This window comes from Echiichthys vipera (assembly GCF_963691815.1).
Source record: "Echiichthys vipera genome assembly, chromosome: 15".
Lineage (NCBI taxonomy): Eukaryota > Metazoa > Chordata > Actinopteri > Perciformes > Trachinidae > Echiichthys > Echiichthys vipera.
In genome coordinates this window covers 1,966,825-2,103,284 of record NC_139840.1, presented here as the reverse complement: position 1 = coordinate 2,103,284, position 136,460 = coordinate 1,966,825, and the positions used below count along the sequence as shown (strand labels likewise).

At 48.7% G+C, this 136,460-nt stretch overlaps 1 protein-coding gene across 1 annotated transcript; it reads right to left on the bottom strand.

Moving 5' to 3' along the window:
* Window positions 1–36,527: 36,527 nt before the first annotated feature.
* Window positions 36,528–122,357, bottom strand: adcy8 (adenylate cyclase 8 (brain); the record flags this gene model as incomplete). Its single annotated transcript, XM_083928064.1, has 18 exons — window positions 36,528–37,562; window positions 39,108–39,222; window positions 40,464–40,556; window positions 41,392–41,538; window positions 48,285–48,443; window positions 54,411–54,489; window positions 55,617–55,789; window positions 57,698–57,787; window positions 59,527–59,728; window positions 60,209–60,309; window positions 64,510–64,707; window positions 76,187–76,457; window positions 78,625–78,783; window positions 82,505–82,632; window positions 90,315–90,426; window positions 91,188–91,318; window positions 96,011–96,160; window positions 121,386–122,357. The coding sequence occupies 18 exons, from the start codon at window positions 122,355–122,357 to the stop codon at window positions 37,063–37,065; spliced, it is 3,780 nt and encodes a 1,259-aa protein (XP_083784190.1). The 3' UTR covers window positions 36,528–37,062.
* Window positions 122,358–136,460: the final 14,103 nt, after the last annotated feature.

Here is a 136,460-nt window from a genome sequence, read left to right as displayed (position 1 = left end):
TCGCCCGTAGGTGTGAATGGTTGTCTGTCTCTGTTCGTCTCTATGTGTCCTGTGATAGACTGGCGTCCTGTCCAGGGTGGACCCCGCCTCACGCCCGATGTCAGCTAGGATCGGCTCCGGCCCCCCCACGACCCACGAATGAATGAATGATCTCGTGATTAATGGGAAATCTTAATTTGCAGAGTAGAAAATCAGATAAATACATTGAAGTCAACAAAATCGTTGATCCCAGAATCCTTAAATTCATCTCAGTGCTTGAGTAAATGTACCTTAACATCTTGCACCCTTGCATAGAAGTAGGTATACATGCATATATATATATATATATATTTATTCATCTCAGCCATCCATTTGCCAACTTTTCAGTTTCATCCAACTGATACGCAGCGTCTCCCTCCCGGCACTTGTCAAACCGTAGCAGAAACAAACACCGGAGGAGCGCGGCGCGTCGCTTGGTTTCAGTTTCTCTTCCTTCTCTTGACTCAGTAAATTGCATGTCCGTGGTCGGGTGAACCTGTAGTCCTGTCTTTATGGTCAAGTGGAAAAAAAATAAATTGATTTCTCAGTCTGCATCCATGGCAACTACAGTTGATATTTTCATCCCATGTCTCACCACCACCGCTATCTCCACACCACACGTTCATTCAAAGACAAAACAAAAAGATGATGTGACAAAATTTGATGCATTCAAAATTCTATGTACTTGTATAAATGGTGCAACAGTAATAAAATGTAAGAAATTGACTGAAACTCCAGGATTTTGTTTCTTTTTCTTCTTTCATGCACTCACAAGTTACAAAGACAAGTCTCATTTAGGGTTAGGGGTCATTCAATGTGCTTTTAAACCCTCCTGTTGCCCTCAAATTTCACTAACACCATTTATTCTTGGGGTCAATTTGACCGTTAAACATCCTGAAAATGATCATAATCAATGTGTGACTCAAGTGAAGTCGGGTACTTTATGTTTTTATTTAACAGATTGAAAAATATCACTGATGTTAAACTGCATGGAGGGATTTCTGTGTGTGTTTTAAAGTAAGTCTGTTATTTTAAGTGCTATTTTGTGTTATTTGTAACATCTGGAATGAAAGTAACGTCCGTTATCAAGGACAGCAGCATGAATTTGACCTCATATAATATTTGAATTGTAAAATAAACAATAATAATAATGATTAAATCATCCAGATGATCAAACTGACCCAAAGGAACACCGATGCCACAAGTACATGTACGATAAGAACAATAAAAAATATATATAATCATGAGAATTTTAGGTTTTTTATGAGTCGTCCCCATAAAATGAGGAAAAGTCATAAATATAAAGCAAAAAAACAAAAAAGTCATTATTTAGAGATTTTAAAGATTAAACGGGGTCAAATTGACCCTTAGAAGAACAGGAGGGTTAATGTCAAGAAATCTAAGAAAAGACCTAAACAAGGACCAGGACCAGGATCAGGCTGGGACTGGACCAGGACCAGGACCAGAACCAGGCTGGGACTGGACCAGGACCAGGACCAGGCTGGGACTGGTCCAACTAACTGGTGTGAGATCCAGGTATTTAACCTCTCACAAGGCCGATGATGTCACTGGAACCCTTTGTGCTCTGAGTGCCAACGAGCGTCGTTAGAGTGACAGTCGTTGGTGGGAAGTTGGTTTCGGCTTCGTTAGTGCTCTATTGACGAAGCCGAAACCAACTTCCCACACATCATCGGCACAAGAGGATGAAGATGAATGAATGAATGAACTCTTCTAAACTCTAAATAGATCAGATTCTGACAATGAGAGGAGGTTTTGACTAATATCCGTCCTGATCTCTGAGCTTTCGCCAAGCGACCGGACCAATGAGCGTTGGTTTTGAGGCGGATTTAAGTGGCGCAACGAGAAGTGACTGTCCAGCGTAAACAACATGGAGGCTTCCACTGCCTCGACGCTGTTAGTACGTCACCTAATTGGCCGATTTGGCCCGAATGTTGGTGTTAGACAGATGGTTTATCCAATCAGCAACCAGGATTTTCGCCCCTTCCCAAACGATCTCCGACGTTTTACGTCCACAACAGTAGTGGCCATAGACTCTATCGTAGCAAAAGGAAAAGGAGTCTATGACGTAAGCATGTTTAACTGACTTGGTTGTGATGTAAACACACACCTTGACAATGGTGTTCGTCTCACCATGTTCAGTATCAGCCAATTGCTGACCATTTAAAAAGAAGAATATATAAAATAAAGACTAAATAAATATGACACTGTTTCTAAATCACCCATAGCAGGGATGTCAAAGTCAAATACATCAGAGGGCCAAAAAACCAAGTTGACATTGTGAAAGTTGACATCTGCCCTGAATGCTGATGAATAATGAAGCCGAGGCGTGTATGTGTGTGTGTGTGTCAGAACCACAGGGTTGTTAGAGTTGACCGGGTTCATACAGATAACACGCAGAGCACCCCACAAACAACCTGCCTCTGAGGTCGTGGCGCTTATTTCACTCCTCGTTATCACATAAAAATAAAAACACCGTCGGGGACACTGGAGAGAGGACGAGTACGAGGGAACAAAGCCTTGCCACGGGTGATGATTGATGTCTTTATCTCTTCCTCTTTCTCGTCGCCCTCCCTCTCTCGCGGGGAGGGAGGGGCGGTAAATCAAGGACTTAATCTCTCTGCTGTGATTTACGCCCGTTCAGACGCCGTTTCTTACCCGGTAATACCTTCCCCGCGCCTTTACTCAGGCCACAACAGGACGAGATAAGATGTGGCGCTCTACAGAGAAAAAAGGAACTGGATGGGATGTATCCCTGGAACCCGACACACGGCCTGATAATGTACAACTCCAGATAAAGAGGCCAGACTAAACATGCTGTGTCACATGAAGAAAGCAGCGGCAGGCTCCGCAGACGTGCATAGAGCCACTCAGGAGCATCCTTATCTCTAGAAGTATCCTGGGTAGTTGGACTGAAGACTGAAGTGTGATCATTCATGGCTGATTTACTCAACTAAATTACAACGTCTCGCACCATTTAAGCTTTGGCTCGAGTATTAAGATCATTAATAAAATGTCAGGTTAGGAGGGAAATCTACCGGACTGAGTCAGGGACGAAGTTGTACGAGGCCCCCCCACCTGAGTCTACAGAAGAGCAAGACACCCAAACTCAAAGAATCATTCATTCATTCATCTTCAGCCTCTTGTCCCTGTCGGGGTCGTGGGGGGCTGGAGCTGATCCCAGCTGACATCGGGCGTGAGGCGGGGTCCACCCTGGACAGGACGCCAGTCTATCACAGGACACATAGAGACGAACAGAGACAGACAACCATTCACACCTACGGGTGATTTAGAGTCATCAATGAACCGAACACCTGCACGTCTTTGGACTGTGGGAGGAAACCGGAGAACCCGGAGAAAACCCACACAGACACGGGGACAACATGCTAACCAACACATCTCTCCAATGGTCTTTGTCTTTTGCAGCACTTGCATACATCAAATTAGCCATCAAGACAATTTCTGTTCATTTAAAAACCAGTAACGGAGAAATCTGAGGGATTTCCCTAACAGCCGGACGTGGCTAACAGTGATTAGCTCGGGGCAGCACGGTGAAGGCATTTAAAGGTCTTTTTTAACCACTAATGCTGCTGAAAATAACAGCAAACCTCTGCAGCAGCATGAGAAGAGTCCCTACACACACAAAAAAGCACCAATGGGCTCCTTCCTTTGGGATTGACTTTGGTAATCCACTAGAATGGACTTTACTACGAGAGGAGCTGGTACAGGGGCCAGTAGGTAAGTCTTTAAAACACTCTTTTGATAAACCAGAGGTCAAGGTGCGGCGAGAAGCTGCCATTTGCTCTTTATTTTTCTCTCTCTGTCGATCACTTGGCTCTCCTTTTTCCGTTCTCTCCGATGTGACTGTCCTTTGAAGCCTGTGTGAGGGATCGTGCGAGCACAGCTTTCAAAGGCTGCGTGCCATTTAGCTTCTGACTGTGAGCAGGTCCTTACCCAGACTCCATCTCTCTCTCTCTCTCTCTGTTTTCAAAGCCAGGCGTTGTGGGGGAAGATCAGAGAAGGAGAGAGAGAGAGATCAGTCAGATCTTCCTGACGTGTGGATCCTCTCGATCGAGGCGCCTTTAGGCCGAATGTGCAGAATCGCCGGCATTGGTGCTCTGCGGCTGTCAGGGAGGATCTGTTGGGATGTTTGTCACCAGATATCAGACATGTTTCAGGCTCAGGGGACAAAGGAAAAGGATCTAATGTAACACTGTAGAAATGAGAAGTGAGTTGTTGTAGCCTGCGCTGTGTTACAGGTACGACATGTAAAAGGACCAAATCCAAGGCTTTTCTCTATTTTAAAGAGCGATTACCGTATTTTCCGCACTATAAGTTGCACTTAAAAACCTTCAAATGTCTCCAAAGCCGACAGTGCTCCTTATAATCCGGTGCTCCTTATATATGGACCAATATTGAGCCACAACAGGTCTCCAACTACGGTGAGCAGCCGCCGACTCTATTTTTCCCCGTAGAAGAAGTAACGCGCGGTGCATGTTGAGATATACGACTGCGTGAAGCGTGCCGTTTCATTTCCATGTGTGTGTTTGTGTAAAGAGCCCAAAATGGCTCCTGTTAAGAGACACGCTTACGACGCAGAGTTTACACTCAAGGCCATTAGTCACGCAGGAGAACACGGGAATAGAGCAGCAGCCAGAGAGTTGAACATGAACCAATCAATGGGGCCGAAGTGGAGGAAGCAACAAGACGACCTCCCCTGACTGTTGTGTTTACATTCCCTTTAGCGCATCGACCAAATCTGCAGTAAACACTCCACCTCCGCATCACACCAACGTGAACCTTTCGCCGCCATTGTTTGAAATGTCCGCGCATGGTCCCTCCTTCTTTTTTCTACGTCCCAACAGGCGCACAGGAAATGACCTCAGAACAGCCGTAGGCCTCGTGCTCGTACACGTGCGCACGCTCGTGCTCGTACATGTGCAAACGTGCTTTACTAAAGCCCACCTCTCCCAAACGGGCCTCGGACGGCAAGCGTGCCGCTCCTAGACGTGGTACGGTTGCACTCACACTGGTCGAACGCACTAGGCTTTACCCGTAAAACCTGTTTGGGCACGGTACGGAGGCACAGTGGGACTGCTGACTTCACATATATCCTGTTTTGTATCTTGTTTTACACCAATAGAATATAATGAACACATGCATCACTTAAGACTCCGATAACAGAAAGCATCTTTATGCCAAATATGATAAATTTACAGGGATGTGTCTTCGTGGACGTGCGGAGAAAGATGGCGCTCGCTGCTGTGCATTACACTTTATTACACAGTAGAAGTGAAAACAGTGTGTTGCACTATTCTTTCGCCGCTCCTTGGAGCGAGGGGAGCATGTGGGCCTTCCTGAAATATTCAGCGTTTCCCATGATCTCCCTCATGTTTCCCCGGCCGCTCTCGTTCTTGCGTAATCTTACATAATGTTGTTGAATATTTAAAGCGAGTTTAGCTCCAGTGCTTGTTGAAGGAACGGGACGACGGTCGGATTCACTCGAGAGGAAAACAACACAACAAGGAGACGACGGTCGGGGATGATTAAAGGATGTATCCCTCCCGTCTTTGAGGATGCACACACACACCAGAACAAATACTCACGCAAAGCCGCCCGGTGTAATTGAAATGTTTATTCTGTAAAAGTCGATGCTGTGACAGGTGTCAACTCCACCCTCACACAGCTTCACATGCACGCTGTCGACCCAGGATGATCATCTATCCCAGCACCTGACGTGGAAAGAAGGATTCATTTCTTATCGTGCAGCGTTTTTGCACCAATTCCTGTCGTTTCCTACATTTCCCAGAATCCCCTTTGACAGCCTCCAGTCAACTGTGGACAAAAATCTGAATATTTCAGGGTTTTTTTTGACATTTGGATGAAAATAAGCTTCTTAAATGTGTTAAAATATGACGGCTTGGGTTTTTGGACATCACGATTATAAAATAATTCTGATATTTTATGTATTAATGAATCAATTAATAATCAATATGATCATTTACAGCCCTTAAACTACAGTCTGTCTTACAGCAGTGCTGCATTTCTAATTTAAGGTAAGGTAAGGTAACGTTTATTGTACCCAAGGGCAGATTTGGTTGCAGGTAAAAGCCCTTTGTGCTCCAAGTGCCAATCCAATTTACAATGCTGCCCTTTCATCCCTTCAATCTAACCTCAAAGAACAACTGCTCACAAACGGCCTCCTGTGACTCCAACAACTGTCGTTCAGACTCAATAGAGCACTAACCAAGTCCAGACCTACTTCCACCAACCACTGGACCAGAACCAGGACCAGGACCAGGACCAGGCTGGGACTGGACCAGCACTGACGAAGTCCAAACCAACTTCCCACCAACGACTGTCACTCTAACAACGGTCGTTGGCACTTGGAGCACAAAGGGTTCCAGTGACATCATCGGCCTTGTGAGAGGTTGAATACCTGGATCTCCACACCAGTTAGTTGGACCAGTCCCAGCCTGGTCCTGGTCCTGGTCCTGGTCCAGCCCCAGCCTGGTCCTTGTCCTGGTCCAGTCCCAGCCTGGTCCTTGTCCTGGTCCAGTCCCAGCCTGGTCCAGTCCTGGCCTGGTCCTGGTCCTGGTCCAGTCCCAGCCTGGTCCTGGTCCTGGTCCTGGTCCTGGTCCAGTCCCAGCCTGGTCAGATGCGTACATGAACTGATGAAACCTCTTGGATGAGAGGTGAAACGTAACCAAGTCCAGTTGCTTTGGACTGAAACTGCTTTGAGGACATGTCCTCTTAATATTTAAGGGATAAAACGAACACTAAATATAATAAAAACCTCTTTTATTTCTTAACTAAAGGCTGTAATAAAAGACTAATGACCCGTGCCTTATGAGGACCTGGAGTTTAACGACTCTGACTTATGTCGCAGGAATAACTTGCTGCATTATTTGTCAAATTGATGTTTTTATATTATTAAGGTTTTAAATGCTGCCCGTTTAAAGAGCTCTAACATTTTAGAGCCTCCGTTAAAGAACGTGTTATTCATTCTTTCAGTAATCCGTGAAACTAAACCGTCACTTTTCGGATATGACATTTAGGGCGCACTCACACTGTCCCTCCGCACCGCGCCAAAACAGGTTTTTCAGGTAAAGCCTAGTGCGTTTGACCAGTGTGAGTGCAACAGCTCCACGCATAACTGCAGCCAGCTGGTCGTCCACGGCCCGTCTGAGAGAGGTGGGCTTTAGTAAAGCACGTTTGCACATGTACGAGCACGAGCGTGAGCACGTGTACGAGCACGAGGCCTACGGCGGTTCTGAGGTCATTTCCTGTGCGCCTGTTGGGACGTAGAAAAAAGAAGGAGGGACCATGCGCGGACATTTCAAACAATGGCGGTGAAAGGTTCACGTTGGTGTGATGCGGAGGTGGAGTGTTTACTGCAGATTTGGTCGATGAAAAGATTCAAAATCAGTCGACAAGACGCACAAAAACTCAGAGGTCTACGGAAAGATCTGGAAACAAAGCCACGCATCGCCATGACGTCATCAATGCGTGTGACGTGTTACGGCGTGATGACGTATAGGCAGCAAGAAGCATTCTCCGAGGCCCAGGTAGTGTGAGTACAAACGGGCCTGGAGGGGGGGACAAGGACCCTAAAGCACAGGGCACGGGACAGAGGCACAGTGGGAGTGCGCCCTTAAACACAACCTGTAATCTCGTCTTAACGTGAAAACGTGGGAAAGAATGAGGTGTTTTGGTCGGCAGCCTGCAACATAACGCACTTAAACACACAACAACGGGAGGATGGTAACAGTCGTGGTAATTACAGAATTAATGATCGCTCCCGAGAGCTTCACTGTGAGGAGGCGTCACCGTTAACAACCCACGACAGAAGCGGCCGACGCCACCTCCGCTGAAACAAAAGGGGGGCTGGAAATAACTCCAGATACCTGCTCCTTTCATGTCCCACACATGAAACAACCCCATTGAGAAATCAGTCGAAAACTCTGTGAGGAGCCAGAGCGTCGGCCCACCGCCTCGCCGAGCCGCCTCATTGGCTCCGGAGCTTCCTGCATCGTCACCATTGGCTGCGGGGGCGGCCACGGTGCCGTCTCTCGCCTAGCAACAGGCACGAGTGCAGCCACTGCAGAGCACACACACACACACACACACTCCTGCCTCATGCCGGGGAGCAGCTTATGGATGGAGCATGTGGAGACACAAAGAGAGAGAGAGAGGCAGGAACATAGGACGGCATATGTACATGAGCACGCAAACACATCATCACAGCATGAAGATGCACGTGCACACACACACACACACACACACACATACAGTAAGTACATCTTGTACCGTCTTGCTGAACCTTACATAAGCAGGCTAATATTGGCAGCTCCAGCACGGAAGAGCAGCTGGGCTGGAAATCAAACACACAACACTTTACCCACTGTTCTTCTATCATGTATCTGCTCGTGTAAGCGTAAGAATAATTCATTTGTATGTGTTTATAACACGGCAGACTCAGAGCACTTGGTTCAGGTAAAGGGAAGGGTCCTGGTTATTGACTGGATTCACTTTGAAGCACCTGGAGCTGGAGGCGTGCCGTGCTGTCGGTGTGATGGACCAAAAGTCCCCAAAATATATATATATTATGATCTTTTCCCTCATCCTACCCAAGTGTTTTTGTGCCAAACCAAACCTTAAACACAGCGAGTCAATCAGAAATTAAATGGTTATCAGACACTGATTATGTTTCTATATTACACAGTTCTTCTGCCAAATTCGGCACCATGTTTGACATGAGTTTAACACAGTTATAAAGATGTGTAAACTGCTTTATTCTGTTCACATGCAGCTTAAACCAATACTGTATAATATCATATCATGTTTGCCAAATGAGTACGCGTCTCTTAACAAGTCATACCAAATCTTAAATTATCTTTTAGAAGGAGAAGTATGTTTACTGTTAAATTCAACAATATATTAAAGGTTGAATATGGAGAATGAGCAGAACACCGCCATCTAGTGTCTCAAGATCGTCGTCGCAACAACAAAAAATAAGTCCAGCAGTGGGGTTGCCAGGTTGGTCAGACCCGGCCCAGTAGCTCCAGGAGACCGGAGTCTGTTTGAGCCTGTTTGAACCCGTCCCCTCCAGAAAATCACAGCATCAAAACAAGGATTAGAGGAGTTTGACTGACAGTTAGCGTTAGCCGTTATTGTTAGCCGTTCCAGCTAAGTGCAGATGAAAGTGATGTTAGCATCAAGGAGCAGCGTAGCCATGTGGGCGTGCGTTTGAATGGCGTTCCTCTCCTTTCTCTCAGTCCATGGAGTGAATGCTCGGCCTATAGTGACTCTGGTTGTTGCCCGTCTCCGCTCACTCAGCTGCTGGGACAAAGAACGCCCCCTTCACTGAGGCTCCCAAGCAGCTGCAGGATTGGCTAACTCCATCTCACCCAGTGCCAGACTACAGTAGCTGCACCCAACAACAGACAACCCTGGCAACCAGCAACGCCCAACGCTATTGGCTGCTACCATGGAAACACAACGGGACAGGAAGAAATTGTCAAATTTTGACAATTGACATGTTTGTCACGTCAAAGAGTCTCAATGTAAATCTGGACTTTACAACAGATCTCACGTTCCCATGAAGGGCAGAACAAAAGGCCGTCCATCACTAAGGATCTGAGGAACTCGGATCCCTGCAGGTGAAGCACCACTTTCACGTCCACGTGTACATTTTCTGAAACGCCTCAAGATGAAGAGGGAAGCGATCTTATAGCCGTTCACCAAATGGCACCAAAGAACACGCTGTAACAGTCTGACAGTCCCTTTGAGCTGTCGTCTCTTTCAGAGCCAATGAACCCGTTGTCCTCTCACTGTTTTCCAAATTTAGATTTCACAAGTTTGGCAGACGATTACGAAGAATGACAGGTCTGAAAGAGCCCGAGCTGTGATGTGCAGGCTCGGAGGAGAAGAGGGAGAGGGGTGCAATTCAACGGTCTCATTCCAAGGTAAGAAAAATGCTCTAAGGGCGCACTCACACTGTCCTTCTGCCCCGCGCCAAAACGTTTTTTTAGCTAAAGCCTAGTGTGTTTGACCAGTGTGAGTGCAACCGCTCCACGCATAACTGCGGCCAGCTGGCCATCCACGGCCCGTCTGAGAGAGGTGGGCTTTTGTAGAGGGTGTTTGCACATGTACGAGCACGAGCGTGCGCACGTGTACGAGCACGAGGCCTACGGCGGCTCTGAGGTCATTTCCTGTGCGCCTGTTGGGACGTAGAAAAAAGAAGGAGGGACCATGCGCGGACATTTAAAACAATGGCGGCGAAAGGTTCACGTTGGTGTGATGCGGAGCTGGAGTGTTTACTGCAGATTTGGTCGATGAAAAGATTCAAAAACAGTCGACAAGACGCACAAAAACGCCGAGGTCTACGGAAAGATCTGGAAACAAAGCCACGCATCGCCATGACGTCATCAATGCGTGTGACGTGTTACGGCGTGATGACGTATAGGCAGCAAGAAGCATTCTCCGAGGCCCAGGTAGTGTGAGTATGAACGGGCCTGGAGGGGGGGACAAGGACCCTAAAGCACGGGGCACGGTGTGGAAGGATGTGTGAGTGCGCCCTAAAACAGTCATTGTCCTCGACGCCACCGTGTAACTTCTGCACATCTTATGAGGCTTTTTAATGTTTGAGTGCAGCAGAAATGGTCACAGCTCCGTATTCAGACTTTCTCCACTGAATAATTAACATCACGTCTTTTGCCAAGTACAATAAATGTGCAGGGATGTGTCTGCCTGGTGGCCCTGCTGCAGACGGGTCAATAAAACAAAAGGCTAATGCAGCGCTGATACGTGCAGTACGACAAGAAGGAATCCAATACAAATCACTGTATTTGGCTGCATATATAAATATAAATATATATGCTGCTGCTGCTCTGCACTGTACCTGCGAACAAAACAACCGCAGTCCAAATGATGTTCCCTGCACTCCTCAGGCTGATGCTAAGTGACGGAAATAATGCTATTTCTGCAGCCGGTATTGAATCTCATTCATCAACGCCATTTGCACTCGGATGCTCTTCCTCGAGGGAGGTGCGAGAACTGCAGCGTGTTCAGAAAGTCTTCACCTCTTTAACAGTTCAGCCGACTCATTCTCTCCGTGCTAAATGCCCCCACGTACACCAGCAGGATCCAGCTCAGCAGACTGCATCACATCCAACTTCTGCTCCACGTTCTTTAGCAGATTTAAAGAGGAGCTCCGCGTCGTTATGTACACTACGTAACACTGTGCTTTAGTTGTACCAGAGTCTTAGATTGGTATAAGATGTAAAACAATGATTTTAAACAGCTCAAATTCTCTCATCCGTCACTAACTGTGAAGCAATAGGCTAAACTCCAAAGTCTGTGTTGCATGTGAGCTGTTGCACTGGCTGGCCGTATGTTTGCGTACCTGCTGGTAGCATTAGCGAGCCTGAGGAAATTTAGTGGAAAAACAACGTTGTACATTTACGACAAGATGGCTGATGGACAGCATTGTTTGCCCTTACAAACAGCAGGGTAAGGCTGTGTACTGACACACTGCAGCTAAACACTTATCCATCGGGCCCCCAAGAATCAAAACTTATGTGTATTTAACGTACAACGGCTAATCATCCTACAAACTAACTTCCCACCAACGACTGTCACTCTAACGAAGGCCGTTGGCACTTGGAGCACAAAGGGTTCCAGTGACATCATCGGCCTTGTTAGAGGTTAAATACCTGGATCTCCACACCAGTTAGTTGGACCAGTCCCAGCCTGGTCCTGGTCCAGTCACAGTCTTGTCCTGGTCCTGGTCCTGGTCCTGGTCCTGGTCAGATGTGTACATGAACTGATGAAGCCTCTTGGATGAGAGGTGAAACGTCTTCCTAGACAAATAACCAAGTCCAGTTGCTTTGGACTGAAACTGCTTTGAGGAGAACGACGACCTGGACCCATGAGAACATTCACAGACCCATTCTTGACCTTTAAACTACATTTTCAACAATTATTTAACCAGGAAAAAGCAGAGTTTTGGAAATATTCTGAACATATTTCCATAATTTAACTGTTATATATGAAAAAAGTTTCAAAATAAGACATTCATTGAAGGTGCGCCTTATAATCTGGTGCTCCTTATATATGGACCAATATTGAGCCACAACAGGTCTCCAACTACGGTGAGCAGCCGCCGACTCTATTTCCCCCCGTAGAAGAAGTAACGCGCGGTGCATGTTGAGATATACGACTGCGTGAAGCGTGCCGTTTCATTTCCATGTGTGTGTTTGTGTAAAGAGCCCAAAATGGCTCCTGAGAGACACGCTTACGACGCAGAGTTTACACTCAAGGCCATTAGTCACGCAGCAGAACACGGGAATAGAGCAGCAGCCAGAGAGTTGAACATGAACCAATCAATGGTGCCGAAGTGGAGGAAGCAACAAGACGCACAGCTGCAGCTGTACTAGCAATACTGTCCAGCTGCAGATCCGGACACAAGCCCCTCACTTGACACAAGCCCCTCACTTGACACAAGCCCCTTGCTTGACGGAAGTGGCGCAAACGTTTTTTTTTCAAGGGAGGGGCTTGTGCTCCAGGTTTGCAGCTGGATGCTACTCGTGCTAGCATAAACGTCTTCCTAGACCAGGGGTCTGCAACCCGCGGTTCTTGGGCATCTATGGCCCAGCGCCTTTCACTGCAGGTGGCTAATCTTGAGTTTCAGACACGTGCTTTACGCCAACCATGGAAAAATCCCCCCTAAAAAACCCATCGGAGGAAATACTGTCGTGGACCTTAATTTGCTTTCACATGATGGTGGCTTACCTGTAGGCTTCAAACAACCAGAATTTTAGGACAGGTAACAATAGGAATAAAATGTCAACAGTTGTCTTTATTGTCGTTCCATAATTTCATAATTATCATATAACTATATATAATAATATTGTCAAATCTGTTTTGCGGCTCCAGGCAAATTTAATCTGGTGTCAGAGGGGGCAAAATGGCTCTTTTGATAGTAAAGGTTGCAGACCCCTGTCCTAGACAAATAACCAAGTCCAGTTGCTTTGGACTGAAGCTGCTTTGAGGATGGTCACATATTAAACTCTAACTTCATCTGTTCGTGGAGAGTTTGCACTCGGCACAGTCAGAAAACCTCAAATATCCAGTCAGAGATAAAAAAAAAAACAACATTTCACATATTTTCACTCAGCAAGTTCAACAAGTGCTTCTGCAGCTTGAGCATTTTATCACATTGCGGGACGACTTCAACACAACAGCAGAGCGGCTGTGACACGTTCACTCCATCAGAAGAAGCTCGTCAGCTGAGCCTCCTCCGTCTTTTTACATCCACTCCTCCATCCTGCCCAGCGGGGGGGTCTGTGCATCCGTCAGGCGCTGTGTGAGAAACAGTGGGACTGGAGCTGTGTGATTGTTGTAATTTTCATCTCACCCCCCCCTCCCCCTGCCTCGTGTCCACGACCACCTGCCTTCTCCCCCCCCCCCCCTCTCCTCCAGCTGCTGATGCTGCTCGCTTCTCACAGGATGCGGCGGGTGTCATTGGCTCGCCATATCGTCATGGCAACCGCATACTTGGATTGGAAATTTGCTGCTCTCGGATACAAGACTCAGCCGTGCCTCTGGGTCACATTTGTTAGGTGCATAAATATGTTTACGTGCTGAATGTATGGTGACATTAGAGCGGAGACAACCCTGGTGATCACACAGATGCTGCTTTGAGTCACGTCGAACACTAGGGCGTACTCACACTTGGCTTGGATGATCGGTGCTTTAGCGTGGTTGTAGCCCCTCCCTCTTCCCCTGTGGCCCCGCCCCCCCCCGGCACACACATTAAGGCCCATATCTGCTCCCATTTTGTGCGTAAGAGACGTGCGTTATCAGCGTTCTCCTCCGTCTCTGCCTTTGTGCTTTCATGCTCCTCTACGTTGAACGGACGTTGATCAAAACATCCTCTAGAGGGCGTCGCTCACATTCAAAAGTTCCTCCAGTAAAGTTTGACACCAACAAAGATGGAGGCGATGGAGCAGAGAAGCGTCCTGAGTCAAAATGGCGGCAGGGTTGTAGACGGCGGTGGTCTGTGAGACACTAAAGACGTCCCAGAGTGTGGACGGAGAACTCCACACGTTGGTTTGACAGATGAGACAAAGTGACGACCGACGTCTCTGTCAGTGTTTCAGGACGTCCGTCGGGGCTTCGATGACTCACGCCACTTTTTTGTGTCCAGTGCCCGACACTGCCCCCACGATTTTAAGATTGAAGATGGATTGTGATGGTGATGATGGTTTGTATGTAAGTATGGTCAACAGAGAAGCCACTTACTGGGGAAAAATGATATGCATGTCACTTGTTGAGAGTCTTTTAACCTTCTCATGCATCCGTGTGCGAAGGACAGAAACAGCATGAACAGTATTGTGAAGGTCTGCTCTAAAATGATCGGAGGGAGAATGTTATTGACCAACAGGACCACGTCACTTTATAGCACCACTCGGGAAACAAACTGCTATTCAAAGTCCTTTACTCCGTCTGCTATCGGGCTTTTAAACCTTGACAACAGTCTCTGGGAATGAACACTTTATTTGACTCTTCTGGGGGTTGTTGTATCATTGTCCTTAAACTTGAACTTGACCTTGAACTCTTTGCTTATTGCCCAATCAGGTGTGTCTGCTGCTTTTGTGTAAATGTTGTACCGTCTGTAGACTGCACACTGAAGCGCTGCCTATCTACGTTTCAGTGGTTCGCAGAAACAATGCTAACGTTTGTTTTCTGGCAACCAGGCAAAGTATACAGTATACATGATAACAAAAGTAATATCTCCTTAACAGAGTTCAGTGGACCTTAACTGCTTAAGATGTTGTCCATCGTTGGTCCGACCTCCAGCGTTCTCTTAAAAGAAGTATGGAGTTTGTAGTATCGCAGCAAAGTGACAAAGCAGATGGTTTATCCAGCAGGGTTTGTTGTTATGATGACCTCAACTCGTGACTACAAGACAAATGGATGTCTGTGTAGTTCGAGGAACACTGACATGTTGACTCTTCTGGCCTCATCTTCAACGGGATAAACAGAAACTATACTGCGTCTGCTGGGTTTTGTGCAAATATCACGCATGTACATTCAAATTAAACTGTGCTGCATAAACATTAAACATGAAGTCACATCCCAGTGTTACTTAGAGTCGTCTCCATTAGATGCTCAAGTAAATGTGTTTGCTCACATGCATGGCGAGAGCTTACAGATGCACATGAGATTGCAGTTTAATGCTCCGTTTCCCTGCTCCGGTAGCGTTAGCTGGCGCTCTGCACAGCCTCCCCGCTGAGGACGCCCGTCATAACATTTTTAGAACAAGCGCGAGAGAGAGAGAGAGAGAGAGAGAGAGAAGCATTCAGTTTTGGCTCGTTCGCCTCAACAAGCTTCAATTTGTCTCCCACTTAGAGCCCAATCGACTCGCTCAACCCCTCGCCCCTGAGACCTGCGAGCAGTTTAGATTAGAAAATGAGGTTCTGCTTAAGAGCTCTCAGCAGTGTGTGAGGTCCTCAGCTGGATGTTTCAGTGCAACTACACAACACAGAGAGACAAGCGGCTCGATTGGCCTGAAACGCCAACTCACTGTACCTCTTGTGAACGCAAATGTGTTCATGTACAGAGGCTCGTGTTGATTTGTAGCTGCTCTCGATCGTGTAAGTGCTTAAACTCCACTACATGATATATACTGTAAAGTTGAATCAAACGTGCAACTCGGATGAAGGGAGGGAATAAATCTGCACGCCGCTTTTTGCGTCCAGCTCCATTTGGGTGAACTTTAAGAGATGAATTTACACCATTGGCAAAGAACAAGCCATCCTGACAGTCCTGACCTTTGAAAGGAAGCGAAGGAAGCTCTTATATATTTAATATAACACGTCTGCGCTACACTATAACTGCTCCTTTCAAGAGGGATGGTTTGTAGTCAGCTAGCAGCTACTATGGCATGAAATATCAGGGTTGCATGAAGGTTTGACTCCATGTCATGTGTTGCACGTAGTTTTCAAATCCCCAGTAGTGAGAGGGAAAGACAGACTAATGAGTGTGTAGCAGATGTGTTGAGTTAGCCTGGAGCGCTAACGATACGTACAAGATGAGACTGTTTTGTCATTTGTGTTAAATTGCTTGAGTTGTGTGTTGTTGTGTGTGTACATGATCATCTCCAACTACACCAACACTGATGAAGCTGTGTGTTTATTCACTGCTGTTTGCATCTGAGAGCTCAACAGAGGCCTGGAGTGAGTTAGCCGTGCTGCACCTTTAAATAAGGTCTGTGGTGAACGCTGTTCTTATTTTGAAGCGTGTGCAGGTCATTAACCCTCCTGTTGCCCTCAAATTTCACTAACACCATTTATTCTTGGGCTCAATTTGACCGTAGCAATTTAGGGCGCACTCACACTGTCCTCCCGCACCGGGCCAAAACCGTTTTTTCAGCTAAAGCCTAGTACGTTTAAGCAGTGTGAGTGCAACCACTCCGCGCATAACTGCGGCCAGCTGGCCGTCCACGGCCCGTTTGGGAGAGGTGGGCTTTAGTAAACGAGCAAGAGGCCTACGGCGGTAGCGGAGGGACCATGCGCGGACATTTCAAACAATGGCGGTGAAAGGTTCACGTTGGTGTGATGCGGAGGTGGAGTGTTTACTGCAGATTTGGTCGATGAAAAGATTCAAAAACAGTCGACAAGTCGCACAAAAACTCAGAGGTCTACGGAAAGATCTGGAAACAAAGCCACGCATCGCCATGACGTCATCAATGCGTGTGACGTGTTACGGCGTGATGACGTATAGGCAGCAAGAAGCATTCTCCGAGGCCCAGGTAGTGTGAGTACAAACGGGCCTGGAGGGGGGGACAAGGACCCTAAAGCCCGGGGCACGGTGCGGAAGGACAGTGGGAGTGCGCCCTTAAACATCTGTAAAATGATCATAATCAATGTGTGACTCAAGTGAAGTCGGGTTCTTTATGTTTTTATTTAACAGAATGAAAAATATCACTGATGTTAAACTGCATGGAGGGATTTCTGTGTGTGTGTTTTACAGTAAGTCTGTTATTTTAAGTGCTGTTTTGTGTTATTTGTAACATCTGGAATGAAAGTAACGTCCGTTATCAAGGACAGCAGCGTGAATTTGACCTCATATAATATTTGAATTGTAAAATAAACAATAATAATAACGATTAAATCATCCAGATGATCAAACCGACCCAAAGGAACACCGATGACACAAGTACAAATATATATAATCATGATAATTTTAGGTTTTTTATGAGTCGTCCCCATAAAATGAGGAAAAGACATAAATATAAAGCAAAAAAACACAAAAAAGTAATTATTTAAAGATGTTAAACATCATCAAAATGGGGTCAAATTGACCCTTAGGAGGACAGGAGGGTTAAAAAAGGTGGTTGTTACCAAGTGGCTGAATGAGACGCTATACGAGAGTAAGCTAGCAGGTGGTGTATTTGATTTATAGGCTAACGTTAGCTTTTTACTTCTCACAGCTTCATTTACGCAAAATCATAGAAGTGTTTTTCATAGGGCGGCCGGTGGCACAGTGGTTAGAGCAGTCACCCCATGTAAAGGAGCTGAAGGTCCTCGAGGCAGCAGCCACGGGTTCAACTCCGACCTTTCGGCTCTTTGCTGCATGTCTCCCCCTCTGGGCGGCAGTAGCTCAGTCCATAGGTGACTTGGCCGGGAACAGTAGGGTCGCTGGTTCAAGTCCCTGTATGGAGCGTGGACTGGTGGCTGGAGAGGTGCCAGTTCATCTCCTGGGCACTGCCGAGGTGGTGTTGAGCAAGGTACCGAACCCCCAACTGCACAGGGCGCTGGTCACTGGTCACTGGCAGCCCCCTCGCTCTGACATCTCTCCTTAACTGCATGTATATAGGTCCTGTCTGTGCATGTGTGTATTTTGGGCCTTTGTGTGTGTAACATGATTAATAATAAGAGTGAAAAAAATTAAATTTACCCGTTGCGGGATAATAAAGTAATTCTTCTTCTTCATTGGTGAAAATTTTCTTGCAGAATCAACTTTTGTTCGCAGCTGAGCTTCTTTTCTACAACAATCGTCACATAAATGAGTTAAAACTTCCTCTGTTTATGGAAGAAAAGCCAGTTTGACGGATGAGGAGCAGAGGAGCAGAGGAGCAGAGGCCAGCTGGTGCAGTTGTTGTCACCCCCAGAGCCACGCTGCCCGTGCGGCCTAAAACACACAAATACTGAAAAATCCTGTTTGGAGGGGGGCACTGTTCAGAGGCAGACTTGTCACATTCTGTTAGGTGTGTGTGTGACAGTGTGTGTGTGTGTGTGTGTGTGTGTGTGTGTAGGGGTGATGTTTGAGACTGTTCCTTGGATGTGGGCTGAGCCCTGACAAGCCGAACACAATCTTCCCCGCCGTGTCCCCGCCCTCCCGTCAGTCTAGCAGCTTGTCCTTCCCCAGGGCCTCGTGTCTGCCATGTCAATCCAAGCCTGTCAACACACACACACACACACACACACACACACACACACACATATACACACATATTTATAATAACTGTGCATACAAACGTTCAGTCAAACACTTACAGCAGCTACTTTGAATTTTACACAATAAGAACTAAAGCAGACGCTCTCATCTCGATCAGGAGCAGACTGGAGACTCGTTCTCATCTCAACCAGGTGCTTTAAATCTTCCGCGGACACTTCAGTGGATGACGTGTCAGAGCTTCCTGATTACTGTCTGTTTCATGCTGCACGGGCTCGTCCACCTGAAGTCAGTGCAGACGTTCTGCTGCAAAGACGATGATGGCGGATGGAAGAACGGAAACAAACGCACGGGGCTGGATAGATGCAAGTGAAGTCTGTAGTTTGGATGTATTGCTTTCGAAATGACAATGATCTGCTGCATCACTGCTGGTGACGTCCATTTAACGTAAAGACTGTAGAAAACATGATGGACGAAGCTTCTAGGTCTTATTTATTCCTCTTAACTCTTTACTGCTGATAGTAAAGCCATGGACGGATTCCTGAACAGGCCAAGGGGCCCATAAGGTCAGGGACATGTAGCCATAAAAGAACTAAACTAACCACAAATAGACGCTAAATGACCATGAAAACACACAAAACAGACTACAGAGATGCAAAATGATTGATCAAAATTGATCAAAATTGTCACGTGGGGTGACGGAGAACACACGGGGGATGGGACCCAAATGCAGACACAGAACTCAGGAGACTGTATTTACAAATTTAATAAACTTATTTTACAAAAAGGTGCTTTAAACACGAAGAGAACTGATACAAACTGGACCTGAGGAATGGACACAAGAGGACAGGTACACAGGGAGACATCAGGGTGTGTAGAGGGTATGGTCCGGCACCGAACGAGGCTCAGGACCGGGTTAATATACAGCGTGGCAGGTGATCAATGCCAACGAGACACACACCTGCCAGGTAAACGAGCTCAAACCAGGGAAAGAGAAAAGGGAGCACATACAGAGAGACACCGACAGAGGGAGACAAAAACAACGACACACATAATGACGACAAACAACCAGAAGCACGCCAAACAACTCAAATACAGTAGACGCAAAACTACCAAAAATAGACGCAAAACACCACAAAAAGATGACGAGACAACTTAAAAACAAATGCCAAACACCACAAAATGATTGAAAGTAGATTTGAGTTTGGGTGTTTAGTTCAGGGATAGGTGCCTCTTTGGTGTCTGTGCCCAGGGACTCACTGTCTCATGATCCGTCCATGAGTACAGCGTGTATCAGTAGGCCAGACGGCGGGAGGAAGTGTAGCACCGGAGACAAGGTTTGGAAGGGACGGACGACCACAGGCTCCACCTTACGCCAGACGGAGGGATGAAGTGTAGCAACGGGGACAAGGTTTGGAAGGGACGGACGACCACGGGCTCCACCTTAGGCCAGACGGAGGGAGGAAGTGTAGCACCGGGGACAAGGTTTGGAACGGACGAACGACCGTGGGCTCCACCTTTGACCTCTGTAACAGGAGGCTAGACAAAGGGAGGAAGTGTAGCACCGGGGACAAGGTTTGGAACGGACGAACGACCGTGGGCTCCACCTTAGGCCAGACGAAGGGATGAAGTGTAGCACCGGAGACAAGGTTTGGAACGGACGGACGACCACGGGCTCCACCTTAGGCCAGACGGAGGGAGGAAGTGTAGCACCGGGGACAAGGTTTGGAACGGACGAACGACCGTGGGCTCCACCTTTGACCTCTGTAACAGGAGGCTAGACAAAGGGAGGAAGTGTAGCACCGGGGACAAGGTTTGGAACGGACGAACGACCGTGGGCTCCACCTTAGGCCAGACGAAGGGATGAAGTGTAGCACCGGAGACAAGGTTTGGAACGGACGGACGACCATGGGCTCCACCTTAGGCCAGACGGAGGGATGAAGTGTTGCACCGGGGACAAGGTTTGGAACGGACGGACGACCGTGGGCTCCACCTTCACCTCTGTAACCTTAGGCCAGGCGGTGGGATGAAGTGTAGCATCGGAGACAAGGTTTGGATCGGACGGACAACCATGGGCTCCCCCTTTACCTCTGTAACCGTAGGCCAGACGAAGGGATGAAGTGTAGCACCGGGGACAAGGTCTGGAACGGACAGACGACCATGGGCTCCACCTTTACCTCTGTAACCGTAGGCCAGACGGAGGGATGAAGTGTAGCACCGGAGACAAGGTTTGGAACGGACGGACGACCACGGGCTCCACCTTAGGCCAGGCGAAGGGAGGAAGTGTAGCACCGGAGACAAGGTTTGGAACGGACGGACGACCGTAGGCTCCACCTTTACCTCTGTAACAGTGGGCTAGACAAAGGGAGGAAGTGTAGCACCGGGGACTAGGTTTGTCTCGGACAGACGGACGACCATGGGCTCCCCCTTTACCTCTGTAACCGTAGGCCTACAGGTATTTTTTATATTCTGTGCATCGTTGTATATTAAAGTAGAAACTTCAGTGATTATCCCAATTCAAAGTTTTTATTCTTAAACAGCCGTAAGTGAAGTCAGTGAAGAGTTATTTTCAGTCGGCCTCGTCGCAGGAGGCACAAAGAGCCGGAGCCTCTTCTCACTTTGGTTCATTATATTTTCATGGGTGTAATGGTTGCTAAGCAACAACCGCAGCACGCCGTCTGAGAAACGCTGAGAAACTCCAGACAGGCTGAGTGGGTTTGGATTCAGAATAAATCTTTGATCTTCTCTACATGTCGAAAACACAGGACTCTCACTTTGGATGTGAGGTTCGTTTCATTAGTGGACGTCAAATTTCTGCTGCATCAAAGTGAAAGTAAAAAATATCGTGTCACTGTGTTCGTTTACCTGTTATTTGACTTGTTTAAAGGACATAATTAAGTTTCCTCCTGTACGACTTCTTCATTCTCTGATGACGACCAAACTCTGTTCAGCTTTACCGTGACTGCACTTTGCTTCGTAACGCAGCAAAAACATTAGAGCGTCGTCTGCCAAGATTTCTATTTTGTGTTAAGGAGAGGTTTGTTTTTAGGATGTTATGAGTCTGACTTTCTTATTATGACTCCACTGTAAAATCTGCTATTCTTGTTCTGTACAAAGTGCTTTCTAAAGTCACGCAGAGCTCATATGAGGCGTTTAGGCCCATCCCTACTCTACGGTAAATACAAATACGGACCCTTTCATCGGAGGTCCGGAGGTCGTCTCGTCCGTCAGTCGGTCCGTCACCTCTGAGCTTACGAATCTGGACTTCTCCGGACGGAACGGAGCAATACCACCTGAAATTGAGGCGGCAGTATAGAGTCAGTTAAACCATTCGAGACAAAAAACTTGCCATTAAAGTTTTCATTAAGTGGTCTCACATGCCACCAGCGCGTACACCAGAGCGTACACCAGCGCGTACACCAGCGCGTACACCAGTGCGTACACGAGCACGATTTCGGATGCCGAACAGCAAAATCATCTCCTCTACAGATGCCATGTTTGTCGTTTTTGATGCTGGTAATTTGCAACACGGCGCTGCCCTCTAGAGGACGTGTTGATAACATCCATAACAACCCTGAAACCAGACGGAGGGATGAAGGGCAGCACCAGAGACAAGGTTTGGAAAGGACGGACAAATTTAAGTCCGTATCCAGAGGGATGAATCCACCTTTACATGTTTGTGTCATTGTCACACACATACACCATGGGCTCCTGACTTCCTTCTTCATTCCTACTGTTATTTCTACCGTCATAAATACGTGGATTACATACAATTTGCAGTGCATTAGTGCTCGTAGGTACATATGTAGGAACAGTGAAGCCTGCCTGAGGGGAAAACTCTCGACCAAAGATTATTAACCTGGTGTGAACGTGATATGGATATGGTGCACACAAGATTGACAACAACAACAACTCAGCAGAGTCAAATGCATTTAGCTGGGATCAGACCGCATCCAATAGCCGGGATGAATTCGCAAGAAGCGCAAGTGACCCGCTGTTTGATCATATTTGGACCATTGCGTCAATCGCGCGTTTGGAGCGTCGAGGCAGTTCGGTAGCAGCAAGCGCTAACTGACTGCAGCTTTACTCTGCTGTTGTGCTAAATGGGAAGTGATGCTAGTGCTAACCAGGGATCTGAATGCTTCAAAGAACAGACATTAGCTCTCAGATGAAGTGTGTTGTTGTGTTGTAGTGATTTAACCTCCGTAGCTGTAGAGGAACTGACCTGCCTCCGCGGCTCTCCTGTAGATCAGACCAGGATACACTTCACTCTGCACTGATGACTTTCTTCTTCTTCTTCTGGATTTCCAACAGACTAGACGCCTAAAGGCTCGTTGCTGCCATCCACAGGTCAGAGTTATATCCATTATATTAGATCCATAAGAATAGTCTGGTTTCCTTGATGTAGTCAAGAACTGCAACAATGGCTGATCCACGGAGGTTATGATGCTTACCGCATTCTCAACGACTCAGCTGAAAAGTTAAATATTTTCAACTCTCATGTCAAAGGCATTGGACGCAAATATCGAATGATTTTTTTATCCATCACATCGCAGGCAACGCAAGTGAAGCAAGGAACCTCGCCCACATTCAAGTGGCGTCTGCTGATTGACTTTATATGTAATCACGTTGCTTCTGTTGCGTTCAGAGATGTGATGAAGAGGTCGTTGTGAAGAGGATGTTTTCATTTTTTGTCCTCTGTGGTAAAAGTCCAACCAAGGCTTGTGTCATCCCTCCAACAATAGAGTTTTCCTGGTGTTTAACGACTTTATAGCCTAACAGTGGAGACTTTTTATTGGATTCTTATTTATACCTTTGCTTCACATCTGCTGCACTGACCCACTACCTCCTCAGGGATCAATACGGTTCATTTTATCGTCTTATCTCAGACGAGAGCCAGTATCAGCTGTGCTGTGAGTGCACTGAATCAATGTGGGGCTAAGTGGCGTCTGATTTGTATTGTAAAGTCGTGTCGGACAGATCAGACAAGCGCAAACTGTTTCATTCACCGCTCAGCTATTAGAGGAGGTTTAAGGGTTGGACCGCAGCCATGAAATGAAAGCTGACCAAAGTACTTTCTGACTCTCTGTTTGAGTGTGTGAAGAGGATTTCATCCGTCCGTTGTCACAGCTGCAGTGTGTCTCTGTGAGGCATCAGCTGAATGCTACAGTGTACATCTAAACAAAACTCAAGCAGTGAGCTCAGACACGAGAAGAATGTTTTAATGGTGGTTTGTTTGCTGAGGACAGTCTCAGTTAGTCATTAAAACGTCAAAATGTCAAATTACAAGCTGAGCCAAAGGTGACGCCTTCAAAGTGCTCGTGCAGAAGAGACTGTTGAGTGTAAACAACATGGAGGCTTCCACGGATGAGATGAGCAGCTATGGAGCGAGCCGCTCACTAACTCTTTGTTCTCTGGATCCTTCTGTTGAATATGGACCGGGCTCCTGCAATTGGGCCTTTGGCCCCTAGAGGACACTTTAGCACATGTTTTGGCTCCTAGAGGACACTTTAGCACACGTTTATGCTCCTAGAGGACACTTTAGCACACGTCTATGCTCCTAGAGGACACTTTAGCACACATTTAGGCTCCTAGAGGACACTTTAGCACACGTCTATGCTCCTAGAGGACACTTTAGCACACATTTAGGCTCCTAGAGGACACTTTAGCACACGTCTATGCTCCTAGAGGACACTTTAGCACACGTCTATGCTCCTAGAGGACACTTTAGCACACGTTTATGCTCCTAGAGGACACTTTAGCACACGTTCTGTGTCCTGGTTTCGAGGCAGATTGAAGTGAAACAGAAGAGACTGTTGAGTGTGAACAACATGGAGGCTTCCACGGATGAGATGAGCAGCTATGGAGCGAGCCGCTCACTAACTCTTTGTTCTCTGGATCCTTCTGTTGAATATGGACCGGGCTCCTGAAATTGGGCCTTTGATCCGTAAATTCACGTTAAACACAAAGGGAAAATCTCCTTTACCCACATGTTGTTTCCTTTCTGAGCTTTGCCTCCACGCTGTTAGCACGTCACACGCTTCACTCATCTGATTGGTTGGTTTGGCCCGTATGTTGGTGATAGACAGATGGTTTATCCAATCAGAAACAAGGATTTTCACCCCTTCATAAAAGATCTTTAAACCAGAGTTCAGATGGATCTGCTGAGACATCTGCGGAGTCAGGTTACTGGTGGACAGTCCCTCTGTAAAAACAGCGATTACCCTCAACTTTACTCCATGTTCCTCCCCAACTCCACAGTAACATCACCACTTCCTGTTTAATGAAGCAGGATGATGTGGGGGCATCATCGGCTGCAAAACAGCATTTTTTATTCTCTTCTTGTGCGTCTGAGACCATTCAAACTTACTCTGGATTCAAAAAGTGGCTGCCATAGGTCTCGTCCTACTGACTGGCATGAATGAGTACGACCAGCAGAGACCTCGGGAGTCAACAAGACGTGATGCGTCATCAAGGGTCGAGGCTCAGTGCTGTGGGGCGAATAAGTTAAAGTCTATCCAATCAGCAACCAAGATTGGAAAAGATCTCCAAACCAGACTTCAGATGGATCTGCTGAGACGATCAGAACCAATCCATCTGGAGGGGTCAGGTTAGAAACCACTTGGTTAGGGTTAGAAAGTAGTGGACGTTCGGGACATCAACACCAATGGAAAACGAACCCTGCTTGCCCGGGTGAAAGTCCTCTGTTTATACGACATCGTGTGAACCTGTTCATGAGAACATGGCGAATTAATTGACCCGACTCGGTCTGAAGGCTTGTGGCTTAATGCTTTCAGTGGCTGTTGAGTCAACGTGTCCTCCCCTGGTGAGACACCACTATCAAGTCTAATTGAATGTACCTTCTCTGTTGCCGTACACTGTTTTCAGATGCATTGAGGAGGGCCTGAAGCGATGAACTACTTCCTGCATTACAAAACGTCTGCCTGTTGTTTGAAGCATCAGCCGACGGTTAAGCTCAGTGATTATAGCAGATTTCCGCACAATTGCCGGCGTCCGTCAACCAAAGCGCTATCGACTGTCCTAGATCCACGAACTGTCCCTCGAGCGTCTCTCCTGGGATGGAGGGGTGCTGCTCGTCTCCGACTCGTCTCCGTTTAAGAGGTTTATGGGCTGAGCAGTGACAGGAATTCATAGAGAGCAAAACTATTTTCAGCACTTTTGAAGTGAGAGGTGTGATGACAGGCCGCGGTGGGACGGCTGTCACCAAGTCATTCAAGTTATTTTGGGTATGAAATTAACAAGGTCGCTTTGTTGTTTTCGTCAGAGACAGAGAGAAGTAACCGAGGCAACGTCGTCTCAGGTAAACCTCTTACAGTAAAGGTTTAAACTCTCTACACACATCTGAAACTTCAGTGTGTTGAAGTGTGTTTGCTGTGTTCACGGGAAGAAAAGGAAAAGCAGAACTACTGTTTCATGTTTCTCACAGAAGAGGATCCGTCGACACTTTCACTCCTGTCACGGCCCTGAAAAGTGATGCTGTACTTGTTTCCTCAGCAAGAACTTTACTTTAATGAACGTTTGCACCTTTTTTAGTTACCTGAGGCAGGTTCGAATCCCGGCCTGGGCCCTTCTGTGTGGAGTTTGCATGTTGTCCCCGTGTCTGCGTGGGTTTTCTCCGGGTTCTCCGGTTTCCTTCTTACTCAGCTGTTAAGGTTACTGTCATTCAGAGATGGTCACAAGTCACCTTTTGCAAGTCCAAGTCAAGTCTCAAGTCTCAAGTCTTTGGAGGGCGAATCCAAGTCAAGTCTTTGGAGGGCGAGTCCAAGTCAAGTCTTTGGAGGGCGAGTCCAAGTCAAGTCTCAAGTCTCAAGTCTTTGGAGGGCGAATCCAAGTCAAGTCTTTGGAGGGCGAGTCCAAGTCAAGTCTCAAGTCTCAAGTCTTTGGAGGGCGAGTCCAAGTCAAGTCTCAAGTCTCAAGTCTTTGGAGGGCGAGTCCAAGTCAAGACTCAAGTCGTATTTGAGTGTGACTCGAGTCTGAGTCTCAAACTCGAGTCCCCCTCTCTGCTGTCACCACAGAAAAGCTTCAACTCAATAAAACTCTCGCACAAGTCACTAAAGTGCATGAAAACATACAGATAAAAGCGCAGATTCATGAGTAATTAAAGCTGCGTCAACTGTGTTTAACACCCACTTCAATGTGTTATAATCAGGTCAATGCTGAACCCAATCAACAGAGCGCTGCACGGGCGTGTGTGTGTGCGTGTGTGCGCGCGTGTGTGTGTGTGTGTGTGTGTGTGTGTAATCACAGTCTGGGTCTCTGTATACGTGTCCCGGGGAGTGTATCATGAGTGCGAGCTGTGCATGGATAGTGAATCGTAAAGTGTGAATGAAACATTGATGAGGGAGCGGTTAATAATTCAGAGATCTGTTGGTGAGCGCGAGTTCAAAGAGCAACGAGAGGGTTCGTTCGTCCGGAAGCAGCGATGAAGCGCCGGAGAAGTTCTCCATCTGGGCTTTATGAAATATGCACCTTCATCGAATCTAACCTGAGTCTTTGTGCTGGAAGGATCATTTAGAAACACAATAAAGCTTCTGTGACTGTGGGTAAAGACATTGTGAGATGGTTTTTAATCATGTGCATTGACAACCATGGGTCAGACCTGGGCAGGAATGAGGACTCAGATGCGGAGGTACGCAGGTCAAACTGGTATTTATTCTTTAAATCCAGAATGTGAGGCACTGAGCTGATAAAACACAGAACAAAAGGTCGCTCCGAACAGGAGGAATAACAATTCAAGAAGTTAGCAAAAGGCACAAAAACAAGAGCATTCAAGAACAACAAAGTTAATCTTACTAGGAAAAAACAGGGAATACAAACACCTGAGCGAGGATACTTGGATCTCTTTGACATGAACAAGGCTGTGAAACGGGCTGGAAGACACAGACTATATACACATGGGGGGGGACATGGACTATATACACATGAAGGGAAACACAGGTGGAAACAACCATGAATCAGGGGAGGACGTCAGACCGGTGACACAAGAGGAAGGGCAAGTGACCTGAAACAAGAGGAGAGTTACCTTTCAAAATAAAACAGGAAACTCACAAAACATAAACCCAAAGACAGGTCAGACCTCACCGCGGCGTGACAACCATGAGCCTGTCACATCCGAGGACTTCTCCTTAGATGGGGAACGTCACACTGATACAAGGAGTCTTATCCATGTTGTGTTATCATAAACAGGTGGAACAGCTTCTTCTTTACTACTGTACTGAACTAATTTGATTTCCCCCAATAACACCAAAATAACACCAAACCTCTGCAGTAGCGTGAGAAGAGTCCTTACACTTTAATGTTGTGAGATCAGGAAGCTGCGTAGCACGCGCACGTGGAGACAGGGAGGTGACGGCAGCGTGTAGATGGAGTAAGCATCATCCCTTTACAGGAGTCAATGCAGGATTTTTGGAACGTGAACTCCAGATGCCGCCGAGTCTCTGAGACAGACCGTGAACTCTGGACGCTCAGACCTCATCATCGCTCTGTGCTGATGACCTCATCGTCCACTGTTAATCCTCCACTTGGGTTTAAAGATCAAAGTAATAAGCAAGGAACAGGTGAGAATAAGACGCAAGGACGCTTAACCTGACTCCTCCAGATGGATTGGTTCTCATGGTCTCAGCAGATCCATCTGAACTCTGGTTTAAAGATCTTTTGTGAAGGGGTGAAAATCCTGGTTTCTGATTGGATAAACCATCTGTCTGTCACCAACATACGGGCCAAACCAACCAATCAGATGAGTGAAGCGTGTGACGTGCTAACAGCGTGGAGGCGAAGCTCAGAAAGGAAACAACATGTGGGTAAAGGAGATTTTCCCTTTGTGTTTAACGTGAATTTACGGATCAAAGACCCAATTTCAGGAGCCCGGATGAATAAATAAAAATAAAACACGTAGAGAAAAGACAAGGAACAAGAGATGGATGATAGAAAATCCAGTTCAGGAGCAGCAGTGGCGCTCCCCCATATAATGACTGAACGTGGCCGATACGTCCACACAGAATGGCTCGAGTACCTGAACTGTGCCGCTCTCGTCTCTTCCCGTCCGTCCTCCCAGACTAACAAACCTCATTATAGACATTATGCTGAGTGCAGACCTGCTGCGTCCCAGGGCCACGGCTTTAATGGCTGCTTGTCCAGTCCGTCTCCTCTCTCTTTGTCCTCACTGACCCATTTAAGCACTTTCAGGTGCACGGCCGCGGCCCAGCGAGACTCGGCGATGAGGGCTCCGGGGCTTGTTGCCTAGCAACAGGCTGCAAGCCGGCTTGTGTGTGTGGCGGCGGTGGTGGTGGTTTTATGTAACAGTGGGTTTGATGGTTGAATGTAGGGCGCTCAGTCTCCGGGGGGGAGAGAGTGGGGACGTTTGTGTCAACCCCCCCCAGCCCTCACCCCACCACCCCCCCCCACCACCATCTCCATGCAACGAGGGGGCGGACGTAAACAGAAAGGGCACCCAGCGTGAATAACTGACCGCAGACTTCAGGGGTGGGGGGTGTGATCGAGTGTTTGATCTGGTTAAGTGGATGTCTTCTCTTCTTCATGACATTAACAATGGGCTGTAAAAGGATCCTAAAATGACCACGGGAGGATACACGTGTCTTCAAATATGAATATGCGCGTTGAATCGCATGATATCCTCGTCTCACTGCAACATATGACACGTGTTCACCCTTTTGCCCCCACGCCTGTTGCAGCTCGCCGCTGCTCCAAGCTGCAAACGGGTGAAGTTGCAGTTCCTCCAACGGCCACTTGGAGTCGACCCTCACATCCCATATAATGACAATCAGAAACACTTTAATCATACATTTAATCATTGGAGGTTAAAGTTTATGAATAATTAGGGGCGTGGCCTCTTGAGTGACAGCTAGCCTCTGGCCCTCACTTCTCCTCGGAGGTAAACGTCAGCCAGATGGATGTACGCCCCTCCCCCCAACGTCACATACATGCCCTTTTTTGGTCAGAGGAAATGAGGTGGAGTCAAAGACAAGATGGAGACTCCCGTAGGCGAGGACGATTGGATCAAGTTGAGAGAACGGACCTTGACGGAGACGAGTACAGTCCCCTACCGGCAGAAGCACTACAGGAGATAATAGTAGCATACGGGCACACGCAGCTTCCGCAAGAGCTACAATGCAGCAGCGGAGGCTATCTCAGCCGTGGTCGATGAGAGACAGGCGGGTTTGCATCATCATCACGTGGATGACGCAACCGGCACGTTCGGCGCAATGGCATCACGTCTATTGTACGCGGTCTGAACGCGGCATAGGTTTCATTCTGCCCGTTCTTATTCTCAGGGCGTCACCTCCGTTTGGTCGAGGCCCTCGGGCTCACGGGCGACGTCCGGCACGGCCCAGATGGCGCCAGCAGGTGCCGCCCACTCCGTGCTTCATTTTGACTCTTTATGGGGTGACGTCACAGAGACTACATCCATATTTTATACCGTCTCTGTGTCGTTCATGTAGCATTTCGTTCACCTGAGTCTAAATGATCCAGGGAGGAGAAGGTTATCCCCGTACGTCAGCGGGTTCAAGCTCGTTCTCAGTGCAAAAGACGCCAAAGCGTTCGATCCGTGTGCTTTCGCACGATCGAGGTCGCTCTTTTCCTGTGCACATCCATGAGCTGTGTGTTTGCTCCTCTGTGGCGTGTTAACACGCTTTACAGGCATGCATGCAGATATCCATGACAGCAAGTGTTTGTGCTTCGTTATGCCTTGTGTGCATTGTTCTCTGTCAGTGTGTGCGTAGCTTCGCCATCCGCCTGTTGGCCCAGATGGCGGTCCACTGTTTGTGGTCAACCGAGGATCATCACCAATGGGAAGGAGGCGGTTGCCATGGCGAAAGTGACGTCTAAGTCCTATTGGAACAGAAATTGTTGGGTAGTTTCCACCGACACGTGTCTCGTTGTACAACTGTCACGTTGTGTATACATTAAAACACGAGCTTTCGTCCGTTATTTCACACATTAACCAGCAACACACGAGCCTCCTGATCGTTAATGTTTCCGGTTGTTTTTAAAAAAGATGACGGCCGTTGGGGACGAGTGTTGACTCTTTAGTAGCTTGTGAGTAAACGCTCTTCTCTGGACTCTTCTATTTTAACTCAGCGGATTCATTTGATTCAGACAACAGGCTCTCGAGCTCTGAGGTAATACATCCACGCTCAGCTGCGACGCCACGGGCTCTCTGCGGTGTGTGTGTGTGTGTGTGTGTGTTTTACACTGTAACTGTACAACCATGTTGTGTATATAAAAGTCTCCATGGTCTTGCTCCACCACCACTGATAAAGAAAAGGACTCGTGAAGGTCTGAGCACCAGGGCTCGTGTCAGAGGAGACTGTGAGATCCCCCACAGGTGCACTGCATTTGGGAAGAACGTGTCGTCTGTTGTAGGGGGGGGGGGGAAACCTGGAACAGTCTTCCCTCCACAATAAGAGCACGCCCACATGTTCCTCTTTTAAAGGTCGACTCAAAAAGTGGCTTAAATCAAATCAAAAGTGCGACCACTGACTCGTCTGTGTCATATTGCACATGACGTCTTACTTCATGTCTGGTGTCATGTGTTGTGTGTCTTGTCTCTTCTATTTGTATTTTATTTATTTAATTAGTGGTATTTGTATTTATTTTAGCAGGGACTACGGATGCAAATGAGCATCTTTGCTATAATCCGGCACTTTTACAGTGATATGTTGTTATCGTTCATTAATGTGCACTGAACCATAGCAGCAGATTGTTGAGGCCAGAAAACCAAATGGCTGAATGCATGAAAACAAGGACTTTCTGATCATTCTGCGTGTGTACGGTGACGTAAAAGTGTGTGAATTGGATGCAGTGTGCACGTCAGGTGGCTAGGTGGAGCTGTGGAGCAAAAACAGCATCGCTGTCTAAAAAAAAAAGGCTCATCTGATAAAATATTTTGTCGTTTTCACCCACAAGCTTTGCCTTTCGTTTGGACGGCGACAGCTTTTTTGGGGCTTATTAACCAACAAAAATTAACCCCCCCGCCAGAGTGGAAGTGTGGTGGATCGTTTTGTCATGTTTTTGTGGTGTTTTGCGTCTGTTTTAGTCGTTCTGTCAACATAAAAACATAAAAATAAACCCCCCTTCTGGGTGTAAACTTTAAAAAAAAGGCTCCAGCGTTGTGTTTGCGTGTAAAGGTAGAAACACTAAAGTGAGCTCTGATCTGCTCCAGCGTTGTGTTTGCGTGTAAAGGTAAAAACACTAAAGTGAGCTCTGATCTGCTCCAGCGTTGTGTTTGCGTGTAAAGGTAGAAACACTAAAGTGAGCTCTGATCTGCTCCGGCGTTGTGTTTGCGTGTAAAGGTAAAAACACTAAAGTGAGCTCTGATCTGCTCCTGCGTTGTGTTTGCGTGTAAAGGTAAAAACACTAAAGTGAGCTCTGATCTGCTCCGGCGTCGTGTTTGCGTGTGAAGGTAAAAACACTAAAGTGAGCTCTGATCTGCTCCAGCGTTGTGTTTGCGTGTAAAGGTAAAAACACTAAAGTGAGCTCTGACCTGCTCCAGCGTTGTGTTTGCGTGTAAAGGTAAAAACACTAAAGTGAGCTCTTATCTGCTCCAGCGTTGTGTTTGCGTGTAAAGGTAAAAACACTAAAGTGAGCTCTGATCTGCTCCAGCGTTGTGTTTGCGTGTAAAGGTAAAAACAGTAAAGTGAGCTCTGATCTGCTCCAGCGTTGTGTTTGCGTGTAAAGGTAAAAACACTTAAGTGAGCACTAATCTGCTCCAGCGTTGTGTTTGCGTGTAAAGGTAGAAACACTAAAGTGAGCTCTGACCTGCTCCAGCGTTGTGTTTGCGTGTAAAGGTAAAAACACTAAAGTGAGCTCTGATCTGCTCCAGCGTTGTGTTTGCGTGTAAAGGTAAAAACACTAAAGTGAGCTCTGATCTGCTCCAGCGTTGTGTTTGCGTGTAAAGGTAAAAACACTAAAGTGAGCTCTGATCTGCTCCAGCGTTGTGTTTGCGTGTAAAGGTAAAAACACTAAAGTGAGCTCTGATCTGCTCCAGCGTTGTGTTTGCGTGTAAAGGTAAAAACACTAAAGTGAGCTCTGATCTGCTCCAGCGTTGTGTTTGCGTGTAAAGGTAAAAACACTAAAGTGAGCTCTGATCTGCTCCAGTGTTGTGTTTGCGTGTAAAGGTAGAAACACTAAAGTGAGCTCTGATCTGCTCCAGCGTTGTGTTTGCGTGTAAAGGTAGAAACACTAAAGTGAGCTCTGATCTGCTCCAGTGTTGTGTTTGCGTGTAAAGGTAAAAACACTAAAGTGAGCTCTGATCTGCTCCAGCGTTGTGTTTGCGTGTAAAGGTAGAAACACTAAAGTGAGCTCTGATCTGCTCCAGTGTTGTGTTTGCGTGTAAAGGTAGAAACACTAAAGTGAGCTCTGATCTGCTCCAGTGTTGTGTTTGCGTGTAAAGGTAAAAACACTAAAGTGAGCCCTGATCTGCTCCAGCGTTGTGTTTGCGTGTAAAGGTAAAAACACTAAAGTGAGCTCTGATCTGCTCCAGCGTTGTGTTTTCGTGTAAAGGTAAAAACACTTAAGTGAGCACTAATCTGCTCCAGCGTTGTGTTTGCGTGTAAAGGTAGAAACACTAAAGTGAGCTCTGACCTGCTCCAGCGTTGTGTTTGCGTGTAAAGGTAAAAACACTAAAGTGAGCTCTGATCTGCTCCAGCGTTGTGTTTGCGTGTAAAGGTAAAAACACTAAAGTGAGCTCTGATCTGCTCCAGCGTTGTGTTTGCGTGTAAAGGTAAAAACACTAAAGTGAGCTCTGATCTGCTCCAGCGTTGTGTTTGCGTGTAAAGGTAAAAACACTAAAGTGAGCTCTGATCTGCTCCAGCGTTGTGTTTGCGTGTAAAGGTAAAAACACTAAAGTGAGCTCTGATCTGCTCCAGCGTTGTGTTTGCGTGTAAAGGTAAAAACACTAAAGTGAGCTCTGATCTGCTCCTGCGTTGTGTTTGCGTGTAAAGGTAAAAACACTAAAGTGAGCTCTGATCTGCTCCAGCGTTGTGTTTGCGTGTAAAGGTAAAAACACTAAAGTGAGCTCTGATCTGCTCCGGCGTTGTGTTTGCGTGTAAAGGTAAAAACACTAAAGTGAGCTCTGATCTGCTCCAGCGTTGTGTTTGCGTGTAAAGGTAAAAACACTAAAGTGAGCTCTGATCTGCTCCGGCGTTGTGTTTGCGTGTAAAGGTAAAAACACTAAAGTGAGCTCTGATCTGCTCCAGCGTTGTGTTTGCGTGTAAAGGTAAAAACACTAAAGTGAGCTCTGATCTGCTCCTGCGTTGTGTTTGCGTGTAAAGGTAAAAACACTAAAGTGAGCTCTGATCTGCTCCGGCGTTGTGTTTGCGTGTAAAGGTAGAAACACTAAAGTGAGCTCTGATCTGCTCCGGCGTTGTGTTTGCGTGTAAAGGTAAAAACACTAAAGTGAGCTCTGATCTGCTCCGGCGTTGTGTTTGCGTGTAAAGGTAAAAACACTAAAGTGAGCTCTGATCTGCTCCGGCGTTGTGTTTGCGTGTAAAGGTAAAAACACTAAAGTGAGCTCTGATCTGCTCCAGCGTTGTGTTTGCGTGTAAAGGTAAAAACACTAAAGTGAGCTCTGAAAGTGTTCGTGCTTCAAACTCTGGTCACAGTAGAGATTTGATTCAAACTCTGGTCACACGTTTGCATGTGAACAGAGAGAAATGGGCAGTCTGATGTTGTTTTCAAAATGGCCGACCACGTGTGCACGGGGCCTTATATAGACTCCAACAGGTGAGGCCGATCCCCCAACGAGCAGGGCCGGCCCAGCCAATCAGGGAGGAGCTGAGAGAGGCTCAGCTCTCTCACAGACTGGAAACACAGCCTGTTGTGGTGGTCAGCACTGTCTGCTCACAGCAAGAGGGTTGCTGGTTTGAATCCGGGCTGGGGCCCTTCTGTGTGGAGTTTGCGTGTTGTCCCCGTGTCTGCGTGGGTTTTCTCCGGGTTCTCCGGTTTCCTCCCACAGTCCAAAGACGTGCAGGTGTTGGGTTCATTGATGACTCTAAATCACCCGTAGGTGTGAATGGTTGTCTGTCTCTGTTCGTCTCTATGTGTCCTGTGATAGACTGGCGTCCTGTCCAGGGTGGACCCCGCCTCACGCCCGATGTCAGCTGGGAACGGCTCCAGCCCCCCACGACCCCGACAGGGACAAGAGGCTGAAGACGAATGATAATAATAATATTTAACACTTTTATCTGAAAACATTTCAGCGTCTCAGGTCCAGTCCTTCAGTTCCTTCATGGCAGCAGCAGCAGAGGTCAGGGGTCAAAGGTCACAGCAGCAGGACCACAGACAGGACGATCTATCCCTGAAGTCACACACACACACACACATCAAACACACACACACACACACATCAAACACACGATTCTGCAGCCGCAGAACAAACAGAACAAACCCAGAGTCTGACTGAGCCTCTGCTGCCACCTGGTGGACGTTTGTCTGCGCTGCAGGAGCTTTGTGTTGTGTTGTGTTCTCCCCTCTGCACTCATGGATGTTGTGTGTCTCTGTGGTTGTTGTTGTGTCTCTTTGTGTCTCTCTCTGGTTGTTTTGTCTCTTTGTGGTTGTTGCGTGTCTCTTTGTGGTTGTTTTGTGTCTCTTTGTGGTCGTTGTGTGTCTCTGTGTGTCTCTCATAATGCAACGCACGAAACACCTCAAATCCCCTCAAGATCTCACAGAATAAGTTACGTTTTTGCTTGATTTATTACGTTTATTGTCTTATTTTACTGTGTTTCAGGTATTTTTGTCTGTCCAGAGTTCTTTGATTTGCAGGTTCTGCATCAACAAGTGTCTGAAATGATCTTTATTGTGATGAATTTGTCTGTTTCTGTCTCGTTATAATCATAAATATGTTTTAAAGCTTTAACCTTTAAGAGTAAATGTGTAAAATAAAGGCATCCGACACGACTCGTATAAAAAATTAGACCCCTTTTTATTGTGTTCTCATTATAAAAGAAATACAAAAAAGAAACATTGACACCGGGCGAGGGTCTGAGCGGGGCGGGCGTCTGGGTGTTGGCGGGCGGGGGTGGCGGGCGGGTGGCGACATAAAAAGGGGAAGTTGGAAACGACAGGAGGAAACGCCAGACAGTCCGAGGGGATCATTCGAACGCACATCGAACAGATGGTGGAGGGCGGACGGACACCGAGCGCAGCGGTCCCGTCCGGCCCCTCCCTCCTTACCCCTCCTCCTCCTCCTCCTCGTCTTTCCGGAACAAAGTGGAGTTTCAGTTCCGCAGACGTTCATCAAAGCAGAAGCAATCTCATTGGTTGAGTTAAACCCGAGTGGGAGGAGCCTTCATGCTAACGGGCAAAGTTGAAATAAGCGGCTTTATTCGCTCTGACGTGGCGTTCATGATGATGTTGTTGTTGTTGAACGCGTGCGCTCGGCCAGACTAACCCGCTCTGTTCGGCTCGGCTCATGAACGCCCGTCTGACACGAGCACGCAGCAGGTTTTTCTGATGCATTCAGTGTTTCTCGCCGTCTCCCCGTGTGCTGAACACACTTCAACGTCTGCTTCCATCGCTGCACGGATACGAACGGGGAGACGGAGGGAGCAGGAGGGTCGTTTCCAGGCGGGTCCCCCCCTGAGAGAAGCCCGGCTGCTGATTGGATGCAGCTCTCAGCGGGATGTGACGTGTGGTCGAACAGACGCCACAACGACACGGAGAAGTAGAGTCGACACTTTTAACCAGTGGAGAAGAAGAAGAAGAAGAACGCAGCGCAGGAAATTATCTGAGCACGAGCATCTGTGCACGTTATATGAGTGCTGCAGCGGCACACACACACACACGGACGCACACACACACACACACACACACACACACACACACACACACACACACACACACACACACACACACACACACACACACACACACACACACGCACACACACGCACACACACGCACACACACACACACACACACACACACACACCGTACTGCAGCGGGGTGACAGCCTGTCTATCAACACTCACTTTTACGGCGTACAGAACTTTTAAGGTGGAGTGTTTTCTTTCATGTTACTTGTTTACGTTGTGAATCAGACGTCCACCTTAAATCAAACTGAACTATTCTGTATCTCTCACTTTGAGGAACGCCGCTGTGTCGTTGCTCGAGCGTCTCACATGTAAATCAGGAGCGTTAGGGCGAGATAGACCCGCCTCGTTCCGGGTCTTCGTCCATAATGAAACAGATCACCGGAGATCCAAAACCTTCACCTCCGTACTCTCCTAAATCCCTCTGGGGCCTTTGTTTGAAACACGGAGAGTGAACGACCACGTGAAAGGGGCGTGGCCTGGAACTTTCCGAGCACATTTCACCCGGATGGAAACGCGCCTTTGATGACCCGAAGCAGCTGAAGCTCTCAGCGCTCAAGCTCCAACGAAACCACGACTCCTGAAGAACCTGGCGTTCCTCAGAAAGCTGCGCCCACCGGAGTTTAACTCAACCACGGGGATCCCGTCTGCCCGCGGAGACGCTCGGCCGCGGAGACACCTGCGTGGAACTCAAACTCCGGTCTGCCCTTCAGGACAGCTCAGTCTTATCTGCTGCCTCCGTGTGATGCCCCGCTCCCACCTCGGAGCTACCGGGCGCTAACAACGTCCTGCGGTTGTAGTGGTGGTGGCCCTTCATGATGCCCGAGTTGTTGTTCTCGTTGAGGATCTGCTTCTGCTTCTGCCTGTTGAGCGACTGCACCAGGCCAAGCACCACGGCCGCCAGCGAGTACTGGCCGGTGATCTTGCGCGGCTGCAGGATGAGCGGGTTGGGCTGCACGCGGCCCAGCAGGAAGTGCGTCCGGATCTTGCCCTCCTGCTCGCTGATGCCCTTCACGTAGATCTCGCCGCGGTACTCGAAGGCGAAGCCGCGCTCCTTCAGGATCAGGTAGGTGTCCTCGGGCACCTGGATCTTGCCGCTGACCCCCGTGCTGTCCATGCGGCTGGACAGGTTCACCGTCTTCCCCCAGATGTCGTACTGAGGCTTCTTGGCGCCGATCACACCGGCCACCACCGAGCCGTGGGCCATACCTGCCAAACACACACACAGGTGATCAGAGACCTGTTCAGACAGTTCACGTTCTGACATTTTTACCACATTTCTGTTTAAACCAAGTTGTTCTTTAAAAACAAGAACCCTCTGTTGTTTCCCTGATTCCCACAGGGAAGACTGAGACTGTGGGGGGGGGACCTCAGACCCTGTGGTGGGCTCCAGGGTCAGGGTCCCCCACAGGAAGTACCCTATTTAATGCTGCAGTCGGCAAGTCTGACAGATCGAGTTGAGTCAAGTTTGAAACTCTCACGCCCCTCCCCCTCTCCCATTAAGCTCCTCCCTCCCTCCCATCGAGTGCTCGTCAGCGCGCGTGCACCAGATTCCTGTGAACGCACCCGTGTCTTCTCTTATCAATAAACAGCATGGAGTACACGCTACATGGAGGTAGGCTGGCAACTGCTAACGTCATTTAGCGTATGCTAGCTTGAGGCGAGTGTCTGTGATATTGGAACATGATCGAGGGGGGGGGGGGGGGGGGATCCGTGGCGTGTGCACGAACTGTGAACTGTGCTTAGTGGACAGGATGATACGGTCGAAACAAACAACAGGCTCTAGGTGCACGTAGAGGCGCGTCTTTCTTTCTAAAACTGGATGATTTATGTTTTTATATCGGAGCGTCGGCTTCAGTGAATATGATCAAACAAGTGCCACCAGTAACTCATCTCATCTCATCTTCAGCCTCTTATCCGGGGTCGGGTCGCGGGGGCAGCTCTAACTGGGGGATCCTGAGGCGTTCCCAGGCCAGTGTGGAGATCTAATCTCTCCACCTGGTCCTGGGTCTTCCCCGAGGCCTCCTCCCAGCTGGACGTGCCTGGAACACCTCCCTAGGGAGGCGCCCAGGGTTCATCCTTACTAGATGATCCTGAACCACCTCAACTGGCTCCTTTCAACGCAAAGGAGCAGCGGCTCTACTCCGAGTATCTCACGGATGCTGAACTTCTCCCCCTCTCTCTAAGGGAGACTCCAGCCCCCCTCCTGAGAAAACCCATTTCACACGCTTGGACCTGGACCTGGTTCTTTGGGTCCTGACCCAGCTTTCATGACCACAGGTGTAGTAGAGCGACTGCAGCTCCGCCCCCGCTGCTCCGATTCTCCGGCCAAGCTCACGCTCCATCGTCCCCTCACTCGTGAACACGATCAGGAACTCCTGTTCTTTATTTCACCGCCTCTCAGAACCTGAACCTGATGACTTCATTGTCTGTTCCTGCAGGGGAGTTTTGTCCTGACGTGTACAGACGACACTGGGGGAAATCATTGGCACTGGTTGCCATGGTGACGCAGGGTGGTACCTGCTGACTTGAACAGTGAAATGTTGTGTTGATATGAGGCGGCAGTGTGGAAACTACCTGTCATGACCTTCTGTGGTTATATGTGTGAACACGAGCGTTCTGCACGCGTCACCATGGAAATAATACATAACAATGACGGACAAAGATGCGATGAAGCGGAAACAAACACTCGACAAACAAGAAAAGAGATGATAAAGGGAGGAAACAGGGGAGTGAAAGAGGTGCAGCTCTCACCGATCCGCAGCTCGAAGTTGTTGAACGAGTGCTTGTTGATCTCCTGGATGCTCTCGTTGAGGGCGATGGCGAAGTCGGCCAGCGCGCACAGGTGACCCCACTTATCTTCACACTGCTGCGGGGCAGAGGACAAGAGGAGAGTGTGAGTCGGCTCCACGTCACCGCCGGGGTGAAGCGCGCCCACGTGTCACAACTGCAGCTCCCGTCCTGCACCCGTCACCGCGGGGACGTGCAAGTCACTGACGCATGATTCTGACGGTACATTTACTCCTTTATTCAGTGACTTTAGTCGGGAGAGTCAGCGCGGCCAACTTAATTGTACTTTTTCCTCATTTGCGACTTGTTTATGAAACGTTTTTGTGCAGCTGTCTTTGTTTTACACCTTCATTTTTCTCCACATGCTCAGCACAAACTCTGCTATAAGGTGCACTCACACTGTTCCTCCGCATCGGGTCAAGCCTAGTACGTTTGACCAGTGTGAGTGCAACCGTACCGCGTCTAGGAGCGGCACGCTTGCTGTCCACGGCCCATTTGGGAGAGGTGGGCTTTAGTAAAGCACGTTTGCACGTGTACGAGCACGAGCGTGCTCACGTGTACGAGCACGAGGCCTACGGCGGTTCTGAGGTCATTTCCTGTGCGCCTGTTGGGACGTAGAAAAAAGAAGGAGGGACCATGCGCGGACATTTCAAACAATGGCGGTGAAAGGCTCACGTTGGTGTGATGCGGAGGTGGAGTGTTTACTGCAGATTTGGTCGATGAAAAGATTCAAAAACAGTCGACAAGACGCACAAAAACTCAGAGGTCTACGGAAAGATCTGGAAACAAAGCCACGCATCGCCATGACGTCATCAATGCGTGTGACGTGTTACGGCGTGATGACGTATAGGCAGCAAGAAGCATTCTCCGAGGCCCAGGTAGAGTGAGTACAAACGGGCCTGGAGGGGGGGACAAGGACCCTAAAGCACGGGGCACGGGACGGAGGCACAGTGGGAGGGCGCCCTAAGTCCCATTTTTTTAGTTCAACAGGATTTAAAGCTGCCAGGAACCAAAAAACAAGTCCATAAAATACATATAATCAGTAGTAATCTTCACTCAATCACTTAAGACATTAAAAACAGTTCTAGGTTGTTTATCTGTGCACATGTTTATGTATAGATGAGTTCTCTTCATCTACACTGAGTGTGTTCACTGATGAATCGACGCTCTGGAGACAGTTATGCAGGAAAAACATGTTACTATGAGTGAATGTAATAATGATGCTTGATGTGTTCAGAGAAACGTGTGTTTGAGGCGTTCCCCTCAGCCCCCTGGCGCTGCCGTGTGTCTGGGACGACATGAGACTCTGGAGGAGCTCACCTGTTTCTCAGGCGACAGGCCGGAGACGGCCATGTAGGTGCTGCCGATCGTCTTGATCTTCTCGATGTCCTGGAAACGCTCCTCACCGAGCAGCTGGGACAACGGAGACACACACAGACACACACACACACACACACACACACACACACACACACAGACGTGTTTAGTGTCCCTGATAAGGAAGGAGTCTCTGTCTGTCCGTAGATTCTCTTCACAAACGTTCAAACGATCGACCTCAGACCCCAGGACGTGTCAAACTGCATGCTGGGTAGAGCTCGCTCTCGTCCCTCACTATGGCGTTGAGGTCATTTTGTTGTGGATTTGCATCTTTTTAAAGTTGTTTTGCATCTATATTTAGTCATTTTGCATCTTTTTGTGGTGGTTTTGCATCTATTTTTAGTCATTTTGCATCTTTTTGTGGTGGTTTTGCATCTATTTTTAGTCATTTTGCATCTTTTTGTGGTGGTTTTGCATCTATTTTTAGTCATTTTGCATCTTTTTGTGCTGGTTTTGCATCTATTTTTAGTAATTTTGCATCTTTTTGTGCTGGTTTTGCATCTATTTTTAGTCATTTTGAATGTTTTTATTGTGGTTTTGTATCTATCTGAAGTCTTTGGGTCCCTCTGTAGTCCCTATTCTTGGATGTTTCACTTTTTCTGAGCTTGGTTTGTGTCTCTGTCATCACTTTGACTTGTTGCAATTGTTTGGTCGTTTTGTTGTTCATGCCATGACAGGATATGACATGATGTCGAGTTTTTATGGTGGTTTTGCAGCTAGTTGAAGTCATTTTGCGTGTCTTTGGGGTTGTTCTTTCTTTGTAGTTCTTATGCTGTTCTGTGTGTATGTTCAGTCCTTTAGTGTCTCTTTGTGGTCCTTTCTTTCAGGAACACTCTGTGGGTCAGGGGCTCCCGGGTCTGTGCCACCTCACCTCGTCGAAGTCTGCGATGATTTCGTTGAGGAGCCTGAGGCACTCGACTCCCTGGTTGTTCATCTCGGTCTGGGAGTAGAAGTCGGCGAAGCCCGGGATGGATGCGAACATCACGCCCACGGAGTCGTACGACTGCGAGTACAGCTCCTGTGGACACAGACGACACACAGTGATGAAAATGCAAAATAACTTCAGTCACTCACAGTTTTTTTTATTCATAACAACATAAAATAACGATCCAAGCCGACAAAAGGAGACGGCGTTCCCACAGTGGTTCACCGCGCCCGCGTTCACTCGTCCTCCGCCATCTTAAAACTGAAGGTAACTTGGTGAGATCGACCCTCGGAGGGCTGAGTGATCGAGTGATCAATGATGGTCCCTCCAGGGGTGGATATATCCCACAATGCATTGCTGTTGTTATGCATTTGGTGGAAGAGACTCCAACCATGGGATAACAACAACTAATGAAACGCAGCTTGATTAGGTTCCTGCGAGACAGGAAGTGACCATTTCTAGAACAAAACTGGCATCAGCACTCATGTCTGACACCGAATGCTTCAGATGTTTTATCAGTCTGTTGTCGCGAGCACCATCTTCTTCTTCTTCTGTGGTGTCCTGGGGTGCGAGCATCAAAGCACAAGACGCGAACACACTGAACAAACTCATAAAGAAGGCCGGGTCTGTGCTCGTCACCCTGGAGGAGGTGGTGGAGCACAGGATGCAAAACTGCTGGTGACGATGTCTCTCATCCCCTCCACGAAACCCTGGACGAGCTTCATAGCAGCTTCAGCAGCAGACTCATTCAACCTCGCTGCTTAAAGAACGCCACAGGAAACAGTTCCTACATGCTGCCGTCAGACTCTACGATGCTGCACAGCAACGCTCAGGAAACACACACACATCATTCAAGTGACTTATGACTGATATCCACCACTGCCATTAAAAATGCACCGTTCTCTCTTTATCTTGCACCTTAAAATTCACACAGCATACTGTAATATAGTGTTTTATCTATCCATCCATCTACCTTTGTCAGCAGCGTGCTATGAAGAGTAACGGTGAGGTTAAAGGACAGAGCGAGGGCGACTCCATGTGACTCAGCAGGGTGGTGGATGATGCTGCTGCAGGTGATTCTGCAGCTGCACCACGCCGTCTCCACCACCGGGGGGCAGTGTGGACACACGGCAGAACAGCAGCCGGCTGACAGGAAACACGTCCTCACATCCTCGTGTCATCACGTAATTCATCACGTCTTTATGGGAATAGTAAAATAGCAGGCTAATACACATGATGTCAGCCACAGGTCGACATTTCATATGAATAATTAAGGAGTCAGAAGTCAACGCTCTCTCCCTGAGTGTATTCAGCTTGACTCTGCGGTTTAATTACACTGGTGAAAATAAGCCTCAGACTTTGTTGAGACATTATTTAAACTTAACGAGCTTGGTCAAATGGCAAAGCTTTAAAGTGAAAGTTGGTAAAAGTGGAGTTAATTGATTTGCTTTGTCCGTCTCGCGCGTCTCTTCGGGGTCACGTCAGTCAGCAGCGTAGACCAGGGGTGCCCAACCCTGCTCCTGCAGAGCTGCTGCCCTGCATGTTTTAGGTTCCTCTCTGCTCTAACACACCTGAGTCTAATGCTCTGCTCGTTATCAAGCAGCTGAAGCTCGTCACAGGTTTGATGGTCATTAGAGTAACGTGTGTCGGAGCAGGGAGAAACCTAAAACATGCAGGAGCAGGATTGGGCAGCGCTGGTTTAGACGGATGGATCCAGAACGAACTGAGTCAAATACATTTAAGAAGTGGCGTGGTTCTGTTTAAGGCTGGGATAACCTGCTCTGGACTCAACACAGGTGAGGCTGGGGCCCTTCTGTGTGGAGTTTGCATGTTGTCCCCGTGTCTGCGTGGGTTTTCTCCGGGTTCTCCGGTTTCCTCCCACAGTCCAAAGACGTGCAGGTGTTCGGTTCATTGATGACTCTAAATCACCCGTAGGTGTGAATGGTTGTCTGTCTCTGTTCGTCTCTATGTGTCCTGTGATAGACTGGCGTCCTGTCCAGGGTGGACCCCGCCTCACGCCCGATGTCAGCTGGGATTGGCTCCAGCCCCCCGCGACCCCGACAGGGACAAGAGGATGAAGATGAATGAACTTTCTTTTATACAACTTCTCTTCACGTGCATTTCAAACCTGCCTCGCATCAGCTTGCATGATGCACTGGCCTGTTCAACGCCATGTGCGTTTTCCGAGGCGTTTACATCCACAGGAACATAATTCCAGCTTTAGTCCCGTGCGTTAAAAACACATATCCCCAAAGAAGTTTCAGTCCAAAGCAGCTGGACTTGGTTATTTGTCTAGGAAGACGTTTCACCTCTCATCCAAGAGGCTTCATCAGTCCATGTACACATCTGACCAGGACCAGGATCAGGCTGGGACTGGACCAGGACCAGGACCAGGACCAGGACCAGGACTAGGCTGGGACTGGACCAGGACCAGGACTAGGCTGGGACTGGACCAGGACCAGGACCAGACTGGAACTGGACCAACTAACTGGTGTGAGATCCAGGTATTTAACCTCTCACAAGGCCGATGATGTCACTGGAACCATTTGTGCTCCAAGTGCCAACGACCGTCTTCGTTAGTAAAAGTACTTTTCGTAAAAGAAGTAAACAGAGGAGGAGGTCTGAGACTCCACTTATCTCCAATTTACAATGCTGCCCTTTCATCCCTTCATCCAACAATCCAACCTCAAAGAACAACTGTTCACAAACGGCCTCCTGTGACTCCAACCACTGTCGTCAAGACACAATGGAGCACTAAGTCCAAACCTACTTCCACCAACGACTGTCACTCTAACGATGGTTGTTGGAGTGGCAGTCGTCCGATAGGTTATTTGTCGAGGAAGAAAGTTAGTTGGGACTGGACCAACTAACTGGTGTCCCAGCCTGGTCCTGGTCCTGGTCCAGTCCCAGCCTGGTCCTGGTCCTGGTCAGATGCGTACATGAACTGATGAAGCCTCTTGGATCAGAGGTGAAACGTCTTCCTGACAAATAACCAAGTCCAGTTGCTTTGGACTGAAATTGCTTTGAGGAGAACGACGACCTGGACACATGAGAATATTCACAGGCTTCCTGAACTGTGCACTTTTGTTTGAATTCTCAATGTTAACATGTTTCCTGTGTTTGAAGCATTGACGTGAGTGATGCCACAGGGTCCTGGCAAAACGGCCGTATGTGACGAGTGTCCTTGAGCAAGGCCCTGCTGCCAAAAGTAGAAGAAGAAGACGTTGCCATGACACGCAGCTTTCTGTCACCGGGTTAATTCCACCGATCATCAGCAGCTCCTCAAAGGTGTGAAGCCTGTTAACGACCCCGTGCTCCAGCGTCTAAATCACCGAACAATAAATCATCCCGATTAATAATGAAAGGAGTCGTCAGGACCCACCCGTCCTCTAATGGATGCATTTTTAATTGTGTCCTTTTTCATTTGGAGCAGGCGACGGGAGCAGAATGATATCAGTTCCCCTCTCCTGACATTCATAATTCATAATTGGCCGCCTGCCTTTTGTTCGGGAGGCGACGGAAAAGATCGGAGGAGGCGATAATGAAGGAGCCCGACTGGGACGGAAGAGGACAATACGGCGGTTTGACTCTGGCGTGCGATAGCTGTCCTTTCAGGTCATTACGGAGTCGGTGGAGGAGAAGAACGCAGCCGAACCGAGTGGGAAAGAGAGAAATGAAGCTTTTTTTTTGGTCACATTTTTTCCCATTAAAGAAAAAGCGAGATAATCTCAGTTCCTGTGTGAACTAATGTCGAACCCCGGTGATGGATATCTTAATAGATTCATCCCAAAGTCGTCTCATCTTTCATCTAAATTGCTGGCAGCTCATTACGGAGTAACACAGAAGTTATCAGCCGCGCTTTCATTATGAAGTTTTCATTTTTAAGGTGCAATTAATCTTTTTTCCACTGTGGTCCTGAAGCAGCTGAACGTCCTCTGGATGGATCGACTCTAAGGCCCCGTTTAGATGAAGACGATGTAGAAAGGAGACGCAAAAGTGGCGTTACTTTCTCACTTTTTGTTCCGGGTTTGGACGAGGATCTTTGGGGGAAACCTGCGTGCATACGGTGACGCCAAAGTGTGCACGTCAGGTGTGTAGGTGGAGCTGTGAAGCGCTGCCACACAACAGCACCCAGAGCTGGTGCATGCTGGGAAACGTCCTTCTCCTTCTCTCGCTAACAGCGGAGAAGCAGGACGCCGCACAGTGTGACAGGGATCTGCAGCACGGTCTGCAGCCTCCCACCGCCTCGGCTCCACCCAGGACACTTGAACGTCCCACTGATGGAAACAGTCCCACGTGTTTGTTGTTGTTTATCTGAAATCTGCACACGGATGTTACGGAGACACGCACGCCACGTGAGCCAGCGTGAGCAGATCAGAGCTCACTTTAGTGTTTTTACCTTTACACGCAAACACAACGCTGGAGCAGATCAGAGCTCACTTTAGTGTTTTTACCTTTACACGCAAACACAACGCCGGAGCAGATCAGAGCTCACTTTAGTGTTTTTACCTTTACACGCAAACACAACGCTGGAGCAGATCAGAGCTCACTTTAGTGTTTTTACCTTTACACGCAAACACAACGCTGGAGCAGATCAGAGCTCACTTTAGTGTTTTTACCTTTACACGCAAACACAACGCTGGAGCAGATCAGAGCTCACTTTAGTGTTTTTACCTTTACACGCAAACACAACGCTGGAGCAGATCAGAGCTCACTTTAGTGTTTCTACCTTTACACGCAAACACAACGCTGGAGCAGATCAGAGCTCACTTTAGTGTTTTTACCTTTACACGCAAACACAACGCTGGAGCAGATCAGAGCTCACTTTAGTGTTTTTACCTTTACACGCAAACACAACGCTGGAGCAGATCAGAGCTCACTTTAGTGTTTTTACCTTTACACGCAAACACAACGCTGGAGCAGATCAGAGCTCACTTTAGTGTTTCTACCTTTACACGCAAACACAACGCTGGAGCAGATCAGAGCTCACTTTAGTGTTTTTACCTTTACACGCAAACACAACGCTGGAGCAGATCAGAGCTCACTTTAGTGTTTCTACCTTTTACTGCAGATTACACATCGACCAAATCTGCAGTAAACACTCCACCTCCGCATCGCACCAACGTGAACCTTTCGCCGCCATTGTTTTAAATGTCCGCGCATGGTCCCTCCTTCTTTTTTCTACGTCCCAACAGGCGCACAGGAAATGACCTCAGAACCGCACGCTTGTGCTCGTACACGTGCAAACATGCTTTACTAAAGCCCACCTCTCCCAAACGGGCCGTGGACGGCCCGCTGGCCGCAGTTATACACGGAGTGGTTGCACTCACACTGGTGAAACGCACTAGGCTTTAGCCAAAAAAAAAGTTTTTTGCCCGGTGCGGAAGGACAGTGTGCGTGCGCCCTAAAGTAGTGGTTTCCCCAGTTTGATGTAGCAGAACTTCACTGGTCTGCACTGAACTCAGTCCAACACTGAATCCTTGCAGCCAGGCTTTGTAGCGTATGTCTTTTCAAACACAGACAAGACAAATGCCTGATGGTCTAAAGGTGTTATTGTCCTTTAGCACTAAATGGGTTTAAACATGCACCAACACGCACCAGTGTCTGACTTTAATGAGGACGGCTCCATTCAAGTGAGCCCAAATGGAAAAGAGCAGCAGAGAGAGCGTGAACAAAAAGAAGAACTTTGTAAAGTTTGCCTGCGCAGAATCGGTGCAGCTGAGTCACTCCTGCAGCAGGGAGACAAATCAGTGTGTTCTCCGCTGCCGACTGACAACGTGTTATTAAAATCCAATCAAAGGCGTGCGAGCGAAAGAAGCTCCGCAGCTGAGTGAATCCTCTCTCTTTCTCTCTCTGTAAAGTTGTTTCAGAAGCAATTAGGGAGAGTTTTCTGTCACCGTTAATGACATTTTACTCCCAACGTTAAAAGCTGTGATCAACATTACTAAAGAGGAGTCTGATCAGACAGGTCTGAAATAAACTGCCAGGTTACAAACTTACTTCAGAGGCACAGTCCTCCAATCCACTTCCTGCTTCTTTTTGGGCGCACTCACACTGTTCCTCCGTACCGTGCCCGAACAGGTTTCACGGGTAAAGTCTGGTTCCTTTGACCAGTGTGAGTGCAACCGTACCACGCCTAGGAGCGGCACGCTTGCCGTCCACGGCCCGTTTGGGAGAGGTGGGCTTTAGTAAAGCACGTTTGTACATGTACGAGCACAAGCGTGCGCACGTGTACGAGCACGAGGCCTACGGCGGTTCTGAGGTCATTTCCTGTGCGCCTGTTGGGACGTAGAAAAAAGAAGGAGGGACCATGCGCTGACATTTCAAACAATGGCGGTGAAAGGTTCACGTTGGTGTGATGCGGAGGTGGAGTGTTTACTGCAGATTTGGTCGATGAAAAGATTCAAAAACAGTCGACAAGACGCACAAAAACTCAGAGGTCTACGGAAAGATCTGGAAACAAAGCCACGCATCGCCATGACGTCATCAATGCGTGTGACGTGTTACGGCGTGATGACGTATAGGCAGCAAGAAGCATTCTCCGAGGCCCAGGTAGTGTGAGTACAAACGGGCCTGGAGGGGGGGACAAGGACCCTAAAGCACGGGGCACGGGACGGAGGCACAGTGGGAGTGCGCCCTTTGACCTCCTGTACTGTGTAGTTGTGTGCAGACAACCTGAACTTCAGCTCTAACTCAGTTTATCTACCTATGTGCGCGTTCTCATCTATAGTTTGTTGTTTGGAAACGTCCGAATCATTAACGTTCCAGGTCTCACGGTTCCCACACGCACTTAAAGACAACAACAACAACAACATGGAAGAGGTTGTAAGGACTCAGACCTCGTTGTCCCGGTCCTTCTCCAGGAAGTGTCGGGCCACGTGGCTGGGCAGGATGTTCCTCAGCATGTTCTCGTTGTGTTCTCGCAGTTCCTTCATCTCGTTGATCTCCTCTTTGGCCTGGACGCGCCACAGGAAGTCAAGCCGGGCCGTGTATTCCAGCTGACGAGGGAAGAGAAACAGAAACAGTTAGTAAAGTGTCCAAACAGCGTCCTACTGTGGACCGTCATCAGTCACTTCTCAACCCTGTACATGTACACTCTATGTTATTCGTTCTTTGTGGTACACAGAGACACAGGCTGGGCTGCTGCCAATCTAACCTGATGAAAACACACTCACAGAGTTCTGTAAAAGCATGTTTGCTGTTTAATGCTGCATTCACGTAGCCTCGTGAGCCCATCCTGATCTCTAAAGGTTGTGTTTCAGTCTGGTAACATGCAGCGGAGAACATCTGGAGAAGTTTGACCAGCAACTGAACCAATCAGCGTTGGTTTCTTTGGTGGATTTAAGTGAAACAGAAGAGACTGTTGAGTGTAAACCCAGGACCAGGTGGAGAGATTAGATCTCCACACTGGCCTGGGAACGCCTCAGGATCCCCCAGTTAGAGCTGGTTAATGTGGCCCGGGAAAGGGAAGTTTGGGGTCCCCTGCTGGAGCTGCTGCCCCCGCGACCCGACCCCGGATAAGAGGCTGAAGATGAGATGAGATGAAGATGAGATGAGACGTCTTCCTTGTAGCGTCTCTTTGTTTCTACAACTCAAATCCTCTGAAGACACTGAAAACAGACAAATGTGTTCCCATCTGAGGAAACGTGTCAAGAGTTGGTTCTGTCAGTCCCTCCTCTCTCCCTCTGTCCCTCCCTCTGTTTTTCCCTGCATGTGTCTCCCCTTTTATCTCAACATGCACAGCGCGTTACTTCTTCTACGGGGAAAATAGAGTCGGCGGCTGCTCACCGTAGTTGGAGACCTGTCGTGGCTCAATATTGGTCCATATATAAGGAGCACCGCATTATAAGGAGCACTGTCGGCTTTTGAGACATTTGAAGGTTTTTAGGTGCAACTTATAGTGCGGAGAATACGGTAACCGTAATTTCCCGCGCTCCTGGTCCCTGATCGTCCTTCGTTTCCCTGTTCCTGTTTCCCTCGACCGTCTAGTCTTAGTATATCTGTTTCCCCCTGTAGTATTTCACATTTGTTTGTCGTTTATATTAAATGTTTTGTTTGTACTTTTTACCCCGTGTCCGTGTCTGCATTTGGGTCCAGTTCCCCAGAGTTATTACCCCGCACCGTTCATGACAAAATGGGTTCATAGAGAAATACTTTAGATCTAACACCAAACTTTCTGCACTGGTACGATTACTACAGACACTGAGCCTGATGCACAGATCACTCTTCACAGAAACTACCAGTTCAGCTCTGTATTCTTTTCCATCTTCTATACTGAAGCTTCTCAGACCTGCATCCACACTCAGACAGGACTTACTCTTTTATTAAATGAACCCAGACACAGGAGACAATCTGCTGTTTATCTCTTTCAGATGATGACATTAAAAAAACAGTTTGATCCATTTCAAGAGAGCGCAATCAATCTGAAGTGCACCCAAAGATTCTAATACGCAACACAAATTGCTTTTCTCCATTCACATTAATTAATACAAAGTCATTTGAATACATTAGGGCCAAACAAGAGTCGGCACCGTTTAGTTTGTACGTGGAGGAGATATTGGGAAATTAATTTCAGGGGGGCGGGCAGATAAGCCTGTGAGACTGTAGGCGTCTCTCTCTCTCTCTCTCTCTCTCTCTCTCTCTCTCTCGCTCTCTGGCATCGGCGGAAACAGTTTTGTGATTAAACTTGGCATCAATTAGTCCCTTTAATCATATGAGTGAGTACAAAAAACTTCTGTTTCTCTAATTAAGAACGCAGAGCCTGCAGGGCCGGTGTGGCTGTGGGATAATGTGATGGTGACCAGCATGACCTCCGCGGTGCTCCTTCATTCAGAACAGCTTCTGACTCAGAGGAAGAGCGGCTGTGAAATCAGGTTTACTGCAGCATGATGTCACGCGGAGGCCACGCGGAGAGCGTTTGCTTCAGCCCACACTAGCATGGATCCACCACCAGGTGCAGGTTCAGGTGCAGGTGTAGGTGCAGGTTCAGGTGCAGGTGTAGGTGCAGGTGCAGGTTCAGGTGCAGGTGCAGGTTCAGGTTCAGGTGTAGGTGCAGGTGCAGGTGTAGGTGCAGGTTCAGGTTCAGGTTCAGGTGCAGGTGTAGGTGCAGGTGCAGGTTCAGGTGCAGGTGCAGGTGCAGGTTCAGGTGCAGGTGCAGGTGCAGGTTCAGGTGTAGGTGCAGGTTCAGGTGCAGGTGCAGGTTCAGGTGCAGGTGCAGGTGTAGGTGCAGGTGCAGGTGCAGGTGCAGGGGCAGGTGCAGGTGTAGGTGCAGGTTCAGGTGCAGGTTCAGGTGCAGGTGCAGGTGCAGGTGCAGGTGCAGGTGCAGGTGCAGGTTCAGGTTCAGGTGCAGGTGTAGGTGCAGGTGCAGGTGCAGGTGCAGGTGCAGGTGCAGGTGCAGCGCTTTACCGTGGATGATTGAGATACGTCTGACGCGTCTGCACTTAGTAAACAGCTGCATCATACTACTCCTTTACGTGGAAACAACAGCCTTCTGATCCAGAATATCACCTATAATGCGAGGGGGTGCATTTCACGGCAGGGGTGCTGAATACGGCACAACTGTCCAACAGTGCGCACACAGGCACAGCCGCACTCTGGTCACAGTGGAGCGCTGCTTCGGGTTGACTGCCTCCGTTATTCTTTTCCATACAGCGTTTTTATGATGGGCCCATTTTATTCCACTCTTAAGATAAAAAAAGCACATCTTTATTTTGCTCCATCTCGGATGTCAGGATGCAGATCTGTGTGTCGGAAAAGTGTCTTTTCTAACCTGCGTTCCTTCTCTCCGTGTTTGACCTCAGTGGGCGAGGACTCGAACCAGGAATATTTAAGGGCGTAACATGTTAAAGACGATCAAATTCAGCCGCCGCATTTATCAAGGCCCGCTCATTCGTACGCGGAGATTGGTCCGATACGAATGTTTCATAAATCACACGTGGGTCCTGTCCTACGACCAATTGTGCGCTCAGATCTGCGCCCGTTTACACGCAAGATTGATAAATGAGGCCCAGTGTGTTTAAATGTGCAAACGCTCACAGCACTTGGTATGAAACGAATATCTACAGCATGCATCGTACAGAGACACGGTTCCAAAGACGTGCAGTCCGATGTGAAGACCTCGATGTAACGTGTTGTGTCTAAAGGAGGGGATGTGAGTTCATGGGATAATGACTCAGCTTCATGCTTTTGTAGCTGAAGACTCGACAGCAGCGTCGTCTTTTGTTGAGGAAACTCACAGAAGGTGTAAAGAGATTTGATCGTATTGTGTCGTGAAGAGGAGACCATTAGAGCAGAGCGACGGAGGAGAGGCTTTTCTTTCCTTTTCAGCCTTTTTCCTGAACGAATCTCACTGAAGCATCGAACCATTCACCGCATGTGACATGTGAGTTGTTTATGATGGCTTAAGAAAAACCTATAAAACAACATTTGCACACGTTTCTCCTTTACATTATTATGGCTTTGATTTATAAAGTGCCTTTCTCAGTGCTCAAGGTTACAGAGTCCAGGTTCATTCATTCACACACACACACACATGGTGGTGGTAAACTACGTAGAAGGTAAACTACGTAGTAGTCACAGCCGCCCTGGGGCCGACTGACGGGAGCGTGGCAGCAAATCAGCGCCTACGGCCCCTCGACCACTTCCTCAAACATACAGCAGTCAGACATTCACACGAGGTCAGGTGGGTGAAGTGTCTCGTCCAAGGACACAACGACCATGCGGAAAGTAGGGCAGGGCGGGGATCGGCCAACTCGCTCTACCAACTGAGCCACAGTCGCCCCACATTACGGTTAAAGCTGCACAAACACAACTCATGATGTGAGCCTTAAAAATAGCGAAGGATGATTAGAGTACGAATCAAAATCTCACAGGTAGGAAGACTCATAACCCGTATTATTGTGCATTTAACGGCAAGTAATAGACAGTAAAGTTTTGAGTTAAGCTGTTTTTCTGCCGTACGCCGTCGAGTTCTGCTCCTTTAGATGCAGCAGAGGACACAGAGAAACCAAGCTTTTCTATAATAAACCAAAGGCAACGGCGCCGGAGCCAGATGAAGCTGTTCTTCACCGGCGCTGCTTCCTGTCACAGCAGTAATTACATTATCAAGCACAGCGGACATGAAGCTTTTCATTACAGGGCTGCAGACAAGGCCCCTTATCTTGAAATGATTAGGGTTTGTGTTTTCGACACCCCACTTTTCCCCCGAACCGTTTGAGGACCAGTTGATTAAGTGGAGGTTACCCTAATGCTACCAGTGAGGATGATGACGTAAGGCCTCCGCAACCCAGCACTTTGTGTTTGTCAGGAGAGGCGGAGGAGGGCGCCTCAAAGGCTCCGTTCGCGCTGCAGATCTTAACGCACTGATCGGATTTATTGCTCGAATCCCATTTCATTTGTCTGGTCACATTGTGTCATGCTCACGCTCCTGAAGCGACCTGCATGCGCGGTTGATCATTGATGACATCACGCCACAACGGTGTGTACGGAAGCGAACATGGCAACGGCAACCGGTACTGTAGGACTCTATGGTTTCCCATTAGGCCCACATACATTGAACTTTATTGTCATGTTATGATTTGGGGGCGGCAGTAGCTCAGTCCATAGGTGACTCGGCTTGGAATGGGAGGGTCGCCGGCTCGAGTCCCTGTGTGCACCATGAATGGAGTGTGGACTGGCGGCTGGAGAGGTGCCAGTTCATCTCCTGGGCACTGCTGATTAATTGCATGTATATAGGTCCTGTTTGTGCGTAGAGATGTCTGACAGCGTTGTCTCTTTCCAGAAATCCCGACCCGGTTACTCGCGATGACCCACACACATGTTGTGAGCAGTGTCATGGAGGAACTGCGCCTGCCAACCGTATCACAGCTCAGAAGGAGCATGAAACGTCCTCTCAGCCAGTACCCATTTTACCCAAAGATCACTCAGAATATTATGTTTGAACCTGCTACAACCATTAACACTGCACACTGGACCTCCCTGCACAGAGCGACATCTCTTTTATGTGTTCTGTTGGTTCGATTCTTCTCACACAAACAGCTTTTCATGCCTCGTTCTGAGCGCCGCCGTTGTTTCTGCATCGCCAAACAAGTGGTAGAATTGACCCCCCGGGAAAATCAATATGGCACTGGACGACTTCAAAACACGGCTGCAACAAAGGACCCTCAATAACAGCCGCCTCGCCTCCCTCTCTGACCGACGCCGAGCCGCTGAACTGCACCATCAAAGGGCGAGTTTCCATCAGGCTGCTGACTCTGACTGCCTCTTTATAAAAATGGCCAACAAAGATGTCTCCCATATAAAGTCCCGATACAAAGGAGGTGAGCATGATTTAGTCTCTTTAGGGCGCCCTCCCACTGTGCCTCCATCCCGTGCCCCGTGCTTTAGGGTCCTTGTCCCCCCCTCCAGGCCCGTTTGTACTCACACTACCTGGGCCTCGGAGAATGCTTCTTGCTGCCTATACGTCATCACGCCGTATCACGTCACACGCATTGATGACGTCATGGCGATGCGTGGCTTTGTTTCCAGATCTTTCCACAGACCTCAGAGTTTTTGTGCGTCTTGTCGACTGTTTTTGAATCTTTTCATCGACCAAATCTGCAGTAAACACTCCACCTCCGCATCACACCAACGTGAACCTTTCACCGCCATTGTTTGAAATGTCCGTGCATGGTCCCTCCTTCTTTTTTCTACGTCCCAACAGGCGCACAGGAAATGACCTCAGAACCGCCGTAGGCCTCGTGCTCGTACACGTGCGCACGCTCGTGCTCGTACACGTGCAAACGTGCTTTACAAAAGCCCACCTCTCCCAAACGGGCCGTGGACGGCAAGTGTGCGGCAGCTAGGCGTGGTACGGTTGCACTCACACTGGTCAAAGGAACTAGACTTTAGCCGTGGAACCTGTTTGGGCACGGTACGGAGGAACAGTGGGAGTGTGCCCTTAGTGTCTTTTTAGAGAAACATCGTACCTGCTGGCCGTGGTAGAAGACAGCGAGGAGGAACATGGCCATCAGCAGCAAAGACGTCTCTTTGGTCCCCAGGAAGTTTCTGTTGGAACAAAAAGAGACAAGAGTTTAGTTCTTTTGATGCAAAGTGAAGCCTGTTAAGCTTCTTTTAAAGTTAACATGCACTGTTGTGGCACATGGGACATCTGTTGTTGGGTGCAGCTACTGTAGGCTGGCAACTGCAGCTGCTTGGGAGCCTCAGTGAAGGGGGCGTTCTTTGTCCCAGCAGCTGAGTGAGCGGAGACGGGCAACAACCAGAGTCACTATAGGCCGAGCATTCACTCCATGGACTGAGAGAAAGGAGAGGAACGCCATTCAAACGCACGCCCACATGGCTACGCTGCTCCTTGATGCTAACATCACTTTCATCTGCACTTAGCTGGAACGTCTAACGCTAACGGCTAACGCTAACTGTCAGTCAAACTCCTCTAATCCTTGTTTTGATGCTGTGGTTTTCTGGAGGGGACGGGTTCAAACAGGCTCAAACAGACTCCGCTCTCCTGGAGCTACTGGGCCGGGTCTGACCAACCTGGCAACCCCACTGCTGGACTTCTTTTTTGTTGTCTTGAGACGCTAGTTGGAGCTGTCCTGCTCATAAATAGACAATGTGTTGTAGAGAAAGTGCTGTGAGAAGTGTTTATGTAACATTTTCTTACAAACAGAGGGTGCTGGTACTGTCTGTCACGCTACTTTACAATGGAACACATCCACAGCACTGTTTTCATGCTTTTGCAGAGGAAACCACACAAAGTTGTTGTTGTGTTGTGTCTTTTTGTCTTGACCTTCACTCCCGTATCCCAGACGGCCTTAAAGAAACGAACCTGACTCCCATCAGCGCCATATGGAGCTTGTATGGAAGCCTCTTTTTCACGCTCATATGCTCCGGACGCCTTCATACATTGTCACTTTAAAGGTCATTGTGCTATCACTGAGAACACACGCCGGATTAGTTTTCACGTTCGCAACACTTACATCCGGAAAAAAAGGTCAGCGTGGCTCCATGATGAGGTTTGAGGTGAGGGATCGTTAATGAACCTGTCTTTACTTTCACTTTGTACTTCGGCAAAAAGAGTTTCAGTGAAAATGGGAAGATTTATGTCATGGTTTGTTCTGGAGTTACTGCTCAGACAAGAAGAGGTCTGTCTGAACATGTCCTCCAAGGGCACTCACTCTGTGTTGTTGTGGACGGTGTCGTAGCGCACGAACAGCGAGGTGTAGAAAGCTTCGGTCAGCAGCGAATAGATGGCGATCATCACCAGCAGCACCGCCAACTTCAACACCGAGTTCAGCCGCAGGAACACGGCGCACGTCACCATCGCCAGCACCCCCGTGAACACGAAATACTGGGAAAACAAAGGAACAGTTATGCTCAGTACCATCAGCTCCAGCCGTTAGCCGTTCCAACAGTTAGCATAAGATTATGTCTCATTAGCTTATTTTAATACAAGACTTGTGAAACAAAAATAATAGCCTTAATCAGTAAAGTCTATGAGATTAAATCTTCACCCTATTCACCTATAGTGTCTAATCAGCAAACGTTAGCATGCTAACACGCTAATTCGCAGCGGCAGAGACACAGATATCCTGACTTTTAGTCTCCAGTAAGGTCAAGCTCTAAACACTAGAGCCTACATTTCCCATAATGCAACACAGAATAATTACCAAAGATTCTTGATACTGAAGGTGCGTTCCAGTCGTATTTGGAAGTCAGGATTTACGAGCTAGGAGTCAGAACGTTTAACTAGAATAACCCTCGAGGTCGGATTTCCGACTCGGAAAGTCGGACGACCCACACAACCCCCGAGTTGACATTAAAGATGGCTGCCCTGGTTGTAAACATTAAAGAAGCTCCTGTTATAATCTTTTTATTAACACTTTTTACTATTTGTTTTCACAATAAGGGCGCACTCACACTGTCCTTCCGCACCGGTCCATAACAGGTTTTACGGGTTAAGCCTAGTGCGTTTGACCAGTGTGAGTGCACCCGCTCCGCGCCTAGCTGCGGCCAGCTAGCCGTCCACGGCCCGTTTGGGAGAGGTGTGCTTTAGTAAAGCACGTTTGCACATGTACGAGCACGAGCGTGCGCACGTGTACGAGCACGAGGCCTACGGCGGTTTTGAGGTCATTTCCTGTGCGCCTGTTGGGACGTAGAAAAAAGAAGGAGGGACCATGCGCGGACATTAAAACAATGGCGGTGAAAGGTTCACGTTGGTGTGATGCGGAGGTGGAGTGTTTACTGCAGATCTGGTCGATGAAAAGATTCAAAAACAGTCGACAAGACGCACAAAAACTCCGAGGGCTACGGAAAGATCTGGAAACAAAGCCAACGGCCTGTTTAACATGGGGCTCAATGAGAAACTGCTCTGTTATGAAACCTGCCCCTAGTGGACACTCAGAGAACTGACGCTTTTAAACTTTATAAACAAAGTTTTAGGAGGCACTCGTGAAGGTTAGGTGGCGCTAGATCAGCTGAATTCACAGATCCCGTGAGACTTTGTTGCTGAAACAGAAAACACGTCTTCAAAAAATGACTTTTTAGCGTAAATTCTGGAAAGAGATTTAATTTTATTTATTTTTCAGTGACGATGGATCGAAGGGATCGCTCATAATCTGTTTGCGTTCACGTCTCCTGTGCAGACAGGAATGGGAAATGCCTGAGTCGAACCGTCTCTGGTCTGACCCTCGTTGATGGGCAAACATTTTGTAATCTCCATGCCTCCAGTTAGTAACATTATCTATTTGTAGTCTTCAAATGTGGTCACATGATGACGACTTGACTCGTAAACTGACCTTTACAGAGCGCCCTTTAAACTGATATACAACATTACAATGAATATCCGACATTCCACTGCACCAAACGACTGATTTTTTGAGTTTGTATCTTAGTGATAAATTGTTTACGCATCTAAAAACACTCGTATTGAGACACACACACGCTCTCCGGACCCTTATAGAGGAAATAAGGTTGTGAGGATCACGTGCAACATGACTCGACCCGAGCCTGCAGCCATGAGAAATGTTCCTCCCCATCGAGTCCATCAATCAGCCGCATATTGTGTTAGCAAACGAACATAATGGATGTTCCCTCCGCCATGTTCTGACGGCTCCATCAGTCGCCGGTGTTGTCTGAGGCGAGACCTCCGTCTGGTTTGCGAGCAGATGTCGAGGATGTTTAATTCATCATCATCAACAACAGAAAACACAACAGATGGACCTGACTACAAAATTCAGACACCTCATTGAGTCGGTACCTCTGGGTAGAAGCAGATGTCTGGGATGGAGGTCGTCTCGTTGTACGTCTGGTTCCTGAAGGTGCTGGACTTGTCGAAGTCGCACCAAAGCTGTGAGAGACCAACAGGAAGGGTTATTGTATGAAATGGATGCAGGATGAGTGTTACACAAATACCCAGAATCCCTCTTCAGACATTTTGCATCAAGCCTAAGACACAGTGGTTAGCAGGCGCCCCATGTAAAGAGGTTGAAGGTCCTTGAGGAAGCGGCGGTGGGTTCGACTCCTACCTGTGGCCCTTTGCTGCATGCCTCCCCCCCCCTTTCTCTCACCCCATTTCCTGTCCATCCTATCTGATAACAGGCTTGAAAACTGCCAAAGAAATAATCTTACAAGAAAATAAGAGTGCAACTCTGGCGTAAAATCATCCCATGTTCTTTTTGACACTTCCATAAATCAAATAATGTTGTGGTTCTGGACAGTCTCTGCCTCTCCTCTTTAATCGTTGTTGTTGTCTCCCTCTGTCGGTGTTTTTCTGTATGTGCTTTCTTTCTGTTTTAATGCTGCTGAAAATAACAGCAAACCTCTGCACTCACTGATGCTGGACATCAATAACTTAAATTGATTATTAACCATGTAACGGCGACAGTAGTGTTTGCTTCTCCGGTTTGAGTTCAGTCACACAAACAAACCGCTCCAAGGTTCTGCTCCTCTCTCTGAGATTAGTCAGCCCTTTGTTTCTTTGACTAACCGAGTCTTTTCTCATCAGCCGAGGCTTCAGGGCTGTGTAACGCGCTCTGCTTTGTGTAATCGGAGGCCTTTTGCCACAGCAGAAGCTAATTATCAGCTTGTTTCGTGTGCTTTAGTTAAGTAACGACTTGCGAGCCAGTGTGTGTTTCAGAGGAGAACGGCGCCGGCATATCAGGTAAAAGTGACACAATGAAAAGAAGTCTTTTGAATTAATGGATCTGTACGTTCTGACAGAGGCTGTTAAAACCTCATAATCATCATTTAGACAATGTCATTTAATGGGTAAATGCTGCACTTTTCAAGATCTGAAGTAGTAGGACGTGTCGCCTTTTGTGATTTGTTATCATATGGTTTTTATGTCGTGGGGCCCAAACACACCAAACTGTCGTCTAGGGGCGCACTCACACTGTCCTTCCGCACCGCGCCAAAACAGGTTTTTCAGTAGACCCTAGTGCGTTTGACCAGTGTGAGTGCAACCACTCCACACCTAGCTGCAGCCAGCTGGCCGTCAACGGCCCGTCTGAGAGAGGTGGGCTTTAGTAAAGCACGTTTGCACATGTACGAGCACGAGCGTGTGCACGTGTACGAGCACGAGGCCTACGGCGGTTCTGAGGTCATTTCCTGTGCGCCTGTTGGGACGTAGAAAAAAGAAGGAGGGACCATGCGCGGACATTTAAAACAATGGCGGCGAAAGGTTCACGTTGGTGTGATGCGGAGGTGGAGTGTTTACTGCAGATTTGGTCGATGAAAAGATTCAAAAACAGTCGACAAGACGCACAAAAACTCAGAGGTCTACGGAAAGATCTGGAAACAAAGCCACGCATCGCCATGACGTCATCAATGTGTGTGACGTGTTACGGCGTGATGACGTATAGGCAGCAAGAAGCATTCTCCGAGGCCCAGGTAGTGTGAGTACAAACGGGCCTGGGGCGCGGGGGGAGAGGGACAGTGTGAGTGCGCCCTAAATGTCTACAAAATGAGCAGAAAATATTATCTGGGGGGGCGATTTGGAAACCAGGAGAACTCCAGAGCTAAGGTTTGTGCATCGTTGCAGGTGTTAGCGCTGTAAATGTTCTGCAATCACGCAAAAACTAAACTCACTATGTTGATCATGGCCGCCAGGAAGTTGATGAGGATTGAGACGAAGATGATGACGTTCCGCGCCGTGTAGGTCTCGTTGATCCAGCAGCAGGCTTTGCGCAGGACCAGAGGAAGACACTTGTAGTCTTCCGCCGTCGTAACTAAGACCAGACAGGAATGGAGGACGATGAGGACTGAGAACTGGATCACCATGGTAACCATCCTGCAGAAACACAATGAATGGGGAAATGACAAAAATAGCATCAGCTCTGGGCTCACGACTCATTTAAGACGTGGACTATCCCGTCACATTACAGTTGTTCCTTGTTCTTGGTCTTTGAAATCATTTTTTCATTTGACTAAACTGTTAAAAATAAACTGAAAGTGACAGTAGTGGACAAGAAGCTAACCTGGGTACGTGCTAAAGTGAAGTGGCACTCAGCGCAGGTGTCCACACACAGAAGCTTATTCAAAATGAGGCCAAACACAGGAATAATCTACTTTATATGAAGACCTGAGCCCCCTTATAACCCTGTCCTTTAACCTAACCCCTACCTGAACCCTGCAAAGCTGCAGTGTGCCCGTCTCAATGACCCGGTCGGTCAATACATACTTGTAGCATCTACTGCTAAACCTGGAGGCGTGACGGGACTTTGGTTGTTTTTGCTAAATGTGAATATGTGGTTCAGTATCCATCGTTTACCTGGCGGAGGGAAGCAGGCTTTGGATGGTGGTGATGAAGATGAGCACGATGAAGGCGCACACCAGGTTGGACTTGAACACCTCGTCCCTCATCTGGGAGTACTGCACCGTGAAAAGGAGAGGAAGAAGGAGGAAGAAGGAGGGTGAGGGGAAGATGGAGAAGCAGGTCTTCAGAAAAACACACAAGAGCAAAAACACACTAAAAATGCACCTCACACACACCGACGCACTGCCACAGATGCATTCAATGGTTCAACCACAAGCAATAAGAAAGAGACAAGAGCTGGTCGGTTAGCTGTGGGGGTCCTGGGGAAGGTGCAAAGCTGACAAGCGCAATGCTAGCTGTTAGCAGTTAGCTTAGTCAGAGGCACAAACAGAGAGCACTGCACCAAACTAAGCTAGGTTTTTGAAAGCTTAGTCAACATGTGAATTACCTGATAAATATAAGATAGTGAACTGTATTTATTGTCACAAGATTTTATAGCGTAAGTAACTCGACCACAGTGGAATATTAGACATGAAATGTGAGCAAATTAGTGCATTAACGTCTCCGTGTCACCAGTCGGACACCGTTCGCTGGTATTGTCCCTATCCGGAGCACCTGTCGTGGTGCTTTTACTGACTGATCGGCACCAAAGTGCAAGTAGAATACATCTAAACACAAAAGAATCTACAAGTGAAATGTCATATTTGTATATGGACATTTATACGCGTCAGTAAACGTAAGTGACCTTGATGAGAGAAAGCAGTCAGAACGTTTGAGCGACGCTAAGCTTGAGCGGCTCAGGTGGTGGTTTACATTCAAAAATGGAAAATTAAGAAGGTTTTACAGAATATTTTGGATTTGTTAAAGCAGGTGGTTTTATTGTGTTAGACTAAAGTACGGTCCTGCATGTGTTGACAGCATTGATGTTCATTTTACAGCGAGGAGCTATAAAAAGGCTAGCACACAGCTAATTTTCCCCGGTGTTAGCATCTATTTGATGACGCCGTTAAAACAATATTCGGTCACAAAGGTTAGAAGTTAGACTTTAGCTTTACACCATTAAATTAACTCAAAGCATTACACCATCATTTATATTTGTAGGTTAAACAAGTTTAACAGTAGGTTAAGTTTGACAGAATTTAGCATTGAACTGCTACTGTTACGTTAGCAGCTAGCCTATTAACTAAGTCCAGTTTTAATACTGCATTTCCACAACTAGCCTACGTTGATTTAACCTCAAAAATTAGGGGTAAAATGCTGGTTTTGTAATGCATATTTTTACACTACACTATAACTGTTTGTTGTATTTTATTAGCTTGTCTATAACTATGCTAATAAATGAACAAAACACAGAGAAACTGTAGATGATGAAGACTAGTTTTCACCACTTGTCCGTGGCGCAGATGTTGGAGATATGATTTTGGGAAAAGTGCATTTAAAATGTAAAATAGGAGAATTGTTACGTCTATTCTTCTTGATAGTTTTCACTTGCATGGCAGACTTTACTTCGTTACAGTAATCGGTGATTTGGAGATAAAAGAAAAAGAATTTGGGCACAATAGCGTGTCCTGAAGAGAGTCCCGGTGCTGATGCAAGACTCTGGACTGTTGAGTGTCCGGTCTGGACCAACAGCCGGACTCATCTCAGTCCTAAGGCTTTCCAACCCCCGTGACCCCTGCTGCCCCCATCCTCGCTCTGTCTCTTTCTCAAAAGGGTGCTGGGGAAATTAGCAAGAGGATGCTTCACGTTTGGTCACAATCTTGGCAGCAAAAATAAAAATAGGAAAGAATAAAAAGGTGCGCCAAAAGCAAATCACTGCACACTCACTGGAGATCAGATTGAGAAGGTTATTGGGAAAGTTCTGAAGATGGCGGAGTGATTCAAAAGGGTAAATATGAGAACATGAAGGTAAAATCAAAAGATTAAAAGTGAGTTTTATTCATGGAACAAATAAAAATGGGGTTAAAAGGGGACGAAAAGCTGCAGAAGTGCACTGCATTCATAAAGAGAAGAACAGTCGGGCACATTTTCTTTCCTTGACTTAACGTCTCATAGCTATGCGATAAAAGTGACCAGTCAAAACGCTGCTAAACGATGTTTCATTGGGATCAGTTGCTACGGAAACAACTTGATAATTATGAGACGTAAAGTCATAAGTACAGGATATTTCAGTCCAAAGCAACTGGACTTGGTTATTTGCCAGGAAGACGTTTCACCTCTCATCCAAGAGGCTTCATCAGTTCATGTACGCATCTGACCAGGACCAGGACCAGGACCAGGCTAGGACTGGACCAGGACCAGGACCAGGCTGGGACTGGTCCAACTAACTGGTGTGGAGATCCAGGTATTAAACCTCTCACAAGGCCGATGATGTCACTGGAACCCTTTGTGCTCCAAGTGCCAACGACCGTCGTTCCTCCTCTGATGGTTTCTCCAGTTTACAATGCTGCCCTTTCATCCCTTCAGGAGTTTCAACAATCTAACAACTGTTCACAAATGTCCTCCTGTGACTCCAACGACTGTCGTTAAGACTCAATAGAGCACTAACCAAGTCCAGACCTACTTCCACCAACGACTGGACCAGGACCGGGACCAGGACCAGGCTGGGACTGGACGAGCACTTATGAAGTCCAAACCAACTTCCCACCAACGACTGCCACTCTAACGACGGTCGTTGGCACTTGGAGCACAAATGGTTCCAGTGACATCATCGGCCTGTGAGAGGTTAAATACCTGGATCTCACACCAGTTAGTTGGTCCAGTCCCAGCCTGGTCCTGGTCCTGGTCCTGGTCCTGGTCAGATGTGTACATGAACTGATGAAGCCTCTTGGATGAGAGGTGAAACATCTTCCTGACAAATAACCAAGTCCAGTTGCTTTGGACTGAAATTGCTTTGAGGAGAACGACGACCTGGACACATGAGAACATTCACAGGCCCCTCAGAAATGTTCTTTTCGTTAGTGAATGCAGCGTGCTCCTGTAAAAAGAAAAAGAAGAGTGTAATAAGGTCCTTTTGGTCATGAGTAAACTGAAGGGGGGTCTGTCATTTCTGCAAAAACAAATCAGCCAAAAATACCCTGTTTCACCCAGCTGACTTCTCTACGCTCGTCAAACTCTGTTTTCATGGTTTAACATGTGCATAATGTTCAGTTTGTGCAGTAACTCAACACAAACACGGTGAGTGAGTTAATATCTACTGTTAGAGATCAGGTTCCCTGTGTTCAGTCATGCACACTGGTACGGAGTCTGAAGGGCAATAAATCCATTTAGGGCCGTGACTAATGATTATTTATGTATTTTCATATGTGTGTTTTGTGATTGAGTAACTCTCGTAGGAAAACAAAGCAAAATAAAGATCTCTGCGATAACACGACAGTGTGTCGATAGCCTCAAAGCAATTTCAGTCCAAAGCAGCGGGACTTGTTTATTTGTCTAGGAAGACGTTTCACCTCTCATCCAAGAAGCTTCATCAGTTCATGTACGCATCTGACCAGGACCAGGACCAGGACCAGGACCAGGACCAGGCTGGGACTGGACCAGGACCAGGACCAGGACCAGGCTGGGACTGGACCAGGACCAGGACCAGGACCAAGACCAGGCTGGGACTGGTCCAACTACCTGGTGTGGAGATCCAGGTATTTAACCTCTCACAAGGCCGATGATGTCACTGGAACCCTTTATGCTCCAAGTGCCAACGACAGGAGGCCATTGGTGGACTCCAACAACTGTTGTTAAGACTCAATAGAGCACTAACGAAGTCCAAACCTACTTCCACCAACGACTGGACCAGGACCAGGCTGGGACTGGACCAGCACTAAAGAAGTCGAAACCAACTTCCCACCAAACACTGCCGCTCTAACGACGGTTGTTGGCACTTGGAGCACAAAGGGTTCCAGTGACCAGTAATCATCGGCCTTGTGTGAGGTTAAATACCAGGATCTCACACCAGTTAGTTGGACCAGTCCTAGCCTGGTTCTGGTCCTGGTCCAGTCCCAGTCCCAGCCTGGTCCAGTCCCAGCCTGGTCCTGGTCCTGGTCAGATGCGTACATGAACTGATGAAGCCTCTTGGATGAGAGGTGAAACGTCTTTCTAGACAAATAACCAAGTCCAGTTGCTTTGGACTGAAATTGCTTTGGGGATAACGACGACCTGGACACATGAGAACGTTCACAGGCCAGTCGCCTTTAGCTTACTCATGATAGGAAAACAAAATGTTGGTTCTTTGTTTTGCTTCTGAAAAATCTTCGTCTAAGAGTAGATATGAAGAGGGAGAGAGAAAGAAAACCACACAGTGATCCGTCTAAAGCCCCAGCTACCTTCTCTTCCAGGCTGGAGTCTTTAAACATCAGTGAGAAAGGCTTGATATGCTCTCTCCTCAACTTATCGCCACTCCGTAAGTCGATGGCGCTCTCTATTCGCTTGTTAATTTCCTCAGGACCAGAGTGGACATGCAAAGCTTGTGCGAGATGGTTTGGAAGCAGATTTATCGAATTTCTCGTTAGGGCAGCCAGAGTCTAGGGGGGGAAGCACATGCACATACAATGAACCTGCTTGTCCCCCTTCTTTTTGTTTGTTTCATTCAACAAAGCACAGTTACGTTCAGTTACATTACACACACACAAAAGAAAAGGAACGTTAAGGGAAAGGAATAAGAAGGGAAGACCAAGGTGCAACGTTCGCTAACAGACGGACAAGAGCAACTCATGCATCTCCCATTCACCCGCAGCACGCTCACTTTACACTCATGTTCCTGGTGACCGAGCTTTTATTTATGCAGACGATATGAAACAAAAATGGAAGTCATGTCCTTGGCTGTGATTGGAAAGGAGAAATGAAAACGCACAAAACTTGAAAATTAAAATGTACAAAGCATGAAATGGTTTAATCTTGTGAAAGCAATCACATGTTCACACACCGACGACTGTCACCTTCTGTTGTTTCATTGTCCTCAACCAGGAAAACTTTGCAAGAACTTAATATGCAATATTGTAAAAAAGGAAATTTAATGACAACAAGGGTCCCCTCAGGTTTTAATTTACCACTTCATCACTTCCCGACTCGCTTGGCCTATTTTCTCTCTGTGACAAAAACATAACGCCAGGTAGGTCACCTTCCAAGACTCATCTCATCTCATCTTCAGCCTCTTATCCGGGGTCGGGTCGAGGGCGCAGCAGCTCCAGCAGGGGACCCCAAACTTCCCTTTCCCAGGCCACATTGACCAGCTGTAACTGGGGGATCCTGAGGCGTTCCCAGGCCAGTGTGGAGATCTAATCTCTCCACCTGGTCCTGGGTCTTCCCCGAGGCCTCCTCCCAGCTGGACGTGCCTGGATCACCTCCCTAGGGAGGCGCCCAGGGTTCATCCTTACCAGATGATCCTGAACCACCTCAACTGGCTCCTTTCAACGCTAAGGAGCAGCGGCTCTACTCCGAGTTCCTCACGGATGCTGAACTTCTCCCCCTCTCTCTAAGGGAGACTCCAGACCCCCTCCTGCGGAAACACATTTCAGACGCTTGGACCTGCGACCTGGTTCTTTGGGTCCTGACCCAGCTTTCATGACCACAGGTGAGGGTAGGAACCAAGACTGAGCTGTAGATCCAGAGCTTTGCCTTCCTCACTGGCTATCAGTGATTAGCTCGCTAAAACAAAGCACCAATGGGCTCCTTCCACTGTAATGGACTTTACTATGAGAGGAGCTGGTACAGGGGCCAGTAAGTAAGTCTTTAAAACACTCTTTTAATAAACTCTGGCTTCACTAACTACGCTGATGCTGCTTTGTTTGGTGTGTAGGGACTCTTCTCATGCTGCTGCAGAGGTTTGCTGTTATTTTCAGCAGCATTAGTGGTTAAAAAAGACCTTTGAATGCCTTCACCGTGCTGCCCTGAGCTAATCACCACATCCGGCTGTTAGAGACTCTCCTGGACTTCCCCCTTAATAGTTGTTACACAAAGTTAATGAATAATTAGGGGCGTGGCCTCTTGAGTGACAGCTAGCCTCTGGCCCTCACTTCTCCTCGGAGGTAAACGTCAGCCAGATGGACGTACGCCCCTCCCCCCAACGTCAATACACGCCCTTTTTTGGTCAGAGGAAATGAGGCGGAGTCAAAGACAAGATGGAGACTCCTGTAGGCGAGGACGATTGGATCAAGTCTATAGCGTATAGATGTTTGTGAATACTGTAATTTAAAAGCCCAAATTACCTCCCCACAAAAATAGGGTTTCACTGCAACAACTTTACACATTATCCCTGTTTACTTCTCCGAAACTATGAAAATAAACAAGCCAGTGACTGGTTTCACCTGTTGTCACATTTGTTGGAGCGAGGCACTTGAGGTAAAAGCTATGAAGGTCATACCTGAGGATCAGAGTCATTTTTTCAGAGCCATTGACATCAGCTCTTCACCATTAGCTGTGACTTACAGCAGCTGCGTGCGTGGACAGATTACCCTTTTGCCGTGTCAGAGCCGCATAGAGCCGGCAGCCATTAAAGGGATAACGAGAGAAAGGTGTAATACAATAATGTGTGTGAGAACCTCAATTTGTCTCCGGCCATTCACGCGTCACCTCGTCTCGCTCAATCCGACAGTTGAACACGTGAAATCCATCACGCCGAGATCATTAAAAGTTCATTTCCAGACAGAAATGACGTTCTGGGACAAATCTCGATTCTCTTTTTAACCTGTCGGCTCAGTTCTGACGATCACTGGTCATCATTAGGGGGCAGATTGAAGTCTAATCACAGCTGCTACCTGGAGGTTACAAATGACCGCAATTTGTGGGTTTCTCAGTCGATGCCTCACAAAGCACAGGAAACGGCGGCATTTATCCACGTCAGCAGAAAGATTATCACACAGAGAGAGAGACGTGTACGCCACAGACACACGGAACCACTGCCATGATAACCAACCATACAATGAACTAGTTGAGGCACCTAAAGTCGCTCTAAAATGACCTTTTTTCCTATCTGAAGAAATAGGAACGACCATAGTTTGTGAGCAAAACTTCCACGTATATAATAAGCAGTGATCGGCACGTCACGTTTTTCACAGGAAGGGACAGGACGGTACAGGACGGTACAGGACGGGACAGGACGGCACAGGACAGGACGGGACAGGACGGTACAGGACGGGACAGGATGGCACAGGACGGGACAGGAAGGCACAGGACAGGACGGGACAGGACGGTACAGGACGGGACAGGACAGGACGGGACAGGATGGCACAGGACGGGACAGGATGTTATAGGAAGGGGCAGGACGGTACAGGACGGGACAGGACGGTACAGGACGGGACAGGATGGCACAGGACGGGACAGGACGGGACAGGAAGGTACAGGACGGGACAGGAAGGCACAGGACGGGGCAGAACAGCACAGGATGGGACAGGACGGGACAGGAGGGGATAGGACGGGACAGGACGGTACAGGAAGGGACAGGACGGTACAGGATGGGACAGGGCGTTACAGGACGGTACAGGACAGGACAGGACGGTACAGCACGGTACAGGTCCCAACTCTACCTCTGATTGGCTCACCCTGAAAGGTAACTCCACTCTACTTTACCTCTGATTGGCTCACCCTGAAAGGTGAAAGGCATTTTGACGTTATTCCCTTCACTGATAATAAGAAAATAAACACACTTTGACAAAGACTTCCTTTAGCAGAAATGGGATGTAAACAAATAAAGTATAGCATGAGGAGAAGTCTGCCTGGCCACTAAATCCTCTCCTAAAAGTCTTTTGTCTGCCTGAACTGAGTCTTAACTGAATACAAATGGGCCGTTCTTGCTCTCAGCACACAGTGAAGATAAGGGAGCTGCACTGGAGTTGAACTCGAGACTCGACGGAAACCTCTGCTGCATATGAATGTGAAATGTGTGGCCTGGGTGTCAAATCATTAACATATCAGCCACAGAGAACACACGCGCCTCATTATAATGAAGACAATTGGACGGCATTTAGTGGAATCAGACGAGCACTTCTGTGGAGAACGCAGGGTCGTCCGTCGTGTTGCAGGCTACACGCAGCTGTTTAATTATACCCTTTCCCACCAACATTAGTATATGCAGGTTTTCTAAACCTGAAAACAAGATAAAGTAGACGAGTAGGCCTTTGTTGTTTTCCTGGTGCTTCACAATGACGTCATGAATGCACCAGAAGCAGCACGGAGGCCAGTGAGACATGTCACGCGGTTCAAACATGTACTTTTTCAGTCACCGGCCAAAGGGGCGGGTACAGTAGATAGGTAGGCAAGCAATGGAGACTAGTTCATCTCATCTCAACTCGTCGAGTTGCGGGGGCAGCAGCTTTAGCAGGGGACCCCAAACTTCCCTTTCCCGGGCCACATTAACCAGCTCTAACTGGGGGATCCCGAGGCGTTCCAAGGCCAGTGTGGAGATCTAATCTCTCCACCTGGTCCTGGGTCTTCCCCGAGGCCTCCTCCCAGCTGGACGTGCCTGGAACACCTCCCTAGGGAGGCGCCCAGGGCTCCTGAAATTGGGCCTTTGGCTCCTAAAGGGCACTTTAGCGCACGTTTTGGCTCCTAAAGGGCACTTTAACAAACGTTTTGGCTCCTAGAGGACACTTTAGCACACGTTTTGGCTCCTTTAGCACACAATAAGGCTCCTAGAGGGCACTTTAGCACACAACTGGGCTCCTAGAGGTCACTTTAGCACACGTTTAGGCTCCTAGAGGACACTTTAGCACACATTTTGTCTCCTAGAGGACACTTTAACACACGTTTATGCTCCTAGAGGACACTTTAACACAGGTTTTGTCTCCTGGTTTCTTTGGTGGATTGAAGTGAAACAGAAGAGACTGTTGAGTGTAACCAACATGGAGGCTTCCACGGATGAGATGAGCAGCTATGGAGCAAGCCGCTCACTAACTCTTTGTCCTCTGGATCCTTCTGTTGAATATGGACCGGGCTCCTGAATTGGGCCTTTGATCCGTAAATTCACGTTAAACACAAAGGGAAAATCTCCTTTACCCACATGTTGTTTCCTTTCTGAGCTTTGCCTCGACGCTGTTAGCACGTCACACGCTTCACTGATCTGATTGGTTGATTTGGCCCGTGTGTTGGTGACGGACAGATGGTTTATCCAATCAGAAACTAGGATTTTCACCCCTTCCCAAAAGATCTTTAAACCAGAGTTTAGATGGATCTGCTGAGACCAGGAGACTCATCCATGTGGAGGAGTCAGGTTATTTTTCATTAGCTCCCTTCAGTAGTTAGGAAACCACTGACTTCCTAACATCACACACTGATCATTTACACACAGAGTGATTTATTTACATCCTTACTGAGGATCCATATGTTTTTCTTAGATTTCTTTGAATAAAACTTCAAATGTCCAACAGATTTCCACCGTGACGTAGCTTAAAAGCTACAAAAACACTGTAGCTGCTGTCACGTGTGTTACATATCTTCTTTCTTAGATCCGATAAAGTGCGACTCACGATCCGTACATGTACCGTTTCCCCTGAACTCATCCTGACACGTCTTGCTATCTGGGCTCTGAGCCCCACCACACCACAGACCCTGTTCTGGGGCCACGGAGGTACGATGTGGATCCCAGAGAAGAGCGCTGTACTGGAGAGGTGGATCTAACGCTTCAAAGGTCACTTTATAATCATAACAAGATCCCAGCCCTCGGCCATCCAGTCAAGACACGAGGGCTCAAAGGGAGCGGTTGCCAGCGCTATGAGCCGCACTGCCATGATTGTTTTTGGCGTGCACGTCCCAGAGGAAGCACTGCTCCTAAAGGGCACATGCTTCCCTCTCTGACATTTCTCTGTGAGTTGGGCGTGATGTTGCCCGGAGCGGCGGTTGGCTGTACGGGGCAGCAGTACGAGGTTACTGTACATGTATGATACGTAACAGAACATGTCTGCCTCTTGGAAATGCCAACGTATGAAAGAGGGGGGAGGGCGAAGGGCGAGTGGAGATGCGAGATGAGACAGTGTGAGCACGGACAGGAGCAGAGGATTCCCATGTGCTGGATGCGTCTCACATGTTGTGGAAATGTGACGGATTAACAGAAGACTCCCTCACGGCAGCAGGACTGCTTTGGTTTGAAGCTGTCATGGCTCGGCTGCCCTGATTTATTCGGGGACATATGTTTGTTTGGGCTCCTAGAGGGCACTTTAGCACCCAATTTGGCTCCTAGAGGACACTTTAGCCCACGTTTTGGCTCCTAGAGTGCACTTTAGCACATGTTTTGGCTCCTAGAGGACACTTTAACACACGTTTATGCTCCTAGAGGACACTTTAGCCCACGTTTAGGCTCCTAGAGGACACTTTAACACACGTTTATGCTCCTAGAGGACACTTTAGCCCACGTTTAGGCTCCTAGAGGACACTTTAGCACATGTTTATGCTCCTAGAGGACACTTTAGCCCACGTTTAGGCTCCTAGAGGACACTTTAGCACACGTTTTAGCTCCTAGAGGACACTTTAGCACACGTTTTAGCTCCTAGAGGACACTTTAGCACACGTTTTGGCTCCTAGAGGACACTTTAGCACCCATTTTGGCTCCTTGAGGACACTTTAGCACACGTTTTAGCTCCTAGAGGACACTTTAGCACACGTTTTAGCTCCTAGAGGACACTTTAGCACACGTTTTTTCTCCTGGTTTCAAGGCAGATTTAAGTGAGGAAACGAGAAGAGACTGTTGAGTTATTGAGTTACTCGTTTCTGTGTTTTTACTTTCAGTTTGGAGAGCGTCCAGGAGGCGGGGCTGACCCACTCAGGCAGGCGCAACGAGGCACACCTGGTTCCCATCTCCACTTAATCACCTGCTCCATAAGAAGCCAGCTCTGACTCCTGTGCCAGATAACGCCCCCTCATCGGTCGAGCTTGTCGCCAGCGTTCTCAGCGTCTTGGTAACTCGTTAACATTTGAAGATTATCTCGCACTAACTCTGTTTTTGTCCTCCTCGTCAGCTCGGTGCCTCGCCGCCCTGCCTGCCATGTGCTCGCCTCCAGCCGCCTGCCTACGCGGACACCTTGTGTTAATCCCTTTTGGACACTTTCTGTTAATTTTTGGACTTTTAAAGAATGAACACAGGAGTTTATTAACAGTCTCCCGTAAAAGCGGTGCTCTTTAAAGGATTGGAAACACAAACACGCTCCGGGGGCGAGTGGAGGATCTGGACCAACGCTGTGAGAAATGCCTCCACAGCGTCGGGACCCATCTTCATGAACCTCGGTACATAATTCATGACTGATTCCTAATGAAGCTGATTTGTCAACAGGTCACGTTTTCACCAATGACCCTCAACTGCTCATTATTTCTAACGCTAATGTGCTAATGCTAATTAAAGTCCTCAGGCTGCAGGGTGGAAGAAGAACCTTATTTTGGTAACACTTAATTTATTTATTTATTTATTTACGCTGTAATAAAAGTTTGCTCATGGGTAAAAAGGGTGTTATGAGTCATTATAAGATGCTTATTAAAGGTTAAATATGTAGAATATGTTTCAATTGTAGCAGCCAATAGCGTTGGGCATTGCTGGTTGCCAGGGTTGTCTGTTGTTGGGTGCAGCTACTGTAGGCTGGCACTGGGTGAAATGGAGTTAGCCAATCCTGCAGCTGCTTGGGAGCCTCAGTGAAGGGGGCGTTCTTTGTCCCAGCAGCTGAGTGAGCGGAGACGGGCAACAACCAGAGTCACTATAGGCCGAGCATTCACTCCATGGACTGAGAGAAAGGAGAGGAACGCCATTCAAACGCACGCCCACATGGCTACGCTGCTCCTTGATGCTAACATCACTTTCATCTGCACTTAGCTGCAACGGCTAACGCTAACGGCTAACGCTAACTGTCAGTCAAACTCCTCTAATCCTTGTTTTGATGCTGTGATTTTCTGGAGGGGACGGGTTCAAACAGGCTCAAACAGACTCCGGTCTCCTAGAGCTACTGGGCCGGGTCTGACCAACCTGGCAACCCCACTGCTGGACTTATTTTTTGTTTTTGAGACAACACGTGCGCACGCTCGTGCTCATACACGTGCAAACGTGCTTTACAAAAGCCCACCTCTCCCAAACAGGCCGTGGACGGCAAGCTGGCTGCAGCTAGGCGCGGTGTGGTTGCACTCACAATGGTCAAAGGAACAAGACTTTAGCCGTGACACCTGTCTGGTCACGGTACGGAGGCACAGTGTGAGTGCACCCTGAATTTAGATCACTCCACAGCTGACGTTGACAAAGACAGAGGATTGTTACTCACAGTCACGGGCCGTCCAATTTAATTTCCATTGACAAAAACAAACCTTTCTTAGTTGGATGTGATTTGAAATCCTGAGCTGAAGTGGAGCTCATGACAGAGAGAACATGTTTGTCATTAATAACTGGTGTCACAGACGCCGTCACAGCGCGGCTTTAATGTGAATGAACTAGGCCAGCGCTCCCATGTGCCTCAGACGTCGTTTCTTAGCAGACATGAAAGCAGAACAACAGAACTGTGCACATGAACCTGTCTCTCATTGGCTTGGATTTCACAGCGTAGAGACGCTGAGTAACTTGGGTCTTCTGAGGAAATGCACAACCGCCTTTGAGGTGAAGGCGCTGTGACAGTGCTGTGCATCATGGGAGCCAGCAGGCACACAGCGAAGCATGAAAGAGGTAAAGACAGAGCCACTCAGCCGATGCACAGAGCCCACACAGAGCCCGCACAGAGCCCACACAGAGCCCGCACAGAGCCCACACAGAGCCCGCACAGAGCCCACACAGAGCCCGCACAGAGGCCGCACAGAGGCCGCACAGAGCCCACACAGAGCCCGCACAGAGCCCGCACAGAGCCCGCACAGAGCCCGCACAGAGCCCGCACAGAGCCCGCACAGAGCCCACACAGAGCCCGCACAGAGCCCACACAGAGCCCGCACAGAGCCCGCACAGAGCCCGCACGGAGCCCGCACGGAGCCCGCACGGAGCCCACACAGAGCCCGCACAGAGCCCGCACAGAGCCCGCACAGAGCCCGCACAGAGCCCGCACAGAGCCCACACAGAGCCCGCACAGAGCCCACACAGAGCCCACACAGAGCCCACACAGAGCCCACACAGAGCCCGGACAGAGCCCGCACAGAGCCCACACAGAGCCCGCACAGAGCCCACACAGAGCCCGCACGGAGCCCACACGGAGCCCGCACAGAGCCCACACAGAGGCCGCACAGAGGCCGCACAGAGGCCGCACAGAGCCCACACAGAGCCCGCACAGAGCCCGCACAGAGCCCGCACAGAGCCCGCACAGAGCCCACACAGAGCCCGCACAGAGCCCACACAGAGCCCGCACAGAGCCCACACAGAGCCCGCACAGAGCCCACACAGAGCCCACACAGAGCCCACACAGAGCCCACACAGAGCCCACACGGAGCCCGCACAGAGCCCACACAGAGCCCACACGGAGCCCGCACAGAGCCCGCACAGAGCTGGGAGTCTGATGTCAGCGCTCGTCCTCCACGACTCACAGCTCCTTTGATACGAATATCAGCCCTAGATGATGATGAAGATGAAGATGGTGATGATGATGATGATGAAGATGATTGTGATGATGATGTCGATTCATCTATTATTTTACTTCTATCAATCGAATAGTCGTTTGGGCTTCAGGAGACTGTGAGATCCCTGTTAGCATTAGCATTAGCATACCTTCACATTTAGCACAACAGCAGTGTAGGCTTAGAAGGAGTTAGCTTCAGATAGCTAGCCGCCTCGGCTGCTACCTGCGATTGAAGCGATGATCAAAAATGTGACGACGCGTTCGGGCGATTTAATCACCTCCATCGCTCCTGGTGTGAATGCACGGTGACTGTAAACATGAGACTCTTGTGGACTCAATGAGCCCAGTTGTCTTCTTGTGTGACGACGTCCGTCCCCGTAGGAGACACTTCATCGTCTCAAATGAGCTGTTTTGACCTCGAGGAGAATCACAGCTTCATGAAACTATACAACCACAAACTAGAGACGAAGAGACCTTTTCAACACCTGCACAGCGGCCAAGAGTTTATTCTGAAGTGTGTGTGTGTGTGTGTGTGTGTGTGCACGGTTTCCGTCCCTGTCTCTGTTATAATGTCCTGGACAATGTACAAAATTAAAATACACGTGCCTCTTTTCATTCACTCCTCTCCCTCTCTTTGTTTCCGCACACACACCAAAATATTCCACCTTGTCGTCAATCCAGCGATGCTGAAGAGTGAATGTGACGAGCAGTGAGGGAGGAGACGGGACCCGGAGGAGAGAAAACCACCGGCGAGGGAGAAGTTCGGCTCCGAAAAGACACTTCAAAAAGTCCTTTGAGAGCCTTTGATATGCAAAGAGAGGATCTTTGAAATGACTGTGCTGACAGGCGCTCATTGTGCCAGAGACAAAGACGTGGCACTTTTCAGAAACAGGAAAAAAACAAAACGTCCCTCTCAGTCCAAACGCATGGTTTCATCAAACGCCAAGAGCTCCTGACAGCAGAGGGGGGGGGGGGGGGGGGTTATCCTCATTCACACACAGGAGGTAACGCAGAGTTCACTGTTCGCTCATGGCTGCACGAGACCAAACACAGAAGTTGTGGCTCTGGTTGTTGGGAGGGAAAGCGGGTTTTTCTGTTTTTGCCTTTCACAGAGCTGGGAAATGATTCTTTAGAGCCCCCTCCCACTGTTCCTCCGTCCCGTGCCCCGTGCTTTAGGGTCCTTGTCCCCCCTCCAGGCCCGTTTGTACTCACACTACCTGGGCCTCGGAGAATGCTTCTTGCTGCCTATACGTCATCACGCCGTAACACGTCACACGCATTGATGACGTCATGGCGATGCGTGGCTTTGTTTCCAGATCTTTCCGTAGACCTCGGAGTTTTTGTGCGTCTTGTCGACTGTTTTTGAATCTTTTCATCGACCAAATCTGCAGTAAACACGACCCAACGGGTAAAGTTTAGTTCCTTTGACCAGTGTGAGTGCAACCGTACCGCGTCTAGGAGCGGCACGCTTGCCGTCCACGGCCCGTTTGGGAGAGGTGGGCTTTAGTAAAGCACGTTTGCACGTGTACGAGCACGAGTGTGCGCACGTGTACGAGCACGAGGCCTACGGTGGTTCTGAGGTCATTTCCTGTGCGCCTGTTGGGACGTAGAAAAAAGAAGGAGGGACCATGCGCGGACATTTCAAACAATGGCGGTGAAAGGTTCACGTTGGTGTGATGAGGAGGTGGAGTGTTTACTGCAGATTTGGTCGAAAAACTCCGAGGTCTACGGAAAGATCTGGAAACAAAGCCACGCATCGCCATGACGTCATCAATGCGTGTGACGTGTTACGGCGTGATGACGTATAGGCAGCAAGAAGCATTCTCCGAGGCCCAGGTAGTGTGAGTACAAACGGGCCTGGAGGGGGGGACAAGGACCCTAAAGCACGGGGCACGGGACGGAGGCACAGTGGGAGGGCGCCCTTAGAGAGCTAAAGCTAAAAAACAAACAAACCCTGCACTGCTTTCTTCCACATCTTCCTCTCAAACACCCAGAAATGTCAAAGCGACGCCTCCAGACGGCTGACGTGTTGTCACGGACAAACAAACGGGACGGAGACAAATGGAGACGGGGCAGGAGAGGATGTTTAAAATGGGCCACACAATCAGAAGCTCGTCATCCTCACACACAAAAAAACAACACAGGCAGGCTGACACATGCGGTGAAGCGTTACCACGGCAACACAACCTCTCCGCAGAGAAGGACGTCTACTCGTTCCCAGGCAAACAAAAGAAATAAAACACAAAAAACAACGAACAAAACAGGCGAGAAAGGGAGGACGATCCCAGACGCTGCAGACAAAAACGTCCATCTTAAGAAACGCTCCGTCCTGCAGATCGTTTGACTCGTTCAAGAGCTTCAAGTGTGACTTTAACGCCACGTTTACGCCACACGTTAGGATCAAAAACAACCTCGACTGCAGGACAGGTTTGATGTTAAGATGGACACTTTCATCACAGTTCGATCACGACACGACTTGAGTGACAGGCAGCGGCGGAGGACTTACATTCTGCTTCCCCACGATGTTGTCGAAGGGCAGCTCGGGGCTCCAGGACGCCTCGTTGAAGGTGGCGCTGCTGGCCCGCCGGTCCACCGAGCTGGCCGCCTCCTTCATGATGTCCTCCGGCAGGGACAGCGTGCTCTCCTCCGGCTGCTTGATGAGGTACGTCCTGATGTTGTGGCGGCGGAGGAAGTCGTTGCGGTCCTTGCCGTGGCCCTCCTCCACCTCGTAGTCGCCGTTCAGACAGTCCAGAGCGGCTTTAGAGATGTGGATCCTCCTGGAACGGGAAGAGTCCAGTCAAAGACAGCTCAGACATCCCTGCAGGACAAACCGCTCGACCTTTAGGCCGGTGTTTCCCAAAGTTAGAGTCTGGATGAATGATATTATGTGGGTTTGTTTCTCTAACTTGAGTAGAAGAGGAGCTCAGATCAGCTGTGTGGAGCTGTTTACCAGAGGTGGGGATACGACTTGATTTGATTTGATTTGATCCTTTAAATCGATTTTTTAAATTGTTCTTTCAGTGCCTGGATGTCTGAGTGATTCAATTACTTCATTTGAGTGCGTGTGAAGGTCGGAAGTTACTGCTTTTAGTGTCAGGGAGTGACGTGACGACACTTTCAAGTTGAGAACAGACACAAAATCAAGCATTTTTAGGCTCCGTTCACTCTACAAGGGACCTGGATCTGAGTTTCCCGCTCATGTGTGACCCATGTCTGTGACTCCACTTCGGCACCATTGATTGGTTCATGTTAAACTCTCTGGCTGCTGCTCTGTTCCCGTGTTCTACTGCGTGACTAATGGCCTTGAGTGTAAACTCTGCGTAGTAAGCGTGTCTCTTAACAGGAGCCATTTTGGGCTCTTTACACAAACACACACATGGAAATGAAACGGCACGCTTCACGCAGTCGTATATCTCAACATGCACCGCGCGTTACTTCTTCTACGGGGAAAATAGAGTCGGCGGCTGCTCACCGTAGTTGGAGACCTGTTGTGGCTCAATATTGGTCCATATATAAGGAGCACCGGATTATAAGGAGCACTGAGACATGTGGAGGTTTTTAAGTGTAACTTATAGTGCGGAGAATACGGTAACTGTATATGTCTGTATATCCTGGGGATATGTGTGACTGAGGATGTCACTGTGGCTCGTATCCTTTCTCTTTCTAACCACGTTTCCTGTCCGACTCCGTAGCCAACCATCGAATCAAAGGTTCAGGTTTAGGTCCCTTTAACGACACCCAGGGGTGAACTAGTTTCGCAGTCGAGCGTTGAAGCGTCCGTCATGATTCCAACAATCAAAACAAGACATGAAACATCGACAAAGTGCAGCAATCCATTAAAATAAAAGCATGAAATTAAGAAGAAAAGACCTTTAGTTGTCTAAACTTAACCGTCTCCTTTAGTCGTCTAAACTTAACCGTCTCCTTTAGTCGTCTAACTTAACCGTCTCCTTTAGACGTCTAACTTAACCGTCTCCTTTAGTCGTCTAACTTAACCGTCTCCTTTAGACGTCTAAACTTAACCGTCTCCTTTAGTGACTAAACTTAACCGTCTCCTTTAGTCGTCTAAACTTAACCGTCTCCTTTAGTCGTCTAAAGTTAACCATCTCCTTTAGTCGTCTAAACTTAACCGTCTCCTTTAGTGTCTAAACTTAACCGTCTCCTTTATTCGTCTAAACTTAACCGTCTCCTTTAGTGACTAAACTTAACCGTCTCCTTTAGTGTCTAAACTTAACCGTCTCCTTTAGTCGTCTAACTTAACCGTCTCCTTTAGTCGTCTTAACTTAACCGTCTCCTTTAGTGACTAAACTTAACCGTCTCCTTTAGTGTCTTAACTTAACCGTCTCCTTTAGTCGTCTAACTTAACCGTCTCCTTTAGTCGTCTTAACTTAACCGTCTCCTTTAGACGTCTAAACTTAACCGTCTCCTTTATTCGTCTAAACTTAACCGTCTCCTTTAGTGACTAAACTTAACCGTCTCCTTTAGAGACTAAACTTAACCGTCTCCTTTAGTCGTCTAACTTAACCGTCTCCTTTAGTCGTCTTAACTTAACCGTCTCCTTTAGTGACTAAACTTAACCGTCTCCTTTAGTGTCTTAACTTAACCGTCTCCTTTAGTCGTCTAACTTAACCGTCTCCTTTAGTCGTCTTAACTTAACCGTCTCCTTTAGACGTCTAAACTTAACCGTCTCCTTTAGTGGTCTTAACTTAACTGTCTCCTTTAGTCGTCTTAACTTAACCGTCTCCTTTAGTCGTCTTAACTTAACCGTCTCCTTTAGTGGTCTAAACTTAACCGTCTCCTTTAGTCGTCTTAACTTAACCGTCTCCTTTAGACGTCTAAACTTAACCGTCTCCTTTAGTCGTCTTAACTTAACCGTCTCCTTTAGTCGTCTAAACTTAACTGTCTCCTTTAGTGGTCTTAACTTAACCGTCTCCTCTTACTCACCCTGGGATCCCTCCAGACTCCAGCTTGTTGGCGATGTCCACGTCCCAGGACCAGACGTCGAACTGCCACTTCCTGAGCCCCAGCACGCCGCACAGCACGGAGCCCGAGTGGATCCCGATCCGCATGTCGATGTCGTGTTTCGTGCGTGAGCGCACATATCTGGAGGGAAACAGGAAGTGACCGTCAGACGCCAAACCATCCGACAGACTGCAGTGATTCACGGTGACCATGGCGATGATGATGTCATACTCCACTTCACCTCCGTGAGAGCTACGAGCATGAACCACTACGTCTTTATGGACCCATTAACCGTCTAAACTTACATTATTTTCCGCACTATAAGGCGCACCACATTATAAGGCGCATAGAACAGACGCTACAGTCGAGGCTGGGGTTACGTCAAGGACCGCCATGTTAAGTTAGCGTGCTAGCGCTGTTGCCTTCAGTGGAACAGTGATCGTACGGACTCTTCTACTTGCTGCTCTCTGTTCAACAACCCACTGTTGGAGTTTGTCCTCCAGCTGCAGCCGTCTCGCTCTGTTCCCTCTAAACTCTGTTTAGTCTTCTTTACTCGCCGCAGGTCGTCTTGTTGCTTCCTCCACTTCGGCACCATTGATTGGTTCATGTTCAACTCTCTGGCTGCTGCTCTATTCCCGTGTTCTGCTGCGTGACTAATGGCCTTGAGTGTAAACTCTGCGTCGTAAGCGTGTCTCTTAACAGGAGCCATTTTGGGCTCTTTACACAAACACACACATGGAAATGAACACTTGGGGGCGCTGGAGCCGATCCAAGCTGACATCGGGCGTGAGGCGGGGTACACCGGATTTTTTAAACCTGACAGTCCTGCATCTGGGCACATTAAACCTGACAGTCCTGCATCTGGGCACATTAAACCTGACAGTCCTGCATCTGGGCACATTAAACCTGTCAGTCCTGCATCTGGGCACATTAAACCTGACAGTCCTGCATCTGGGCACATTAAACCTTTCAGTCCTGCATCTGGGCACATTAAACCTTTCAGTCCTGCATCTGGGCACATTAAACCTGACAGTCCTGCATCTGGGCACATTAAACCTGTCAGTCCTGCATCTGGGCACATTAAACCTGTCAGTCCTTGTTCTGGGCACATTAAAGCTGCCAGTCCTGTATCTGGGCAAGAATGCAGGAAAACCAGCATTTCGAGCAGGATCTGAGGCGTTTCCGATACTCGAAACAATGCATGCGAGTCCACAAAGACCCTTTGATACCACATCTCATCTCATCTTCAGCCTCTTATCCGGGGTCAGGGCGCAGCAGCTCCAGCAGGCGACGCCAAACTTCCCTTTCCCGGGCCACATTAACCAGCTCTAACTGGGGGATCCTGAGGCGTTCCCAGGCCAGTGTGGAGATCTAATCTCTCCACCTGGTCCTGGGTCTTCCCCGAGGCCTCCTCCCAGCTGGACGTGCCTGGAACACCTCCCTAGGGAGGCGCCCAGGGTTCATCCTTACCAGATGATCCTGAACCACCTCAACTGGCTCCTTTCAACGCAAAGGAGCAGCGGCTCTACTCCGAGTTCCTCACGGATGCTGAACTTCTCCCCCTCTCTCTAAGGGAGACTCCAGCCCCCCTCCTGAGGAAACACATTTCACACGCTTGGACCTGGACCTGGTTCTTTGGGTCCTGACCCAGCTTTCATGACCACAGGTGAGGGCGTTCAAGACCCTTTGATACCACGAACAGCGTAAGTCCGTCTTTCACGTGTTCCTCACAAGTTGCAGACGTTGGTCCAGCGACTGTCGGCGCTCACACAGACTCCGCCCCCAGAAAGTGCTTCCGTCAGTCTGAACATCTGCACACGTCTTTATATTCTCTCAATTAACGTTCCTGCGACATGGACCGAGCTGCACAAAGTGATCGTGCGTAAGCAGCTCACCACATTGACTCAATAGAATACAGTACAGTACAAATCTCACAGCTTATCCACCGCTAATCCTACTTCTCTCCCCCTAAACGTCCCGGCCCGCGCTGTCACACTGAACGTGATGCAATGGGTCCAAACACGCCGCAGCGACAGAGAAGATGATGGGAATGAAAAAGCACAGACTTCAGGGTCAGGGAGTGTTTTCAGGAGGAAGTGCAGAGCGGCTGTGCGTTGTCTGTGCGCTCTAACGCGACCTGAAGATCCCCCAGTCAGTCATGTGTCAGGATTCATCCGTAGATCCCTGTGGTGTCATTTCTAAAACATGATGGCATCGGCGAGATTATGCCGTCTCCCGTCTCAGCGAAGCGTGCATGTGTGATATGATTGAACCCTGTAACTGTGTGTGTGCGGTGTGTGTTGCTGATGTACACAGCCGGGGGCTCCTTCTTACAAATGCAAATACTGCGGCGGAGCAGCTTCCAGATCACAGAGCCGACGCGCTGAGAGCTGCGAGATATGAGATAAAGAAACATGTACGGATGAAAGCGCTGCCGTCCAGCCCCCTGGGGGGGAAATACATTTATTTATTTTTTTAAAGCAACTCTTTGAAAGATGCCGTTGAACAGCGCAGGTGTCCTGCTGCTCTTAAATATGGACGGGTATAAAACTACGGTTCAATCACTGAAGACACAGAAACACACGTTTAGATTCAGTGTGACTGAAAATACACTTCCCTTTGGATATCGTTTTATAAACGTACACCAAGCCCCGCCCACAGCTGCCTGTTTGATCCAATCAGGAAGCTCCAAAAGCGTCAGTTCTCAGAGTGTCCACTAGGGGCAGGAGCCTGTGGATGTTCTCATGTGTCCAGGTCGTCGTTCCCCTCAAAGCAACTTCAGTCCAAAGCAACTGGACTTGGTTATTTGTCAGGAAGACGTTTCACCTCTCATCCAAGAGGCTTCATCAGTTCATGTACGCATCTGACCAGGACCAGGACCAGGACCAGGACCAGGACCAGGACCAGGCTGGGACTGGACCAGGACCAGGATCAGGCTGGGACTGGACCAGGACCAGGACCAGGCTGGGACTGGTCCAACTAACTGGTGTGGAGATCCAGGTATTAAACCTCTCACTAGGCCGATGATGTCACTGGAACCCTTTGTGATCCAAGTGCCAACGACCGTAGTTGGAGTGACAGTCGTTGGTGGGAAGTTGGTTTGGACTTGGTTAGTGCTGGTCCAGTCCCAGCCTGGTCCTGGTCCTGGTCCAGTGGTTGGTGGAAGTAGGTCTGGACTTTGTTAGTGCTCTATTGAGTCTGAACGACCGCCGTTGGAGTCACAGGAGGACGTTTGTGAACAGTTGTTCTTTGAGGTTTGATTGTTGAATGAAGGGATGAAAGGGCGGCATTGTAAACTGGAGAGAAGTGGAGTCTCAGAACTCCTCCTCTGCTTAGCCATGGTTTCTCAACTTTTGCATAGGTGGCTTCTTTTGAAAGAGGAGTAAGATTTACAATGCTGCCCTTTCATCCCTTCAGGAGATTCAACAATCTAACCTCAATGACGGTCGTTGGCACTTGGAGCACAAAGGGTTCCAGTGACATCCTCAACCTTGTGAGAGGTTAAATACCTGGATCTCCACACCAGTTAGTTGGACCAGTCCCAGCCTGGTCCTGGTCCTGGTCCAGTCCCAGCCTGGTCCTGGTCCTGGTCCTGGTCCTGGTCCTGGTCTTGGTCAGATGCGTACATGAACTGATGAAGCCTCTTGGATGAGAGGTGCTCCATATCACAGCATACATGGTAGTTAAAGTGATATTTCTGAATACACATCAAACAGGAACGGCTCATTTTCATTACTAAAAGACTCGCATTCAAGATCAAAGGGGCAGAACATTGATTCACCTCGACGTATTTCAGCGTGGGTCTCGATCCCTGCAGCTAAAATAACAAAAACCACAGCAGCAGGGTGTGCGCGGACAGTACCTGATGGTTTTGATCATGCTGAGGCCCATCTCCACGCAGCAGTGGGCGTGGTCCTGCCTGGGCTCCGGTAGACCAGACACACAGTAGTAACAGTCTCCCAGGATCTTTATCCGTAGACAGTGGTTCTCCTGCAAAAGAGCCCACACGTCAGTAACGTCTATTAAAACACACGCAACACACACGCATCCAGTGAATCTACCTCAAAACATTGTGTGATTGGAAACAGGAATAACAGAGAAATGTTAGCGTCAAATTAAAATAATAGCCTGGTGATACGCGTTTCAGTGTCAGGTCTGTTCTGCATTAACTGTGAGTGGCTGAGCATGACAGTGCGAAACGCTCCTCGCTCTAATATCACAGTAACGTACGGTCCTGTCCACTCGGTTTCACAACAGAGCCGTTTCTCATTGATAAGAGACGAATAAGAGACTGAAAAGAGACGGAAAAGAGGCTTAAAAGGGACTGAAAAGAGACGGAAAAGAGGAGGAAAAGAGGCTTAAAAGGGGTGGGAAAGAGACGGAAAAGAGACTGAAAAGAGACGAATAAGAGGCGGAAAAGAGACAGAAAAGAGGCGGAAAAGAGGCTTAAAAGGGGCGTAAAAAAGACTGAAAAGAGGCGTAAAAGAGACTGAAAAGAGGCGTAAAAGAGACTGAAAAGAGGCATAAAAGAGACTGAAAAGAGGAGGAAAAGAGACTGAAAAGAGGCTGAAAAGAGGTGGAAAAGAGACTGAAAAGAGGCGTAAAAGAGACTGAAAAGAGGCGTAAAAGAGACTGAAAAGAGGCGTAAAAGAGACTGAAAAGAGACGTAAAAGAAACTGAAAAGAGGCGTAAAAGAGACTGAAAAGAGACTAAAAAGAGACTGAAAAGAGGTTGAAAAGAGGCGGAAAAGAGACTGAAAAGAGACTAAAAAGAGACTGAAAAGAGACTGAAAAGAGGAGGAAAAGAGACTGAAAAGAGACTGAAAAGAGACTGAAAAAAGACTGAAAAGAGACTGAAAAGAGGAGGAAAAGAGACTGAAAAGAGACTGAAAAGAGGAGGAAAAGAGACTGAAAAGAGACTGAAAAGAGACTGAAAAGAGGAGGAAAAGAGACTGAAAAGAGACTGAAAAGAGGAGGAAAAGAGACTGAAAAGAGACTGAAAAGAGACTGAAAAGAGGAGGAAAAGAGACTGAAAAGAGACGTAAAAGAGACTCAAAAGAGACGGAAAAGAGACTGAAAAGAGACTGAAAAGAGACTGAAAAGAGACGTAAAAGAGACTGAAAAGAGGCGGAAAAGAGACTCAAAAGAGACGTAAAAGAGACTGAAAAGAGGAGGAAAAGAGACGTAAAAGAGACTGAAAAGAGGAGGAAAAGAGACTGAAAAGAGACGTAAAAGAGACTCAAAAGAGACGGAAAAGAGACTGAAAAAAGACTGAAAAGAGACTGAAAAGAGGTGGAAAAGAGACTGAAAAGAGGCAGAAAAGAGACTGAAAAGAGGCGGAAAAGAGACTGAAAAGAGACTGAAAAGAGGCGGAAAAGAGACTGAAAAGAGACTGAAAAGAGACTGAAAAGAGGCGGAAAAGAGACTGAAAAGAGGCAGAAAAGAGACTGAAAAGAGGAGGAAAAGAAACTGAAAAGAGACGTAAGAGACGTAAAAGAGGCGGAAAAAAGACTGAAAAGAGACTGAAAAGAGGAGGAAAAGAGGTGGAAAAGAGGCTGAAAAGAGGCGGAAAAAAGACTGAAAAGAGACTGAAAAGAGGAGGAAAAGAGGCGTAAAAGAGACTGAAAAGAGACTGAAAAGAGGAGGAAAAGAGGCGGAAAAGAGACTGAAAAGAGGAGGAAAAGAGGAGGAAAAGAGACGAATAAGAGGAGGAAAAGAGACTGAAAAGAGGAGGAAAAGAGACTGAAAAGAGACTGAAAAGAGGAGGAAAAGAGGAGGAAAAGAGACTGAAAAGAGACTGAAAAGAGGAGGAAAAGAGACTGAAAAGAGACTGAAAAGAGGAGGAAAAGAGACTGAAAAGAGACGTAAAAGAGACGTAAAAGAGACTGAAAAGAGACTGAAAAGAGGAGGAAAAGAGACTGAAAAGAGGCGGAAAAGAGACGTAAAAGAGACTGAAAAGAGACTGAAAAGAGGAGGAAAAGAGACTGAAAAGAGGAGGAAAAGAGACTGAAAAGAGACTGAAAAAAGGCGGAAAAGAGACGAATAAGAGACGGGAAAAGAGGCGGAAAAGAGACTGAAAAGAGGAGGAAAAGAGACTGAAAAGAGGCAGAAAAGAGACTGAAAAGAGGAGGAAAAGAGGTGGAAAAGAGACGAAAAAGAGACTGAAAAGAGACGGAAAAGAGACGGAAAAGAGGCGGAAAAGAGACTGAAAAGAGGAGGAAAAGAGACTGAAAAGAGACGGAAAAGAGGAGGAAAAGAGACTGAAAAGAGGAGGAAAAGAGACTGAAAAGAGACTGAAAAGAGACTGAAAAGAGACGGAAAAGAGGAGGAAAAGAGACTGAAAAGAGACTGAAAAGAGACTGAAAAGAGGAGGAAAAGAGACGAATAAGAGGCGTAAAAGAGACTAAAAAGAGGCGGAAAAGAGACTGAAAAGAGACTGAAAAGAGACTGAAAAGAGGAGAAAAAGAGACTGAAAAGAGGAGGAAAAGAGACTGAAAAGAGGAGGAAAAGAGACGTAAAAGAGGCGTAAAAGAGACTGAAAAGAGGAGGAAAAGAGACTGAAAAGAGACTGAAAAGAGACTGAAAAGAGGTGGAAAAGAGACTGAAAAGAGGCAGAAAAGAGACTGAAAAGAGGTGGAAAAGAGACTGAAAAGAGGCGGAAAAGAGGCGTAAAAGAGACTGAAAAGAGGAGGAAAAGAGACTGAAAAGAGACTGAAAAGAGGAGGAAAAGAGACTGAAAAGAGGAGGAAAAGAGACTGAAAAGAGGCGTAAAAGAGACTGAAAAGAGACGGAAAAGAGGCTTAAAAGAGGAGGAAAAGAGGAGGAAAAGAGACGAATAAGAGGAGGAAAAGAGACTGAAAAGAGGAGGAAAAGAGACTGAAAAGAGGCGTAAAAGAGACTGAAAAGAGACGGAAAAGAGACTGAAAAGAGGAGGAAAAGAGACGGAAAAGAGACTGAAAAGAGACGGAAAAGAGGAGGAAAAGAGACTGAAAAGAGGAGGAAAAGAGACGGAAAAGAGACTGAAAAGAGACTGAAAAGAGACTGAAAAGAGACTGAAAAGAGACTGAAAAGAGACGGAAAAGAGACTGAAAAGAGGCTGAAAAGAGGAGGAAAAGAGGAGGAAAAGAGACTGAAAAGAGGCGGAAAAGAGACTGAAAAGAGGAGGAAAAGAGACTGAAAAGAGGAGGAAAAGAGACTGAAAAGAGACTGAAAAGAGACGGAAAAGAGACTGAAAAGAGGCTGAAAAGAGGAGGAAAAGAGGAGGAAAAGAGACGAATAAGAGGAGGAAAAGAGACTGAAAAGAGACGGAAAAGAGACTGAAAAGAGGCTGAAAAGAGGAGGAAAAGAGGAGGAAAAGAGACGAATAAGAGGAGGAAAAGAGACTGAAAAGAGGCGGAAAAGAGACGGAAAAGAGACTGAAAAGAGGAGGAAAAGAGACTGAAAAGAGGAGGAAAAGAGACTGAAAAGAGGCGGAAAAGAGACTGAAAAGAGACTGAAAAGAGACGGAAAAGAGACGGAAAAGAGACTGAAAAGAGGAGGAAAAGAGACTGAAAAGAGACTGAAAAGAGACTGAAAAGAGACGGAAAAGAGGAGGAAAAGAGACTGAAAAGAGACTGAAAAGAGACGGAAAAGAGACAGAAAAGAGACGTAAAAGAGACTGAAAAGAGGAGGAAAAGAGACGAATAAGAGGCGTAAAAGAGACTAAAAAGAGGCGGAAAAGAGACTGAAAAGAGACTGAAAAGAGGAGGAAAAGAGACTGAAAAGTGGAGGAAAAGAGACTGAAAAGAGGAGGAAAAGAGACTGAAAAGAGACTGAAAAGAGACGGAAAAGAGGCGGAAAAGAGACTGAAAAGAGGAGGAAAAGAGACTGAAAAGAGGAGGAAAAGAGACTGAAAAGAGGCGGAAAAGAGGAGGAAAAGAGGAGGAAAAGAGACGAATAAGAGGAGGAAAAGAGACTGAAAAGAGACTGAAAAGAGACGGAAAAGAGACTGAAAAGAGGCTGAAAAGAGGAGGAAAAGAGGAGGAAAAGAGACGAATAAGAGGAGGAAAAGAGACTGAAAAGAGGAGGAAAAGAGACTGAAAAGAGACTGAAAAGAGACTGAAAAGAGACGGAAAAGAGGCGGAAAAGAGACGGAAAAGAGGCGGAAAAGAGACTGAAAAGAGACTGAAAAGAGACGGAAAAGAGGCGGAAAAGAGACTGAAAAGAGGAGGAAAAGAGACTGAAAAGAGGAGGAAAAGAGACTGAAAAGAGGCGGAAAAGAGACTGAAAAGAGACTGAAAAGAGACGGAAAAGAGACGGAAAAGAGGCGGAAAAGAGACTGAAAAGAGGAGGAAAAGAGACTGAAAAGAGACGGAAAAGAGGAGGAAAAGAGACTGAAAAGAGGAGGAAAAGAGACTGAAAAGAGACTGAAAAGAGACTGAAAAGAGACGGAAAAGAGACGGAAAAGAGACAGAAAAGAGACGTAAAAGAGACTGAAAAGAGGAGGAAAAGAGACGAATAAGAGGCGTAAAAGAGACTAAAAAGAGGCGGAAAAGAGACTGAAAAGAGACTGAAAAGAGGAGGAAAAGAGACTGAAAAGTGGAGGAAAAGAGACTGAAAAGAGGAGGAAAAGAGGCTGAAAAGAGACTGAAAAGAGACGAAAAAGAGGAGGAAAAGAGGCTGAAAAGAGACTGAAAAGAGACTGAAAAGAGACAGAAAAGAGACTGAAAAGAGGCGGAAAAGAGACTGAAAAGAGGCGGAAAAGAGACTGAAAAGAGACGAAAAAGAGGAGGAAAAGAGAAGAATAAGAGGCGTAAAAGAGACTGAAAAGTGACTGAAAAGAGGCAGAAAAGAGGCGTAAAAGAGGCAGAAAAGAGGCGTAAAAGAGACTGAAAAGAGACTGAAAAGAGACTGAAAAGAGACTGAAAAGAGACTGAAAAGAGGCAGAAAAGAGACGGAAAAGAGGAGGAAAAGAGACTGAAAAGAGGAGGAAAAGAGACTGAAAAGAGACGTAAAAGAGACTGAAAAAGAGACGGAAAAGAGACGTAAAAGAGACTGAAAAGAGACGGAAAAGAGGCTGAAAAGAGACTGAAAAGAGGAGGAAAAGAGACTGAAAAGAGGCGTAAAAGAGACTGAAAAAGAGACGGAAAAGAGACGTAAAAGAGACTGAAAAGAGACTGAAAAGAGGAGGAAAAGAGACTGAAAAGAGGAGGAAAAGAGACTGAAAAGAGGCGTAAAAGAGACGGAAAAGAGACTGAAAAGAGGAGGAAAAGAGGCGGAAAAGAGGAGGAAAAGAGACGTAAAAGAGACTGAAAAGAGGAGGAAAAGAGACTGAAAAGAGGAGGAAAAGAGACTGAAAAGAGACTGAAAAGAGGAGGAAAAGAGACTGAAAAGAGACTGAAAAGAGGAGGAAAAGAGACTGAAAAGAGGAGGAAAAGAGACGGAAAAGAGACTGAAAAGAGGAGGAAAAGAGACTGAAAAGAGACTGAAAAGAGACTGAAAAGAGGCGAAAAAGAGACTGAAAAGAGGCGTAAAAGAGACTGAAAAGAGACTGAAAAGAGGCGTAAAAGAGACTAAAAAGAGACTGAAAAGAGGAGGAAAAGAGGCGTAAAAGAGACGAAAAAGAGACTGAAAAGAGGCGGAAAAGAGGAGGAAAAGAGACTGAAAAGAGGAGGAAAAGAGGCGTAAAAGAGACTGAAAAGAGACTGAAAAGAGGTGGAAAAGAGACTGAAAAGAGGTGTTAAAGAGACTTTCAGTGTCAGGTCTGTTCTGCATTAACTGTGAGTGGCTGAGCATGACAGTGTGAAACGCTCCTCGCTCTAATATCACAGTAACGTACGGTCCAGTCCACTCAGAGTGAATGCTGAATCAATTACTCGCTCTGTTGTTCTGGATGAAAGATTCATCGGGCGGCTGGAGTTTCTTTATTCTGCTTTCATGACGCAGAAGAGAAGAGAAGAACGCTTGTTTCTCTCTCAGAGACGCAGACTTTTATGTTTAAATCGTCCTTATTTATACGAAACACAGTTTGAATCTAAATTTCCGCTCTTTTGGCTTTGGAAAAACCTTTATTTGACTGCGATCCTGCGACAGAAGGAAGCTGCAGCTGCAGGGTCACGTTTCTACCGTTAAAACCTTAAAGTCAGCGCGGCCTGGATCGACCTCCGCGCAGGACGTTACACAACAGGAAGAGCTGCCAAGATAATCTCTAGAAACATAGAAAAGTCTTGGCCTCGCCGACCGTCTGTCAAGAGGAGCGTCTCAGACCCCAAATCCTCTTCATTCTGGTGTGGTGAGTGTCCTAGGGAGCACTCACACTGTGCCTCCGTACCGTGCAAAACAGGTTCCACTGCTAAAGTCAGGTTCCTTTGACCAGTGTGAGTGCAACCGTACCACGTCTAGGAGCGGCACGCTTGCCGTCCACGGCCCGTTTGGGAGAGGTGGGCTTTAGTAAAGCACGTTTGCACGTGTACGAGCACGAGCGTGCGCACGTGTACGAGCACGAGGCCTACGGCGGTTCTGAGGTCATTTCCTGTGCGCCTGTTGGGACGTAGAAAAAAGAAGGAGGGACCATGCGCGGACATTTCAAACAATGGCGGTGAAAGGTTCACGTTGGTGTGATGCGGAGGTGGAGTGTTTACTGCAGATTTGGTCGATGAAAAGATTCAAAAACAGTCGACAAGACGCACAAAAACTCCGAGGTCTACGGAAAGATCTGGAAACAAAGCCACGCATCGCCATGACGTCATCAATGCGTGTGACGTGTTACGGCGTGATGACGTATAGGCAGCAAGAAGCATTCTCCGAGGCCCAGGTAGTGTGAGTACAAACGGGCCTGGAGGGGGGGACAAGGACCCTAAAGCACCGGGCACGGGACGGACGCACAGTGGGAGGGCGCCCGTAGACTCTGCAGCTTCCTCTACTGCAGGAACAGGCTGCACTTAAGACACCTCACCATGTCAGGATCCGGGTCCTGTCAGGATCCAGGTCCTGTCAGCCCTTCCCTCTTCCTTTTGTGTGAGTTTGTCTCCATCTGTCTTTTTCTCCTGATTGTCTTTCCCTGTGTGTTTGTGTGTCGTTGCTGGTCGGCGTGGTCCCGCCCAGCTGTGGCTCATCAGCTCGTCAGCGCTGGAGGGAACGCCAGACCGTTTTCACATTTACGTGGTATCGTGCCTCTCTTGGTCAGCTTGTTGGCTACATCCGTGTCGCTCTGTGCTCCGTTAACTGTTTCTTTGTTTCTTTTGTTTTAGTTTCCCGAGTTCCTGTTCGGCCACCACCCGTTCGTGTTCGTCTCCTTAACCCCACGTTTGTTCTTCGTCGTCTACACCCGGACCCCGTCCTGTTCTCCCTGTTCCCTGGACACACTACTCTAGTGTCCGTGTCTGCATTTGGGTCCCGCTCCTCGGAGTTATTCCCCGCACCGTTCATGACAAACCAGAAGCGTTGCCGTTCGTATAGAAGAACTTTAAGTTGCCTAATCTGAACCAAACACCGGAGAGCAGTCAGATCAGAAAACACTCGTAGGAATAACTGTCTTTTGAACGTCCACGGCCCTTTTGTCAAACGAAGGACCGGATTATTTCAGCATGAGGACCCCACAGTGACTCTGAAGCGACCACAGCTACAGAACTAAGCTGAACACTTAAGGAGATAACGCTGACGTGTGCGCCCGGGCTCGAAGGTTAAATCACTTACGTGTGCGAGGCGGTCGAAGCGTGCAAAGAGTTCGTTCAACATTCGCACCAGCTCCTGCGCCGACAGCGTGGTGGAGAGGTTGGTGAAGCCTTTAACATCTGCGAAAAGAATGCTGAATAAAATACGGAAATGTCACTTTTCATATCCAGGTCAGGTCTTTAACAACACCATCCAAAGACTTTCACCATTTATGTTTTGATTCAATGCAACTGAGACATCAATGTTCACGTAGAGTCCTGTTTGCACCCGTACATCTCCATCAGTCCAGCACCACACACACACACACACACACACACACACACACGCACACACACACACACACACACACACACACGCAATCAATCAACCACGCAACCACGCAATCACACACACACACACACACACAATCACTCAATCACGCAATCTCTCAATCACGCAATCTCTAAATCACTGAATCACGCAATCTCTCAATCACGCAAGCTCTCTTTGCACCCGTACATCTCCAATCACACACACACACACACACAACCACGCAACCACGCGATCACACACACAAAATCACGCAATCTCTCAATCACGCAATCTCTCAATCACTCAATCACGCAATCTCTCAACCTCTCAATCACGCAATCTCTCAATCACGCAATCTCTCAATCACGCAATCCCTCAATCTCTCAATCCCTCAATCTCTCAATCACGCAATCTCTCAATCACGCAATCTCTCAATCACGGAATCTCTCAATCACGCAATCTCTCAATCACGCAATCTCTCAATCACGCAATCTCTCAATCACGCAATCCCTCAATCTCTCAATCTCTCAATCACGGAATCACGCAATCTCTCAATCTCTCAATCTCTCGATCACTGAATCCCGAGCAAAGCGGACGCCTCACCTGACATTCTCGTAGCGGTGGATGTAGATCCTGTGGAACTGGTGCTGGAGGTGTTCGTCCTCTACATTTGTCATGTCGTTGATCATTTCCAAAACTACAAAACGTGGCAGGACCGATAACACCAGCCTCTCCTGCGGGGGAGAGAAGATCCACCATATTAGTACTCAACAAGAAAACCGAGATTGAGAGCAAAGAGGAATTAAAAGGAGACACAAGTCAAAAAGTATTAAACATCCAAACACGAGTAAAAAACAAATTACATGAAGTCCCGTCTGTAAGAAATGATTGGACGTCTGTGCCAGGCTAAGCTCCTGGAGCCGGATCCTCCAAAGCCTCCGGGCTCCGCGGAGACGACACACACACATTTTGTCTGGTGGGTTTCTGCGCTGACGCGGTGCCACTTGGCAAACGCAGAGACAGATTTGGAGTGGGAGCCACGCAGCGTCCCTCAGTGTGGGATCTGCACCGGCGCCAAGCAACTGCCTCCTTCAGATACTTAACACGATCAAACCACGACTCCGCGTTCTCTCCCCAGGAACCCTGTCGGTGATGTCGGCACACACGCCGAGATAAGGCTCCCCATAAACAACAACCGGACGCGTACGTTGTTGTCCTGGAGCAGGGGTGGGCCACTCCGGTCCTGGAGAGCCACTGTCCTGCATGTTTTAGGTTTCTCTCTGCTCTAACACACCTGAGTCTAACGCTCTGCTCGTTATCAAGCAGCTGAAGCTCGTCACAGTTTGATTATTGTTAGACTCAGGTGTGTGAGGGCAGGGAGGAACCTAAACCATGCAGGACAGTGGCCCTCCAGGAACCCTGTCCTGGAGCTTTATTGGTTGTGAGAGAACGATCGACGATCAAGGAATCGACACGTTTCAGGTGTTTATTCGGATCAAACGTTCGAACAACGCACAGAAGACTCGATGAGGCTCTGGTGCTGCTGCTGTGACCTTTGAGGAACATTATCCCACAACAACAACAGACTTCCTGCACCATAATTCATAATTGTGTCACTAACACAATTTGCATTACACCACGTAGAAAACTAGAGACGGGATCACAAAGCTGCGACACCAGATGTAGCCCCGGGGCGTAGGGTTGAGGGTCAGCAGTCCTACCCCCCCAGATTACACCTTTCTTTGCACTCAGCCTTCATTTTGACCTCAACTACACACCTCAAACGTTTCCTCACTGCATCACGCACGGCTGCAAATTTATCGTCGTGAAAACATCCGTCTGACAGACAGACAGACAGGCGGACGGACCCTCCTCTGTGGTAGTTCTCAGTACACACACACACACACACACACACACACACACACACGCTGTCGTGACTGCTAAGGATGTTTTTACGCTTGATGTGTAACACAGAGTGGAGTTTTTTTGTCCGACCTCCTGTGAACTCAGTGAAGCCGTCTGAGAGCTCTGAAGAGCCTCTTCAGACGCCAGCGTGAGAGGAGACGAGGAGACGGAGAGAGCGAGAGCATCCTCAACACACACACACACACACACACACACACACTTACACACACCTATCCTTACTCATTATTGTCACACTGACTGAAACACAGTCCAGTGATGCTGTAACAGCAGGACCCAGGAGGCCGCGGCCCGTGTCAACAACATGTCAGTCACGTTACAACCACCCCCGATGTTTGGTGTTGTTGCGTAAACATGTCCGCGTAGTTTAACGCGCGTTCACAACTGTGTTTGTGTTCAGTGACTTTCTCTGAAGCAGCCGGTGAGCAGCTCGTTCATGCCATGGAAGCAAAAGCTAAACATTATTTTTTTATATTAGTATTGCTTACATTTTTAAAATTACGGCGTCGTAACGACTGGTCTGAACTGCCGCTGGTTCAACCCTCCACTGTCAATCCTTCATTGTCATGCCTCCACTGTCAACCCTCCACTGTCAACCCTCCACGTCAACCCTCCACGTCAAACCTCCACTGTCAACCGTCAACCCTCCACCGTCAACCCTCCACCCTCTACCATGAACTATCAACCCTCCACGTCAACCCTCCACGTCAACCGTCAACCGTCAACCCTCCACCACCAACCGTCAACCGCCAACCCTCCACCATCAACCCCCCACCATCAACCCTCCATTGTCAACCATCAACCCTCCACCTGCAACCGTCAACCCCCGCCGCCAACCCTCCTTTGTCAACCATCCACCCTCCACCGTCAACCCTCCACCTTCAACCATCAACCGTCAACCCCCCACGCCAACCCTCCTTTGTCAACCATCCACCCTCCACGTCAACCATCAACCCTCCACCCTCAACTGTCAACCGTCCACCCTTCAACGTAAACTCTCCACCCTTCACCGTCAACCCTCCACCCTCCACGGTCAACCCTCCACCCTCCACGGTCAATCCTCCACCCTCCACGGTCAACCCTCCACGGTCAACCCTACATCCTCCACTGTCAACCATCCACCCTCCACCGTCAACCATCAACCCTCCACCGTCAACCATCAACCCTCCACCGTCAACCTTCCACCATCAACCCTCCACCGTCAACCATCAACCCTCCACCGTCAACCATCAACCCTCCACCGTCAACCATCAACCCTCCACCGTCAACCTTCCACCATCAACCCTCCACCGTCAACCATCAACCCTCCACCACTAACCGTCAACCCTCCACCGCCAACCCTCCACTGTCAACCACCAACCATCCACCCTCCACCGTCAACCCTCCACCTTCAACCATCAACCCTCCACCTTCAACCATCAACCGTCAACCCTCCACCCACCACTGTCAACCCTCCACCGTCAACCCTCCACCATCAACCCTCCACCCTCAACCGTCAAACTTCCACCCTCCACCATCAACCATGAACTATCAACCCTCCACCCTCAACCATCTCCTGATGGTTGACCATCAACCCTCCACCGTCAACCATCATTAGTCAACCGCCAACCTTCCACCATCAACCCTCCACCGTCAACCTTCCACCATCAACCCTCCACCGTCAACCATCAACCCTCCACCGTCAACCTTCCACCATCAACCCTCCACCGTCAACCACCAACCATCCACCGTCAACCGTCAACCCTCCAGCGGCAGAAATATATGAGACTTGAATATTGATTAGTTTCAGCACCTGGTGGATTTCTTGTACATTTTAGTGCCGTACACTTTTTAGGACTTTTAAGATTACAAAAGAAAAGAGTCAAAATGCCAGAAAGGGAAGAACGGCTTTAGTCAACAGCTGCGTCGTTGCCTCGATCGAGTGTTGTTCTGTGAATGTAAGTGGAATATTCTCTCGCTCTGTTCCAGGTTCTCCACCAGCTCCTGAGGGAAATATGTGTCCGTGTAAGTGCTAACGTTCACCAGCGAGTGTGTATCTGTGTGTGTATCTGTGTGTGTCCGCCGCTGGGTGCAGAGCAGGTGGAGTAACAGTGGGATGAAAACAGCTGCTGCTCCAACAGGAGGTCGTCTGCGTGGACCGTAAAAAACAAACAGCTGAGGCTAAAACCAACGTGACGCCGACAGAAACTGCAGAGTCACAGCGCTATAAAAGGACTCTCTTCTTTATCACATACAGTCGATTCATCCGCGTGTGTTTTCTACTTCCTGTCCACATCCTGCCTTCATGTTCCACACAACACAACGGAGAAGACACACACACAGGGTCTCTGTTGTCTTGTTCTGTGGCTCTGTGTTCTCACAGCATGTTGACAGCAAACGCCAGGCCCCTGATTGGTCCACATTAAGGTGGTCTGGCTTTGGGCGGGGCCTCATCTCGCTCCATTACAACCGTCCCCGGAGCTTATCAGAGCCGAACCCTTCCAGGAAAAACAACCGTAAAAGCTTTCTGTGGCTTCTCAGAGCACTGAGTGTCCGCTCCACTGCGTAAACAAAGCTCTCAATGTGTCGCTGTGTGTGTGTGTACTGTGGATGTCTTGAGTGTGTGTGTGTGTGTGTGCGTCCACTGCACTGATGCAGTTTGCGTGACAGCAGCGGATCGATGCGGCGCCCATGTTATTCTCCCCCCAGCAGGCTCATTAGCCGCGCTGCTAACAGTCACTGCTGTCAACTTTAATCCATCAATCAGTGCTTCTTTTATCACACTGAGCTCCATCACGACACAAGAGGAAGGAAAAACACACTGCGCTTAATCATTCATGTGTTTTGGACCTTCGTGGTGGCTCAGTGGGCGCTAAGGTCATGTAGAGGTCACGGTTTATTATCTCTTCGTTGGTTTTGAGTCATTTGTGAGAAAGAAATGTCCAAATTGTGCAAATCCAGCTTCTTAAAAGTGAATATTTTCTGGTTTCTTTCGTCCTCTACGACAAGAGAATGATGTGACATATAAGGGCGCACTCACACTGTCCTTCCGCACCGCGCCAAAACAGGTTTTTCGGGTCAAGCCTCGTGCGTTTGACCAGTGTGAGTGCACCCGCTCTGCGCACCACGGCCCGTTTGGGAGAGGTGGGCTTTAGTAAAGCACGTTCGCACGTGTACGAGCATGAGGCCGACGGCGGTTCCGGGGTAATTTCCTGTGCGTCTGTTGGGACGTAGAAAAAAGAAGGAGGGACCTGTTCGGCTCATTTTCTGTAACCGATGTTGCATAAAAAGTATGGTGGAATTAGCATGCTAGCTAGCAAACTAAGGTACAGCTAGCTAGAAGTCCTACTCTGAAGTAGGAGCTATAATAGTCCCTCAAAATGGCGCCTTAAGAACTACAATGGCTCTTAGTTCTTACGGTGTGGACAAGAACCTGCAGTGAGCACAGTAAGCCAACACACACACACACACACACACACACACACACACACACACACACACAGCCCTGCTGGAGGTGGACTCACCTGTCTCTGGTTCTCTGTCTCGAGTCGCAGCCGAGCCTCGATGCAGCGCCGCGTCTCCAGGAAGGCCTGGCGCTGAGCCCGGTCAGACAGGTAACTGATGAAGATCCCAGCAGTGTTCATGCACATGAACAACACAGCCTGAGCCGCCACCTGAAACACACACACACACACACACACACACAGGGTGAAATCACACATACAGTACAGCTCTCAGTCTAGCGTCTATGAACGCTGACGGGTGAAATAATACAGGACGTGGCTAACAGTGATTAGCTCGGGGCAGCACGGTGCAGGCATTCAAAGGTCTTTTTTAACCACTAATGCTGCTGAAAATAACAGCAAACCTCTGCAGCAGCATGAGAAGAGTCCCTACACACCGGAGCGAGCGGGTCATCGAAGCCCCGACGGACGTCCTGAAACACTGACAGAGACGTCGGTCGTCACTTTGTCTCATCTGTCAAACCAACGTGTGGAATTCTCCGTCCACACTCTGGGACGTCTTTAGTGTCTCACAGACCACCGCCGTCTACAACGCTGCCGCCATTTTGACTCAGGATGCTTCTCTCCTCCATCGCCTCCATCTTTGTTGGGGTCAAACTTTACTGGAGGAACTTTTGAATGTGAGCGACGCCCTCTAGAGGATGTTTTCAATGTAAAGGACGCATGAAAGCGTGAGGGCAGAGACGTTTAGCTCGTTGATAGAGTCCGTCTCTGTTTACGCAGCAAATGGCTGAAGAACCGGGCGTGATACTCTGACGGATGATGAGCTGATAGCAGGCGGGTGACAGGAGTAGCATCAGTAGGTGGCGCGTAGATGCACAAACAGAGGACACGAGGAGACACCTGAGGAGCGGAGAACACAGGGAAACACGAGGGAGAGACAGGGGCGGTGACGTCCAGCGGTTTGCAGGACTTCCCCTCAGTAATTCCATCTGCACATCAGTTGAGTCAGATGACTCAGATCACACACACACACACACACACACACACACACACTAACTCCTTCATGTCAGCCTGTAACTCGGCCTCGGGAGGTTCTGCTTTATTTAAAGGGCGTCATGGTCATGAGATGTTCACACAACATTCATGACCATGACAACACAACATACACAACTTTCCTGAGAATCATCATCCACCCTGCAAACACCCGCTGCACTGTAGGTGAAAAACTTAGCAGACATTGGGAGAGGTGGGCTTTAGTAAAGCACGTTTGCACATGTACGAGCACGAGCGTGTCCACGTGTACGAGCACGAGTGTGCGCACGTGTACGAGCACGAGGCCTACGGCGGTTCTGAGGTCATTTCCTGTGCGCCTGTTGGGACGTAGAAAAAAGAAGGAGGGACCATGCGCGGACATTTCAAACAATGGCGGTGAAAGGTTCACGTTGGTGTGATGCGGAGGTGGAGTGTTTACTGCAGATTTGGTCGATGAAAAGATTCAAAAACAGTCGACAAGACGCACAAAAACTCCGAGGTCTACGGAAAGATCTGGAAACAAAGCCACGCATCGCCATGACGTCATCAATGCGTGTGACGTGTTACGGCGTGATGACGTATAGGCAGCAAGAAGCATTCTCCGAGGCCCAGGTAGTGTGAGTACAAACGGGCCTGGAGGGGGGGACAAGGACCCTAAAGCACGGGGCACGGGACGGAGGCACAGTGGGAGGGCGCCCTAAGCTGTGGTTGTACAGATTTTAGGGATATGAAACATTTGACGATGCATCACAATAAGCAAAACTACCAAAGTAGACACTGGTGGGCCGTCTCTGCTGCAGAGTTCAGGGTAAATGGGCTGAGATTTTCTGATGAGCAGCAGGGAGGGCACCACTACTTCTTATTTAAGTCAATTGTGGGTAGAAATGTTTCATTTGAGGAAAGAAAATAAGCATATTGAGGACTCAAATGAGCGACTCAGGTGTGGTTTGTAATTACAGTGTCGCTGTGACTGTAAAGTTTCCCGAGCAGAGGATCCAGGAAACAGCTCCGTAACATTTCAGCAGCACACGGTAGTGACTCAGACAAACATGGCCGCCCTCCTTTCATCCTTTCAGAGACGACTGTTTGGAGACTTTCATCAGCCGTTGATCCCGTAAAGTGAAAACCGGCAGAACGCACCGCTGATGCAACACTCTGCAACACCAGCGTCCTCCTCAGCTGCACAGGGGATTTCACCACCTCCACCTCCTCCACCGGCTTCCTCCCGCCTGCTGGAGCCGTACATGATGCAAGCGTTCAAACAGCTTGGCTGACAGTTTAGCACGTCACACACACACACACACACACACACACACACACACACACACACACACACACACACACACACACACACACACACACTTTAACCTTTCTTTTGAGCCAAAATAATCAGTTTAGAAACAGTGTTTACCCGTGCTACTCTCATGGGGTACAGGGTGTGTGTGTGTGTGTGTGTGTGTGTGTGTGTGTGTGTGTGTGTGTGTGTGTGTGTGTGTGTGTGTGTGGAGTAATCACAGACAGGTCTGGACAGGCCCTGAGCATCTGCTACCCTCCATCTAAGGCTGAATTCACACACACTCAGGTGGATCCGCGGTGTTGTGCTGCGGTGGGAGTCTCTCTGTCACATCGTTGTTATGATGACGGACTCTATCAACGAGCTACACGTCCGAACACCTGCACGTATTTGGACTGTGGGAGGAAACCGGAGAACCCGGAGAAAACCCACGCAGACACGGGGACAACATGCAAACGCCACACAGAAGGGCCCAGGCCGGGATTCAAACCAGGAATCTTCTCGCTGTGAGGCGACAGAAAACCTCAAAATGACAATGTTGTCTTTATCGTAAATTGTCACATGAACATCTCATCTTCAGCCTCTTATCCGGGGTCGGGTCACGGGCGCAGCAGCTCCAGCAGGAGACCCCAAACTTCCCTTTCCCGGGCCACATTAACCAGCTCTAACTGGGGGATCCTGAGGCGTTCCCAGGCCAGTGTGGAGATCTAATCTCTCCACCTGGTCCTGGGTCTTCCAGTCTCTTGAAATCCTTTCTTACCCTGGATGAATCTGCAAACACACCACTGTGACTCAGCGCGTTCCAGCGTCACAGCTTATAAAAGGAGCTGCTTTCCAAGAATAGATAAATGCCAAGACAGGTTTATTAATCCAGGACTTAATGTGGTGACCTTTCTCTTGGCTTCCTGCTTTAATTACCCACCTCACGGTGCTGTGAGACCATGACTTCTGTTTGTGTGAAGTGAAAAAGCATCTGTACCTAAGTGAGAGACGATCACAGCCGCGGTGATTAAATGAACTTAGCGAACGTTTCATGGCTTCATCGTCTGCTGTCTCGGTTTGGAGAATGCGCCCTGAGTCTTCCTCCGGAGGCACGATCGTGTCACAGATGATAAAACGCTCAAACAGACAGTTCGGTGTCCTCTGTTGCTAAGAGAAACGCCCTGAAGTGCTCCGTGGCTGTTTCCCTCTGCAGTGAAATTGCTGCACTATAAGAGCACATTTGGAGAGGGAAGAATCGAGCGTGAAGAGGTTCCTTCCTTCTGAGTTCTCGGTGCTTTGTGGAGAGCGAGATGACATTTTATGAGGGGGTGCTTTCCCCGACTGCCCCCAGGCCTCGTCACTGCTCCGGATCGATGACAGTGTGAACTGAGAGGGGACTCAAGTCACAGATTTGTTTCAAAACACATTCTACGCGTCAGAAATTGATGCCTGACAACATGTGAGCGGACTGTAATCCTGTAGTCATGTCATACAGGTCTCGGGGGCAGCAGCTCCAGCAGGGGACCCCAAACTTCCCTTTCCCGGGCCACATTAACCAGCTCTAACTGGGGGATCCTGAGGCGTTCCCAGGCCAGTGTGGAGATCTAATCTCTCCACCTGGTCCTGGGTCTTCCCCGAGGCCTCCTCCCAGCTGGACGTGCCTGGAACACCTCCCTAGGGAGGCGCCCAGGGTTCATCCTTACCAGATGATCCTGAACCACCTCAACTGGCTCCTTTCAACGCAAAGGAGCAGCGGCTCTACTCCGAGTTCCTCACGGATGCTGAACTTCTCCCCCTCTCTCTAAGGGAGACTCCAGACCCCCTCCTGAGGAAACACAGTTCACACGCTTGGACCTGGACCTGGTTCTTTGGGTCCTGACCCAGCTTTCATGACCACAGGTGAGGGTAGGAACCAGGACTGAGCGGTAGATCCAGAGCTTTGCCTTCCTCAGCTCTCTTTGCATCACAATGGTGCGGTAGAGCGACTGCAGCTCAACTGGCTCCTTCAACGCATAGGAGCAGCGGCTCTACTCCGAGTTCTCCCCCTCGACGATGAGGCAAATAGTCAGTGCTCAGTTCGCCACGTTAATAACTAATCTTTCTGTCGAGTGACAAACTCAGATCACACTTGTGTCACTGCTTTACACAGACTTGAACTTTCTGCAAGAGACTGAGGCCTTAAAGAGAACGGCACCCATCTTTAGATACGGTCTACGCGCCTGCAGCAGGGATGAGTGCGGGCTACAGGTCACTACTCTCTTACGCCACACGTCCAGATGTTTTCCTACATTTTAAACTTGCAACTTGTAAACATGACGATGCTAGTTCCACACCTGGAAACACACGTGGAGGTGTGAAATCAATGTTCCTGTTTCCTGATGCTGACAAATGTTTGTTTAATTATAAAGAGGAAATGTTGCAGATTTGATGTTTTATTCAGTAAAACCGTTTTTGTGACGACGGTGGAGGCGGTCGTTACTTCAGTGGAGGCCGCCCACCTCTGCTAAAAGATGGTGCAGCGGGAAACCGGCATATATAAAGAAATCTCAGTGTTTTTCAAAACTGAACACACACACACACACACACACACACACACACACACACACACACACACACAGCCATCTTTCTCACTGTCTTCTCCCCTGAGGCTCTTCACTGTATCTCACAGAGCTGAAGAGCCTCCCGGTGCATCACGGTGTGTTACTGTGTGTTATTGTGAACGTCTCCCGGGACGCCATCAGCACTGATTCAATTTCCAAGTCGCCCCCTGAAGGCCTCTGCTCCTCCTACAGAGACCAAAACCAAAACCCCATAAGCTGCGGCAGCTGCGGTAGCTGTCGCGGCGTCCATGTTGTTTTGGAAAAAGAGCAGTGCCGGCTCGCCGTAAAGGGCATCAGCATGGAGAGCGGCGGTGCACTCATTAAAAGGGAAATGCCAGTGATGTGGATGTTTTTAACAAGGCCTCATTAAGAGCAGCGGGCCGGGGAGAGGCACAGCTTACAAACAACTACATGGGCAATAATGAGGCAAGGTTAATAATAGTCATAATTATCATAATCTTCAGTTTGACGGAGGGTGAGCTGTGGCGTTTAATGTGTCACGGAAAATAGATCGATCGATGCATAGATGAACATCTCTGAGGTCTGAGCACATTAACACTGGAGCATGGAGGTTCAGACTGTTGACTTTGGGAACCGTGATCGTATTAGCATCATATGCCGACGACATGTTGTTATATATTATTGTTCTCCTCAGACCTAAAATAGTGGTTAGCCCTGTCGCCTCACAGCGAGAAGGTTGCTGGATCGAATCCCGGCTGGGGCCCTTCTGTGTGGAGTTTGCATGTTGTCCCCGTGTTAGGGGATAAGAAAGGATCTCAAGAGACCGGAAGACCCAGGACCAGGTGGAGAGATTAGATCTCCACACTGGCCTGGGGACGCCTCAGGATCCCCCAGTTAGAGCTGGTTAATGTGGCCCGGGAAAGGGAAGTTTGGGGTCCCTGCTGGAGCTGCTGCCCCTGAGACCCGACCCGGGATCAGAGGCTGAAGATGAGATGAGATGTTCATGTGACAATTTACGATAAAGACAACATCGTCATTTTGAGGTTTTCTGTCGCCTCACAGCAAGAGGGTTCCTGGTTTGAATCCCGGCTGTGGCCCTTCTGTGTGGAGTTAGCATGTTCTCCCCGTGTCTGCGTGGGTTTTCTCCGGGTTCTCCGGTTTCCTCCCACAGTCCAAAGACGTGCAGGTGTTGGGTTCATTGATGACTCTAAATCACCCGTAGGTGTGAATGGTTGTCTGTCTCTGTTCGTCTCTATGTGTCCTGTGATAGACTGGCGTCCTGTCCAGGGTGGACCCCGCCTCACGCCCCATGTCAGCTGGGATCTGCTCCAGCCCCCCCGTGACCCCGACCCTGGGATAAGCGGTTGAAGATGAATGAATGAATCACTGACTGTATTTAGAGGTCAAGCCTTTGCAGCAATTTCCATGAGTCAATCTTTAGCTGAGGAACATTACCTGCACTCTTTCTACCCTTTTTATTTTCTTGTCTTCTGACAACGACGTTAGTGATACGACCTGCCGCAAGCGCTTGTCATTTCAACGGGCGAAAGGGAACATCGGTGCTGGCTAAACATGAGACGCGGATGTTTTCTACAATGCTCTTTGCTTATAAGAAAGACGCAGGAGTTGGTACTGATCCACCAAGAACAATAAGCTCGCGCCCAAAAAATCACTGTTTCGGCAACAAACTAACGTCTGTCTAAGCTAACGTCAGCTAATACATCTCATCTCATCTTCAGCCTCTTATCCGGGGTCGGGTCGCGGGCGCAGCAGCTCCAGCAGGGGACCCCAAACTTCCCTTTCCCGGGCCACATTAACCAGCTCTAACTGGGGGATCCTGAGGCGTTCCCAGGCCAGTGTGGAGATCTAATCTCTCCACCTGGTCCTGGGTCTTCCCCGAGGCCTCCTCCCAGATCTCAGATAACACATTTTTGAAATGCTAAATATGGCTGTTAGCTGTGTAAATAACTAAGCTAGCAAAAGAATATACAAATACGACGTGTTCATATAACTTCATCCATCAACACTGAACCTTTATGAAGTGGACACAGGCGTACATGCTAACACAAAATGGGAATTAGCATTAATGTGCTAACAGATGTTAGCTTCACGATCACATCATCATCCTAACAAGAAAAATAACTCCTCCTCAACAAACTCATCTCATCTCATCTCATCTTCAGCCTCTTATCCGGGGTCGGGTTGCGAGAGCAGCAGCTCCAGCAAGTCATTTTGCAAGTCACGAAAGTTACACTAGATCAGGGGTCTGCAACCCATGGCTCCGGGGCCTCATGCGGCTTTCAGCCCCTTTCAGTGGCTTCTGTAGCTTTGGCAAAAGAAATGATATAAACAACGTGAAAATAACGTGTTTTTTTGCACAGTGGACGAGGGGAAACATTTTATCCTGGAGTTCAAGGTGATATTGAAGAAATATTATGTTAAAATGTGCGTCTCATCCTCGGTCTACTGCCCAGCGCCTCTCCCTGCAGGGGGCTGATGTTGAGTTGGTGACTAATCCCCCCAAAACATTAGCGAGGAAAATCGTGTTTCGTGGACATTTTAATTTGCTTTCACATGATGGTGGCTTACCTGTGTGCCTGATATGTGGTGAGAAACTAGCAAACAACCACAGTTTTAGGAGAGGTAACAAAGCCAGGGAACAGTAACTACGTATAAACCTTTATAAGCTGCGACATCAAATGTGTTTTGCGGCTCCAGACAAATTGTATCTGTTGTCAGAGGGGGCAAAATGGCTCTTTTGATAGTAAAGGCTGCAGACCCCTGCACTAGATCATGAGTTTTAACGTAGCACCACTTGTGCGTTGATGCCAGTCGTTCTAACTTTGTATCTCTGCAGCCTCATACTACAGCAGTTTGACGTTGAACTGTGGCTTTCGTTGACAAACACCATCGTGTGTCATTCACGGCACAGTTCAAACGGGATCAAGAGCTAATTTGTCTCTCCATGTTCAGGTCCCACGGTGGTCCATTGGAAGGGGCGGGGCCTGAAATGAGCGCTCTTTAGGATAGAGAGTCTTCATCATGTGCAACCCTGTCACCAAGACGAAGCTGGCTTGCGTCCATGACGACATGTGACTTGGCTTTGGCACCAAACGGCGTCGCTGCAGGTGCAGAATCATTTAATATGAAGGTCATGGCTCGGATACTGGGATGTCATGTGAAGAGACAGAGCGAGCTCTTCTTCTCCTGAACCGCAGTGACGTCGCATTTCCAGGGAAGAAAACAAGGTCGAGAAGAGCGTGGGAACTTCTCGGCGGTGGCGTAATGAGTGAGTCACCCTTTAACACGACAAATTGAGTTGGAAAGAGCGGGCGGAGAGGCAGCCAGATCAGACGCCCGCCCTGCATCAATATTTCAGAGCTATCGCTTACCTCCCTGCACAATGCCTGGACGTATACGACACCCACAGGAGGCTTTACAGAGCCTACATATGTTCTCTGGCTGTCGGGGGCCGCCTCAGTTTAACCTGCTCTTAGTATCTGATGACAGCCGTATGAAAACACTCTGGAGGGGCGGCTCGGCTGTGAGCGGCGGAGCTCAACCTCCCGCTGCCAGCGCTGGCCTCTGCAGAACACACTCCTCTGCCAAATGAAGGGATTGACTCCGTGGCTCGGAGGTGCGGGAGAGGACAGCCAATGATTAACTCGGCTTCACGCGCCGCAGTCAGAGATGAAGTCGTTCCACAGTCAACACAGGGCCGTCAGGAGATATTACATTTTAAATTTAACAGGACACGGGCGGCCGCCATTAATGATTCATAACCATGTGCAACGCCACTCTGGTGTTTGCAGACGGACTCTGTGTTTACTGCAGCTGAGGTCTGGGTTTTAACTCCATTAACCCCGGAGGGAGGGCGACACGGTGCTGTGGTGGTTAGCACTATCGCCTCACAACAAGACGGTTCCTGGTTTGAATCCCATTTGGGGCCCTTCTGTGTGGAGTTTGCATGTTGTCCCCGTGTCCGCGTGGGTTTTCTCCGGGTTCTCCGGTTTCCTCCCACAGTCCAAAGACGTGCAGGTGTTCGGTTCATTGATGACTCTAAATCACCCGTAGGTGTGAATGGTTGTCTGTCTCTGTTCGTCTCTATGTGTCCTGTGATAGACTGGCGTCCTGTCCAGGGTGGACCCCGCCTCACGAGGGATGCTAATGCTAATCAGGGGCCAATCAGTCTTTTTTAAATGACCTAAAGCAAATGTAATGAGGATCCAAACCACCCTCTTGTGCCAGAACAACTTCCCAACTGTGCTGCGATCGAGCGAATGACTGAACACGGCATAAAATGACTAAGAGCCAGTTGTTTCAATTACCGTATTTTCCGCACTATAAGGCGCAAAGAACAGATGCTACAGTGGAGGCTGGGGTTACGTTCTGCATCCATTAGATGGAGCTGCACTAAAGGGAACGTCAACACAACAGTCAGGGGAGGTCGTCTTGTTGCTTCCTCCACTTCGGCACCATTGATTGGTTCATGTTCAACTCTCTGGCTGCTGCTCTATTCCCGTGTTCTACTGCGTGACTAATGGCCTTGAGTGTAAACTCTGCGTCGTAAGCGTGTCTCTTAACAGGAGCCATTTTGGGCTCTTTACACAAACACACACATGGAAATGAAACGGCACGCTTCACGCAGTCGTATATCTCAACAAGCACCGCGCGTTACTTCTTCTACGGGGGAAAATAGAGTCGGTGGCTGCTCACCGTAGTTGGAGACCTGTTGTGGCTCAATATTGGTCCATATATAAGGAGCACCGGATTATAAGGCGCACTGTCGGCTTTGGAGACATTTGAAGGTTTTAAGGTGCGCCGTCCACACATGTAATAACATCCACACTGCTTCTTGTTACTGCAACATCGCTCAGGTGCAGAAACCGCTAAAGAACTGCCGTCTCTACTGTGATGGTGTTATAAGTTGAACACTGCAACAATAGAAGCATTGAATGCAGCTACAGTAGTGTCTGGATTATACACCATGAAGACATGACAGTGAAATCATGAGCACGCCTCCATCACAGTCTGGAAACAGCTCATCTTGGCACCTCCAGCATCACAGCTCGCCTGTTTTTCTCAAGCTGAATGTGCAAATTGGACGACCAAGACTGAGATGACAAGTGAACGTGTGCAGGAAGTGTGTGCGTGTGTGTGTGTGTTAGAGCGTCACACTTCAGACACGCAGCGATGAAAGCTGAGATGTTCTGCAATATGTTCTGAATGTGTGATGAGCAGCGCTGGATCAGCTCTGCATATCTTAAATAGTCTTGGGAGCTGGAGCGGTGTGGAAATGATCTATAGATGAAAGATCATGTGTGTAACGTTGGTCTTTATTATTCATCCAACTCACAGCTGAACCTTCAGAGCGCTGACATCAACAAATGAACCACACATGCTGCTCTTCTGCTCTACAATCTGCAGCGGCGGCCCAGAGTCGGACCTAAGGGCGGCGGCCGTCCGGTGTTGGCAGCAACTAGTTTGCTGCTCAGACGGGGAGTAAGAAGTAAAATTACTACAAATAGATGCAAAATTACTACAAATAGATGATAATGACTAAAAAAAGATGCAAAATCACTACAAATAGATGCAAAATAACTTAAATTAGATGTAAAACAACTACAAAGTAACTCAAAATGTCTAAAATAACAACAAAAGGACTAAAAATACTCCCACACTAACACAGTGATGCAAAATGACCACACAGAAAAGTCAAACATCAAAAAATGGATGTAAAACAAGTCCAAAGGGACTCAAAATGACTAAAAATAGATGTAAAACAAGTACAAAGGGACTCAAAATGACTCAAAATAGATGTAAAACAAGTCCAAAATGAGTCAAAATGACTAAAAATAGATGTAAAACAAGTCCAAAGGGAGTCAAAATGACTCAAAATAGATGTAAAACAAGTCCAAAATGAGTCAAAATGACTAAAAAAAGATGTAAAACAACTATAAAGTGACTCAAAATGACGAAGAATAGATGTAAAACAACTACAAAGTGACTCAAAATGACTAAAAATAGATGTAAAACAGGTTCAAAGGGACTCAAAATGACTAAAAATAGATGTAAGACAGGTTCAAAGGGACTCAAAATGACTAAAATAAGCACAAAAGGACTAAAAATTGACAAAACCGCCACAGAGCTGCAACAACATGACAACATAGAAAAGTCAAACATCTTAAAAAAAACGTAAAACTATAGAGGGGACTCCAAATGGCACAATAGGGGCCTCCTACATGTCCGTGCCCAGGCGCCCCTCGTCTCATAATCCAGCCATGAGTCTTCCAGATACGGAGCCGCTCGTTAGTCACATGTACAGCGTGTGTCTCTCCTCTCATAGCGGCGACCTCTGACCCCTGACACACAAACACAAGCTCCAGCATGTGTGTGCTGTGCCCTGCAGCGGCCTTTGGAGGAGCTTCTCCTCCGCACGTGCTCGTGACATTTCCCCTCAGCTCCGCCTGCAGCTCGGCAGCACGAGCTCGTCCCTTTAATGTCACTGTACGGAGGGAACCTCTCAGAGCGAGCGGCGCACAGCGGCGTGGCGCGGCGCTCCACCGGCTCTCCCCCACTGTAAACAACTCTGACGGATTGCCGCCTGGGTGCACAGATTCACTGAGCGCGGACACACGCAGATGACGGATGTGTGTAGGTTACAGTATGTCTCCGTGTGGTGCCTCTCTCAGTATCACACTACCAATATTCTTCTAAGGCTGATTTATTGACGTCTCTAATGGCGTCCTCCTCTTACTCCCTCTGCACAAGCCAACGCGTGAGAGGCCGAGGAGATCCGGGGAAATCTCACCATTTGTTAATGCAGTGATTGACCCTTCCCCCCCCCCTACTTTGGTTACTGTTGCTAGGCCATTTTCAGTGATGTCAGTAAGAGGTATTTCAAAGGAAATGGGAGCAACCCCAAGCAACCCCGGGCAACTCGGACCTGGCGACCCACAAAGGCGATGCAAGTCAGACCTTAAGTGCAGCTGGGATGCGTACAGATACAGACGAAAAGAGAGCTGAGCCTGAAGGCAAAGCTCTGGATCTACCCTCAGTCCTGGTTCCTACCCTCACCTGTGGTCCTGAAAGCTGGGTCAGGACCCAAAGAACCAGGTCCAGGTCCAAGCGTGTGAAATGTGTTTCCTCAGGAGGGGGGCTGGAGTCTCCCTTAGAGAGAGGGGGAGATGTTCAGCATCCGTGAGGAACTCGGAGTAGAGCCGCTGCTCCTTTGTGTTGAAAGGAGCCAGTTGAGGTGGTTCAGGATCATCTGGTAAGGATGAACCCTGGGCGCCTCCCTAGGGAGGTGTTCCAGGCACGTCCAGCTGGGAGGAGGCCTCGGGGAAGACCCAGGACCAGGTGGAGAGATTAGATCTCCACACTGGCCTGGGAACGCCTCAGGATCCCCCAGTTAGAGCTGGTTAATGTGGCCCGGGAAAGGGAAGTTTGGGGTCCCCTGCTAAAGCTGCTGCCCCCGAGACCTGATCCTGGATAAGAGGCTGAAGATGAGATGAGAGATGAGCTAAAGCAGTCCAAACATGTTTATCTTCACAAACGCTTCTGAAGCAAAAGTGTTGGTTTTCCCGAGTACCTGCTGCTTTCCCACGTCTCAAACAGAGAACGATAATCCAAGAGTAATCTCATTAAACGCTGACCCTGGAGGAGAGCGATGGGCGCTGCGGGCTGGCTGGCGCCCGTTGCTAAGAATAGATTACAGCTGGGAGGTAATCCCGTCTGAAATCATCCTCAATTTGAAGAATAAGCTGGAAATCGCCCTCACTTTGAGTTTAAACCTCACTCAATATGTTTCTCAGTCAAACACATCAGAGCCGCTTTAATCTGGGGGCTGAACACACAGGAAGCTCGGAACGAGAGGAGGAACAAATAATGTTGTTGTTGAACGTGACGCTCAGTGGACACACGTCAAGAGTTGATCCCATGCTGTTCACACCTGTTCACACTCGTGTTTAAAGTGACCACTTCTGACATCAGTGTGTCTGGAACACCTCACACACAACAGATGACACTGTGCACAAGCGTTGGAACAAACACTGATCGCTCCAAACGCATGAATGATGATGATGATGCAAACCAGCTAGGAGCCCTGCTAGCGAAGCCTCGGTCTCGGCGGCAGCTAGGAGCCCTGCTAGCAAAGCCTCGGTCTCGGTGGCAGCTAGGAGCCATGCTAGCGAGGCCTCGGCGGCAGCTAGGAGCCCTGCTAGCGAAGCCTCGGTCTCGGTGGCAGCTAGGAGCCATGCTAGCGAGGCCTCGGTGGCAGCTAGGAGCCCTGCTAGCGAAGCCTCGGTCTCGGTGGCAGCTAGGAGCCCTGCTAGCGAGGCCTCGGTGGCAGCTAGGAGCCCTGCCAGCGAAGCCTCGGTCTCGGCGGCAGCTAGCTGCCCTGCTAGCGAAGACTCGGCGGCAGCTAGGAGCCCTGCTAGCGAGGCCTCTGCGGCAGCTAGGAGCCCTGCTAGCAAAGCCTCGGTCTCGGCGGCAGCTAGGAGCCCTGCTAGCGAAGACTCGGCGGCAGCTAGGAGCCCTGCTAGCGAAGCCTCGGTCTCGGTGGCAGCTAGGAGCCATGCTAACGAGGCATCGTCTAGGCAGCATTTTATTAAACAAACTATCTTTATTGCGCAGTTAAATGTCTGCTAATGCAAACGGCTCTACCTCAGCATTGGACTTGCAAGTTTAGACATTTTCAACCCATGAAATGCTGATTTATACTCATTTCATTAACGGTTCATTAATCGCAGCAGCGCAACGGTCAGCCTCTCCGCAGTTTATGGAAGAGACAACAAATACGAGGTAAACAAATGCTGTTGACTGTGGAGATCAGACGTGTGGACGTGTGTAGAGGGTGGATCTTTCGACTCGACTCGACGATGATGATGATGGATTGCGTGTCAGCACTGACACTGACAGTGAGCATGTGTCCCTGTGCACCTGTTTGTTGTCATTACTCTGTTTTGTGTTTGACCTTGTCAGGAGAGGTCTCACCGCACTGTCTGTTGAGAGAGAGCGGCTGTGTCTGTTGACCTCCTGACCCCGCCTCGGGCCTCTGCTTCACTTCGGTTCAGCAGCAGGGTGGGTGCTGGGGCTAATCACAGGTTGCTGTGTTTCTGTTTTATAGCTGCAGTGGGCCGATGTCTGGCACGCCGAGTTCCTCCACTCCCTCCCATCGAGCGCGTGTGCACCAGATTCCTGTGAACGTGCACGTCTCTTCAGTGTCGTTTAACGGGGTGGAGTATGTGTGCGTGTGATATTGTAGCGTGCATGAGGGGGAATCTGTGGCGTGTGCCAGACTGTGATTGACAGTCAGCTCTCACACAGCCCTGCACTGAGTCCACCGGGCGCGGTCTAGGAGCCCGTAGAGTTGTTGTTCTGTCAGTTTCAGTGAATATGACTAAAAATGTCGACTTTATTCATTCATCTTCAGCCTCTTGTCCCTGTCGGGGTCTCGGGGGCTGGAGCCGATCCCAGGTGACATCGGGCGTGAGGCGGGGTCCACCCTGGACAGGACGCCAGTCTATCACAGGACACATAGAGACGAACAGAGACAGACAACCATTCACACCTACGGGTGATTTAGAGTCATCAATGAACCGAACACCTGCACGTCTTTGGACTGTGGGAGGAAACCGGAGAACCCGGAGAAAACCCACGCACACACGGGGACAACATGCAAACTCCACACAGAAGGACCCCGAACCAGAATCCTTCTTGTTGTGAGACGACACCACACCACCGTGTCGCCCTTTAAAATCGTCGTTTACTGGTTACTGGTCTGAAATAAGCCGTGCATGTGGTCCATGTTTGCAGTGGGACACCTCTACCTTACTATTAGTTTGGTAAGTAGACACGTAGGCTACTTAAGGAGAGACTTCTAATAACAATCTGTGCCGGTCAGAGGCACAAACTTATACTTTTAGTGGACTGGTCCTAATGCTAAATGACCACAACGAGACAAAAATGACCACAAAGAGACAAAGACTGACTCTAGAGATGCAAAACGACCCCGGCCGTTCAGTAATCCACTCACGACCTGAAGTGCCTGGTTGTGTTTTGAGCCGCTGAGTTTGATCAGAGTATTTTGATTAAGCAGCAGAAATGCGTCATGGGGACGCTGACGCAGCACTTTCTGCTGACGCGCTGCAGTCTCTGAAAAACAGCTCAATGAGATTGTTGAATTTGCGCCACATCCGATCATTTACCCTCCTTCTCCCGACCGGCAGCGATGCAATAAGCAGTAATAAAGTTCTGTCAGCAGTTCAGTCAGAGGGACACAATGAGAAGCTTTCAGTGAGATGAGTGTCTGGTTGCCTGGACGATAACAGAGCGAGAGGGGGGTGCGTGTAGTCAGCGTTTGGCAGGAGAAACTGAATGGTGTGCAGGTAACTTTGGAGGTTGTTCACCGCTGCGTCAAAACAGAACCACTTCAGGCCGCACTCCCACTGTGCCTCCGTCCCGTGCCCCGTGCTTTAGGGTCCTTGTCCCCCCCTCCAGGCCCGTTTGTACTCACACTACCTGGGCCTCGGAGAATGCTTCTTGCTGCCTATACGTCATCACGCCGTAACACGTCACACGCATTGATGACGTCATGGCGATGCGTGGCTTTGTTTCCAGATCTTTCCGTAGACCTCGGAGTTTTTGTGCGTCTTGTCGACTGTTTTTGAATCTTTTCATCGACCAAATCTGCAGTAAACACTCCACCTCCGCATCACACCAACGTGAACCTTTCACCGCCATTGTTTGAAATGTCCGCGCATGGTCCCTCCTTCTTTTTTCTATGTCCCAACAGGCGCACAGGAAATGACCTCAGAGCCGCCGTAGGCCTCGTGCTCGTACACGTGCGCACCCTCGTGCTCGTACACGTGCAAACGTGCTTTACTAAAGCCCACCTCTCCGAAACGGGCTGTGGACGGCAAGCGTACCGCTCCTAGACGCGGTACGGTTGCACTCACACTGGTCAAAGGAACCAGACTTTACCCGTGGAACCTGTTTGGACACGGTACGGAGGCACAGCGTGAGTCTTAGTCTAGGGAGACGTAACGTTTCGATGAAAACAACAAAGACAGAAGGTGGAAAAGAGCTTCCATGCTTCCTTCAGGACTGGCTGTGCTGTAAAACTACACAAGGTGTCATTTATCCGGTCGGGGCGCTCTCCTGACACTAAACCTCCACACGGCGGTTTAAGAGCCCAAAGCAGAGACAGGAGGAAATGAACCACGACAGGGCGGCGTGTTGATAGTTTCAGAGCCCAGACTGAGGGTCTGTAACTCTCCCAGACACACTGTTTGATTTGGTCTCAGCGGGGACGAGGCCAGAGGAATAAACAAGGTGACAAACGGCGGCCAAGGCCAAAACCCCCTCAGTGAAGTTTGTGATGGCAATGAGCCGGACACTAAATCAAGGTCTTTACTCTGTCGTCCTCTGAACAGACGGCAGTGAGTGAAAACGGCCGCGCTGAGTCTAACTGCTTAATCCATTTTATTATTTCTCCTTAAACATCCGAGGCACCAACATAAAAGTGAGAGACGGGGCAGACTTTCAGTTAAGTGTTGGGCTCAGGGGCGGGCGGTCTGACGATGTTGGACTTGGTAAATGGATGGACTCGTACTTATAAAGCGCCTTTCTAGTCACGGCGCTTTCACAGTGTATGTTGCATTCACACAGATGGCAGTGGACATCTAATCTAACCATTCACACCACATTTACACACCCATGTGCAGCACGAGGAGCAATTTGGGGATCAGTGTCTTGCCCAAGAACACTTCGACATGTGAACCTGGTGGAGGTGGGGATCGAACGGCCGATCTCTCAAATGGAGGACGACCCACTCTGTCACTGAGCCACAGTCGCCCCTGTTGCACCATGTTAGATGTTGAAGGATCAGAACGTGGTGACCATCTGTAGGGCTCATTCTGTCCTCTGCTGTTCTCTGCACTGACGCTTCAGTCAAACCACGCTATTGGCTCGTCCGCCTCATGCACCGCCCTAAAGACACGCCGATCAACCAATCAGAGCCAACTACAGGCAGTGATGAGGACAGCACGCCAGCGTCAGACTCCGGTGTCACATCGACGCTGTCTGTCCACATTTACTCATAGACTTTGTGGAACAAGATGTAAAACATGCCCCTGAAAAAACGGGTAAATGTCCCGTGCACCAGTAGGATTACTCATGTGTTCAAAACAAAGGAGCGAGCGGCGTCACTTCACAGAGCCTGACTCTACCCACATGCACCACACACACACACACACACACAACACTGCAGTGTGAGTCATTTCTTCCGAGCGTCTCCTGAATGGACCTGATCCGGCCTGTTTAGCTTCAACAACACATTTATTTAGGTTTCCTGGTGAAATGAGGAAGTCTTCTTTAGCTCTAGCAGGGACCCCAAACTTCCCTTTCCTGGGCCACATTAACCAGCTCTAACTGGGGGATCCTGAGGCGTTCCCAGGCCAGTGTGGAGATCTAATCTCTCCACCAGGTCCTGGGTCTTCCCCGAGGCCTCCTCCCAGCTGGACGTGCCTGGAACACCTCCCTAGGGAGGCGCCCAGGGTTCATCCTTACCAGATGATCCTGAACCACCTCAACTGGCTCCTTTCAACGCAAAGGAGCAGCGGCTCTACTCCGAGTTCCTCACGGATGCTGAACTTCTCCCCCTCTCTCTAAGGGAGACTCCAGACCCCCTCCTGAGGAAACACATTTCACACGCTTGGACCTGGACCTGGTTCTTTGGGTCCTGACCTGGACCTGGTTCTTTGGGTCCTGACCCAGCTTTCAGGACCACAGGTGAGGGTAGGAACCAGGACTGAGCGGTAGATCCAGAGCTTTGCCTTCCTCAGCTCTCTTTTCGTCACAACGGTGCGGTAGAGCAACTGCAGCTCCGCCCCCGCTGCTCCATCGTCCCCTCACTCGTGAACAAGATCCCGAGGTCCTTGAACTCCTTCACTTGGGGTCAGGACTCATAATGTGAAAAAGCGATCAGAAACCAGAGACATGTTTGTTAAACCAGGGTCAATTATAAAGTCCTTCTGTGTGGAGTTAGCATGTTGTCCCCGTGTCTGCGTGGGTTTTCTCCGGGTTCTCCGGTTTCCTCCCACAGTCCAAAGACGTGCAGGTGTTGGGTTCATTGATGACTCTAAATCACCCGTAGGTGTGAATGGTTGTCTGTCTCTGTTCGTCTCTATGTGTCCTGTGATAGACTGGCGTCCTGTCCAGGGTGGACCCCGCCTCACGACCCCGACAGGGACAAGAGGCTGAAGATGGATGAATGAATGAATGTCTGTTCCTGCAGCTGGAGGAAAAACAGTACTTACAAAATAATTATTCAATGGAGCAAAGACTCAACGGGAAGCTTTTATAGTTCCGCAGAATCTCTAAAAGTGACTCAGAAGCGTCTAAGTTAAGTTTTAACGATGTCTGCTGACGTCTAAATGAGTGAAAAGTGTTTTGTTTACGCCCTGATTCTAAATTTCCTCATTCTGATCCTGGAGAATAAGAATAAAGGACGGTGAAAGCTTGTTTTTATTGTTTTGGTAATGCCTCGTGGAGGTCACGGCGTGGAAATGTCACTTGGAAAAAGTTAAATGCGGATAAAGGCGTCTGCTGATGGCCCTGATCCTTCATTAAATATTAAGAGCGCCTGAGTGCAGTGTCTGGTAACAGCCAGATTGTCTGAGATCAACCGCATGAAAGCGGCGAGATAAAGGAGGAGGAGGAGGAGGAGGGGGAGGAGGAGGAGGAGGAGGGTGAAAGAGAGGTGAGGAAGGAGAGCAGATAAAGCACTGAGCGCCTGATTGGTCCCGTCCCCCTCCTCCCTCAGTCTGAAGACGTGCGGCTGCTGCAGAGGAGATGTCCGCAGGGGGAAAGACGGAGGAGGAGGAGGAGGAGGAGGAGGAGGTGCACGTCACCTGAATGACAAGCACGCTTTAAAAGACGTCAGGTGTGAGGGTTCGGGTGTTCGTCACCATCAAATACGGAACGATACCAACGACCTCTGGTCCCTTTAAGGAACTTAAAGTAGAGTAGACGCAGTGACGTCGCAGCTGCAGGGGCTCAGTCCATAAGGGACTTGGCTGGGAATCGGAGGGTCGCCGGTTCGAGTCCCTATGTGGACCATGAATGGAGAGTGGACTGGTATGTGGAGAGGTGCTAGTTCATCTCCTGGGCTCTGTCAAGGTGCTGTTAGGCAAGGCACCGAACCCCCAACTGAGCCATTGGTACCCCCCTCGCTCTGACATTGTGTGTGCGTGTGTGTGAGTGTGTGTGTGTGTGTGTGTGTGTGTGTGTGTGTGTGTGTGTGTGTGTGTGTGTGTGTGTGTGTGTGTGTGTGTGTGTACTGGCCAGCATCAACCAACGGGTTTGTTGTTTCTATGGAAATGGCCACCACTACACGTGACCATTAAGTGTAGACGACAAAAGGAGACGGTTAAGTGAACGACTAAAGGAGACGGTTAAGTGAACGACTAAAGGTGACGGTTAAGCTGGGGCTGGAGCCGATCCCAGGTGACATCGGGCGTGAGGCGGGGTCCACCCTGGACAGGACGCCAGTCTATCACAGGACACATAGAGACGCACAGAGACAGACAACCATTCACACCTACATATTTATTTATTTTATTTTGACACACCAATGCATGGGTACTGTTCAATGAAGCCGCGGAGGACGCCATCTTTCCACTTTGTTGACAACAAGCAGCTTTAGCACCATCACGTGTTGAAGCACGCCACTACCCGCAACCAACATCTTATTACGCGCTCTAGAAAAGTAGTTCTGCGTAAAACACAGACGCATTCATAATCCGCATAATCCGCTTTCTTTTGCTAGCTCAGCGTGACTGATTTTGCGCGGATGCCAGACTGCAGAGCGTAAATCATCTCCCAAAAGCCTTTCCTGGTTCACCTGTCGGCCGTTTGCATACAGAGTAGCTCAAGACCGCGCTATGACTCAATCACCATTCACCGAACAATTCCTCCATGAGCAACAACAAGCCGCAGCAACATCTGTATATTCACATTTATGCAGCAGCCTCGTGCCCGGTGGCGTTCAAAACCTCCCCTTTCACAGACACAGGAAGGTCGAACAGACCCCGCTCTGTGGAGGACGCACATCAGTCCCGACCATCCACAAGTCCCGTAGCTTAGGGACAGAATACATGACTTAATGTAATGTGTAAGATATTTCAGGGCGCGCTCAGGGCGAGAGACGGGAAACGCGTTCATGACGTCTCCGCGTGAAATCCACACTTGCCCCTTTTTTCCCCTCCTTTGTAATTTTCCTCGTCTATCTCCTCGGTGCAGCCGGCGCTCCAGGTAAGCTGCGTTTGACCTTGAAAGGGAAAACCGCAGCGAGCTTCAAGAGCAAATGTGTGTGTGTGTGCGTGTGCGTGTGCGTGTGTGTGTGTGCGTGTGTGTGTGTGTGTGTGTGTGTGAGAGAGAGAGAGAGAGAGAGAGAGAGAGAGAGAGAGAGAGAGCAGGAAAAAAGATCCACTGCTATTGACAGTTTTATAATGCTCTTAGCTACACAACACACCCTCACACCAAAACACACACATTATACTGCTCTCACACACACACGCGCACACACACACACACGCACGTACACACACACACACACACACACAAACCTAATCCGTTATTAACTGACGGCTCTGTTCATTTAACAACGAGTGAAAAGGCTAAATGACTTGCACAAAGGCGGCCGTGGATCCGGGGCGACGGGAGGAGCAGAGTCGGGTCCATCACGCGTCTTTTCAGGAGGAGAACGGGGGCGGATCGATAACGGGACGGGGGCGCGTCGGCGTGAAGGCTTTAAGGGAAACGCAGCGGCCGATAGCCAACGCCTCGGAGACAAAGGACGCGGGGCCGGCGGGGGCACAGAGAGGCTCAGAGGAGACGGAGATGGAGACGGAGACGGATGGATGCAGGCTGCTCCGAGTGTGACAGGAAGAATCAGGATCACACACGCGTTACACTGTTTACTGTTCCTGTTGTGACAGCGAGGGGGGGGCAGTGACCATCAGCTGCACTCATCCACTGTTCCTATGTGTGGATGTCAGGTCTCGGGGGCAGCAGCTCCAGCAGGGGACCCCAAACTTCCCTTTCCCGGGCCACATTAACCAGCTCTAACTGGGGGATCCTGAGGCGTTCCCAGGCCAGTGTGGAGATCTAATCTCTCCACCTGGTCCTGGGTCTTCCCCGAGGCCTCCTCCCAGCTGGACGTGCCTGGAACACCTCCCTAGGGAGGCGCCCAGGGTTCATCCTTACCAGATGATCCTGAACCACCTCAACTGGCTCCTTTCAACGCAAAGGAGCAGCGGCTCTACTCCGAGTTTGGGAGAGGTGGGCTTTAGTAAAGCGCGTTTTCACGTGTACGAGCACGAGCTTGTGCACGTGTAGGAGCACGAGGCCTACGGCGGTTCTGAGGTCATTTCCTGTGCGCCTGTTGGGACGTAGAAAAAAGAAGGAGGGACCATTTAAAACAATGGCGGTGAAAGGTTCACGTTGGTGTGATGCGGAGGTGGAGTGTTTACTGCAGATTTGGTCGATGAAAAGATTCAAAAACAGTCGACAAGACGCACAAAAACTCAGAGGTCTACGGAAAGATCTGGAAACAAAGCCACGCATCGCCATGACGTCATCAATGCGTGTGACGTGTTACGGCGTGATGACGTATAGGCAGCAAGAAGCATTCTCCGAGGCCCAGGTAGTGTGAGTACAAACGGGCCTGGAGGGGGGGACAAGCGCTCATCTGTGCAAAATACCACAGAACCACGAGTGGAAGTGGAGTTTCCAGAACATCATTGGCTCATCATCAACCATGTTTGATTTCCAGCTTGACTTGGTGACTGGGAACGGTTTGAATCCCGAGCTTCCCTTTGCCAATGACAGTGATGTCAGTGTGCTCCGCGTCTCTCCGCTCAGCAGTTAATATGTGTGTAACATGTTCCCCACATCCTTAAGCAAACGCAATTAATAAGAGCAGATTAGCCCCCCATGAGCCGCTAATCCTCCCTCCCTCCCTCCGCCAATGCCGCCGCGTCCGCCCAGCTGCACGCACTTGACCGCAGCACAGCTCGCATGTCAACACAGCCGAGTTAAGACGGCGCTCATCTTGTGCTGGCACGCCACGCCAAAATAATCCAGCGAGATCATACTCATGATAATGACACGCGCGGAGACTTCACCGCAGCAGCGACGGAACATAATCAGCCGACTCATCACTAACCTTTAAAACACTCCTACGGGCGAGTGGTGATGTCATCCACAGACATTTGAATGAACACTGACTTTGGACAGGATCTCATCTCATCTTCAGCCTCTTATCCGGGGTCGGGTCTCAGGGGCAGCAGCTCCAGCAGGGGACCCCAAACTTCCCTTTCCCGGGCCACATTAACCAGCTCTAACTGGGGGATCCTGAGGCGTTCCCAGGCCAGTGTGGAGATCTAATCTCTCCACCTGGTCCTGGGTCTTCCCCGAGGCCTCCTCCCAGCTGGACGTGCCTGGAACACCTCCCTAGGGAGGCGCCCAGGGTTCATCCTTACCAGATGATCCTGAACCACCTCAACTGGCTCCTTTCAACGCAAAGGAGCAGCGGCTCTACTCCGAGTTCCTCACGGATGCTGAACTTCTCCCCCTCTCTCTAAGGGAGACTCCATTTCTCTAAAGCCAGACATGTTCTCTTTTCTGTCATCGGTGGCGTTCACCGCACACGTTGACAGACCTCCTGACAGTGAGCGTTTACATTCAACCCATTCCTGCTAGCGAGGCCTAGGTCTCGGCAGCAGCTAGGAGCCCGGTCTTGCGAGTCAACGCGCACGCTGGAGAGCAGACATGGCTCCAGACCTTTGTTCTCTCGTCTCTCTGTGTCCAATGTTCAATAACAACAACAACATGTCTACGTCTGCAGTTAGATGATCAAAGAAGACTCCGCTAAGACGACAAGAGGTGACCGTTAAGTTTAGACCACTAAAGGTGACGGTTAAGTTTAGACTCTAAAGGAGACGGTTAAGTTTAGTCTCTAAAGGAGACGGTTAAGTTTAGTCTCTAAAGGAGACGGTTAAGTTTAGTCTCTAAAGGAGACGGTTAAGTTTAGTCTCTAAAGGTGACGGTTAAGTTTAGTCTCTAAAGGAGACGGTTAAGTTTAGACACTAAAGGAGACGGTTAAGTTAAGACACTAAAGGAGACGGTTAAGTTTAGTCACTAAAGGAGACGGTTAAGTTTAGTCTCTAAAGGAGACGGTTAAGTTTAGTCTCTAAAGGAGACGGTTAAGTTTAGTCTCTAAAGGTGACGGTTAAGTTTAGTCTCTAAAGGAGACGGTTAAGTTTAGACACTAAAGGAGACGGTTAAGTTTAGACACTAAAGGAGACGGTTAAGTTTAGACACTAAAGGAGACGGTTAAGTTTAGACACTAAAGGAGACGGTTAAGTTTAGTCACTAAAGGAGACGGTTAAGTTTAGTCACTAGAGGTGACGGTTAAGTTTAGTATCTAAAGGAAACGGTTAAGTTTAGTCTAAAGGAGACGGTTAAGTTTAGTCTCTAAAGGAGACGGTTAAGTTTAGTCACTAAAGGAGACGGTTAAGTTTAGTCACTAGAGGTGACGGTTAAGTTTAGTCTCTAAAGGAGACGGTTAAGTTTAGTCTAAAGGAGACGGTTAAGTTTAGTCTCTAAAGGAGACGGTTAAGTTTAGTATCTAAAGGAGACGGTTAAGTTTAGTATCTAAAGGACACCGTTAAGTGACGGTTAAGTTTAGTCTCTAACTTGGTTCAGATCAGATAAAGGTGGTTTGTCTCAGTTCTTACGGGACTTGAACACCGGTCCTCCAGGTCAGAGTCCTGTGTTTTGGACCCTCCTCCCTACGGGGAGTCTGGCGTCTGAGACCACGTCAGCTGATCTGCTTTGCTGCAGACGTCACATCTACAGTAACAAACACGCGGAGTACAGATGAACCACTGTGCGTTGCTCTCCGTAGGTTCATGTGTGGACGGTGAATGAGGACGGCGTGTGCAGCTGCGGAGGAAACACGTGTAGCTCACTGCTGATGTCAGAGCTTCACTGATCAGATAAACATCTTCTGTAACTTCTGAATGAACTCATCCACATCTGAAACACGCGTAAACCGCTTCATCTGGGGCGGAGTCCGCGTGGTTCTGATCTGCTTCACAGCGAACGATAAAAACAAACACGCGGACACATTAAACCCACACAAACGTCCGCGTCCGCAGCTCTATAACAACCCGGCTCCATTCAAACAAACCAGGACTAATTACTAATTGCGTTGTTGTGCACGCCGCCGCTTTTATAACCTCCGCGAAACTCTGGTAGTCATGACAACAAACAAGATGGAGGATGACTGTGGTAACTTATAGTTTGCATATTTGGAAGGAGGCCTTGTTCCAGTGTGTGAAAGCTGGTTTATCATTATTATATTCACCAGTAGGGGGGGCTGGACCTATTCAGGACGTGTGTGTGTGTGTGTGTGTGTGTGTGTGTGTGTGTGTGTGTGTGTGTGTGTGTGTGTGTGTTGGACAGCTCCTGGTGCTGAAAACCTCACAGAAAAACCGGCTTTGTTTCATTTTTTACAGCTGAAACGAGGTAAAAAGAAATGATGAAACACCTGTTCACACACACAAACAGGTGTTGCGGTGTCACCGCGGAGGAGACGTCCGCAGCCCGACTGATGCAGAGTTTACGTTTTTCGCATTTGTGACAAAAATGTGAATCAAAGAACGGGAGGAAAGATGAAAAGCAGGCTGAGTTTGAGTAAACACCAAGATCAGAGAGAAAAGAGATGGAGGAGAGGAGGAGGAAGAGGAGGAGGAGGAGGAAGAGAGGTCAGGAGAGTGGAGGATGGAGGAGAGGAGGAAGAGGAGGAGAGGTGGTGGGGGTAATGAAAGAGCAGGATTGAATACAGAAGAAGAGGAAGATGAGAGAAGGAAGGAAGGAAAAGAGAGGAGAGGAGGATCATGAAAGGTAGACGTGGGAGAGGAGAAGAGAAGAGATGAGGAAACAGGGGTAAGGAAGGAAGGAAGGAGATGACGAGAAAGATGGACAGAGCAGAGAAGAGAAGAGGAGGGGAGGAATGAAAGAGAGGAAATGCAGAAGAAAAGGAGGGCATGGGAGAGGAGAAGAGAGGAGGAAACAGGGGGAGGAAGGAAGGATGGAAGGAAGGAAGCAAGGAAGGAAGGAAGGATGGAGATGACAAGAATGATGGACATAAAAGAGAAGAGGAGGGGAGGAATGAAAAGAGAGGAGATGAGGAGGAAAAGGAAGACATGGGAGAGGAGAAGAGAGGAGGAAACAGGGGAGGAAGGAAGGATGGAGATGACAAGAAAGATGGACAGAGCAGAGAAGAGGAGGAATGAAAAGAGAGGAAATGAGGAGGAAAAGGAGGAAAAGAAGAGGAAAGCGGGGACAAGGAGGAGAAGAGAGGAGGAACAGGGGAGGAAGGAAGGATGGAGATGACAAGAAAGATGGACAGAGCAGAGAAGAGGAGGGAAGGAATGAAAAGAGAGGAAGAAAAGGAAGAGGGAGAGGAGAGCGTGGACAGGTGAACCCTCACCTGGTTGGTAGAGAGCTTTGCATTCTGGGAGATGAACATCTGCACCAGGATGTGGAGCCCGGAGGTGAAGAGGCCGGCCAGGATGGCCCAGGTGAGCGGCAGCGGCAGCATGCTGTAGGTGGCGAACAGGGTGAAGAGCACGTAGCCCACCCCGTCCCCCAGCAGCCCGTAGCCCAGCCCGGCCGCCAGGATCTGCGTGGCCATGGCCACCCAGGTGACCACGCCGCTGTACTGCAGGTAGCTGTGCGACGTGGTGTCCTTCCGCACCACCACTAAGGCACAAATGACCACTTCGATGCCCGTGAAGAAGCCCAGCAGAGCCCCTTTGATCGGGTCCATCGGGGAGGAGGCCAGGGTGAGGTGCAGCACCAGCAGGGTGATCTTGGTCACCACGTCCAGGATGTTCATCACCACCACCGACTTGCGCCTCTGACCCAGAAAGTAGCGCTGGTAGAGCCGCTCCAGGTCGCGGGACTTGAAGGCGTTCCGCAGCGTGGGGAAGATGACGCCCCGGTACGTGTAGCCCCAGTTCAGGAAGAAGTCGGAGTTGCTCGGCGCGCAGTCGATCTGCAGGAAGCCCAGGTCGCTGCTGGCGCGCTCCGGGAACACCTTGGTGCCGCCGTTGTTGTGCCGGTCTCCCACCGACGTACGCCCCGCTGACTGCTTCCGCGCGTCCTGGCTCGGGTCGTAGACGTCGTCCGGCCCGATGCCCTTCACCCCTCCTCCTCCTCCTCCTGCTCCGCCGCCGCCGCCGCCGCCTCCCCCGCCCTGCTCGTGGATGAACCGCTGCTCGGTGATGTGCCGCACCGCGTTCTGCCACAGCAGCCGTTTGGGTCTCGCGCTGCCGCCGCTTCCGCCGCCGCCGCTTCCGCTGCCGCCGCTGCTGTTGCTGTTGTTGCTGCCGCTCGGGGTCCTGTTGATGGTGTACAGCTCCTCGCTCGCGCTGGAGCACCGGACCTCGGACAGCTCCATCCCCGCCGCCGCCGCCGCCGCCGCCGCCGCCGCTTGTTGCTGCTGTTGTGTTCTCCTGTCTCGTGTCCGTTAATAGCTCGCCTCCCTCCCCGGTTGAACGGGAACGGTTAGCTAAAAGATTTTAGGGGAGACGACGACGACGACGTCCTCTCGTGCGCATCGAACCGGGGGTGCGTGCTTCTCTCTCGGGTCGCGGCGAGCACAGCGCGAGGTAAAGCGCGGTTGGAGGTCATCCTCACGCGAACGGTTCCACTGAAGAAAGGGCGCGTAAATCCCGCTCGGGTGGAAAAGCATCTCCCGCATTAAACCCGCACCACCACCGCAACCGCAACCGCCGCATCCGCCACCATCTTCGTCTTCATCACCGCGCGTGTCTCCGTGCTGCTGAATCACCGCGTGGCGTGTCCAAACGGCAGCTCGAGCCACCGCGCGCCGACCGTCCGCACCATCAGGGTGCCGCGGCGCCACGGAGAGCCGGGGTCCGGTAACAGGGGAACAAGGAGGCGGAGGTCCGGGGTGCACGCGCTGTCAGATGGCAGCTTCAATGCACGGTGGCGGCAAATTTAACCCCCCCACCCCAAAAAAAACGGCTCGCGCGTCTTTGGCACAGCCGGGTCCGCCGTTCCTTCCCCGTTTGCGCGTGCAGCCGTAGAGGGACAAAACACGTTAATCCGGTTTTTCCGGGACGTCCGTCGAAGAGCGGGACCCCGGTGAAGGGAAGAGGCCACGGCGCGAGAGGTGAAACGGCGGCTGTCAACTTGTTGTTGCACGAGAGGCTCGCGTGCGCGGATCAGCCCTCCTCCTCCTCGCGCCTGAATGCAACACCCGGGTCAGGAGGGAGAGAGAGGGGGGGGGGGGGGAGGGGGGAGCGGTGCCAAGACACGCTCCGGTCCTCCGTTACGATCCCACCCGGTGCTCTCTCTCTAAAGGGGGATGTGTCCCCGTGCAGCGCGCGAGGATGAGACCGGAGCCTCCTTCCTCCTCCGGTGAGCCGCCTCCTTCTTCTTCGTCTCCTTCTCCTTCTTCTTCGTCTCCTTCTTCTTCTTCTTCGTCTCCTTCTTCTTCTTCGTCTCCTTCTTCTTCTTCGTCTCCTTCTCCTCCTCCTCGGTGTTTCAAAGCGCGTGCAGCAGCAGCAGCAGCAGCCGCGTGGAGTAGATGTGTGCAGAGAGCGCGAGGCTGGTCCGCGAGAGGCACATCAGAGGGAGCGAGTCAGCTGGGCTCCGGTTTGACGTCACCTCTGTGTGTGTGTGTGTGTGTGTGTGTGTGTGCATGCGTGTGTGTGTGTGCACGCGCGCCCCCTCCTCTGCTCGTCTTAACCGTCTTCCTCATCCCACGCTCTTCTTCTCCTTCATCCCTTTAAATCCCCATTTCTCCCTTCTTCCATCCCTCTCTCTTCCTTTTGTCTCTCTCTCTCTCTCTCTCTCTCTCTCTCTCTCTCTCTCTCTCTCTCTCTCTCTCTCTCTCTCTCTCTCCTCTCTTTCAGACACTTGTGCTGGTGTCCTGGTTCGGTCCAGGCCTGTTGTTCCAGTGTGAGATTAAATGTTTGGACTTTCATCACGACAGACAAGAACGGACCGGCCAGGCACAGGTCCAGTGGTCCAGACTCTTAAATGTTGCTGAACAAAACCCACAAAATGATCACAGAGACGCTAAATGACCACACGTTTACACAAAACCACCACAAAAAGATGCAAAATGACTAAAAATAGATGCAAAAAACACCAAATCTAACCGTAACCATGAGACTTCTCGACACGACTGTGTGCCGCATCAACATTAAAGCGTAAGTCCAGCCAAAACGGACTCTACGGTCTTTTCTTTATCATGAAAATACGTCAAATAAAACACGGCTTTTTCAGCGATCAACCACGTATAGAGGATGCCCAGAGAGATGCTAACAGCGCACAAGCTAACAGTGATTAGCTTGTGGCGCTGAACGCATCCAAACGTCTTTTTTAACCACTAATGCTGCTCAAAATAACACCAAACCCCTGGAGTAGCATGAGAAGAGTCTGCTGCAGAGGTTTTGTGTTATTTTGAGCAGCATTAGTGGTTAAAAAAGACGTTTGGATGCGTTCAGTTCAAAAGATGCGTTCAGCGCCACAAGCTAATCACTGTTAGCTTGTGGCGTTGTTAGCGAACGCATCCATACGTCTTTTTTAACCACTAATGCTGCTCAAAATAACACCAAACCCCTGGAGTAGCACGAGAAGAGTCTGCTGCCGAGGTTTTGTGTTATTTTGAGCAGCATTAGTGGTTAAAAAAGACGTTTGGATGCGTTCAGCGCCACAAGCTAATCACTGTTAGCCCTTTGGGGCTGTTAGCGTCTCTTCAGGTATTCTCTTTACCGGGTTGATCACTGAAAAATAACCTGTCTCCGTGGATTATTTGATGCGTTTTCATGCGTAAAAGACCGGAAAAGGGTCCAATTTTGCTGGATTTACACTTGCCCGCCCTGGTAGAGTTATTTCTTACCAAACTATTGTAAATAACAGGTTGCGTAAGAGGTAATTTGGCGTTCTGATGAGAGGGAAGACTTCTGGACATCTACTACCCGTCTGCCATTGGTGTCTGACCCCTGCACTGAACTATAAAGCAGGCGTTTTGGCTCCGTAGTGTTGGTAATCATTCATTTGCCGCTCAGTGTAAATCACCCGGGGTTGGAGCATCGACTCACTAAACTCAAATGTAAATAACATTCTCTGCGATACCTCCTGATATAATGGCTCTAATCTGAGGCTCGCAGGCCTCACATGTTAATCACAAACTTCAAATTAACGACGAGCGCCGATCTCCCCGGAGATGTTTTCACAGTCATCCTCCGCGGATCTCTACGCGCTGTCTCGCCCGGAGGACTCCGGTTAAATCAGATTAATTCAGGGTGCCATCGCAAATGCCCAAAATGGAGTCAGAATACTGGAGGAGGAGGAAATGTGCGTGGCAGAGGCTCCATCCTCCCCCACTGCGCGCCACTGTCTTGTCCCACTTTCCCCTTATCCGCGAGAAGCGGGCCAAGGCCTGTCAGAGCGCGCTGGACGGGGATTAGATCGGGTAAAATGATTCCCTCCTCAACCTTGAGGAGCTGCGAGGGGTCCTTACGAGGAGCACCAACCCCCACTTTGACTCACGCACGGCTCCAGGCGAGAGGAAAGTTGCCTCATTGCTATTCAGTCTATTTTTACCCTCCTTTTCGTCTGCCGTGTCTCCACCGTTGCCTTTTTTTTTTCCCAGGAAAGGAGAATTAGTGAAATCCTTCCCCAAACCGAACCTCGCTGAATGCTAAGCACCAGTGAGAGCCAGCTATTATTCAACATGCCCTTTATTCGTCCTATAAGTAGGGCATCATAACTGATAGAGGGGGGAAATATTGAAAATGTAAAGCTGCCACATTGGTGGAGTGTGTGCGTCAGAAGGTAAAGACAAGGGGCATCGAACGATGAAGCCGCACGTCAGAGAGACTTAAACCTCAACGCGGACACGGACATGTTTTACCAAGTAAACACTGTCTGTATGAGGAATAATGACACGTTTCTTTAGTATAATTAAATCTGTTTACGGAGGAATTTGACTGAGTTGTTGTCGTTTCATACGTTTAAATGAATGAAATGGTCTTTCTTCATCATTCTTGATAAGCATTAAAAGATAGTTTCACTCAACCAGGCTGTTTTTTACAAACCTAATCAGGTACTTCTGTGCCTAAACCTAACCAAGTCGTTTAGGGCGCACTCACACTGTGCATACGTACCACGCCGAAACACGTTCCACGGCTAAAGTCTGGTTCCTTTGACCAGTGTGAGTGCAACCGTACCACGTCTAGGAGTGGTACAGTTGCCGTCCACGGCCCTTTTGGGAGAGGTGGGCTTTAGTAAAGCACGTTTGCACGTGTACGAGCACGAGCGTGCGCACGTGTACGAGCACGAGGCCTACGGCGGCTCTGAGGTCATTTCCTGTGCGCCTGTTGGGACGTAGAAAAAAGAAGGAGGGACCATGCGCGGACATTTGAAACAATGGCGGTGAAAGGTTCACGTTGGTGTGATGCGGAGGTGGAGTGTTTACTGCAGATTTGGTCGATGAAAAGATCAAAAAACAGTCGACAAGACGCACAAAAACTCCGAGGTCTACAGAAAGATCTGGAAACAAAGCCACGCATCGCCATGACGTCATCAATGCGTGTGACGTGTTACGGCGTGATGACGTATAGGCAGCAAGAAGCATTCTCCGAGGCCCAGGTAGTGTGAGTACAAACGGGCCTGGAGGGGGGGACAAGGACCCTAAAGCACGGGTCACGTGTGAGTAGTGGTCAGCGCTGTCGTCTCACAGCGAGAGGGTTCCTGGTTTGAATCCCAGCTGGGGCCCTTCTGTGTGGAGTTTGCATGTTGTCCCCGTGTCTGCGTGGGTTTTCTCCGGGTTCTCCGGTTTCCTCCCACAGTCCAAAGACGTGCAGGTGTTGGGTTCATTGCTGACTCTAAATCACCCGTAGGTGTGAATGGTTGTCTGTCTCTGTTCGTCTCTATGTGTCCTGTGATAGACTGGCGTCCTGTCCAGGGTGGACCCCGCCTCACGCCCCCACGACCCCGACAGGGACAAGAGGCTGAAGATGAATGAATGAATAATTACTTTGTGTTCCTTTGTTACGTTAAGTCATGAAACTCTAGTGCAGATTTAAACGTAATATCCATTCAGAGTGAAACCCTCCATTTACTTTAAAGGCTGCACACATTATGTGAAGCGCGTGAGTCCGCGCGGCTCCTCGACCGTCAAAACCCCCTCAGAAATTAAGCTGTTTGCCATTTCGCGTGGACCCGCTCATCACTGAGTGTCAGCCCCTCTGACAGCTCCGCGGGGCCACGCGCGACAGCTCATCAATTCCACGGCGGCGTAATTTGAGGTTTCAATGACGAGATGACAGGGAAATGACGTACAGCTCACCCTCCGTTCATATGTACAGAGCTTAACGGCAGCAAGGACGAATATGTGCTTTCCCCGTCCCCTGACTGTCAGGGCTGCGGTGCCTGCGCGGGCCTTGGCCTGCAGCGAGCCGCAGAGCTAAAATAGGCCTTACCTTGAATAACGGGGGGAGACACGGGAAGGTTTTTAGCTCTGTAGGAGCTCATATTCGTCCCCACTGGAGGCTACAACCTGCCAGGAACAGGATACTCTATACTCTTTGGGGTTTCCAACAGATATTCTATCAGCTAATGTGTCTGTGAAAATCAATCCACAGCAGACGTGTTTATCACCAAGGAAAAACCCAATACAACCGCAGTCTGGGGTAAATATTCGCCATGATGTGCGAGGTAGAAGGAGAACTCAATCCTCTGCCAGTAAACTGCCTATTTAACCCTCCTGTTCCCCCCAAATGTCACTCATAGCGTTTATCCTTGGGGTTAATTTGACCCCAGCAGTTTAAACATCCAGGAAATGACCACAATCAACGCCGTCACTTAAGTTTTTAGGGTATTTTATGTTTATTTGTTGACATTTTAAATTAAACGCAGCGCTCTAAACACCTTCTTATACATCCAGAATACCTCAAACGTGACTTTGAGGATATAAGGAAAATATAATGATTGATCTAAAATTGGATCATGGGATATTTGTTTGTGTTATTTAAAGTAAGTATTTTATTTTCAAGAGTTATTTTGAGTTATTTATAATATTTGGAATGAAAGTAAACTCCACTATAAAGGACAGAAGCGTGTGTTATGTACAGGGCCAATCTGACCATTTCATACGTATCCATTCATTCATCTTCAGCCTCTTGTCCCTGTCGGGGTCATGGGGGGGCTGGAGCCGATGAGGCGGGGTCCACCCTGGACAGGACGCCAGTCTATCACAGGACACATAGAGACGAACAGAGACAGACAACCATTCACACCTACGGGTGATTTAGAGCCATCAATGAACCGAACACCTGCACGTCTTTGGACTGTGGGAGGAAACCGGAGAACCCGGAGAAAACCCACGCAGACACGGGGACAACATGCAAACTCCACACAGAAGGACCCCAGCCGGGATTCTAACCAGGAACCCTCTCGTTGTGAGGCGACAGTGCTAACCGCTACCCCACCATTTGAATTGTAAAATAGATAATAATAATGATTACATAATCCAAATGATCAAATTGACAATGCAACAAGTATGTGTACAGTACAATGACAACATATCACCAAGGCAATTTTAGGTTTTCTCATTTGTCCTCATCAAATTAGGAAAAGTCATTAATATAAAGCAAAAAAAAAAATGTCAACCATGTATTTAGAGATGTTAAAGATCCAATGGGGTCAAATTGACAAAGGCAGGTCAAAGGCGGCGCACACCAGACCCACTGCTTCTGTTCTTACCTTCCACCGTATTGAATATTAGTGTAACTCAGCGTCTCCCTTCTTTGGTCCAGCCTAAAGAACTTTACACAGTGGGGTGTGACGCAACGACTCAAACATGTGTCAACATCTGTGAATATTTATACCAGTGACGTCAGATCGGTTCGACTCTTATGCAGACTAGGGTTTATACGGTGGAAGGTAAGAACAGAAGCAGTGGGTCTGGTGTGCGCCGCCTTTGTCGTGGTTAACAAGGAGTAAAGTTTACCATCTTGAATCAGACTTTGGAGCTTCCTTGTTGGTTCACCATGCACACCCCACTGTGTAAAGGCCTTTAGGCTGGACCAAAGAAGGGAGACGCTGAGTTATGCTAATATTCAATACGGTTATACGGTGGAAGGTAAGAACAGAAGCAGTGGGTCTGGTGTGTCATGGTGGAAAAGGAAGTAAAGTTTACCATCATGTATCCGACTATGGAGCTTCCTTGTTGGTTCACCATGCACAAACTCAGAATATAAAAAGATATTGTTGAGATCAACCTGCAGTTACCTCCCCGGGTCCGTTGATTGGAGGATAGAAGGAGAGATCTTGAGACGATGGCTTGAGATCACACCAATATCTTTATTGATGCACTTTGCAAAGCGGAGACAAGTTCTGATACAGCACACACTAGGTCATACATCAGAAGAGTCTGTTATTGTCTAGGGGTAGAGGCTTGAATACCCTTCTTTAGATGGTAACGCCTTAAAGGAAAAGGAGGCGATGGGCGTTAATCTGCCTGGTAACACATTATAACACTAAAAGCTGTGTGGGGGAGACTAGTGCATGTCCCTATATGGATATCTAGAGAGAACAGATGTGTCTGTGTTTGCACCACATGAAATTGTCAGTTTATGAGTGTGTGTGTGTATTAAAATGAGGAACTGAGCATTCCCCTGTTCTTTAAGGTCATCACGAGATGAGTGTGAGTGAGCACGAGGTCGATATCTTCCACAATATTTACGCCGCTTTATCGCCCCATAATATTCAATTCAATTCAATTCAATTTTATTTATAGTGTCAAATCATAACAAAAGTTATCTCAGGACACTTTACAGAGTAGGTAAAGACCACACTCTATGACTTATTTATGATTTACATAGACCCAACAATTCCTCTGTAGAGTACGGTGGCAACGAAAACCTTCACTATAACAGGCAGGAACGTCAGACAGACCCAGCTCTGTGGAGGACGCACATCTGTCTTGACCGGTTGGGGAGGAAGAAAAGGAGAGAGAAAGAGAGAAAAGACGGACAGATGGACAGAGAGAGACAGACAGACACACTTCCAGAGATGCAAGCAAAGCCTAACAGTAACTATAATATTTATAGTAATGTGAATATAACGTATATGTTAAGGCAGTTAATACAACAGAATAGTAGAAACAAGCACAGCTAAGGTGACAGAATATGAAAATGATAATAATTATGGTGGCAAACATGATCAATGATGAGTAGTGGCAATAGCAGCTACGATACAGCTACAAATTTTATAGTTTATTAAACTAGTGATAGTATATATGAGTAACAGTGACAATAGCAGCAGGAAGCGTCATGTAGGACCATGGCAGCAAGCACCACCACGATCAGCAGAGATCAACAACAGCAACAGTGTGTGAAGACCTTTAAAGCCGGACTGTGGCATAAATGGGGGCTCGTCCATTTAGGTTGTTTATGTTGTAAGTTGCCTCGTAGCTGTGGGCACAAACTACGGGACGGCTCAGAGCCAAAGTGTGAGTGTGAAGCAGCAGCGAGACGGACTGTAGTGATAAAGTCATCTGGAGCAGCTCCAGACGGTGAATAATGAACAACTGTAGTGGGATGATTCACTACTTGAAGCCACGCATTCAACTCAAACTCATTAAGATGAGAGACGTCCAACAAAAAACTCCATGAGTCAGTCGCTAATGAATCAGTGTGTTATTGTTATTAAAGGAATTCAACATCCCCTGATGACGCTGTGAAGTCTTGGTGCTCTGTGACTGTGCTCGCAGAGCAACTTCACCCTTTAAAACCTCTGTTTTGTCTCTATCCATCACTGCAGACACTACAGATGATGCTTTCTTCATTTTGAGATGGCCACTGTTCCAGACTAAGTGATCCTTCAGCAATTACAGACATTAAGGTTCATTTCTGCTCCTGTTTCGCGCGTAGAGACGTACGTTATCAACGTTCTAAACGTCTCTTCCCTCATGCTTTAATGCTCCTTTACGTCGATGGATGTTGAGCTAAACATCCTCTAGATGCCGTCATTCAGATTCAAAAGTTACTCCAATAAAGTGGCAGTCGTTGGTGGAAGTAGGTCTGGACGTGGTTAGTGCTCTATTGAGTCTAAACGACAGTCGTTGGAGTCACAGGAGGACGTTTGTCGAAGTCGAAACCAACTTCCACCAACGACTGCCACTCTAAAGACGGTCGTTGGCACTTGGAGCACAAAGGGTTCCAGTGACATCATCGGCCTTGTGAGAGGTTAAATACCTGGATCTCCACACCAGTTAGTTGGACCAGTCCCAGCCTGGTCCTGGTCCTGGTCCTGGTCCTGGTCCTGGTCCTGGTCAGATGCGTACATGAACTGATGAAGCCTCTTGGATGAGAGGTGAAACGTCTTTCTGACAAAGAACCAAGTCCAGTTGCTTTGGACTGAAATTGCTTTGAGGAGAACGACGACCTGGACACATGAGAACGTTCACAGGTTTATAGCAGAAGTGTTTCCATTTGGTGTGAAGACGTAGAGTATGTAACCTTGAAAAAAATCAAAGCCACGTTTTTATGAATTGAATCGGAGTCACTCATATATGAGGTGTTCAGGAGCCGTGACTTCTGTCCGATCGGCAGCTTTCATCTCTGCCTCCACATCATCAGCAATGACACACTTGGACATCCTCTCAAATATTGAATTTTATTTAAAAATACTTTTGCGGTTCACTGTGGTTCATGTGCACATTTATTCAGGTCCGTAGTTTTCCAGTGTGTCCTCAGAGCACCTCAAACTCTGCAGTGGTTATGAATTTTCCCTATTTCCTCTTCCCCTCTTCAGACTGCAGCAGCGGTGAAGGTTATTTACCACGTTTCATACTTACTTACAACACCCCTCAAACTTCCCTTCCTGCACGATGATTAATTCCACATTCCTTGTTTGTGTTTGGTTCAAACTGTGTTGTTTGCGGAGCGTGAGTAATAACCTTATTAATTCCTCCTGCAGGCTGGTTTCTGGTCCATTTCCCCCACTGAAGACAAGGTCTCAGAGGACTTTCCCTTGGACACGTCGTGAGTCTTAATTTGTTTCTGATCTCATTCACCGGTTGTGACAAAGTCCACGTAGGCAGGACCCGGCTAAAACAAGGGTTATGGTGCTCACCGGCGGGTGGAGGTCAACCTCAGATCCACCCGTGGTTTTGAACGAGCCTTGTCTGCTTGTCTTCACGCGTTGTCCTCCATCTTTGTCGCTTCCTCTTTAATGCGTGTTTACAGTCTGGCACCTGCCGCAACACGTTTAATAGAGATTAAAGGTTGAACACGGGGAATGAGCAGAACTCCGCCATCTAGTGTCACGAGATCGTAGTCGCTACAACAAAATAATTCCAGGTGTCGGGTTGCCAGGTTCGTTGCCGAGTGTGTCAGCGATCATCCTGATCAATGTCAAGGGATGAATCAAACAGGGGAACGACTCATTTTGACTTATCGATTTGACAACAGTATTTAACGTTAGCCAGTCTTCAACTGGAAGTCTTTCTTTCAGTGGTTTGTAAACCATTAGCTAGCTAGCTCTTCCTTGTTTCTGGAGCAACAACAGACAACTCTGGCAACCTGCAATGGCCAACGCTATTGTCTGCTACAATGGAAACAGAACGGGACAGGAAGTAATTGTCAAACCAAGCCCCCACCACAGCTTCCTTCCTGTTAGCGTGAGCACATGTATGAGCACGAGCGTGCGCACGTGTACGAGCACGAGGCCTACGGCGGTTCTGAGGTCATTTCCTGTGCGCCTGTTGGGACATAGAAAAAAGAAGGAGGGACCATGCGCGGACATTTCAAACAATGGCGGTGAAAGGTTCACGTTGGTGTGATGCGGAGGTGGAGTGTTTACTGCAGATTTGGTCGATGAAAAGATTCAAAAACAGTCGACAAGACGCACAAAAACTCCGAGGTCTACGGAAAGATCTGGAAACAAAGCCACGCATCGCCATGACGTCATCAATGTGTGTGACGTGTTACGGCGTGATGACGTTTAGGCAGCAAGAAGCATTCTCCGAGGCCCAGGTAGTGTGAGTACAAACGGGCCTGGAGGGGGGGACAAGGACCCTAAAGCACGGGGCACGGGACGGAGGCACAGTGGGAGGGCGCCCTGAAGCAACATTCAGCCTGAGTTGCTTTTCTTTAGGTTGCATTTTCCTTTCCATGTTAACTCTCTGTGATTAAAGGGATCTTGTAAATCAGGTTTTCCCAAACATAAGAGTGAACCGTTGCACCGGCCTGCTGCCAAGTGTTAATGTACGGCTGAAGGAGGGAGTAGGTGGAAAAGGAGTGCTCAGTCACCCTTCTCTGGTTAAATAAAGGTTAATAATTACACAGATAGATGCTCCTCTGTGCGCTGAGCTGGAGCTCTGGAGCCATCGGGGTTTAGGTTAGGTTAGGATTACTGCTCATCGGCGGACGGAGCAAAAGAACCGAGTCTTTGTTTAATTTTGCTTCTGTGCAACGTCGACTGACTTTGAATCTGGGAGTAAGTCTCTTTATCATCCTGACGGGGAAATAGGAAAATACGTTTATATGATATTATTTTCATATCAACACGACATTTTTTGTATTGCAAGTTTTCTGTTTTTGCAATGTTTACATATGCAAATGAGGCATTATCCTTAATATTTATTCTTTATTTCATTGTTTGCACAATTTAAAACAGAAAAACCCTTATTTGAATCCTCCTCCATGAAACAATCCACAGTTATTAAGATTTCAAAATCCACAGAAAATAATAAAAATGGTGGTGAACGTATGACACAATATGTTTGGTAGCAACAACGATAGAAAAGAACAATGATCATTTCCATTTAAAAATATATACTGTGTGTGTAATATGTACGGAAGTGTGTGTGTGTGTGTGTGTGTGTGTGTGTGTGTGTGTGTGTGTGTGTGTGTGTGTCTGTGTGTGTGTTGACCCCTGATCATGTAAATTACCTCTGAGTAAAACAAATTAGACAAAGAGGAAAAGTTTTAATAAAACAGCATTTTTTTTTTTAAGCATCTTTCATTCATTCATTCATTCATCTTCATCCGCTTGTCCCTGTCGGGGTCGGAGCCGATCCCAGCCCGTGAGGCGGGGTCCACCCTGGACAGGGCGCCAGTGCGTGGACGTGAAGACCCCTGGACGTAACGACCCCTGGAAGTGAAGAACCCTGGATATGTAGACCCCTGGACGTGAAGACCCCTGGACGTGAAGACCCCTGGACATGAAGACCCCTGGACATGAAGACCCCTGGACATGAAGACCCCTGGATGTGAAGACCCCTGGATGTGAAGACCCCTGGACGTAAGGACCCCTGGACGTAAGGACCACTGGACATGCAGAGCCCTGGACGTGAAGACCCCTGGACGTAAGGACCCCTGGACGTGAAGACTCCTGGACGTAAGGACCCCTGGACGTGAAGACTCCTGGACGTAAGGACCCCTGGATGTGAAGACCCCTGACGTGAAGACCCCTGGATGTGAAGACTCCTGGACGTAAGGACCCCTGGACGTGAAGAACCCTGGATATGAAGACCCCTGGACGTGAAGACCCCTGGACGTGAAGATCCCTGGACGTGAAGACCCCTGGGCGTGAAGACCCCTGGACGTAAGAACCCCCGTGACGTGCCCTGACCTCGGCTCGGCATCTCCGTCCTCCGTGTGACGACGGGCGTCAAACTCCAGCTCAAAGCTGAGTTGGTTAATGAGTTTCCAGGTCGACGCTACGACGCATTAAATTGATTTTGCGTAGCTGAAAGCATCCGTTTGTGTACCTGCGCGGACCATGGTAGGGGCCGGGGTCCTGTCTTCTAATGGACGAGTGTGTACGTTGGAAAATAAGTGTCTGTCACACCTGATTACGTTACCAGCCCTGCCTCTGGATCCGGATGAATGCGGTTTTGTTTCGAGGGTCTTCCCTGAACAGTAAGTCCTCACACTGCAGCGCTGTGATTGGCCGACAGCAGTAGCTCCTTTAATTCAAACCTGCTGAGTTTGGGTTTTCCAGATCATCTCGGCCAAAATGCAATCAGACTAACTCAGAGTGGAGCGAGCGAATCAAACGCCACCAAAGCCCCGGTTTAACGTCTTGGATCGCGTACGGACGAACGTACAGGAAAAAGTGACTGACTCATCACAGAGGCTCCATTCAACAGTCCGCTGAATGGTAAACACACTTTTTTTCAGTATTATCTTCATTGAAAATGTCAACTGTGAAAAACCATCCTGTCTTCCAAACCTTCCCATGATCAGCGAACGTCCCGCTGACGTCATGAGTTACTTCATTTCTTGGAGGCCGGGTGAAAATGAAGCATTAGCATTTTTATTTCAGAGCATTTTTTAAAGGTGTGGGTATATGAGTTGTTTAGCCATAGTCAGTGTGGTACCTACTGTGACTGTGGTGACTGTGGCTCAGTGGAGGAGTGGATAGTCCTCCATTCAAGAGATCGGCTGTTCGACACCCAGCTCCATTGGTCCCCATGTCGAAGTGTCCTTGGGCAAGACACTGAACCCTGAATTGCTCCCTGTGCTGCGCATGGATGTGTGAATGAGGTGTGAATGGTTAGATTAGATCATGGGTGTCAAACTGATCCAGTAAAGAGTCGCTGTGGCTGCAGGTTTTCATTCCAACCAATCAAAAACACACCTGGTCCAACAAATCACCTGTGTGAAGGCAGTTCAGGTGATTGAGTAAGTCGAGTCAGGTGTGTTCTTGCTTGGTTGGACTGAAAACCTGCAGCCACAGCAGGTCTCAGTTTGACACCCCTGGATTAGATGGTCTGTAGATGTCCACTGTCATCAGTGTGAATGTGACAATCACTGTGAAAGCGTCTTGAGTCGTCAGAAGACTAGAAAGGCGCTTTATAAGTACAAGTGCATTTACAGGAGATGGCGTGTCACAGCCCCCTTTTTTGGAGAAGCAGCCAGGAGAACTGACGCAGAGGCCGCACCTTTAAACAAATCGCTGGCGCACGTGCCGTCCCCATCAACAATGGGAAGCGTTTTTGCGGAAAGAAGTGAAAAGAGGAAGTAGATCTGACACGGAGCGCAGAAGAAAGAGAAGAATTATTACTTTATTCATCCTGCAAGGGGAAATACAATTTTTTCACTCTCTTATTATTCAACACAGGCACACACACGCACACGTGCGGACACACACACGCACGCACGCACACACACACACACACATGCAGAAACAGGACCTATGTACATGCAATTAATGGAGAGATGTCCGATTGAGGGGGCTGCCCTGCCAGTGGATCTGCGGCCCGAGCGGTTGGGGGTTCGGTGCCTTGCTCATCCTCCGCCACACCTCGGCAGTGCCCAGGAGATGAACTGGCACCTCTCCAGCCACCAGTCCATGCTCCATTCATGGTCCACACAGGGACTCGAACTGGAGACCCTACGGTTCCTATGGACTGAGCTGCTGTCTCACCCAAAAAATGTGTTTTTTCAGAGATGGCGACACTGGAAATAGGACAGTGGTGCCGCGACACAGAATGCAGATGCGCACCTGC